General features: G+C 42.7%; 4 protein-coding genes across 9 annotated transcripts; 3 read left to right on the top strand and 1 right to left on the bottom strand.

Moving 5' to 3' along the window:
- Positions 1–35,716: 35,716 nt before the first annotated feature.
- Positions 35,717–41,147, top strand: LOC308059262 (G-protein coupled receptor 183-like). The gene has a single exon (XM_080376289.1). The coding sequence runs from the start codon at positions 35,932–35,934 to the stop codon at positions 37,042–37,044; it is 1,113 nt and encodes a 370-aa protein (XP_080232415.1). The 5' UTR covers positions 35,717–35,931; the 3' UTR covers positions 37,045–41,147.
- Positions 41,148–42,710: 1,563 nt separating this feature from the next.
- UBAC2 (UBA domain containing 2) lies at positions 42,711–143,788 on the bottom strand. 3 transcript variants are annotated; one of them, XM_080376290.1, is made up of 9 exons: positions 143,619–143,788; positions 132,477–132,604; positions 124,637–124,756; positions 124,095–124,201; positions 75,689–75,812; positions 73,718–73,765; positions 62,087–62,338; positions 49,486–49,608; positions 42,711–46,228 (listed from the first exon to the last, which is right to left on the bottom strand). In XM_080376290.1, the coding sequence occupies exons 1-9, from the start codon at positions 143,647–143,649 to the stop codon at positions 46,121–46,123; spliced, it is 1,041 nt and encodes a 346-aa protein (XP_080232416.1). In that variant the 5' UTR covers positions 143,650–143,788; the 3' UTR covers positions 42,711–46,120. The 3 variants fall into 3 exon arrangements, with proteins under 3 accessions (XP_080232416.1, XP_080232417.1, XP_080232418.1); XM_080376291.1 differs by having other exon boundaries at positions 62,093–62,338; positions 143,619–143,782; XM_080376292.1 differs by lacking the exon at positions 62,087–62,338.
- Positions 82,200–96,064, top strand: GPR183 (G protein-coupled receptor 183). The gene is made up of 2 exons (XM_080376288.1): positions 82,200–85,180; positions 93,047–96,064. The coding sequence occupies exons 1-2, from the start codon at positions 85,140–85,142 to the stop codon at positions 94,149–94,151; spliced, it is 1,146 nt and encodes a 381-aa protein (XP_080232414.1). The 5' UTR covers positions 82,200–85,139; the 3' UTR covers positions 94,152–96,064.
- Positions 116,887–122,818, top strand: GPR18 (G protein-coupled receptor 18). Of its 4 annotated transcripts, none has more exons than XM_080376295.1 (4): positions 117,018–117,996; positions 118,674–118,895; positions 120,332–120,460; positions 121,494–122,818. In XM_080376295.1, the coding sequence occupies exon 4, from the start codon at positions 121,538–121,540 to the stop codon at positions 122,501–122,503; it is 966 nt and encodes a 321-aa protein (XP_080232421.1). In that variant the 5' UTR covers positions 117,018–117,996; positions 118,674–118,895; positions 120,332–120,460; positions 121,494–121,537; the 3' UTR covers positions 122,504–122,818. The 4 variants fall into 4 exon arrangements, with proteins under 4 accessions (XP_080232422.1, XP_080232421.1, XP_080232420.1 ...); XM_080376294.1 differs by having other exon boundaries at positions 118,553–118,895; XM_080376293.1 differs by lacking the exon at positions 118,674–118,895.
- Positions 143,789–144,179: the final 391 nt, after the last annotated feature.

The following is a 144,179-nucleotide window of genomic DNA, read 5'->3' as shown; positions in this document are numbered from 1 at the left end:
CTAATTCGCAAGAGTTCCACTACGGTTTTTAAACTGAACTTGGAGCGAGACCTGCCGACGGCTGAGTGGAGCCAGGGAGGAGACGGACAGGTGTCGGCTGTGGTGGACATCCATTACAGCTCGGCGTTCGGAACAGCCTGGATCCGCGTTCCCTCGGTGGCACTGATGGCTGCCGTCATGTGGCGTGATCTACCAGGAAAAAATCCCCACCAAAAAACCCCCCAACCCTATAGGAGGGGCAGGCATAAAACTTCTGTTGTCTTGATACTGTGGGAGAGGACATGGCTCTGATTCTCATTTTACCTTTCCCTATTTCCTAATATTTTCCATCAGTTTGGGTTTGTGCAGCTTTAGAAACTCCAAACGACAGCCTCTAATGAAAAATTGTGTTTATAAATGTTGCAGTGTTTCCACTTGTTTCCTTGGTTCTCATAACATCTTTGATTTCCTTTCTTCCATTTATTACTGGCTTTGGGGGTATACCTGTTGCTCATGTAATCCCATACGTAGGCAAGGTCTTTAGGCAGCTAAGGTATTGCTAGTAAAGTCAGTAAGGAAGGAGTGGGGCTGTCAAAGGGATGGCCGGTCTGTATCCTGCAACGCAGCATACCAGTGCCTGCAAAAGCAGTGAATGAGATACCTGGGTACAGTGGCTGGCCTGTACAGTGGCAGGGTGGAGCTTCACGGTGGTTAATTCACCGTGGCATCCAGCCAGATGCAGGGCTGAGCTGCGCACCTAAGCCCTGGGCCACATAATGTAGTCCTTAGGTAAGGTTATTTTGCAATATTTTTATGTATTTTCTACATTACATAAGCTGTGCGTCGTTTTAGATAAATACATTTTAATTATAACATTATATACATCAGGTATTTTTGAACTCTCTACATATTAAAATTTCTGAGTTGTTCATCAACCTTTCTCATTCCTAGGTCTAATTTCGGCTTGTCTCATCCTGTAGATATCCTAAGAGCACAATTATAAGATCAAGCCCTGTGACAAGCACAGCTGGAGAAGAAATCCCAGTTCCCTCTTTTTATTTAAAATTACTCACGGTTAGGGTAATCAGGTTGTAAATGACCCAAGTTCAGTTTCTCTTCTGCCACAAGGGAGTTCAAACGTATCTCCCATTTCCCAGGTTAATATTCCAGGCAAATTACTTTTGTGGGCCTAATTCCATTCCTTTGCATGAGAGAATATTTAAAAGCCTTTGCCCATTTAATCCTCATCTTCCCTGAGAACGCTCCAAAAGCTGCACGATGAGTAGGAGTTGCAGTGTGCTTTGTGACCTGTTTAAATCCCTTGTCTGACTCTGCCCTAGTGACTACAAAACCTGCTGACTCAGAGCAGTTTTTAATGGGTGCTCTGCCAGTTGGTCCAAACAGCATTTCAGTGGATGTGATGCTGTATGCTATGATGCTCCCTCCTCTCTGCTCGACAAAGGTGATGTGGAAAAACAGTTTGTAGGCTGTGTTATTAATTCAATATTACAACTGGTTTTGAGCAACTATAACCATGGGTTATAATCCCAGGAATGGCTATATAGGTCCTTGAGATCCACTTTCAGCCTGGGCAAAACCCATCTTTTCTAATTTAATGAGATCTTCAGTGGGAAATTGCTTGATAACTTCTGTTTTTAAATTGCCCTACTACAGGTTTTACAGCCATAGGCTACAATTCAGGGTGTGCGGTTTTAGTACCAGAAGAACAAGTATCACAAGTTTTATCATCAGAAATTCCAAGCTTATGCAAGACTGTGAAGTAAAACACAGGAAAAATTACTTTCAAAGATTAATGAACCAACAGAAGCCAAAGTGAAAGAACAGCCTGGGGCTGGGGTTTTTCCTGAGAAATTCTTGTGTTAAGAAAATACAAATATAAGCATATGGAGTGGTAAGAAAGTGCTGGGAAAATAAGTGTCACTTCTTGAGAAATGTTACCCTTCATTTTATCAGAAACTGTTGCAAAGAGCTTTTGCTGCTGCTGTGGTGCTTCTTACCTTTCACTGCTTGCGTCTGGGCTGTGAGGGGTGCCTCTTTCATTTGGGGATTCACAGCTTTCGTAGTTTAGTTCTTCATTTCTGAAACAAACCCTTAAAAGTCCCTTGTATCCTGCAGCTCAGTGGCTAGTGCTTTCTTCCAGCATACTCCCCCTCCTTTGCCTGAGGGCACTGAAACCTGCTTTTCTCACTGTAGGGCCTTAGCAGCCAAGCTGTGGGGCTGTTCCACTTGCTGTGGAACAGATAAACATTCCTTGTTGTGGACGGTGCAAGCACACAGTTGTTTTCCCCACTACAGCATTTACAGCCACAGGTTAAAATTCAATGGGTGTGATTTCACTACCAGAGGAGAAGAGTAATACTCTGCTGTGTAATGTTTAGGGTGCTAACTGGATACAGCTAACATTCACTTTACTGCTAATAATAATTTCAACATTTTTTAAAAAAAATGTTTAATATAAACTATCTGTTTGCAACCTGGAACCCAAATCTCCCTTCTTGCAAATGAGTTCCCCTACCAACTAAAATACAGAGTTTCATAAATGAGTGTGCTCTTTTTCTCTCCTGAGACAACCAACAGTAATAACTTAATGACAAATTTCGTATTGTTAGGTAGCCCCTAGACTGGTAGTTTGGTCATTTTTGTAGAAAGCAAGAAGTATGGTTGAGGACCTCATCACATGGAGGTGGAAGCTGAATTCAGGTCCCAGATGGCTGTACTAACAGTGATCACTGGTAAAAAGCTCCCCCTCAGCTGGTGTATCAAGTGTGTCTGAGAACTTCTCGCCGATGAAATAAGTGAAGGATTATAGTTTGTGAAGGTTGATGCTGCTTTGGCCTGAGGAGGTTTGAGCAATGCAGTCCTGCTAAGCCTAAGGTGCTTCTGTGAGTGATTGGAACACAACCATTAGGGAGCTTTGAGCCTGAAAACAGAGGGGGCTGCATGCTTCCTCAGTGGGATGACAGCAGAGCAGGCTTACAGGAGGGCTATGGTTCTGTGCCTGAAGTGGAAGTCGAGCACATCAAGTGCCCTAGGCTTTTTGTGGATCCAAAGCTTCCTTGGCAATAGCAATGTGTCATTGACTACATTACCTGTGAGACTGGTGGGAGTGGAGGCATGACGTGAGCACGCCCTAGTCCACACAGGCGGATGGCAGCATTGTCTGTGAGGCACCGGGACAGAGATCCTGCTGTTTTCCCTCCTTCTTAAGGCACAGTCCTTTGGTGGGTAGGTGTTGGCCTCCTGCAGCTCAGGCCCATTGCAGCGGCCGTGCTGCAAGCTGCGAATACTCTGCAGGGCTTGGTGGCATGAGGTGTGCCTCTCCTTCAGGTCAAAGTAGAGCCACGGTGTTCCAGGAAAAGCATATCCTCTTGAACAGCAGCCAATTTACTACCTATGTAAACAGTGCAGCATTTGGACTGGTCACACAGTTATGGAAACTCATCTGGTTGTGCCATTGCTCTTTTTGTTTGTTTTTATGACTTGCCAATCTGTTTGGTTTGGGGACCTTTTTATTTTTAATCTTTGCTCAGGAATTAAATCCAGCAACTCCTGCAACTTTATGACCGGATTCAAATTAATATTTAACACAAATCCTTTCAGAGATTTGGTGTACTGTAGAGGCCTATGTCCTTTTCCCCACTGTTTCATATGGTGCTAGAAACATGCCACCAGTCTGACACCTGACTCTCAAAAAGAGAAAGGGACTGACTGAAAAAAATAGGCAAAGAAGATCTCTGTCAGGTAAAAACCGCTATCTAAAAAGAAAACACTGAAGACAAGTATACAGCCATCACTGTATATTTAAGGCTAAATTCAGCTTGGCTGACCCCTTTGGCCAAGCAGTAGGGCAGAGCCTTTGGAGAAATGTGTGTGCAAAGAGGGATGCGGCAATGCCTTCCAGCAAACACAAACCAGACTCCTCCAGGAGGGAGAGGGGGCATGTGGCACCAGCTAGTGCTGTCTGAGCACTAACGGCCTTGGGAGCAGCTGCATTTATGACTCTCTTCAGCAGTTGCTATAGGTAAGGTTTCTGTGAGGTCCCTGGTGAATTTTAAACCAGCACAAAAGAAAGCGTGGACAGATTGCTGCCTGCCTGGCCCACATCTCCCATGTTTGGAGTGGGTCTGGTTCAGGCTGCACCAATTAGTTTGTTCAGCCCTCAGTGTGTAGTAATATAATTGCTGTTCACATTAGTACCAATTATAGGGACTGGGAAGAAACAAACCTTTATACAAGAATATGTTTGTGGATAAAACAAAGGGAAATGCTTTCTTTTTATAGCTCCATGAGCCCCAGATCAATTGAGCTGGTTACCTGTTCAGCAGTGAGCATGGTTGGTAATTAATAGTTTCACTGTAAGCTTAAATATCCAAGTTTCCAAGCTTAAATAGCACTCTTGGTGGTTACTGTTTTCTATCAACTGGGAAAAGAAGAATCTGTTTGGGTGGCTGGTTTTTTTTATTTTTTCCATCAAGAAAAGACTGCTCAGGATCTTTGCAAGAGTTAATATAGATTTGAGGCAGGGGGGGAAGAAAAAATTTGTGTAATAACCTACAACAGAATGAATCTAGCCTGGAAGCAGGAACACACAGACATACGCACAGATGCCATCTGACTATTAGCAATTAATCTGTACTCACATTTCTCAAGTATTCTGTCCTTGCCCTCTATGCTTTTGTGGCCTGACATATTAGCACATGCAATCAGCCACATTCATTGACAAAGATCTTTACCCAATTCCAGTTCCTAGTGGTGGATTTTGTACTGTTGCAAAGCAAATCACGTTTATCAAATTCAGGTTATGGGAAGCCTTCTGGAACGATGTGGTTAAGGCTGCAGAGCCAATTTCGGATCTGGCTGCTGAAAATCTAGGCAAGAATTATGAAGGTATTGAGGCAGCTAAAGCCTTTTGAGATTCCTGTTTTTCTACTAATTTCAATTGGGAATTATGTGCCAAATTAGGAGCTGAGTGTTCACGTACATTGAGTTTGCATTGTGCTTCTTAGGTCTTAATTTCAGTCCTTGAAATTTGTAAATGGTATGATGGGTATTTTTTTGACTCATAGAAAGAGTATTTGTCGTAACCATTTCCCCCGACCAGTACTGCAGCAACTGCTCTGCCCGGTGGTATTCTGCCTGGTATTCAAATCTCTAGCAGGGACTATAGAGCAGTCCATAAAAAACACTGTTTAGAAATGGAGTTTCTCAATAACACCTTCAGTTTGTGGAATTTTATGCCCTGGGATATGAGGAGGGTTATCTGCCGTAACTTCTCATCCGGCTTTATCAAGCAAGTTTTTGCAGTTAGTGATCTAACTGCAACCATGACTGTTCCCCTTAAAGGCTTAAGTCCTTTTAGATTTCAACATATTTTGGTCTCAGGTATGAAACAGTGAAATGACCTTGACAAATAAATGATTAATTATGTAAGAATAAGCTTTTTATTTGTTTAAAAACTGGAGGTTTTAAGCTTCATTCCCTCCTCCAGTATTGAAAAAAGGGGTAGATGGCAGGGCCCAGTTTCCCTACCCTGCATCACGATGCTTCTCTCATGACTATTCCTTACACTAACCCATCTGAGGAAAAAATCTCAGTCCTGGTATCAATCAAGCTCTGAGAATTATTCCTATATATAAAAAAAATAATCCTGAGCTGGTGAAAAGGCATCCTCTAATACACAGGATTTTCAAATAGTGGAGAAAGCGGGACTGGGGCAAAGTGATTCTGGAGTGATAGTGTCCCTACCTACCCCATGGGACCTAACCTGCGCTGAAACAGATCCACAGGAGCCACCAGCTAAAATGATGTATAGGTTGTCCTAAATTGTAGCATCAGGCTGGTACCTTGTCAGATGCTACAGAAACAGCTCCAAGTCGTCTTTGTCCGGTCAGGTAGTTGCAGTGGTGGCAGCTCTGCGGGACTGTTGTAGCTGTTGAGGTAGATGGGACCATGGGCATCCTCCCTGAGATGTCACTGGTGGAAAGGTGGCCTGAGGAAAGCCTCCAGCGGTCCTGCAGCTGGGCCATGCTTTGACTGAGCATTCCACATTTGGAGCGCTTATCTGGGCTCAACCCCCACTAGCAAACGCTGGTGTACATGGCCAATTCCTGCTTCTTGCACCGAGGTCAGAGCAAGTGGTGCCTGGCGGGAGACCGGTGAAAAGATCGCGAAAGAAGCAGCTATCAGCTGATGACTTGTGCTGGGAGGCAGCAGGCGAGTAACCTTGCTCCATTTTATGGTAGTGCTTCACCTGCGAGTGCCCGCTGTGAGTGAAATTGCCTGGGCTGGTGCTGTCCTTTATCAATTTCGCTCTCAGCAGGCTCTGCAGGTGAAGCGTTTCATTGCAGGAGTCAGACTCCGCTCTCTCCTTGACAGCCTGAAATAGGAGGTGGGGAAAGGAAAGAAGGTAATAAATGGCCAGAGAAAAGCAAAAGCAGGACAGAGGGTGGTAAGAAGCAGGATGTGACTTAAACGGTAATGGTAATTCATACTCAGCCCTCTAATTCTGGGGGAATTTGACACTGAAAAGAGCTTTACGTAGCTCTTTCAAGCTTTACAGTTAGACGTAAAAGAACTTCACAATTAGAAGTGAAAAATTGTGGTGAATAGTATTATGTTTAAAATGCTATGTAAGATGATGTGGCTAAAATTAAAAGATAATTTTCTTGATCTTCAGCCTAATGGAATTATAGCGGCTGTTTCTGGGAGAAAGCCAGGCAAAAATTCTTTTTTTCTGTTTTTCTAAAGTCTGCATTTCAGATTTTTGTGGGCTTTGGTTTTTTTTTTATTTATTGCCCCTTCTTAATACAACCTGCATGTGACTTTCAGCGTTGCTGGGCGCCTGATGCCACTTCCCTTGACTTCAGAGAGTTATTCAGCATTCAAGATGAGAACCATGCAAAATCAGTAACTGCCTCGGAACATCTGACTGCCTGTTACTGAAGAAAGAAGCTCGGTGATTCAGGGACAGGGATGTCAATGCAGCTTTAAATTTCACAGACCCATCTCTTTCCAGCCAGGTACATCCTAGGGCTTCTGGGGAGTGGATGACAGCACAGACCCAAAGCATTTGAGCTGATTCCTGGCTCTGAGGGGCATTGCTTGCATGGAGACTAGGAGGTTGCTTGTGGAGCTGCAAGCATCCCGCTTCAGCCGCAGCAAGCTGATGTCTTGAACCAGGGACCTGCAGGGGACATGGGCAAGTGATGCCTATACCTCCTGCAGGCCCACTGCAACAGAAACTCTGTCCTAGTTATGTGTTTGGGAGGCAACTGCACTGTGTAGCCCATCCCTGAAGTTTTGGGGATAAATAGTGGCTTTTTGTTTCAGTGATGTGAGGTGTGTATAACTGTACCTGGAGGCTTGTGGTTTGCTGCTGGTTAATGTGGGAAAACTGGTTGGGAGGCTGCTGCTGGAGGAAGGCGATCTGGGTGAAAAAGATCGCAAATCATCAGAGCTCTCAAGTTTCAGGAGAGGAGGGAGTGAAAGCAATGGACTAATGAACTTAAACCGGAAGACTTCAACCCGCTCAAAGAATTGGTAAATGCAGTCTTGTGGAAAGGAATTTTAATGGGAAAGGGAACCCTGGAGAGCTCTCAGCTCCTAAAAGAGGCACTGAAGATGCGATGAAAAACCACCCTAATGCAGGAGGCTCGCAGCAAGAATAGGGAGAGGCCAGTGTGGCCGCCGAGGAAGATGACCTGACAGTCAAAGTGATGGTGTAAAAGGTGTCTTGCAGGCAAGCAGTACAAGGAAACTTTCTAACACTGTCCCATATGACACTCTCATGGGCCAACTAGGGGCATGTGCTCTTCATTGAACTACTGTAAAGTGGGGTAAAAAGGAGGTAAGGCATCAGGCAAGCATGTGAAAGACAGGAGAGGAAGAAAGCTGTGGAGAGGGAAGAAGGCACAAAATGGGGTAACTTTTTTTCCTCTGAGAACAACAAAAAAAAGTCCAAAATAAAAACCCAACACAATATTACACATCTAGTGTTGTAGTTTCACACAGATGCCTATGTCTTCATAGCATTGGTGTGTGACTGTGAATGGAATCTGATTTGCCAAATCAGTAAATACAAACCTGCCCTATGCTGACGGAAACATTAAGATCCTTTGCATGAAGCTTTTTGTTTTCTCAAATGAGGGAGAAAAGCAAGCAAACCCACTGCAACTCCTCCCATAATAATGTTCCCTTTTATGTTCTAGAGGGTGGGGTCTCTAAGTAGGCAAATTTGAATGATTAAAAAAAATCAAGAGGCGCATTTTTCTGATGAGCAGACTACAAGAGGTAGTTTTGCCAGCTCCCACCCACAAACTGGTTTACTAATATTATTTGCCCTCCTTTGCAATTAAACTTCTTTCTTAGGTGCCCCCATTGCCCTTCGCAAAGTGACTTGTTAGCAGTGTTCAGGTAATTCGGGGGAAGGAGACCACCAGGAGCTGGGGGTCCTCCTATTCATTTTCATGTAAGATCTCTGCTGAGATCTTTTTTTAAGCATTACTTCACATGCTTTAACAATTTTTGTCAATATATCCAAATCAGTAACAGGATGGAGGTTAGGCTAAATCTTAATTAAATTAACAGTCAATGGGATTAGGATGTCAAAAGTTGATATAAAACATCAGCTAGGAGAATTATTATGTCTGTTATTCTGTGTTATAAATTTGTTGTAAACTAGAGGAATGCTGGAAGTTTCACATTGCATTCTGATTTGTCTTCCGTATCTCACCACATGTAATAAGATTATGCAGATTGCAGATAAACAGAATTGCCTCTTTAATTTACGGTTGGTGGGAGGAAGGGTGATCAGATGTGAAAAAATCCGTGCATGCTAATTTACATAGAAAAGAGACAGAAACGCTTGGGGAGATCTGGTAAAAAGATGATGGCTCTTTTGGTGATTTCTTTCTGGAAATTACAGTACATTCCCTGGGAGGATCACTTGCCGTGCTCTACATGATCGCTGCACAGACAGGCAGAAGCAGAAAACAGGCTGTAGTGACAAGAATCTCACCTGGTGTGTGAGTTGCTAACAAGGCAAATCTCAGGATACTTGTAATGAAAATCATCTATAAACACTCCTACACGGTGGGTAGGTCTGCAAAGGTTTACTTTGCGCTGCTCAGAAAGAGGTGTTTGTTTTCTGTTCTCAGGTTTGGTTGAGCAGGAACACAGGGCAGTGCTGCTGAGAAAATGGCAAGGTAACACAATCCAAAATCTGCCAGGGCCAAGAGTTTTGCAAGTCATCCATTTTTTGGTTTGGGGTTGTTGGTTCTTTTTTTTTTTTTTCAGATTAGGTGATCTCCTAAATAGTACGACTTCGTAATGCGCAGAAAACTTCTAGTCCTAAATGAAATTAATATAATATTTAAATGCAGAAAGGGTGATTACAGTTCTGATATTACACGGTGCTGCGGCTGTATTCACAGATACTCAAACTGCGTGCACTGCCAGTACATTGCATGTGGATCTTTGAACACGTGGTTTCAGCATACATGAGTTTCTATACTGTTCCTCCTTCATATAGATCAGTGAGTGCAGAGTGGTAGTCTGGAGGGCTGGCAATGCATATAGTGCGTTCTATACATTCGTATGGACTGTAGAGCCTCTTAGTGCTGCTGTATTTGTGTTTGGAGCACTGTGTGTCCTCCAGGAGTTTTGTAAGCCAAAAAAGAAGAGTGCAATCTGTGATGGCTTGGCCTGTCAAAAAACAGCGAATCCGGAAGCAATTACAATCAACAGCAGAGTCTGCTAGTGCCTTGGCACCTCTGGTGCAGTGGGAAAGGCTTTGTAAAGGGCATAATTATATTTGTGTGATCTGGCTGAATGGAAAACGCATGCAGCTCAATATGCAACCTATGCATTCATTGCTCTGAGTTGGGTGACGTGTTTGGAATGTAGCAAGTTACGTGTCTGTCCATGTGTGTAGTGTTACATTGATTGTTTGCAACTGCTCTGAAATTTCATCCATGCTAGTGGTGTAGGCCAGTCCCTACACTGATATTTTTTATGGAAAGATATGAGATCACAGAGTTACAGAAATGTTGGTTGGATGGGACCCTGGAGATCACCCCACTCAAAGCAGGACTGCCACCAGTGTTATACCGTCAGGTCAGCTGTGCCTCTATCCAGCCAAGTTATAGAAAGCCTCCAAGGAAGGAGCCACCGTCACCTCTCTGGAGCACTTAGTAGAGAAGGTTTTCCCAATGGCCAGTCTGAACCTCCCCATCTGCTGTGTGTGGCTGTTGCCCCTTGTTACGTCCTCTGGCACCACCAGGAAGAGTTTGAATGTGTCATCTTTGTACCTGCTCTTGAGACAGTCACAGGTTGCTATTCCACCATACTTTGGGCTCCTCTTCGCCAAGTGAAACAAGCCCAGCTCCCTCCACTTCTCTCACACTGCATCTGCACTCCAGACCCTGGGCCATGGTGACAGCCCTTAGCTGGACCTCTCCAGTTTTTCCACATCCTCCCTTGAAGCAGGGGCTCCAAAAAGAGGATGCTGTACTCTACCTGCAGACCTACCAGTGCCATGCAGGTGTCTGTTTCATCTGCTGGCCACCTTCCTCCCAACACTGCTTAACATGCTGTTATTTGCAATGAGATCATACTGTAGTTTCGTATTCCTCTTGTCACCCACCATAGCCTGCAGGTCCTTCTCAGCAGAGCTGTTATTTCCCCGCTTGGGCTTATTCTGTCCCAGCTGCAGAACTTTTCACATATCCTTGTTGAACTTCATGGGATTTCTGCTGTCTTTCCAAGGTCTGTTTACCGATGCTTTACCATTCGGCTTGTCAGGCACTCCCTTAGTTTAGCAGCATCCACAGATTTGTTTGAGGATGATGCATTTATGGATTTGCATTCTGCCTCCTCATTCAGGTCTTTGATGAGAACAAGGAATGATAGTGGCACCAGTACCAGACCCTGGGGCACTCTGCTTGTTACTAGCTACCAAAGGAGCAACAAGATGTTGATCACTGCCTTTTGAGCCCCACAGTCCAAGCAATTTTCAAATCACCAGACAGTAAACCAGACATCAGACCATCCTACAGCTTTGGCCCAGACTTCCTCAGCTCCCAAGCGCAGGTGTCATGCAACGGTCTGCCACTCATTCAAGGCTCCTTACCACTTCAGCTTGCCTTCTGCTACGTGGGACTAGATGCGGAACAAAGCTGATGTTGCAGCTGTGGTAAGAGTACGTGGTTCTTGGGCTTGCTCTTCTTGTAACTTTTCAGATTTTTCACAGTATACTGGTGACACAGTGACATAGATCCAGGAACTACCAACTCTGTCAGGTGTTCACAGCCCCTAGTAGTCTATCAGGCCCTGTCTCTGTGACACAGTGTGCTTTGATTTTGCAGGGATGCTGGAAATCTCTTTTCTTCTTGACTTTCTTGATTTTCCACACCCACCTTTGTTTTTCTTAAGCCTCACGTAGCCATCTTCATTCCTTTCTCTTCTGTCCAGATGTTTTTTTCGTAATGGTGCCCACCTCTGCTGGCAAGCCAGCCCTGGCGCTCTCTCTGTCACTAGCCTGGAGCGTTAGTGCTGGAAGCCCCAGGCAAGAGCAGCTCCTGTGGGTGGGGAGGTGCCTGCGGGAGGGCATGGCCATGGCCCACTGCCCTCTCTCCTGCTCCTTGCTCCCTCTCCAAGCCAAATAACGAAACATTTGTTCCTGACAAGCAGATGGGGATGAATTGGCAAGGAGCCCGGACTCCTTATAACTTAATCTCTCTCTTCTCAGCTGTAAGTAAAGAGAGTTTTGTCTCAAAAGAACGTGATTCCTTTGGCTTTGCCACCAAATATTTGCTCACTGACATCTTTTTTTCTAATACTGTTATCCCAAGAGAAGAAATGGAGAGTCAGATTTCCAGCTACTGAGGAAAATTATCTGTGGGCAAGGGAGGATGGATGAGAGGCCATTCACAAAAAGGCAGATTACTTCTGATGAGGATATCATGCCATTTACAAGCTTTTATCTCTCTATAAAGTGCTGTGCTGCCTCAAGTATTGTAATAGAATAGGCATAGGGAAGTGTCATCTTCCATTTACTCCAAGGACATTGCACTGAGACAGATGAGCTGAGGAATTCCTGTAGAGAGATTAGAGAGTCTCGTGGTGGGCTACTCCTCCAAGAAGCTTTGGAATTTCGGAGGCTAGAGCTAGAAATTTTACTCCATTGGAAAGCCTGTTTTGTTAGGAATGAACAAAAAATGAAATCAATAATAAGCTGACCAGTGGCATCACATTTCAACATGCAAGAGGTCACAACCATATTCTACAGAATATGGCAAAACCCCATTAAACATCCATAACCTTTTTCTTTGTCAGAAAATGTGCAAGTGTGCATTTAATTTTCCTCCATTCACCATGTTTTTCAATTCTTATGGAACTGGGAAAAGGGATGGATACATGTGAATCCTGCAGAAGCTACAGCTGGAATGTAGCCTAAAATCCACCCGAGGACAGGAGGTGTCTTCCCTCTTCTCCACTAGCCCACTGTCTTGAATAAATTGCTGAGTGATGGGGTATGTGTTGGCTAGCAGAGTAGTTGGCAGGTGTGGAAATACTACTACCTGGCATGAAGCTGAGGCCGAAGTTGGGAACACAGACATATCAGATATGTCCTGACATTCATTAAATCCTCCCCTGCTGGGACTGGGGAGCTCCTGATGGACCCATCCTGGGTAATGAGCGAGAACAGCTCCTGCAAAAGGAGCTGGGCTTTGAACTCATGAGTTTTACCCATGTCTGCTGCACCAAGAGCCTGATTTATCCAAGCATCCAGACAGGAGCGATAGCTGGTCAGGAGCTGGTGCGGGGATGGAAGGGAAGACTGCACAGGGCACAGCGGGCTGGCAGGAGCTGGCTGTGTTCCTGGGGCTGCATGCTTTTCCTGCCTGCCTGCATGGCAGCAGCCTGTAACGTCAATTAGCTGTCCGCCCTAGGGCTGAGGGTTCAGGGCACTTGACATGGCACTAGTGAAGTGAAGGACCTGGTGCAGAAAACCAGTGCTGCAGGTAGGCAGGCAGCAAGGACCCAACCGCAGAGGGCACCCACCATCTCTTGCTAGTGCTAGTCGGAGCTATATTTAGACTATTCGGTTGATGAGTAAAAGATACATGAGAAAATAGCTGCTACTTCTGTGTGCATAGTGACGGCACTTGGTGGCACTTCAGAGGCCAAGAAGCCGTGCCTAAGGCTGCCCCGAAAGCACCCATGGAGCATGCCCTAAGCACTGCGCTGGCTCCCGCTCCCGCGCTGCTCTGGTGGGCTCGGCAGCCCCAGCAGAAAGTCGGGGCCGTGCCGGCCGTCGAGCCGTCCTCCTGCTCCCGCCGCAGCGGTGCCTGCTCTGAGAGAGGCAGCCGGGCGCGTCTGCCCCGTGCCACTGGTGGAGCGGCTGCCAACCCGCGCTGGGCCTCGGGCCGGGCCACCAAGGGCGGCTGCTGAGCTCTCCCCTGCTGCCTGTTGATAAGCTTTGGTGCTTTGCAATTCCCCTTTCCAATTACTGGCCCCGCTCCCCGTGCTGGCTGGGCCTGGCGTGTGCTGCTGGCTCGGCGGCGATGCCGGGGCTGTGGGGCTCAGGGGGGGAGGAGATGGGAGAAGCGGTGGGGCAGAGCAGGGGTGTGCATCGGTCACTGGGAGGGCGCCGTCTCGCAGCTGCCTTTTGCAGAAGTCCGTGGAGGCTGAGGATGGAGTTGTCTGGATGAGCCGCACAGAAGTGGCCCTCGTGCGAGTTATGTGTAGGAAAAAATTTTTCCAGTGTTAGGACAGGGACTCGGTGAGTACCCAGGCGAAGGATGTTGTGGCACGTCTGTCACTGGAGGCCAGATGAGAGAAATATCTTTCTGAAATGGCTTGGGTATAACTGACTGGTTTGGGGTCAGGGAGATGGGGAGGGTGGGCCGGTGGGCCGGTGGGCCCTGCTACCCTTTTTTCTTTGGCTGCATTGCTGTATTGCTAGAAGAAACCTGGGGGGGATCGTCCATATAGATTTAAAAGTACAGCATTTAAATACCAATGCCACTATTCTAGGTATTGTGGGCTTAATGCTTTCCCTTATGATAGGCGCATTTCCATTTCTATAACATCCACATAAAGTTATTTGAAGCTCCAGAACTGGCCTCCTGTGACTCTGAGCCAACAAGCAGCCATCCCGCAGGCGTCAGCTGGCTGCCGGCTCACCCTGCGGCAGCACCGGCACAAGGCAGGGTGCCCAAGCTGGTGGAAATCCCAGCTGTCATAAGGCTGGTGCCCTTTTCTCACCTCCTCCTGATGCAGGCAGTGCACTGCCAAGTGCCAGGCATCCCTGTGGCATGTTTTGTGCCCGAGACTGCTTTTCAAGCAGGACAAATTGTGGCAGAGCTTGTGCAGCCAGAGTTGCTCGTGAAGGATGGATGAGCAACCTGAAACTACAAAGGGCAAAAGTGGGAAGCTGGCATCTTCATTTCCCCTCTTCCCTAAATTCCATCCTCCTGGAAGCTGGGCTCCTAACCCAGGCTGGCACTGAGGTTTTATTGGTGTGAGACTGGAATCCAGCTCAGACTGCTGCTGCAGGGGCTGTGCTCCACAATTAGCTCAGAAAAGAGGTCTCCAGAGGGACAAAGGGTTTCTCACCATGAGAAAGAGCTCTCTATTAAAGTGTCAGCTCAAAAGCAATTCTTATCTGAGTTGAGAACAAAGAAGCTGCTGGCTGCATTATGATTTTTAGTATTTTAATTTCTGAAAATACTTTTTAAAATATAAAAACATCAGAACGAATATGCGCAAATCGTGAAGATCCAGTCTTGGCCTTGAAAGGAAAGAGGTAACAAGCATGGCTCGGCAGCTATCCTAAAACCCCTGTGGCAAGCAATAATCTTGAAAAAGCCAGTGCAAGCTATGTTTTCAATTTATAAATTAAATGTATTTAAAATTTATGAACTTTGACTGCATGAATAACTACTTCATTAGACTTTAAGGCTGCATGTTTCCTTGGCTTTTTTCATGGTAAAGTAAAACACATTTCTAATAAACATGGAAAGAGATTCCAAGCTAGAGTCACTACTTTTATGTAAAGGACCCTCCAGACTCATTAAAAAAGTTTACCACCTAAATAAAGCAAGCACATTGTAATTCTTGAACTCATAAAGCTGGTAATATATACAGAATATTAGCCTATTCTTACATGTACACCTCGGTATCGATGAACGACATACAGTGAGGGGTTTACTATAAGGAAATTAGCATATAAAACTATGTTTTGGTAAGCCTTAGGCCGAAACATGAACTCAAGGAACAAGAGGGCGTAAGCTCAGCGCTGCTCTGATTTACTGAATAAGAATGGCTAATTATATGCAGATCCTGAGGAGAGGGCTCTCCGGTGCTTTGACACCAAAGCTTTAGCTGTAACTGAAATTGCCCCATTTCTCCTAGTTTATATCAATATTTTGGCCCCTTTGACAGCCAGCTGTGTGGACGTGGGGGAAGGCATGGTGGTGCCTACACCATGCATTGGGCCACAAAACAAGGCTGTGGCTGAAAGAGTTGGCACCATGCACTTCTCCTTCCCAGCACTGGTGCATCCACAGCTGGAGTACAGCATCCTATTTTGGGACCCCTGCTTCAAGGGGGATGTGGAAAAACTGGAGAGGTCGTGGTTCAGGGCTGCCACCATGGTGCAGGGCTACAGTGCAGGTATGGCGTGAGAGAAGTGGAGGGAGCTGGGCTTGTTTCACCTGGTGAAGAGGAGCCCAAAATGTGGTGGAACAGCAACCTGTGACTGTCTCAAGAGCAGGTACAAAGATGACACATCCAAACTCTTCCTGGTGGTGCCAGAGGACATGACAAGGGACAACGACCAACATGGCAGATGGGGAGATTCAGACTGGCCATTAGGAAAAACTCCACCAAGCGCTCCGGAGAGGTGATGGTGGCTCTTTCCCTGGCTAGATAAAGTCTGACTTAATGGTATAATGTTGGTGGCAGCCCTGTTGCAATGGGAGATTGGACTGGGTGACCTCCAGCAGTCCCATGCAACCAACATTTCTGTGATTCTGTGGTCCTTTTCCTCAGAGCAAGGGAGAAGCATGTCCCAAATCATCAGTCAGTTCACCCAGTCAGAGAGAGAGAGGGCAGCTCTGCCAGATCCTGGCTCCTGAGGGCTGGTCCCAGCCTAGCTCTTACTCATAAGTGTGTGTTAGCCTAGGCTGGGGTTCAGAAACAAACCTGCAACAAAACCTGTCAGCCATAGATAGCTGGTGTCTTAAAGCCACCAGTGTCTGAGTTCCACATGGTTGTGTGTTGCAGTAGTCACAGCTCAATGTACTTCTGCGTTGTGAGGCAGCCTACTAGCAGTAACCCCCCCAATCTCATTGTGGACTAAGCCATAGGAGACTCCAAATGAGGCTGAAAGCTGCTCCTTCAGTTTCAAACCTTTAAATTGTCCACACAAATCCACACAAATTTTTCTCTCTGACTCTAGGAGTAGCCAATACAACTTGTCTTCTGAAGACAAAACCTAGTTTTGCAACAGCTTCAACTAAGTTGGAGCCCAATGATGGAGCTCTTTGATACAGTAAATATTCTGTTTAGTGGGGAGAAGTTATCTATACACTGTACTCAATCACCAAACCCATCTTTGAGAAACAACTTGAAACTTCCATGAGTTTACCACCTTTGCCTTCCTTTTCCAGCCGCTTCTTCCCTTCTCTGCTCCATCTAACACTGCTTCCTTCTGGCACCAGCTGGACTCCCAGACCTTCTCATTGTCTACCTCATGGCTGACAATCCTTAGGGCTAAAACAGCTCACGGGCTGCCCTTTGCAGAGCTTACACCACTTGACCTTCAAGGGAGTCATGTCTCTGTCCATTTACCATGCATAGGAGTAAGGGAGGACCCAACTCAACCATAAGACCACTCCAATGCAGCAAAGTACAACAGTCTCAAAGGATGATGGCAGAACCAAATCCTCATTGGCTTGACCACAAGGTGTTTTCACTAGTATGAAACAAAAATAGGACTGTCAAGGGCATGACTGTTTACATGCCACTGCATGGCAGTGCGCAGGTGAAGCTAAGGTCCATCTCCCCAGCCTCGTGCAGCAGAAGGTCCCTTCTGGGCAAACCTGAGGGACCTGCAAAAGTCTTTGGTATTCAAAACTCATCTTCCAGTAAGATGTCACCTTATTTTCAAGTCCAGTACTGACAAATCCTTCGTCAACTTTTACTCTGCCTTAGCAGACACTTTGGTCTTCACGTGAAGCATTGTATATATAATTTGTATTTGGTTCTTCTCCTACATTGGAATTAGTCACATGAAAATTACTGGATTAGCTTTTGTCTGTGAAAACTCTGCGCTGAAGAAACCCTTTCCCAGCTGTACTCGAAAAACTGTCCCCCACCTTTCCACAGTCTCAAAGCTGGCACAGCCAGTGCTGTCTCTACATTGCAGCTCCTTTCCTCCTTGGCCACAGAGGTGCTCAAAGTAACACCGGAAATCTCACTTCACAGTTCTTGCGTGACAGCAAGCAACAGAAACCACGCAAAAGAGCGTTTTTTTCCTGAGCCAGCTCTTGCACGTTTGCAAAAGGGACGAGGTTGCTGAGCAAACAGACTTGCCCCATCTCTGATTTCTTTGATAGTAAGACCATATGGGCCACCGAGCTGGTCCTCACTCTCTGGAGCTTTTCTTTGTGGATATTGCATGTTCCTTTGAAAAAAAAAAAACAACAAAACAAACCCAACAAAAAAACCCCAAAAGCCCAATGAGTTTACTAAGTGAAACAAGCAGGTAAGGTAGTGCTGCATATGGTGCTAGTAAAATTGTAATAGTGAAAGTTGGCAAGAGCCAAGCAGCCTTTGTATTAATTCTCTGGAGCTTCAGGTAGAGCTTAATGTAATTACTTGCTGTACTTTGTAGCATTTTAAGAGAAAAGTGTGTGTTTTAAAAAGTTATATTTCCAAATGAAACAGTCAGGTCTGGAGCAGACAGAGTGCCTGATTCTGGTCCCTCTGAAGTCAACAGCAAAACTCCCGTTGACTTAAATCAGAGCAGGATTATGTCTCAAATCTAAGAAATAACAGCAAACAGAGCCGTGCTCTTTTTAAATTCACTGTCCAGGCTACCAGATTGTAACTTTTCCCTGCTATTTTCTCCACTTGAAACTCCAGACGGTTTGTCTCTCCTCAGCTCCGCTGGCTGGGTCTGAATATTAACGTTGAAACTTTTTTCTCACATAAAGATACCTGTTTTGCATCTCAGTGTATGTGGGTGAATCCATAGATCCTGAATCTCACCCACATGAACACAATGATTTCATTCAAGAAACATTTGTGTCATACTTCATATTTCATATTTCAAATACATATTTCAAAATACACACAGTCTGTCAAAATGTCATATATCTAATTTTCCTGGGTAGATTCAAAAGCCCTGAATACTGAGGACATTCACATTTCTGCAAATAGAAGAATTTAAAGTGTTGGGAGGATTTCTGGGAGGAGCTTTTAGTGTGTTTGTTTGTTTGTTTGGGGAGGTTGTTGTTGGGGTTTTTTTTGTCAATTAAGGCATTAACCAAGATTAACTTCCTTGTTGAAGGCAAGGCTGTGATCCTTAAAACCTGCCTCTGATTAATTGAATTCTGTCAATCAACATTGTTTGCTTACTCTTATCAAAAGCTGGAATAGATCTTACTAGCAGCCCTTTCCCAACACGCCATTGATAATGTTAGCAAAGCCTGACCCCTTGATCATGAAATTAGAAAAGAATATGGGCACATTGCTTTTATTTCTTGGATTTGGTATGTAATCTATAAAAACAGTGCTTGTGGGAGCCATTTTTTTCCTTGGATGTCCAAATCATCTTGCTGTACATTTTTTCTCTAACTAGCTTGTCATTTCAAAGTTTCTTGAAAGTACCTGCTTCCTCGTGGGTACGTGTAGATCTTCCAGATTTTCACTGAATGCCTGAATAACAAAAATGAGGATCTAGGCCATCTTCCCACCTCTACCTTGCTTGGATCTCACCACACCGGCTGTCAACAGAGCAGTCAGAAGTGACACAAAGCTGAAATGCATTGAGATCCTTGCTCTGCCTGAACATTGGCTTAAGAACTAGTCCCCAGACCTCCCTCTGTATCAAACGGTACGCGAAGGAGCCCTGCTATGGCCATCTGGCGCTGGATGGAGCCTTGTATCAGTTTGCAGTTCACCTTCTCCTATGGTTCCTATGAGCAATGGCTTTTCCAGCACCTTGGCTCGCCCTGTTATTTCTGTTCAAGTGTTTATGGTCTCTAATCAGCACCTAACTTCCCTGTACTGGAGTTTGTCCCATACCTACGGTGGAGTTTTCATTTGAGCTCCTCCTAGCCTGCTTTCAATCACTGGGATCACGTGCCTGCAGAGGGAGATGAAAAGCAGGTTTTATTAAATGGGCATAAACCACAAAAAAAGCTGCACTGGCTTTTGATAATTTCAGTCTGATGAACTGCAGTGTTTATTATCAAGGCTTTCTTATTGATTCTCCTTTGAGATTTCCCTACGAGGGGAGGAAAACGTGGTCCCGCTCTCAAGGTGGCACCCACTTCAGCTGAGGCTGGTGGGACCCTCACCCCCCTTGGCTTTATGGTCCCTGTTTACTGAGAGGATCTCCTCCATGCCTTGGGAAAGGCGTTGACACTCACTCTGGTTGTGAGGTCTGGGACTGTCACCATCTGTCCCTAATGCCAGATGACACATTTAAATGCTGTAACACCCATGGGTGTTCTCCAGAAATCAGGGTCCCGCTGCCCTCAGGGTCGTGAGCTTCCTCCTGCTGGCACCTTTCCTACCTCCCCCTCCCCACCCCTGCACCTGGCCTTGTATAATGAAGACCATCTCTGACAAGAAATTAAACTGGAGCACATACACCGGTGCCTTTTTGTTTACCAGGGAGCAATATTCACTCCCCTGTGACCAAGGAGATGCCGGGCAGCTGGATGGCTGCAGAGGTCCTTGGGGCTGCCTGTACAAACAGAGTTTCTTGCGATGTGCCTGCAAAGCTTGTGAACAAACAGATAGTGCTTTGGGGACACAAAAATGCCTGCTGGCCCCTGGGTTCCAGACTGGGAGAATGGGGGGACATAAGGGTCCAGAAATACTCTGTACAGTGGCATCCTTCTGGCTGAGCCTCCCTGCTGCAGGGTCCTGGACCTCCTCCTCCATCTCCTCCTGCAAGACCTGGAAGATGAGTGGTTGGAAACCCAGAGCTCGGTGACTACCTGGTCCTGCAGGTGCATTTCCCTAGTGAAAGTGAGACTCATCTGTAAAATAAAACAGCTGGGGCCTTGAGGCGTGATAAAAGAAGCGGCACTGTTTCATGAGCTGCAAAAGGGAAGGATTTGCCCGTCCCAAAACTGCCCACCAGCATTATGGTACCTGTGTGCGGTGGTAGCATTGAGGAAAAACAGTGCTGCCAAACATCTGCAGCATGAAAAAGATGCATTTTTCTATGGGAAATTTAATGGGGAGAGCTCCCAAGGGCAACCCCCTCACAGCTCCGCAGGAGCTCGGCTTTCGTGAGGAAAGGTGGTTTAGGTGCCAGCCTCAGCCACGCCACACTGACCAGGTTTTACTCCCTGGTGCCATATACCCATTGCCTTCCACCAGCCAAAAATCCCCCGTCTTCCTCACCGTGTGTCATTTCCCACCCTGATGCAGGGCTTTAGGTCCAGGTCCTCCCCAGAAAGCAGCGCTACGAAAGCGGTGGCTCAGCAGAGGCTGCCAACGCGGAAAGCGAGAGTGCGTTTTGCTTGGTGGTGGTGGTGATGGCCACTGGCATTTCCACCGGCTAAATACGGGGTAGCCGCTAAAAACAAATCCTGCTCTCAGTTTCACCACTGAAATCGAGGGTGTTTTGTCTGGTTTCTAACGGGAGCATCGGCTCTGAATAATTTCACTCCAACAGTAAGCGAAGATGCACAATAGTCCAAAATTTGAGATCATGAGATCTAGCCCAAGCCTTTTTCTCAGTTTTGCTTTGAGGTAAGCTTGATGATTCAAAGTGAAACCTGGCTCAACCCATGATAGTTACTTACTGTTAAATTTTACCTTACCAGGAAACATTTGAGGCGTGTAAATGAGAGCCCTCCATCCCCAAAGAGGCTGAGGCCTGAACTTCAGGCAGGAGTGAAAGCATCCAACGAAGGAGCTGAGGGAAGCTCTGGAGAAAGATAAACAACTGCCTGACTGTAGGTATTTCCATCAGGCAAGCTTAACACCTCTTACCTAAACGTCTGTAATTCATACACAATAAGAAGCAAAGGTTTTAAAGCAAGGATTTCCGTGCTGTGGCTCCCGTAAAGCCCGAGTGTGGCTGAGACCTCCCTTCTGCCACCATCCCTGGCTTCGGGCAGAGGTGGGGAGACGTGAAGATGTGTTTGATGGAGGTGCAAGCATGGGAGATGCTTGGCACTGAAGCTTTTGGAAAAAATCAGCTTCCAGGAGCTGTGGCAGGGAAGATTTTGCATAGGTTGATGTGGAAAGTGTCCTTCAAAAGCTAAAAAATAAAAATAAAAATGGCATTTTCCATCTGAACGCTTTTAAATTCTCTAAGTAGAATTAGATTTTATTACAATGTTTAATTATTATACTAATGACTGGTAATAGTGTATCGAGCTAATGTGACTCAAGAAGCCCTCGCTTTCCAAGCACAAACCTTTGATTTTTCTCCCTCCCTCGTTGATATTAATGAGCCGTTTGAACTTCGTCCGCTCCAGCGAACCTTTCCCGGGGCGCTGGCAAAGGCCGCACACGGGTGCTTGCTCCTTACAATTCCTGCCGGTGCAATCCCACGCCGGCGGGGCTCGCCCTGCGCCGCCGGGCCCGGGCCGCTGCCTCGTTGAGCCGGTGCCCTCTAGTGGCAGCGGGGCGCGGCTGTCCCCGCCGCCCCCGCCCCCCAGCCGCCGCCCCCCGGGGCAGGGCACCGCCAGCCCGCGGAGGGTGGGCTCCGGCTCCCCGCTTCCTCCATCCAGGTGCGCAGGAACAAGTTACCTGCAATTTGTGGTAGGTGTTTTGTGCATGTATCTCCCCTACTACAAGATCTAATCCTTCTAGTAAGTAGCAGTTAATGCATCACTGTTAGTGCTAAGCCCCAACCGACATCTCTCGCGTGTATGGGAAGGCAAGCCTGCTTCCAAGGGGGGGGGGGGGGGGGGGGGGCAGCAGATTTCACCTTTAGGTATCCTAGAAGTAGGATATCTTTATCCTTAATTTATTTTTAATCTTAGGATTAAAATCTATTTTTGCTCTCTCTTCCCTTTCTGAATTTCTTGCTGTAAATCAACATTTCTTTGGCATCCCTGACTATGGAAAGGATGTGGGTTGGGACCCAGTGCCCCTGTCCTCCTCCATGCCCCATCCCTGCTCTGGACGGGCTCAGAAAGTGAAGGAAATCATCTCCTTCTCCTGCACTTCCACATTGCTGGCCCTCTCACACAAGCTCAGACCCCAAGCAAAACCATTTCCCTTGGCCAACATGGGCTGAGGTACTCAGCCTCATCAGCTCACCTCCTGTCTGGGCACCCTGGGGTGGGGACCAGCCCCAGTGTGCACTAGCCCCATGTGCCCCGCCCCCACCAGCATCCTCCTAGGGCAAGGAGGTCTCCCACCACCCAGGCCAGCTCCCCACCACCTTGTCAGCCGCTGGCGGTCCCAGGGCAAACCACTGCTGTGTGGAGAGGTGCCTGGGCCAGGCTTCACCACGCTTGATCTGCACCAAGCAGGGCCACACTAACTTGTCTCAGTCCCACAGGTGATGAGGGATGGCTTTTCTTCCTTCTTACCAAAACTGCTTTTCTTCCTTTAAATGTTTTTTTTCCCCTAACTACCTGTCCCTCCTTGCCTATGCAGGGCAAGGTGTATTATGAGCCCCATACAAGGCTTTGCAATTGGAGTGCAGCAGCAGATCATCCAGAGATGAGAACAACCACTTCCTCCCGCCACCACCTCTATGAATCTGCACCAGGACCTGCTGACAGCTCTGCGCCACCCTCCTCAGCTCAAGTCGAGAGAAGTACCTGCCATCAGAAACTCCAGAGTTGCTCAACACTTCTTCCCTGCTGCACAGTGCACATGCAGAAGTGACCGCAAGGTGACTTTCCCCCATAGACACTGGAGCATCTTATAATAGGATCAGCATCACCATGGCTTTGGTGAGTCCACGGTGCCTTCCTGCTCCTCCTGAAAGCCCCAGAGGTATTAACATGCCACCCCCGCTGTGCCAGGGCTTGTCCCTGGCATCACCCTGCTCAGGGTTGGTTGTCAAGGCCCTGCGGACGCCCTGCACCCTCGGGAGGGCAGTGAAAGGTCAACGCTGCTTGCAAAGTGCGGGGTTGCACCTTGGCACGTTCCCTTCCTCTGGCAGGGCTGTCTTACCCTGCTGTGGCATTGTCCCATGCCACCCAGCTCCCTGCTGGCAGGCAGCACATCGCACCCAGCAGCACGGAGGCATGTGAGCAAACATTTCCTTGGAGGAAATGATCTTCAAGCAAACTTTTAGATTGGCCTAAGGACATGGTTTGCCACCTCTTGAGCTGGGTGGCTCGGGGTAGGGGGGATATCCATTTAACCCCTCCTGTGGACCTGGTCTCCACTTGTCCTGTGGAGAGAGTGATCACTGTGCTCAGGGATCTTTCTCTCCACAAAAGCCCACACCCCATGCATTAACTTGGATCTAATTAGTATCTGCTCAGTGGGCCTTATTCCAGGGCCTGAGCGCGGTACCTTTTACCTCAGACTGGATTCTGTGGAAAAACTGGGTCATCCAAGTGGTAAGTGCCTTTTCCTTGTTGAGCTTAGCACATTTTGCAAGATCTCCTTATTTCAAAGAGCCCTGTTGATGGTGCACCGGTCCTTGGACCCCACCAGCTCTGGGGACTCCACCCACAGATATGCTCTACCTCGAAGAGCAGGGTGAAGATCTTCATGTCTCAAGAAGGAAACGTGCTCCTGAGCATAAACCCACCTTCATCACTGTCCTCACCCCAGCCTGCACCCAGGTACAAACATTAATCCCATTGTCAACACGCATCGCACCAGAAAAAGTGTTCATAGCTTTTAACTCACAGATCAACCATGGAAAACAAATATCGGGAAAAACTGCCCACAAAATAAAAACCACACAACCAGTGAAATTAAGAATGATTTAGGTGCAGGAGCCTGACCCAGCAGACCCAGCAGCATGAAGCCAGCAGGCAAACACGCATCCGTGTTGGCGGGCCCACCTTCAGGTCTGGCTGCCAAGGGTTTGCCAGGTCACCTGTGTGTGCAGAGCCTGGAACTGAAACACAGCTCTGACCAGCAACACGTGGAGAGGCTGGGTGGTGGGAAGTGGTGGGGGGGCTGCTGTTGTGAGCCCTGGACGCCTTTGGGTGGGTGGCAGGACCGGCCACCTGCCAGCATCCCACTGGCAGCCATGGCCGGGGTGGACATGGCTGAGACTGTTAGGAGAAAGATCTGAAGGCAGAAACTGCTTTTTCGCAGCGAGAGGCATTCGGTCTGCCAGCCGTAGCCAGGCTGTTAATCTGTGAACTAAGTGTGGGTGGGGAGACGGTGTGTATCCTTACCTGCACCTTCTGGGGAGTGTCAAAGTCTGGCTATTGAAATGACACTGTCTTCATTTCTAGTAAATACTAATTTTAACCTTCTTAGGGGCTGGCATTTAAATCAGATTAGGATGATGAGTCTATTGTCCCAGACTACTTGAATGCATTTTAAAAAAAACACAACCAAAACTAATCAGGCCATGGCAAACAGGTCATCTCATGTGAAATTGTGTGTTTAGTAATCAATGGTCAAGGCCAACTGAAGTCATCAGATTACTGCAGTGCTGGAGAGATGGGAAATCACTGGCCTCCCTCAAATTTCCCTCAGCTCTTGAAGAAAAATACCCTGTGTTTCTTGTCCTTTTAGAAATATTCTTCGTTATTCCCATTTTCTATCAGCTGAGCTTTGACTCATTCTGGCACCGACCCTTTGCAACCAGAGCGGTCACATCCCCTCCTAAGCAGGGACATTCAGATGGTTATAGGGAGCTGGTGATTAAAAGACACATTTAGCAGGAGAGCTAAATTCCTGCTTGCTTGAGGGTGATCAGTGGTAGATGGTGCGATACCCACGTGTGCTGTATGTGATGGTACTAAAGAACCAGCAGTACGCTGTACTAACTGTGTGAGGATGGAGACCTGTTCCTGCATTTGAAAATCATTTCACAGTAATCAGGATTTTAGATAGCTTTGAGGTCAGACTTTGGTGTGAAGAACAAAACGCTTCTCTGACTGCACGTTTCCAGATTACACATTTTAACAGCTCTGAACTGCATGGGTTGCTGCAGACAATTAATGCTGGCGAAGAGCCAAACAAAAAAAAATATCAGAAACTCGCTTCCACAACAGCTAAGCCACATGGTATTTTGTCACAAGCAAAATACTTGCTGAATAACAAATTTGTGATTTTAACAGCCTCTAAAAGTTTCCAGCGCGGCTCACAGGCAAGGTCCTGCTTTAAGACTTCTGGCTCTGTGATGCTAAACCATACAGCTGCAACTTGTAAAGAAAGTAATCTAGACCACCTCATTCCCTGCCTCTGATCCCTATCTGTGAGATGCAAATCATTGCTCTGTGTCTCATTGCAGAGGTAAAATCTGTGCACAGAGGCACAGATGCTCGGGTGGTGAGCAGTAGGTAGGTTCAGCAGCAGATGGAGGGGAATTATCCCTGCCTCCGCGAGTCACTGCGTTGGAAGTGCTCACGCTTCCCACTTGCGCAAAGCCTTCCCAGGAACAAGGGGGCTTGGAGCAAGCCATGGGCAGCGCTCTCACTTGGGGTGTTAAAAGCTGATTTTTCCTCCCCTGTCCCTGCTGAAGTCAGGCAGGGGCATCTGCTTGCCTGGTCAAGGTGTGGCTCATGGCTTCTTGAGGTGGCTGAACGCGTAGCTAAGCAGGCTCTATTTCTGTGTGTATGGAGGGGTTTTGCTGTTTCTTGGGAGGGTCTCCCCTTACACTAACATCTGACTCTGCTTTTTCCAAAAAAAAGCTTAATTTTGAGGTCAATTTCCTCTATTTACCATGTACATAGAAAACTCCCCCGAAGATGCAAAAGCTTGTACTATTTTTTTTTCTTTTTAGTTTTTTATGGAGTGCTCAGAAGTCTCTCCACTTGCAATTATGCTGTCAGACCAAACTCTTCATGATCACAAATCATTTAAAGCATTAGGCATCAAATGTAGCTACATTAGAGCCCAGAGACTCAAGTGTTTTCAATAAGCATTAGCAGCTAAAATGTTGCAGTCTTCCATGAGTATGTTAAAAGTGAGTGAAACCCCAGGAAGCAAAATTTCCTCTATGAAGAAATAATTTGGTAACTATATTCCCGGGCAAGTAAGGGAAGAGACCAACCGCAACTCAGACTCAGGAGACAAGAGTGGAGAAGCAAAGGCATGTAGTAAATGCATTAAAAGAATATTCAGCCAACAAATCCTGAAAACTATGGACATTTAAGGTGGTAAGGTTTAAGATGCATCTGTGGTCTTACAAGTAAGCCCTAAAAGGTAAAATCTGGTGACTGCAAAGTAAATCCTTCAAGACAATCCAAATATTTAAAGCATCACCAAAATTCAATCTGGTTAAACATTTGGGGTTTAAACCTATCTGGTTTAAGCAGCACATCTTCTTATGTAGACACACGGAGCTGCAACACAGCAAAGAGAGATGGAGCAGAAGTTGCAGAGGGTTCGGTGAAGCACATCACCTGCCGCAAGTGGACTTCAGGGGAAAAGCTCTACAGGGAAGGCAGCTGCGGAGGGATGCAGGGCTGGGCCCTGTGCAGGACCTGCACGGGAGTTTGGTACCATTTTGTTGGGGGAGGACACCAAGAACCTCACCAGAATTGCACCATGGAGCTGAATGTCTCCCTTCCCTGCTCCCAATGACTTCTAACCTTTTCAAGGGTGTTATTACCTAACAGCCAATTTTTCTTACATCTTTGGACAAGGTCTTACTCAGATGAACATGGTCCTTCCTGAGGAAACCACAAAGTAAAAAAGGCAATTCACCCTGAGGTGTTGCTCCCTACTTACTGTTCAGCCCTGGAAGTGCCTGGTATCTATTCCCGGTTTCCCAACTCGCGGCAAAATCCTGTGGTACATGGAGGTATGAGTAGATGCATGTAGACATGCACATGCATTTGTGTCCTGGGCTCTCAATTCTGGTTTTAACTGGCAAATTCCATTACATTTGCAATACACATGGATCCCATGGGATGCCCTGCTGTGTCGCTGGGGAAGCCCTTGGGTGCCACAGGCAGGGGCTGATCCTGGGCTGGCTGTGGGGCGGGAGCAGGCGCCGTGTGGGAGCAGTGCAGGAGGCTGGACTGGCAGCACTGGCTGTGGTTACATATCCCCGGTGGTTTCTATTGTGCAACGTCTTTTGGGTCTGTATGGCTTTGGCCAGACAGGTTTGGTTTGGGTTTGGGTCTGGTTTTGCTGAAAGACAGCCTCGGGGTGAGTGCTGCCAGAAAATTCCCCCTAAAAATGGCTTAATGATTTCTGAAAATAAAATTCAAGACAGAAATTCCCTTTCATGTGTGAAAAAATAATGCTGTGGTTTTGTAGAGAGGTGCTAGCCTCCCAGGGGAGCCAGCTATTAAAGAGGGATTACAGAGGGATGTGCTTACAAGGATGTGGCCATTGTTTTTTTGCTTGCTGCACGAACTTTTGGCATCCTCTGGCCAAGCTGCACGTCCCCCCAAAATATAAGCTCTGTAGAAATGTTAGTGTTTGCTCTCAAATATCTGAGGGTCTCATCCATATGCTGCTGCACAACACTTGCAAGCAGGACTGGTGGGGTCCATGGGAGGCCCTGGCACTGGCCAGACCGGCGGAGGGAGTATAGATGCTGGCAGCTCCAGGAGGGCAGCCTGCAATCGGCCGAACACGTATCCCAGCAGGAGCCGATGTACACCCACATCTCGCTGTCTAGGGAGCAGCTGTAAAGCAACCAGCCCATGGTGCTGCTCGTCTCCCCAGAGAGATGGCACATGTCACAGCAAGGCACAAAGGTCTGCAGCGTAGCCATGCCAGTGGCTGGCACTGGTGAGCATCGTGGCTCTGAGGTGCCGCATCTTCCCTCTCCTGCCTGCCCTCCTAGGCAGCACAAAGAGAGAAGAAAGGAGTAACAAAAGCAATACCAAAAAGGCACGTTGCACTTGCATTCCTAGTGCTATAAATTAGGAGATGGCAGCATTAGGACCGTCTGAAGTCAGTGAGGTGCTGTGGACGCAGGCACCACGTGCCTGCTGCTGGGTGGCTGCTGGCTGCTTTCCCCCAGGAGCCGTGCTGTGCCTGGCACCGCGTGGGCAGCACTCTGGGGTGAATCACCTTCGTGGTGCGAAGGGATTGCTCTTTGCTCTGCCCACAGCAAGCCTAGGCAGTGATAGCCACAAAAGCTAGAGAGCTCACTCTGGCCACCGCTGGTAAGGGAGGTACTTGTTAAAGATTTTCATTAAGGTTTTACTCCGTAGCGAGCTGGACCCACCGTACTGTGGGACTCTGCAGGATTTGGGGCCGAGGAGATGGAAATGCAAAGAGGTGCTGAGTGCTTGGGGCTGGCAACACAGCTGGTTACAGCCATGCTTTCAGCAAGCAACAATGAACCACTCTGAAAAAAAACCCCAGGTGCCAAGGTCCCCAGCTATTCGCTGTTCACCGTGACTTCTCTGAGGTTTCCTTTCCCACAATAAAGCAGAGAGCACCCCACTGGCTTGCATGCAAGTGCTGGGTAGATAAATCAGCAGAGGATGCTGAGATGTTGAGGTGGGTTGAAAACTGGATGAATGGCTGGGCACAGAGGGTGGTGATCAGCAACACAAAGCCTAGCTGGAGACCAGTAACTACCAGTGTACCCAGGGGTCAATACTGGGTCCATTCCTGTTCAACAACTTCATCAACGACCTGGACGACACCACTTCAAACTGGAGGAGTGACTGATATGCCAGAGGGTGGTGCTGCCATCCGAGGGACCTTGACAGGCAGGAGAAATGGGCTGGTAGGAACCTCATCGAGTTCAACAGGAGGAAGCGCAAAATCCTGCACCTGGAGAGGAACAGCCCCAGGCACAGCCCATGCTGGAAGCTATCCAGCTGTAAAGCAGCTTGGTGGAAAAACACCTGAGGGTCCTGGTGGACACCAAGCTGAATGTCAGCCAGCAACGTGTCCCTGCAGGAAAGAGGACTAATGGTATCCTGGGCTGCATTAGGATGGGTGTTGCCAGCATGTCGAGGGAGGCAATCCATACTGCCTGCTCAGCACTGGCAAGGCTGCACCTGGAGACCAGTTCTGGGCTCTCCAGTACAACCAAGACACAGACCTACTGGAGAGTCCAGCAAAGGGACACAAAGATGATGAAGGGGCTGTAGCATCCCTCCTATGAGGAAAGGCTGAAAATGCTGAGACTGTTCAGCCTGGAGAAAAGCAGGCTCAGGGGAATCTCGTCAACGTACGTAAATACCTGCAGGGAGGGTGCAAAGAGGACGGAGCCAGGCTCTGCTCAGCGGTGCCCAGTGACAGGACCAGTGGCAGTGAGCACAAGCTGAAACACGGGAGGTTCCCTCTGAAATCAGGAAACACTCTGTCACTGTGAGGGTGACAGAGCACTGGCACAGGTTGCCCAGGGAGGTGGTAGAATCTCCATCCTTGGAGATCTTCACAAGCCATCTGGACATGGTTCCGGGCAACCAGCTGTAGGTGGCCCTGCTTGAGCAGGAGGGTTGGATCAGATGACCTCCAGAGGTCCCTTCCAGCCTCAACCATCCTGTGTATCTGTGAGGCATCAGTGCGCTGTGCTGAGTGCCCCACAGAAATGCTCATGAGGATGCTAATTTTTCCACTCGTCCTAGGATTTACCTGCTATGTGTTAAACATGGGCAAAGCGTTTATATTGTCATAACATGGCCTAAACACTGAATGCAAAGAATAATTAAGAAAAAAAAGACTAACAAGTCACAAAATAAGCAGGTGTCCTGCCAAAAGGAACCGTTGTATAGGATCGTGGAGATCCAGGCTGAATTAAGGTGCATTTTTGGCACTTTCTCTATCACAAACATTCATTTCTGTGTTTGGTGATCATCATCTACATGGGTTGGGTTTGTTCACGTTGTAGCTGCACGTTACAAATGTGTATGCACGTGTAGAGCGTATGTGGCCCTGGCATAAGAAAAAACAGATAAAAATAGGAGCTCAGTTCTCCAAGCTAGCCTTATGATTGTGTTTTTTTAACAAGCGTTTAAACATTGTTTTTAACCACAGAAATCAGATACCAAGAAAACTTTCATCTTATTCCTGCAAAATCAAAATGGAGCTTCTAAGTCACAGCACCGCGTGGGAACAAACGCCTTTCACGTTCACTGGAGGAAGTTATTTCATAAAGTGAATTTCATTGGTATTTCTTCTACCAGGGTGCCCAGACCTACATGACTAAGAGCTGCCCCTGTTAGCATACCTGACCCCTCTCTGCAGCCAGGGACGGTGAAACCATAGGCCCATGGAAACCGTGGCGGTTCTGTGGCCCACACGCGAGTCTTCGTGCCCACATTTTGGGACCGAAGGCAAGGGGATGTGGAAGGAAGCAGCTCCCAGAGTGGCCACATTGTGTTCCACTGCTCAGGACGCTGGAATGAGCTGTTCTGCTCCTCTGACTGCTTTGCGACTTGGTGCTGCAACATCATTTCCAGAGCTGGTACTGCACATGCAGAATAAATCAGGTCATGTCATGCAGAAACAGATTTCAACTGCTTCATTATTCAGTGTTTCCCACTTTAGATTGAGGGCCAGATTAGGTTTCAAGAGTACCAAAACACCAGTCATTATTTTCTTTAGATTTTTGTCATAAATTGGTAGGAATCTCAGATTTTGCTTTCTCTACAATTCCCATCATCTTGAGTTAAAGCTTCTCAAATGTTGTCCTCCCCACATAGCTGCTGTTACTGCATGGAGAGGTGGATGTTAAAATCAGAATTTCTGCTAGTTTCTGATGTGCCACCAGAGGACTAGTGGTGGCCTGAGAGCCAGGGGCTGAGCTGTGGAAAATCCCTGCCTCTTGCTTCGAAACTGAAAGCACCTGGATTTAATTTTTTTGTGTCTAAACCCAAAGCTTCCTGAACGTGTTTTGCACTAGAAGAGAGAAAAGCTAACCGAAGTCAACAGGGAAAGGAAAGAGGGAGAGGCAATGATACAATGGAAAGAGGAGGCACAAACTTCCTGCCGTCTCTCCACGAAGGGGCCGTTACGTTTGTTATGCTGCCTTGCCTTCAGAAAGTCCAGCTCCAAATCATCTCTCAACTCTGGGAAACCCCACCAGGTGTAAACAACAGCCTCAGCACCTCCGACTGTGCCTTTGTACCCAAAGACGAAGGTCTGGAGCAAGCCTGGTGCCAGCTCTCCCAGCATGGGAGGGCAAATGCCTGCCTGGTGCGGTTCTGGTGGCTGTTTGCAAGCTTTCCCCACCAGTCACTCCCACCACCACAGCCAGGCTGGTGGCCTGAAGGACCTGACCCCAGAGGAGCTGTGAGCTGGCTTTTCTGCTGGGTGGGGACGAAATGTCCATGCAAAGGCTTCCAGGAGGGAGAAAGGGCTGCAGGGAGCCTTCATGGGGTGGCCGAGAGCGATGTCCTGTATGATGATGACATGAGAGAGAGCTGTAGTGGCTTGGAGGTGCATGTTCACCCCAAAATACCCAACAGCTGGCTCTGGGGAGGGGGGCACTGACTCCCAGGCAAGCAGCACGTGACGACTGCCTGGCAGGGACCTGTCTGGGGTTGTGTCGTGGTTAATGGCCGTGACGCATGTGTCAGGAAAGAGACCCTCCATGCTGAGTGTTTGCAAAAGACCCCTCCAGAAGGTGTCCTTCATGCCCTGGCCAGGTCCCTGGCAGCAGGCACACCCCGGAACAGCAGCTCCCACATGCCCTGGGACAGGTACCCAGGCTGTGGGACCTTTTGCTTGCCCCCTGCCAGGCCCAAGGAAAAGTGGCTTTGTACAAGCACAGACACAGAAGAAGAAAACCTGGACCCAGCTTTGAAGCTGAACCTCACACCCCAGATCCCACACCATGCTTCATCCAGCTGCTGCGTTCAGTGAAGGGCAGAATCTCTTAAATGAGATGGATGCAGACTGGGGCAGACAGGGCTTCTCTACACTGCTGGGGGCAGGGTGTGTGTGGGGGGCCCTTTTCAGCTAACCCAGCATTGCAGAGTCAGGGAGCAGGGTCCCACTGGCTGGGAAGGGGGTCCCCCCAGTGCTGTGCCCCCACCCGAAAGGGGCTGTTGCCTGTGGTGCGGTGCTGAGCTTGGTGGGGCTGCTGGGGCTGTGCAAACGGGTGGAGCTGGGTTGCGCTCCTGTCTTGCTGCACCTGCTGCACGCAGGGCAGGAGCATGTTTTGCACAAAGGAAGAACCCACTTCCTTTCTTCTGCATTGCAAAAAGAAAAATAAAATTAGGCGGAGAGCATTGTTTTCCCTCCTCCTCATTCCCAAGTCCCTGGATGCAGCTGTCACCGGGACCTTTGGGCTCTACCTGCTTTTGAGGCTGATGATGACTCTTGGGGCATCTCCCTGCTCCAGCTCCCCAGGATCTGCTCTGCACCTGCCCCCCGGCAAGGACCTCACCTACTGCTCAGGGGCTGAGCCCCCCGCAGATGCCCCATTATCCAGGCCCCCCTTTGGCATAGTGATGCCTTCCCACTCCCATGAGAAGCCCCCTGTCCTCGGGGTTTGTGTTAGCGGTGGGGCCGGTGCTGCTGGATTATCCGCACGTAATTCCCCGCTGGGATCTGCAGCTCCATTTTTGGTGCCTGTGTAAGCACAGAGCCCAAGGGACGGGAGGGATTGTACGGGTGCTATTTGACTGCATGGAGAAAGTCCCAGTTGCAAATTTGCATTGCAAAATGCCCAGTCCATCATCACTGTTGCGGGCACCCAGCTGGAAGGTGACAGCATTTTGCCCAGCTTCATCACAGATTTATTTCCTTGATGGTGTTAATCTGTGGAAATAAAACTCTCATATGAGAAAGTGCAGTGAGGGCAGAGAGAAGCCTTTAGTGGGCAAAGCATCGGCTCTTCTGCTGTCAGTGCCATGGAGACCTCTGACTTCAGGGTGACCAGTATTTATGTCAGCTGCAGCTGTATTTTGTGCAGTGCATTAGGTAGGCGAAAGGAGAGTCCTGGATCTGCTCATCGGCGTGGGCTCAGGATTTTTGTAGGGATAACACTTCTCTAATGTTATATCCATCAGGTATTTCATCATCATGGTGAAACAGCTGAAGAACATTTGAGCCCCACACAAGTTTGATTAGCTTAACTCTTGAAAGATGTGCACATAGAAAATCCCCATCTTACTAAGGAATATTTTTAATAATTTACTGAGCAGTTATTCTCTCATTAGCAGACCTTTCCCTTCGTGCGATATAAACCCCCGAGCAACAGAAGTATCTCCATTAACAGATGGTTGTTAGCAAATTTTCACTATTAGTCTTGCTAGGTACCTTCAACTTGTAGTAATTCATGGCAATATCATTTACTGTGTAATTTCTATAAAATGACTCACCATACATGGGTACACAGATTAGTACTGAGTTTAATGCCACTATGTTATAAAACATTATAAATATTATGCAATTGAAGAATTGTTGAGCTTTACTGGCTCAGAGGGAGATTTAAGTTTAGCTTAACTGTTAATCTTAACCTCGACATTTCTTGGGCTCAGTATTTTTCAGTAGCACCCTGAAATGTCCCATGATGGGAATTTCCTAGTTTATCAGGAATTTTTGGGAGGGAAAAAAAAAAAAAAGAAAACAAGCCAAACTATCACCACTGACCACAAAAAAAAACCCCTAAACCCACTAAAAAGAGCATAAAATCCTCTTGGTCTCCAGTAAATAGCTGCCATGAGGAAAGCCGTCTTGCCAGCCACCGGGCAGGCTGTGCTTCTGCAAACATTTTGGGAAGTGCGGGAGAGGAAAGTACTCTCGCTCTGCTGCAAGATGCAGTGGTTGCCCACAGCCCTCGCCCCATCTCCAGCAGCACGGTGCCATGGTCAGGGCTGCCATGCTCTCGGTGGCTCCCCAGCCATGCCACAGCCCTGCTGGCCACCCCACATGGGGCCACAGGGTAAATCAGAGCCGTCCACTGCCTGGCACCCTGCAGGAACAAAGCCTGTCCCCAGAGCTCCTGCTGGGACAAGGGGCTTTGCCCTACATTCACCATACAATGTATCACCCTAATAATGAAAATATTTTTCCACCAAGGGCAAATTGTCTTGTTCCACTCAGGTTAGCCTCTGCCTCAAGGAGCCCTGCCTGGTGGCCTCTGTGTGTGTACAAAAGGCAAACGTGGGCTTCGCCACAGCCTGGGGACCCATGCATGGTGTGGCTTGTGCTGGCCACCGGTGCAACCAGCTCCATGCTAAATTCGTCCCGACTATTGGAGAAGGTGTCATGGTGTGGCCATATGGGAAGGTGTATGTGCCCAGGGGTGAACTCTTTGGACCACACGTGAACCAGAGCTGAGGCTGTTTTCATTGTTCAGTTGCATTTTGCATCCTTGTAGAAATTTTCAGAGTAAAACCCAAAGCTGGCTTAGATGTCAGGAGTGATTGCTGCACAGGTACAGTCATTTATCTTCTCCAGCACAGCCACTACTGAGAGTAACCCCCGCTGCAGCAAAATGCCTCTCACACACCGAAAAAAAAAAAAAAAAAACCCAACACAAAACACCCAGAAAGAACCCACACTTTTACTAAACTCAAGAAAAAAAAAAGAAGAAAAAGAACACCCCCCCCAGACCTCACGGTGCTTTTATAATGTGAGCGAATCCCGAGAGGCGCTCACACGGCCAGGGAGCCCCAGAGCCGGGTGCGGGCAAGGAGGCTCCGCGCCCACCGCCCCGCCAGCATCGGGCGGGGGGAGGAGGAGGAGGAGGGGGAGGAGGAGGAGGAGGAGGAGGCGGCGAGACCGCACCGCCGCTCCCAGGTAGGAGCCCGCGATTCCTCTTTCGTGCCTGTGCGCGTTAGTGCGCGCCCGAGCATCCCAGCCCCTCGGGGGTCCCCGCCGTCGGGGCGGGAGGCAGCGCGGTGCCCGGGACGCCCCGTCCCGCCCCGTCCCGCGGCTGCAGCGCGCCCGCGGAGCGGAGCCCGGCGGCGGGAGCGGCCCCGAGGGCGGCAGCGTGCGGTGAGCGGCGGAACGGGACGGGGCGGGCGGGACGGGGGGGACGGGACGGGGCGGCGGTGCGGGAGCTGCTGCAGCCCCGGGGCGGCCGGGCCCCGCTGTCCCGGGCCGGCGCGGGCCCAACGCGGGGCGAGCGGCAGGAGGGCGTGCGGGACGCGGGGCTTAGTGCGGCGGGCACAGGGAGCGGGGTTTCTGGGCGAGGCTGGGACTTCTCGCTTGGAATTTCTTCAGTTTCGTTGCCGCTCTGGTCGCAGCCCGAGGGTTGCTCCTTGCTCCCCCTGCCCGCTGGTCCTGCCGGACTCCCCCCCAGCTTTCTGGGCATTTTCTCAATGAAGCTGCCCATTCCCCTCGCAGTGATGAATAAATGACATTGCTGCCACCAGATGGGTTTGGAACCTTGTTTTTCCCCTCCCAGCCCCCCCCCCCCCCCCCCCCTCCTTTTTGGAATTGATTGGACTTAAAAAAAAAAAAAAAAAAAAAAAAAAAAAAAAAAAAAAAAAAAAGAGGAGCTGGTGACAAGAGACGACAATGAGTCACAGCCTTTGGTGAGAAGCTCGCACCGAAATCACAAGAGATGCGTTTTTCCAAATGACTCGATCTGTGTGCTGCCAGGGGGGTGGCAGGGAGCAGGGGACAGGCCTTTCGCTTTGTGAGGAGGGCTGGCCCTACAGGGGGTGTCGAGCTTGATAAACTGCAAATGTAATGTCTGTTCTTATTCCAAAGGAGAGGGCAAGAGCTCGTGAGGCACCACGGAAAATGGCTGTTGCAGAGGACATGTTCCCGCCCGCCAACCTCACCTCGGGGAACCAGAGTGGGTGCAACGTGCACAACCACCACTTCTCTGCCAAAGTCACCTTCTCCCTCTTCTACACTGCCCTGCTGGTGTTTGGTGCCTGCGGGAACATCCTGGCCCTCTGCATCACCTTCCAGCGCAGGAAGAAGAAACTCAACTCCACTGACCTCTACCTGGTGAACCTGGCCCTCTCTGACGCCCTCTTCACCCTGGCACTGCCGGGCAGGATTGCCTACTACGTCCTGGAGTTTGACTGGCCCTTTGGGGACTGGTTCTGCCGGGCCACGGCCTTCATTTTCTACATGAACACCTATGTGGGCATCTACTTCATGACCTGTGTAAGCGTGGACCGCTACATTGCTGTGGTGCGCACCAGGCACCCTGGCAGGATCCGGAAGATGAGCCGTGCCAGGGGTGTCTGTGTCCTCATCTGGTCCTTGGTGTTCCTGCAGACGGCACCGCTGCTTTTTCGGCCCATGACACGGAGGATGGGGGACAAGCTGACGTGCATGGAGTACTTCAACTTCGAGCAGATTCCCAAGCTGCCCTACCTGCTCCTGGGGGCCTGCGTGCTTGGCTTCTTCCTGCCCGTGGTCATCATCTTGGTGTGCTATGTGAGAATCAACCTCAAGCTCTGCCAGACAGCCAAGGAGAACCCGCTGACAGTGAAGAACGGGCACCATCACCGGGCCTTCACTGTCATCCTGGTGGTGCTGCTGGCTGTCCTGCTCTGCTTCAGTCCCTACCACCTCAATATTGTCCAGTTCATGGTTAGGAAGATCCTCTACCAGCCATCCTGCCATGAGCAGCAAGCCTTCAAGATGTCTCTACAAGTCACTGTGGCATTCATGAACCTCAACTGTTGCATCGACCCCATCATCTACTTCTTTGCCTTCCGGGGCTACAAGTGGAGGTTGCTCCGCATCTTCAGGAACAGTGGCTCCATGGCCACCTCCTCCACTGCCAAGACCCCCTCTGAAAGCAACAGCAACAGCCAGCTGCCTGGCTCTGTCTCTGTGTAGCAGCACAACCCCCTCACCTTTTGCTCTGGCCTGTAGCTTATGGACCATACCCAAGGGTAGGAGCCGGAGCTGGGCTGCAGAGCAGGACCAGCACCTCTGACAAGCTTCATCGCTCCTCTGCCTGGACCAGGGGCTCTTGCAAAGCCAACCTGGCCGGGACACAGCCCCGCCTGGCTCCGCGTGCCTGGCTCTGTGCTCAGCACTGCTGGAGCTGCTGTCCTGGAGCAGAGAGGCTCCTTTTCATCCCAGCCCCAGAGGAGGCAGCTCGTGCAACCACTCCGGCTGACAAACACAGCTGGGCGTTTCCAGCACTGCACCATGCCACCCTTCCATGCCTGTCCTGCATTTCCTGAGGGGCCAGTGGCTGCTGGTAACCACCATGGCTGTCCCTGCCTCTGCCTCCTTCCCCTGTGCTGTCCTGGAGTGTTGGGGCGGCATCCTCGCAGGCCTGGGGGCAGCCGGCATGGAGCACACAGACTCAGGGCATTTCAGGAAAAGGCTGGGATGTTACTTCTGTGCAGAAAGTCACCTACAGCTCCTTCCCTACGCTGACAAACAGCAGCTCCACCCTCCCCCTGCCTACCATTTTGCTCTTGCACCCGGGCGCTGCACAGGATGAGCAGTCAGTGCAGGGTGTGTGGGAGCTGCCAGAAAAGCCCTTCCTCAAGGGAGCAAGGCAAGACTGCAAGTTTGCAGAGCTTCAGCGAGTGCTGCTGCCTGTGTCTGCTGCTCAGGCGGCTGCTCCTTCCCCAGGGTGTCCTTCCTTGCAGCTGACAGCACTGTGGTTGCCCTGGGACCCACAGCCAGGAAAGGGATGCCGGGGCTGGCCTGGCTTGAAACCTTCCCACCCCCCTTAACTTGACTGGAGTGGAGGAAAGGGGACGAGGACTGAGGGTGGCCTTACATGACCTTGACTGATCTTTGCTTGAACCCAGCACCCTGACAAGTCCAACAGCCTTGATAAGGGCAGGTTACATGTGACTACACCAGAGCAAGAGGAGCCCCGAGACATCAGGTTCCTGTCAATGTTTGAGACTGTGTGATGAGGAGAAAGTCTGCAGGAGCAAGGACCTCCTTGGCTCTTTTGTGAAATTACTGGACTACGTTAGAAAAAAAAAAAACACATGTAGGATTCCACAGTTCTTGGGGTGGCTGGTCTTCTCTTTGAGGCTGGAAGGGACAGCGACATGAAGAGGAAAAAAAGCAGCTTTATTTTGCTGAAAAGTAAACCTGAAGCAGTTTCATGAATGCACACTTTTGATTAATGCAAATCATTATTTAAGGTAATAACCTTTTTTATGTCTAGAAAGTTAGTAACAGTCACGTGCAGCCCTTTATTGTTCTAAATGCACATGAATGAGCTCTTGGATGATGATGGTTTTCCTTACAGTATGGGTAACTGTGGCATACCGGAAGCTGATGAAAAGGGATGCTTAAAATAATTCAGGTGGGGAAGAGACTCCAGTAGGTCCTTTCAGGAGGCTGAGCCCTCCTCAAACAGGTCTAACCTCAGTGCTGGCCTGCAGAGAGCCTGTGTTCTAAAAAGCATGTTACAATGGACAAGGAAGAGCTGGTATGCAGTAATGCAAGGATATCAATGGTCTGAACACCCTAAAGGAGCCTGGCTCGCTGGTAGTTGCTGTACAGTTATGCGACCAACTTGTGAAAAGAAGTGTTGGCTGGAAGGGACCTCTCTGCATCGCCTCATCCAACAGCCTACTTTAAGCAGGACTGTGGCTGGCATGTCAGGCTGGCCATGGCTTCATCTAGCCAAGGCTTGGAAACTCCAGGCAAGGAGACTCCCTGCATCAAGGTGAGGGCTCCTGTGCTGCATCGCCCTTCAGATGGAAACATTTTCCCCACTGTCTAGTCTGAACTCCTCATTCACAGCTGGTGGCGGTCACCCCTAACATCACCTACTCATGCTGAGAAGAGTTGGCTCTGTCACCTCTGTAACTTAAATTCCCACATGACTGTGGCGGGGCTGCCAGGAGACCAGCGGTACGCAGCTGTTGGTCCCAGCGAGTCTCCACGTGAACGCTGGAGCAAGGTCTGCAGTGGTGACCAACCCTCCTCGAGACCAAGGTGTGGAGATGTTTGGCCAGGCTGGAGCCTATGGCTGAGGCAAAGGCAAGTCCCTGACGAAGCCTTCTCAGGAAAAAGTGCAGTACAGACATAGCCTTGTTTTCTCCTTACTGGGCTCTGGCTTTCCCCGAAGTACTTTATTCACAAGGTGTCCCCCACCTCCCCTCCTGGCGCCACCAGGAGCCTTGCGGAAGGCGGCGGGCGAAGAGCGGCCCCCGGCGGGGCCCGGCTTCCCTCCTCGGGGGGCCTTCGCCTTTGGCGGTACCCACCCGGGGACAGCGGCGGGCAGCTGGGGCGGAGGGGACACCCCGGGGACGGGGAGGGACGGCACTGGGGCAGAGGGAGCAGACGGGCCCGGCCCAAGCAGAACTGCCTGAGGAGCCCCGCAGCGCCCCGGCCCGCCTGCCCGCCTGCGGGTGTTCCCTGCCCGCCCGACAACGGCGCCTTTACCCCAAGATGGAAAAGGCGGCGCACGGAGCGGGGTCTCCAGCGGCGCAGTAACACCCTGCGCCTCACCCACCCGCTCCCGGCACGCCGCCTCCTCTACCCGGCCGGCACGCCGGGCAGCCAGCCCCGGGCCCAGCCCGGCCACCGCCATAGCCCCGCTCCCCTGCGGCCCCGCGCCGCCGCTCCCGCTCCGCTCCGGGCCCTGCCGCCGAGCGAAACGCCTCTGAGGCCCCGGGGCTGCCGCCTTGGCCGGGGGCTGAGGCGGAGGGGACGCCCGGGGCGGCACCCAGCGCCCGCCGCGCTACCGCCACCTTGCGGCCGCGCCGGCGCAGCGGGAACGGGCCGCGCCGCGGGGAAGGGCGGCGGCGGCGCCCGCCGGAGCGGGGGGTGCAGCCGCCCTTGGTCGGGGTTCGAGATGCACCCGCGAATGCAAACCGGACAGAACAGTCACAGAGGCGGCCGCCGGCGCCGGGAGCCCGGTGCCTCGCCCTGCAGAGCTCTGCCCTGCCCTCGCCCCGGCCGGCAGCCTGCCGCCATGCCGTCTCCTTGGAACCCGGTGAAGGGCCTGGGGCACAAGTCCTGTGAGGAGCGGCTGAGGGAACTGGGAACCCTGGAGAAAAGGAGGCTCAGGGGGGACCTTACCGCTCTCCGCAGCTGCCTGACAGGGGCTGTAGGCAGGTGGGGGTCGGTCTCTTCTCCCAAGTAACAAGTGACAGGACGAGAGGGAACGGCTTCAGGTTGCACCAGGGGAGGTTTAGGTTGGCCGTGAGGTAAAATGTCTTCACAGCAAGGGTGGTCAGGCATCGGGAAAGGCTGCCCAGGGAGGTTGGTGCAACCACCATCCCTGGGGGTGTTTGAAAAACGCACAGATGTGGCACTTCGGGAACATCGCTTAGCATCGCACGTGGCAGTCCTCAACGGTTGGACTCTATGATCTTAAGGGTCTTTTTCAACCTAAACGATTCTATGAAAATTGCATTTTTACCTACGGGCGGTGAGTACACTTTTTGTGGTTGCACACTACCGCACCTGCATGCAGTCCTACAGATTATATACGCACACGACACAAACTCAGATTCTCATAGCCAGCTCATGCCCTGACCCTTGTGGCTCGAAGCCCCTTGTGAGCCAGACGCCCCTAATACGGTGCATTTCAGGTTTCTCCTAACTTCTGCAAAAGGGTGACAATCTCACGCAACCGCATGGAGTACAGACAGTTGACAGGATCTCTGCAGACGACCTGCCTGCCTGTCGAGCTGTTATCTTGATGGCAAAGAAGCACACGGAGCTCAAACAGCACTGTTGTCTCGCTTCGCAGCGGTTCCCAACTTTATGCTTTCAGCTAAAAACATAAATTTCCAGGAGAGCACCAGGGGACAACAGCTCCTGGTTGCAGTTACACATTACCTGTTGGTAAAGTCCCTGTGCCGTACAACACATCTCTTCAGCCTGTGCTTTAAGTTGTCCTGAATTGAAGCTATTGCATGTCGTGACATCCATCTTTGTAAGTCAGTAAAATACTGTCATGTAAAAATGCACTTATCTACTCAAAATAAAAGCTTCTCATGGCCAAGTAACAAGCCCTGGTGTGATTGTTTGGGCTACCTGATGTGGGGAACGGTTTTCTTCTCAGAGGTGGATGCGTGCCTCTCCCTCCTGCAAGCAAAGCTAACGTTCAGAAGCGGCAAGGGACAAGCACAAGTCCTCCGTCCATCTCGTTTATACAGGACCTCTTTGTTTCCCCTGGAAATTGGTGTGTTCTCACGGCACAGCAATTTATAAATAACCGTTGGTGGGAAGAGCAGAGGGATCTGTGAGGAGCTGTGCCCCTTCTGGAGCAGGTCTCTCTGCAGCTGGGATGGGGTGCAAGGAGAAGAGTCAGGTTGACAGGACCAACTGTGCGCTGAAAACCAGAAACACGCCTGCTTTCTCACATGCTGTGGCTGACCAGGGTTTGCTTCAGTGCAGAGCTGCTGGGATGACACTGCTTTCTCCCTTGCTACACGCATCATCTCATGCAAAATCGACCAAATAAAATGGAAGGATTCCCCTGCTGGACACCACTGAAAACAACAGATTTTCAGTACAAGAATAACTACAATATTGTGTACCTGCATTTTACTTCTGTCAATCCTTTCAAAATTGAACTAAGCACTATGTGACATCCCACCCCCCTTCCCTCAGCAGGCCTTTTCTTTTTGTCCTCTGCAGCCCATCTTGTACTTTGTTCCTTTTCTCCAAACTCTCTGGTTTTGCTCAGTTCCACCTCCCTCATTTCCCTCAAACCCTCTCCTTTGCTAATCTGAAAGGACATTTATGATCCCTACTTACCTTTGGTCAAAAGGCCACGGTCCTGGAATTCTTCCACCCATTTTTAAAGTCTGTATATTCCTGCTTTCTCCCATGCTACCATTCAGGTTTAGAAAAAAAATCCCCTATAAACATGTGTAAGCCCAGCTAACTTTTTGTTTCCTCTTACAACTCTCCTTTCAAAAAAATCAAATGCCACCAGCTGAGCTATCGGTTTGTTGAGATTCTCAACAGCCACACCCATTCATCAGGTCATACTGTTCCTCTGCTCCCATAATTCGTTTCTTTTCTTCTATGTGGACCAAAAGCTATCGGTGGCACATACCCTCTTTGAATTTCAATTATGAGTGGACTTCCTATGGTCAAAGCATCCCTTTACATATGGAAACAGGAGGAATGCAATCTTACTAAAAATTAAGCCAAGCCCAGTATATTTTAAGTAAGCATATACATATAGATACACACACACATATATATATATAAAATACGCACATATGCATATATATAAACACATATAGTGCTTGTGTGTTCATGTGACTGCTAATAAAATAGCATTTATACTCATTTATATAAAATACTTATTACTATGGCTACCCAGTTAAAGAAGGCTAATCTCATTTAGGCTCTTCTTGTGGAAAAACACATGCAGGAGATTAATTGCACTTATCAAAAACCTCGAATAGTTCAGATGAATACTGTGCACTTCTTTATCCTCAGATGCAGTTCCCCTAAAACATGAAAGTTGTCATTCTGAGTGTTTTCAAATTCGGGTGCCTTGGCAACTGCATAGATACTCCAGATACACACGTGTTTGAGAGATGGGAGACTTTGAATACAGACTTTTAATTTTCTTCAACAAACTCTTAGCTCCAGTTAAATTCATCAAACCGATACATAAACGTTCTCATTCGTTCTCTGTATATATACATATGCATACAGGCATATAGATGCATATATATACATACACACACAAACAGGAAAGCCACAAATGTTGCCCTTTCCCTAGTACCCTGTGATTACATTTTGCTTGCTTGTTCTTCTGTTTCAGACAAAAATAACGAACCCTTTTCTCCATCACATGTTCACAAAGGCACCAACAAGCGCTGGACAGCACAGGTTGGTACATGAACCGGCTGCGACAGTCCATGCGCTCACTAAGTAGCGGGCAACTGCCAGCGCTTGTTTTGAGAGAGGAGAATAGTTTTGGTAGGTACGGAGCCCAATCCTCCTGCATCTTAGCAAAAAGTTAAGGCTTGAGAACCTGGTGGCTTATCAGGCAGATTTCCACAAATACAAAACTCACTGTGCGTGTATTTCAAAGTACCACATAACCATCTAAGAAAGTCCCCAATAAATTACTCCGATGTTGTCTCAAAAGACAACATTCCCAGTTTAGTAGAGAAATGTTAGCTACTTTTCTTTCAAAAGACCAAATCTCGGCTTTACTAAAACCAATGTGAATTTCCCAGGGACTTAAATCCTCTCCATAGAAAAGTATTTTGCATTCTCTTGTTGCCTAAAAAAAAATCTCATTGTGTCACACACGAAATAGCAACTGTGTGATGAGATACTCAAAACCGTATTGGACAAACATTGCGTAGGCTGTGAAGAACACGTTCCTCACATTCCCAGAAATGGTCCATGAAAGTTTTACCATCAAGTGGAAACAGAGTTGTTTTCCAGCTCTAGTGTGTGAATTTTTCTTCTGTACTTCTTGCATGAAACAGGAACTGCACTCAACGGCATCTGAGACCCTTCCCTTTACCACTTCATTTTTTAAAATTGGAAATCACAACTCTGGAAACTATTCTCACAGATATCAAGGGGAGTTTTCAACTGACGTCACCAAGACCTGAATTTTACCCCTTACGACTGACCATGTTTTGTGAAATGCCCAGCTAAATGGGGTTTTCCACACAACTGTGACATTTGGATACCCCTTGTACAGATAATAGTAAGAAAGGATTCAGACGTGGAGAATATCCACTTATATGTTCCAGATGCCACTCAACATGCTTTAAAATTCCAAGGAATAGAAGCTCTTTGTGCTTGTCCCTAGAACAGGGCATGTTTAATTTAACCTGGGCTAGGTGGACCTTTATTACCTACAGACAGAATTTGACTTCTGAAGTAATTCACTCGTCTTTATTGTTACTTTTGATAAAATATTTGTGAAGGAAGAATCTGTACATTTCAAAATTAAAACCTGTGTATGTTTCAAAACATTTAACTAGTTTGCATATACAAATTATTGTAGTGCTTTTCCCCTTACGTTTGCCCTTTGCTTTGTAAGACAGCAGGTTTCCAGAGTTCTCTGGGTACAGGAATGTCCCCAGTGTACACACACACAGAGCTGCTCAGCTTCACACAAACAAAACCTTTCAATTAAAAAGCAGACCCTGCTTAAATACTGTGACCATAGCAGCAAGCCAAACCCTGAAGGAGGTTGACCAAAGCCCAGGAAAAACATACAGTCATTCAAAAATTTCCTTATTTCACCCACTGGAAAATACTAAAAAAAACCATCCAGACATTGACTTTATTAAAAATTACGTCACGTGCCAAAAGCTGCACAAATCTGCTGTTACTTCTGGATAAGGACCTGTATGCCTGAAGGACTTTTTTCAGTTTTCAGTCAATTAAAAAATAAAACTTATCTCCCTCTCTCCCTAGATCTGTCCTATAATTGCCTGGCATATTTTGCAGGCTGAGTGAGACTGCGCAGATCTGTACTTTGGAACACACATGTTCATTTGGATTTCCTAAAGATCCTCCTCTCCCCTGTATTCTTTCATCTCCTCCCCTCTGCGCTTGCTAGTGCCTTTGTTATGCTTCCAACGACCTATATCTTACTCTAAATGTATGTATGTATTAAATATGCCTGTGTGTATATAAATAGACACATATACACACAATATACAAACACAAGTACATACAGAAACATACATTAAATGCTTTGAGATACATGTGTAGATTGTTTTCACGGAGTCGCAGTTTGGAAACTTGTATTACTTCAGCTTGGTTTTATAGAGATGTTCACCTCTCTCCACCCTACCTCCTGAAACTCTGAAGGTGCTAATACTGAAGGCTTCTGAGAGTCAAGCTGAGCAAACTTACTTAGCAGTCTAAACTTCAAAACCAATACTGTACGACCTAGACATTACCGTCCTGTTAACTCCTGTGTTAAACCTGAACTGCCCTTAAGGTTAATTATTCCAGCCTGTGATCACCAATAAGTTGCTTCAGACAGTGAGGATTCAGAAAATGCAGGGTCATCCACATCTTTGACAGTAGAAAACTAGAACTATTATATATAAAAGTTAGCTTTTTATCATTTTCTTTTAAGACAGTATGTAGCCAGCTCAAAAAACGAAACCAGCACATAGGACACTGAGCATATATCCCTTGTTACAGAAGTGTCTGAATTAGACGTGGAAGTCCCTTCAAATCATTTCAGTTCTGACCTTACTGTATCATTTGATCCATCCTTATTGCTTCCAGTGAGTATCTTCATGACCTGTATCTGAATAGCAATTCACTCAGTTTGTAAAAATTTAAATGTACAGCGGTCACTCACCATAGCTTGCAATATGCACATGAATTTTCTCTCACCCTATCTGTGTATTATGTGCTGAATGACAACTTTTATTTAAAAAGGAATTAAAGAAATAAAATATTACAGGCATTAATAAAACTTTCCAAGAATGACATAATAGTCCCACAACCCTCTACTGAGTTGAAAACAAAGCGACCTTTAAACCTCGTATTACTGTAACCAAAAATCAAGTACTGTAAAATAACATGTAAGCTAGAGAAATTAGACTGGTAAATGAAGAAAATATAATTTTTCTTGATAGGTAAATCAAGTTGTCGTTGTTGTAGCTTATTTTCCTAGTCATTAAGTATGATAACATGTCTAACAAGGACTTACAAGAAAAAACCACCTACTTTATTTTAAAAACAAATATAGGTGATATCCAGTAATAAGTAGAAACTAAAGTTACTTTGAAAAGGATAACCAGACTAGAAACCACCAAGTGATCTGAAGGCTGGGGAAGAGTTCACGTCATTCATCATTCGTTAACATCACTTTGAATCACCAGTCACACGGAGCCAGTTCCTCTTTTCTGATGCTCTTGCAGGGACGACCTTTGTGAGTCTGTCCAGCAGGTGGCTTTGATCCTCTTTCAGATGTGTACAGCCCATTGAGCGAGTTCCTTCACACAGAAAACCATCAGTGCTGCAGTAGAAAATTAGTGGCTACATTTAAGTCATTATTTGAAGCCCTCAGAGCTTCTAGAGCATCGCCCCTGGAAAAGCCCATTTCCATAAGTCGTGCAACCTGGAAGAGAAATAATATAACACCATTTTATAACCAGCGTTTTATTCACACTGTGTGCACATTAGTCATGTTAGCAGTACCAGACATCACTTTTCCCCGGATCACACTGTTCAAAAGCGTACCTTTCCAGAGCATAAGCAAGCATGGCTGAGCACCATCACAAAGATGTACCTGGGACAGCATGCTTGAAAACACTGCCACAGAAATGACTGCTTTCTAATACTTTATTCAAAATCAACCATTTGCTGAAAATGCCACACCTGCGTTTTCCTAGCCAGTCTAGTTTCGAAAGAACAGTAAAACAGAAAGTATGGCTACACATGTGACAACTACAATCTGACCCTGGGGCTTGGTGCTCTTGACAGGAACAGGACCTCAAGAACCCAACGCTGACCAAAATACAGAATTTTACAGCAGATGCGAAAACCTGTTCTAGACATCCTAGCTTTCCTTGAACAGACCTATTTCTCCAGAGGGCATGAAAACACTCAAAACTATTCATACTAGGTGTTTTTTAAAATAAACCTGAAAGTTAGCTCTAAAACAGTGGCAGTACAATACACTTAAAGTAAAAATTTTGGAAGGATTCTACCTAATCTCAAAACGGCATAAGTCAATGAAATTTGACGGAGGAATTACCTGGAAAAGGGCACATTAAGAAAGTGATTTTGGTAATCAATAGCCACTTGGCCATCCCTCTCTATAATATCATGTACTTGGCACCTAACCTTTTTGCTCTGTGCTAACAGGTATCCAAACTACCACATGTAAAAAGCAATGTATGTATACTCAAATCTAATTTATGGTTAAATTCCAATCTACAATTCTCAATCAGGTACGACTGAAAGTCACAATATAACTCATTTGCTTTTATAGTTAATCTTCCAGAGAGGGGCAAAACGGGGTGGGGGGAGCAGTGTGTAAAATTAACTGTGGCTGCTGGCAGCATAAAGCATTCCGCACACTGTTCCAAAGGGCCCTGTGACCAGACACCACAGCTCCTGAACCTGGAAGCCCAGGGCTACAGGAGCTGTCTGCTTGTATGGAGCGAAGCTGAGCAGGAATGCAGCAGAGGCTGTTTACGTCTCAGGAGGAATCTTCCCAGGGTGCAAGAGCAATGTGCATTAGCACTGAAAGTACTTTAAAGGCCTTTTAAAAGAAAGGTGCTATTTAAGGCAACCTCCCCTTCCTCTAAGACACCTCCACAACTTTCAGTATTTTTAATCTTCTCTGCTTTGGCAGTTTGCTGAGAAATACACTGCTGCCAAGTACGCCCGGAGGTGGGGGTCCTCCTTTTCTTAATCTAAATACACCATTACAAAAGGTTTGAAAACGGCTGCCTTGGTTGTCCGAATATCAAATACAGTACTGATCGTTTTTTGTGCCTTTCCTCCTTTTTCCTCCCTTACCAGCCAATGTCAGTTTCTCACCTTCTTGTAGAAAGAGAATCGAATTTTTACTTTCAACACCTCTGCAACAATAGTGTAACTTCAAACTGTATTTCGTAACCTGTAACTTTCTAAAGTTTCCTCTGATTTTTCATCTAAGATTGTGGGTTTTATGAGAAAAAGGGCAAGCAGTGGAATAGAAGCTAACCACAGAAATAAGTTTCAGAAGAAAGGTTTTTACTCCAGTTGCCATGAATTCTAACCTTAAGAAGCGGTGGATGGAATGCTCATTTTCTCGTTTACAGAAATATCCAGTGATTATCACAAGGAATAGATTGTAACAAGGAAAAGCTCTTTTCATCTGAGTATATATTAACCACAGGAACTGAATCCAGCTCCAGGAAACAGAGAAGTATACTAGTAACTGTAATTTAAGGTGCTAAAAAACCCATAAGAAATGCAGAGTTTTGTACCAAAAGCATTGCAAAGGCTTGCAAATTTTAATCTGAAGAACAGAGGAAAACTTTGCATTTCTGCTCATGCAGTTATTAGCACAGTTCTGGGAAATTCAAGGTGCTTATATTACTTCTTTCTTTGCAGGGTAACTAGACAACATTGCAAATGACAACAATCAGGTGAGCTCTGCGACTTCAACGCATGAGAAAATACAGGTGTATATTGCCTTCCTAAATCTTGGCCTAAAGGCTTTGGGTAAGGATCCAGCATAAGTCAGACTAGTAACTATTCCATTAGCTCCAGCCCAACAATAAAAGTTCGCATAAGCAGAATTTTTTCAATAAAACAAGTAAACAAACCTATGCAGCAGGGAAACCTTTTGGTCCACTCCATACTTGGCACCAAGTAGGCTTCCAGGCTGACCAAAACTAAGTTTCTGGTCTCAGGTGTTCATTGGTTCTTAAGAGTTTCCCTTTTTCATTTTTATTTTTTTTCTCTTTTTTTTTCCCCCTCCATTTTTGGATGTAGCCCAGCAGGTTTGCAGACAAAACCACTAGCGCAATTAAAGTTTTGAACATTGTGAACATAATCTAACCTTGAATCAAAACTAGAAATGAGCTCTTAGCAAAGATTTCTGTTTGGAACAAGCTCATTTTAAACTAACTAGAAATAACAGCATGGTGCTATCAAGTCCCTAAATAAAAGAAAAAGAAAAGAAAGATTCACCCTCGAAACCTACTCTTGTTCAAGGGTAGCTGAGACCTCAGACTATAAAATGGCTAATGCAGCTGACTTCAGATAGGCTACAACCTGGAGAACTTCACTGCATGCAATAAATCCTAAATACAGAAACAGGACTAATCTTAAAATCCTTAACATTTCCTAGAAAATCATCCTGTCTTTTCAGAATAAAGCTAACAAAAGTCTAAATCTCTACATCTACAGTAAGTCTAAATCTATACTTGACAGAAAAGACAAACTTCTCTGTGGCATCAGCATGTGAAATCAGTCAACCACATTATTGAGGGAAACATCCAAGTTTTAGACCACAGCTGGCATAACACTCTCATTTCCAAAAAAATACGTGACTGAATAGGAAACATATAATGAAATCAAATTATCCTTCTTCCTTCTCTGAAACATTTGTGAAACCATCTCAAACAGTCTCAACTGTCTTTTAAATACGAAAGACAAGCAGCTACACACAAAAGCAGAAACTACAGAGCTGATCTGCAACTCTGGTTTGGATGGTAATGACAATTTGCTGTCTCTGTATTGCGACCGTTATCTGATATTCTGATTTGTGCTGCTATAGAGAACGTTTAAGAAACTGTGTCAACAGATGATAAAAAATTAGTAGACTTAATTCCTAACCAGTTTTTTAATGCCATTTTGAAACAGAAAAATGTTTACCTGCTCTTCAGAAACCTCGGTAGGTGGAGGTGTGTCTTGTTCAGACGGGTGATGATCTTGGTAATTCACATTATGTCTATGACGTAAAGGAGGAAACAGTCTATTCCAGTTAATCATCCCACCCTGAAACCAGACACCACTGTCAGTGTTTGCAAAAAGAACTATAGATATTCTTAAACAAAAGGATCATTCATCCCATGTAATACAAAAGGCAAATGTTTTGAGTAACATATTTATAATTGAAACTACAAAAAACTGCTGCAGTCTCTCATGAAGTAAAAATTGGTTACTGCTTTACTAGTTATTTATTAGAAGTAATCACTGCAAACTGAAGTTTGGAAAAGTGCTAACATAAGGAGGAAAGGATGTTTCACATCCACTGTGAAAGATTTGGTTTACTACAGTGCTAGATTTCTGAGACTTAAAGACCACTGTCTTTACTGATAAGGATTTGCCTGGCAAGAGATGCAACAGCGGGTCCTGCAAGTGCTTTGCAAGACTGCTGCTGGAGTTACCCAGAGAAATAACTGGGGGTGGCGGTGGGGTGGGGGGGGTGGAGCAAAAATGAATTCTCAGTGCATCAGCAAAACCACATGAGGGAACTCAGAACAAGTCCAACCTTCAGGATACCTGTGATTTCTACTCAGGTCATTACTTCTGTGACACCAACGTGACTGTTACAGACAGACAGATCACCTCACCTAACTTCCGCATGTTAAATACCATTGCAAAATCTGGCTGTATTCCAGCACCAAAACATTTTGTAACTGCATAGTAGTAATACAAATACACAGCGGTAACGTACAGATGGTGTAAATCACAGAACTGAAACTTTCTTTTAACAACCAAGCTTCAACTCTAGTAATAAGACAGCTAGAATATAAAGTACAAATACTAAAGTACAAGCTTTATAATTGTCCAGAAATAATTAATCCTCATTTTATTAGCTTAAACAAACTTTTTTTTTTTTTTAAGGGATTTTGTATCACACCCAAACGACAGGCCCTACAAGCAGGGAAAAAGAGCAAACCCCACATCTCTTCTATACAATTTGTTAAAACATCTTTAGCAGTTTGTGTTGTCCTTTTCTTCCTCCCCTGCTCCCTTTGTTACTATGGAGAAGATCCCCCTCCCTTTCTGTATATATAGGACAGGACTTCCTTCCTCTAGTTGCTCTATTTTAGTTCTATAATGTTGTTTCTCAGAAGACCTTCCTCTTAAAGAGTTTTTTTCCTTTCTTCTCTCAGCAAGGGCTCTTCCTGACTTTATGTACCCCTAGAGCATTAAAATGTTCTCTGCTCAATCAGATCACCATCAGCTAAACCTGCTCCCAGACCTGCTGCCCACCCCCCTCCCCCCCCCAAAAAAAAAAAATAAATTGTTTATTTAGTTTTCCTGCCCTTTCCTTTGTTTTCTTCCTTTCTCTCCAGAGGAGACCCAACCAGCCCAGACACCACAGGGGGCAGTGCAACAGCACACTTAAAAAACCATTTGGAAATTTGAAAGGCTACCTTGTGAAGCGTTCCAGTCCCTTCTACACTAAAGTGCATTTTAACTTGTGAAAATGTGCACTAGCTAGGAGTCATCACCCATTTTCAAGACAGTTTCCACTGTGAGTGATTCTGAATTTAAAAAGTGATTGCCTATCTGCATTTCTGTCTTGCATACTGTATAAAAAATAAAATAAAATAAAATATAAAAAATAAAATATAAAATAAAATAAAATTAAATCCATGAGGTTTCAACCAAAGGATACAGTATAAGCCCTGCATTAGCCAAACAGTGTAGTGTAGTAAAAAGGAGAACTGGTTTGTGGTTTAAACCCAGAGAGGGATTTCAGACCTCCTACTGACACCACTGCACTACACCAGGGTCTTGGAAAATCACGTCCTGTACTTCCCCTTCTACAATTTCCCCTAACTCAGAACTATGTTGAATTTTAATTCATTAACTTCCAGTTTCTGAAAGTCTACTAAGCTCTATAGTTCAGCAAGAATACTGCACTAATGCTGCTTTGCCTGTTTTTATTCTTTTGAAAAAAACTGAGGAGTAGAAAATAATGATTCCATGGGTCATTCACATTAAATTGGTGAATTGAAAATTGCCAACAGGACTATGACACATTCCTTTGAGGCACCAGAAGTCATACAGAATCATGTATATGAAACATAAAAACTACAGTAAATGTATTTAGCAGTATTCCAGTAGATCTGAAGACTGAAATAAACATACCTTTCCAGCTGTGCCCTCAGCTTCAATACTGAGCTGCACCTATTCCAGCTTGGTTTTGCATCTTCCCTGTTCTGCATGCTGTCACCTAACACTACAAAGAGGCTTGTCCACTTCCTTACCCTAAATTTACAATACATTTCAAATTAACGTACACAAAATTCGTTACTTTCAAGAAAAAAATGCAGATTCCTTACAAAGATAACTATTTAGTTTTGAAGGTTTACAGCAAATATTTTGATAACTACAGATGTGGACTGATGTATTCAGAGAAGTTCCATGTGAAAACTGCTAATCCTTTCCCAGAAATAATAGACTAGATAATAACAAATTAGACCAAAATAGCTGTGAAAAGATCTTCTGCGATTGCCCTCGGAGTATTTCAGTTACCTTTGGAAACCGTGACAATCATAACCCATCAGTTCTTAACTATATTAATGAAGTAAGACTATCCAACATACAACAACAATCAGTATTAAAGGCTGAAACTCTTAATGGTATGTGAACAGTAGTGTTTAGGATTAATCCCAACATCATGGTCCACTTCTCATCCGTGTATTACTTTACAAACTGCACCAAACCCAGGCACATTAAGCTTCTTTATCTTACCTGCAAAAAAATTGTTTCCCCTCACAGACTTGCCTCTAATTACATGATGGACGTGCACACAGTCAGGCTCCAAAGAGCAGAGACTCAGGGAACTGCAGCTGGAGCTATGGGACTGGTACTGTGGCCAATCCCCAAGTAAAGGTACGGAAAAATTAGGAAGTGCAGCTAATGTCTTAGATCCACAGAAGATGGAGATCAAGGCTATGGATTTCCAGTGTGGATGGTGACTGTGTGAAGACTTTAAGACAACTTTAACTGTCACAGCAGAATAATACGAAGATCTATGAATTTTAGTTTGACCCAGAGCAAACAGCAAAAATGTCTTAAATGAAGTAAATATTGCAAATTCCAGTTAAAAAATGTGCAGAAGAAGATTTCTAGACCAATACTCTGCCTTGCCTCACAGAAATTATTTTGTAGACCTCATACTTTGCTTTCCAAATCCAGTTTCCTTTAGTTTAGCAGGCAAAGACTGAGTTAATCAGTTGATTGCAAGTATTTGTTACTGCCTGATAGGAGACAATCATACCAAGAAGACCATTTTATTGGTCTCTGATAAATTACTACTAGAAGTGGACTAGGAGAATGCTGGTGATGTTGGAATTTCTGTTACAAGAAGAGAACAAACAAAGAAAGATTTAAGAACAGACTGGATTTAGCGAATGGGAAAATAGCAGGTCTTCATCACAGAAAAGGCTGTAAGGAAATGCCATATTGATGACTTATTCTTGGATAGCTGCCAGGGCTTTACGTACTGAAGTTGTGCCTTATGAGGTCACATCCTTGATGTCTTTTTTCGTTTTGGGTTGGGTTGGTTGTTTTTTATGGTGTCTGGGACAATGCTATTTACAAGGAAAGGAGTATCCTCCTTTCCTACGGAATAAGGAAGAGATACTTAGAGCTAGCAAATGTCTCTGATTGTACAGTCTGCTAAAACCCCAGACATGCCACTTCTTTTCAGGTAATCTCCTTCCTCTCTTTTTGAAAAGCAGCTCTACCTGTTTCCCATATACATACCTGCTATGGCATATTTTGTGAAAACACTTCTTATCCAAAGCTTGACAATTAAAAATGCTGTATTACGGACAATTAACAAATAACCAGTTAAGCAGCTGTCACATCTGCACATATTTTAATTAGATTAATTAAAAAAAATTAAAGAAAATGCTTTCTAAAAAGTCCTCTTGAAAGTGACGCATGTGGTTAAGATATTCTGATAATGTTATCTCATATATATGGCTAATGCCAGCTTGCCATCTGTTTGCACAAACAGGAAGCACCTCCTGATATCTGTCCTGTTCACCTTTACTTAACATAACAACCGCAGAGAGAAAAAAAAAAAAAAAAAAAAAAAAGGAAATTGCTTTGCATTTCATCTTTTAAAGTAACATTTTAAAATTTGCTACTCTGGAGCAATTACTTGGTACAGACATCAATATTGTCTTCTTTCATATAAGAATTTTAAAACACATACTGAAAGCAAGAAACACTGACTTGCTTTTCAGGCATAAATTTTTCTACAAATTATTGACTTCAAAGTACACATACTGATGATAGAAATTAAGAAAAAGGCACAGCCATTAATAACGCAACGATACCTGCTACCCTGAACACTGTGTAAGAAAAATCAATGACAATGTTGAAATTTCCATTTGAATGTCTAGCCTGCCTCTTTTTGCGAGGACAAAAGACAAAACTTCTGTTTTTTTGCCTTTGCCCCCCCCCCCCCCTTTTTTTTTATTTTAATAACTCCCTTCTTTTGAAAGAGGGTAGAAATTTTACAGTATTAGTGTTCTGAGTATCGTTCTTAATGATGGAAAGAATTTTTCACCAAGGAAAGCACTCCAGGAATTTCTAATGATACTCCAATTTCCTCTGGAAATTTAACCTACAGACAAGTCTCTTTAGCTAAGAGGCTCTGTCTGACTCCTAGTTGCTGCATCCTGAACTTTGACGTCTGCATTGTCCCAGAGGAGCTCATGTGTCACAGAAGTTCAGAAATCTGCATGTGGTCTTTTCTGAAGCCTGATCAGCTATTTCCTTTGAAATCTAGGAGGAGCACCTTAATCTGGCCTCTGAAGCTGCCTGAGAAACAATGGAAGGGATTTCAGCACAGGCATGATGCCTTCATAGCAGCAGAAGCCAGAAATGCCAACGGGCAGGCACATCTGCTCCTTGGAGGCAAGGTGGGAATGGCTGCTTCTTCAACTGCATTCAAAGGAGGTGCAGGGAGTTGAGTGTGCTTCCTTGCACACTCATGCATGCCCTAGCACTTGGCCTTGTAGACCGCTACTTGTCACAAACAGGAAAGGGTGCCATAATTTGACTCAGACACATGACTGGCTGGCAGTAAGTGAAGAGCTGTGTAGGTACTCCCCAAAACTGGTGATTAGCTCAGAACACGGACAGAGTCAGGCTACTCTGCATTTAAACTGTTACAGTAAGGGTAAATACCTATTCTGTACCGAGCTGTTCATCATCGTAACATCCACTTTTTATTACTGCTGTGATGCAATAATTCAGCCATGAAGGGATGGATCGCTATGCCAAGAAGAAACATTTCATATCAAGCAGAAGCTGAAAGATGGCATTTTTGAGAACTGATGTTATTCATTCGTCCAGCATCGGGGAGGTGTTGAGCAGGTCCCTCAGACTTTGTTTGCAATAACGAATGGAGATTTGGATCTTCTCTAGACAGTTAGAGACAGGTCTTCAACTGCCTTTTCAAAGCACTTCCTTTTCCAAACTTGCAGGCTTCCCTTACTTGTGTCAGCTGTTCTTCATCCAAACTGAGCTCTTGCCGGTGCTGTGACATCACAGACACGGTCATGGCTACATCAGCTGAAAACACCCACCTATGTCATACTATTGGCACTGGGGCTTGTCAGTTTTCCCCACAGAAATCTCAGGTATATATAGAAAAGTAAGTTCCCATTATTAAAAATTAATCTTTTTAAGTGAGTGCCTTGTGAGAGGTGAAGCTGTCAATCATAATCGCCAGCTGAATTTTAAAGGAATGACATGATTTGGAGCTGTTCTTATGTTTGGCATTCAACACTTGCTGAGTGAGATAATCAGGTGGGGGTGGGGTCCAGCGTGCCAAACGCTGAAGGCAGGTCCACCAGCTTGAACACAGAGTCTATACTTAAGGAAATAATGTTAGCTCTGTTTTAGACATTTTACACAAAAAGCAGACAATTCTAATCCTTACTACATGGCGCTTTGAATGCTGACTGGTAACACTGGACTGTTACTAAAGCATGATGTTTAGACAGATAGTCCTTCATCCACCTCTTGTGCACGAACGCTTTCAAAGGGTAATAAGGAATAAGTAGAGGCCAAACAAAACTGAGAAATTAGAGTTCTAAAATTGTTTTGATTTGGCAAGCTACGATAAAACTCTGGGCACAAAAAACCTCAAAACCAAATTCTCCAATATACTAGCATAAGCATGTATTTGAGTATATAAAGGGTTGGTCTATGATGATGTAGGGGGGGGGAAAAAAACAGATCAGCATCCCATTTTGGGATGTTAAAAAATCAAGTTCTGTCTTAGGCGGCAAATAGGAGGGGCTTCCATTTACTGACATCCCAAAGCCAACATACAATGTGCCACGCCTGCAGCGCTGCTTGGCAAAACCTCAGTATCTATTTTGCCTCTCAGGGTAGTACATTAAGGAACAATTGGTGAAACCAGCCTGCAGTTGTTAGGTGCTAGCATCAGAGTCCTAATCAAAAAAACCCTGAATACTAAGATGGACCACTTACTACATGAACTACCTGCTTCTTGTTTACTACGTACCAGGGAAGATGATACTAGGAAGAAGAAATGGCCCATCTAGATTCTCTCAGTGTGGACAGGAAGGACAACAGAAGCCCTGGAATCCAGTAAGTAACCACCCCCAAAGTGGATGCCTTATTTGCCCCCTGTTCAAAGCTAGAAATGAAGGGACAGGTACAGCTAAAAAGAAACTTGCCTTCTGTAAACAGGAATTGATCACACAACAGAGAATTAAATACTCTGGAAATGCCTGGGGAGATTTATATGCCAGGCGCTCTTTAAGGGGAACTGTCTCAAGTTAAATTATCAGAGGAAAAAGATATGGAACAATCACATAGGGGAATAAACATACACTATTTCTCAAAAAAAATATTTGCTTTGAAATAAAACAGTATGTTGCTTTAGGAAGCTGTCCAGCCACTGTATCAACCACTGCTTCTCTAGGGAGATTGATTACAAATATTAAACCAAATTCTAAGACTGTAGCTCAAAAGCCCAGTCAGATGGAAAGAGAATTTCATAACTCCGGTCCAAGAAAAAAAAAAAAAAAGATAGTTGAACGTGTGAGCGGGGTGCTACCGAGGAGTAGGAGTTAGAGGCAGGCAGCCTTGTGACGGTGACATCTGGCTGCTAATGAGACACATACAGTTTATTCTAGTAGTACTACTAGTGTCTGCCAGCTTGTGGAATTGCCAATTTCCGTGAAAAAGAGACAAAAATAAAGTGGTAGTCTGTAGAAGAAATAGTCATAAATTGTTCACTACTTGGATCAGCACCCTGGAAATTCAACATTTTTAATTTCACACCTAGAATCCATGAAAAAAGGTATTCAGAAAAAGAAAACAGAAATATCTATATAGCAGTGCGTTATCAACTGCTGCAAATACATTATTGAAATGACACAGTAAAAAACCAAAGAGTTCACTCATGCCAAGATCAGCAGTATATGCAGTTTTTATACTCACAACCTTCAAGAGTAAAACTCCCTTTTTGAAATAAAACCAGGCTTATTCTCAGCACAAAGAAAACACTATTAAATAATTACAGAGAAAATGCCAGAAGAGTGACACAAAGCAAAGGATGAATTAAAGACTCCCTGCAGTCTGCGCAAGAAGATACTGTTTTCTCTACAAAAATGGAAGCTGCCTGTAATTTCAAAAAAGGCTTGGTGCGTATTCACAAATGTACATCAGCATGCAGGGGAAAGCAAGAATGAAGGAATACTGAATATAAATTTAGCCACTGCATACATGCTTCACTCATGGGCTGAAAAAACTCATAAATCACTTAGTTAACAGAATTATTTAAAAATATGATGTCAAACCTTGTACACACAAGTCAGGAGTCTGAGCTCAAAGAATCATTTTATCCCATTGGTACCCTAAGTATAGTTGTCTTTGAAATTTATGGCAACACTGCTAAAGGCAGTTTCTATTCAATTACATCACAAAAACCCAAAGTAGCCTTAGGTAACATAGACTAATTGGAATGGAAACCTAATTAGAGAAAAAGACTTTGCCTAACACTTGGCTGAAAATCTCACCCATTCATTGAGGTAAAGCAGCCTGGTAGATTTCTTCCCGACAATACCACATACATCTGTGAAACAACACAAACAACCTGCTTCCATCCAAAGTTCTGGCTAAGAGAGCAAGAGTTTATATGGACACAGCAATGTATAAAGGTTGCAGAAGGTCTTCACAGTTCAAAATGTCCGTTGAAGGACTTGTTGGTACTCAAACGTGTGAAGTTATTCAAGACAACTTTGTCAAATTGTTATCCCTCAGTGCCAGTGGGAAAGCTGAAGAATATGGTCAGGTCTAATTCTTACACTTCTTGGAGAAAGCAGAAATGGATGCTCTGGGAGTATATTCACTGAGGGATTTTTTTTCTACCGTCATGAATGAGGATAACATTCCTGAGGAGGAATTCTTGTGTCAAGAAAGTCTTTGCTCCATTAATCTATTTTTTCCCAAGGTCAGGGGTTTACTGCTTAGATACAACCAGAAGGTAAATCAGCAGCCTAGTCTCACAGTCCTTAGTTGACAAAATGTGAAACGTGCGTATTTCTCAGGATATGAGACTCCCCGTAACAATAAAGACTCTCAGTGTGCCTACCCACAGAGCATCTCTCCAGTGTCCCAGGAGAAAGACAGCTAACAAATGAACAATTAGAGGAAGTCACATTGTTATAGAAGAAATCTGGTCCTTGCAAGCAGTAGAATCTCATACAGAGATGCCATGTAATACGAACCAAAGGAATCTGGCCTCACTGAAAAATAATGGCAGCTGGAATAGATGAACAAAAGGACAGGAGGGAAAGGACAAAAGAAGCTTAAAGCAGAGGATAGTGCAGAAAAGAGGTAGTGAAATGAATATTTTCATATATAGCTGTAGGCTTATCACACAGTCTGGAGCAACCCGTGAAGCTCTTTTCTGAGCCAAGAAACTTAAGAGAAACCAAAAAGCAGGTAATATGGTGTCTTTAACATGCTCAGCATGAATGAAGGAATAAATGTTCTGTGGATACAAAAGGCACTTTTTCAAGATGAAGGGATTGAGGTTCATACACTGTCCCCTCCTGAATGGGCGCGGGGACGAGCATTCAAAGGAGAGGCAGTATTTAGTTGCCAACAGAAGGCGCTGACTACCTTTTCTGCAACTTTCCACCTTCCACATATCCATCTTTAGTGACAACTTGGGCATGACTCCTCCTGTATTTGCAATTTGGTTATCTGCCAGCCTCCCTTCTCAATAGGAAGTGAAAGTCAAGTTGACTCCCTGCTATCACACTGGTGGACAGATGCAGCTTCCCTTTTCCCACCAGGGCTTTCATTTGGGTTACAGAAAGATAAACTTTAGAAAAATGCTGAGAAATGAAAGAGATCAAGAAATAGAAAATTCAGGAGAGAAGACCAAACTGTTCATTGGTATTACAATATCGAAAGAATAAAATAGCACCCGAAGACCTCAACTACATCTTGTCTGAATGAGAAAAATGCAAAAGGCATCCATCCCTAAAATCCTATGAGCTTCATGATGCATCAGCAAATGATTACTGGTGGTGAGATGTGATGGGAGAGAACTTCCCCAAAGCAAAGAAGGATTTTGTTACAAAAGCAAACACAAAGTATGGGAAACAATGGAGGTGAAGGGGAAGAGATGATGAAAATGTGGGAGGAAAATGGCACAGTGGGGAATAAAAACATGAAAGTGATACAAAAAAGTGATCAGATAATTGGGAAAAAAGAAAATCAGGATAAATTATTTAAATTAGAGAAGAGGACAGACAAAAGAGTGGGAAAGAAAAGAACTAAGAAACTAAAGTTTTAAAAGCAGAAACAAAATAACAAGCTGGTATTTTTTAGGGAATGAATACATGTGGCACACATTTTATTCTACTGCCTCAAAAGCGGCATGAAGGTGATGCTCAGTAATTCTCCATTTGTGACAAGTTCATCATTTCTCAGGATTATTTGTGGAAGAAAAAAAAGAACAGGACGTTTTCAATATGTACACTACCATCTGTTTAAGGGCTGTATCCACAGCAACTAGAAACCAAGACAAAAATCAGTCACCAAGTAACCACACTCCCCTGAGAAACTAGCAATGTAAGATAAGTTTTTCAGTTTCTAACAACATATTTACACACAGTACCACTGAACATTTAAACACCAAAATGAGGTATATCAAGTAATTAAGTTGGTGGGTTTTGTTTAAATTCTCCCACACACTCAACCTGCTCCTCGAAATTATGGGTGTCTGACAACCCAGCACTCACACTCACAGCTCCATGCTTCAGGCTCCTCCAGACCTGAACATGTCAGCTAGAGAAAGACTGGGAAAGGTAAAGCCAGCAAAGAAATTCTGGGGTGGTTGGTGTTTGCTGTTGTTTGGGGTTTTTTTTGTTTTTGTTTTTTTTTTATATAGGATCCAAAGTGAATTCTGCTTTGGATAAAAGCGCTCAGTGAACAGCAGGAAAAAAAAAGAAAAGATAAAAAAATTCTAATCTAAATTCCATCTGTAACATGATCTCTTCAACTCCGTGGTCTTCAAATTATACCCTTCCAAGCCTCTAAATGCAAAAGTATTGCCCAAATACAGCAATTTTAAAATATTATTTTTAAATACTAAATTATTAATAAAAGTATTAATTATATAATCATATTTTATAATATATTTATATTTACATATAATAATTTTTACACAATTAATTATATGATTATAATTAAAGACTAAATATTTTTCAATTTTTAAAATATTATTTTGAGACTGAAATTAGCCTGCTTTTAATTTTTACCACTATGTCTCAGTATTTGTGAATGATGCTTTTCGTGATTTAGTTGATGGCCAGTAAATTCTGTGAGTCAAAAAAAAAGGCTGGTCAAAAGTTTCATGACATACCTTTTCTAAATAGTCTCTGCGAAACATTCATACATTGATCCCATCACCTTCTGATTGCTGGTTTCTCAGATTAGCACTATCAGTTAACTAAACGCTGCGCTCATATTAAAGGCTAAACATGAAGGTAACTTGAAAGTGTTTCAGCAACTTGTAAAGGGAAGCATCTTACTGATGTTCAAACAACGTCCATTTATTTTACTTAAACCCTTCCCCTTTTTAAAGAACTCTGTTTGAAGTCGAACATGAAAAGACATTTTCCATTTTCATTGTTCATAGCCTAAGGAAAGGACAAGATGAGAAGAGAATGTTATCAACTCCTCTTTCATCTTTTTACTGTTCTGAACTTATTTACCACTTTCTGCCAGTAAAGATGTATTATCAAGACAGTTTTTCAAAACTGGAACTGGCTTCTTCCTCCTGTCTGAAGAAACTTGGCTACACTCTGCCCAGCAGCATGTAGCCCAACATACACTTTCAACACATTTACTATTACAACAGCGACGTTCACGAAATGAGTAATTTCTAGTTCAGTTCTTACATTAAAACTGGTTAAACTGATGTTCTCATGGGAATAGAGAAAAGTAGATTGGGATCTTTCCACTTGAGGAACAATTGAATCAGATTGAAAGGTAAAGAAATCAAGGAAAACAGAATTACATTATCAGGGACTGGAAACAAAGATTCACACCCCAGTTGTCGGCCAAAGCTTTATGCCACCACACCTCTAATTCTGGCAACATACTAACGGTAACATAGCTATACCTCCTTGCACTAAGCTACCTCAAACACAAGAACTTGTGTATACAGAGCTATGTTTCAGACAGAGGGAACTCAGCAAAGACCTCAAATTGTAACTTAAATTATGAGCAACATGCATTCACATAAAGCAATGCAAGGCCTATGTTGCCTGCTAGGTTTGATAGAGTAGTAACACATATATCTAAGACACAGGAAAAAGTGAATTGAGACATCACATGCCTTGTTTGACTGCCCTACAACGGAAAGTACGTGAATATCTGCATTTGCTTGTTTGACTGAAGCAGAGAAAGTAAAAGGGCTCTGCTATTCCATTCAAAAGGAAATAAAAGCATTAAACATGGCAAACCGAAAGCCCCTGTGGTTGACCTCTATAAGAAAGTTAGAGAATTTAATTTGTGCACTTTTTAAAAAGAAACAAGCTTTATTCAATGTACATTATCTGCAAACAGAGGAGTTATGTAGACAGTTTTCAACCTGTCTGAAAAGGATGCTAACAATAAAAATACTCAGAAGAGTCAGGAGCATTTTGACTTCCTAACTTTCCACAATGGCTATTACTAAAGACTACCAAGAAGCAACCACTTTAACTTTCAGCTTCCTTTTTGGTAAAAGAATGCCACAAGTACTGATACCCTTACAGGACTGTCTGACATTCTGCTTACGCTTTGTGAAGCAGTTTTAACATATTAAGCTACATAAAACATTTAAATGGCTATTAGCAGTGCAAGTGTATGAAAAGACAAATGGAGAAGAATAAAGCAATACATTATTTTTAAGAAACAGGAACCCATACCAATATAATCCTTACAGAATGCATACCAATACCTGCTGCTGCCTCTGCCGCCTCATTTGGGCAACCTGAGACATCATGATTTGACGATCCAATAACTCCATTCTCTGCTGCCTCTGGATGTCAACTGTTGCCCCCATTCCCACTCGAACTTCATTTGTTGGTTCCGCAGATGAGAAGATTGGTTCAAGAGTCCAAGAAAATATCTTTGCTACCCAGCTGGGTACACAAAGAATTCGATGAACTTTTAATATACTGCTATTGTAGCAAATCCCAGAAACCTAAAAGCAAAAATGAAATGTTAAAAAAAAATCCAAAAAACTTTTATACACCAAATTTTCTTTGTGTTTAGCTGCAGACAGCAGTTGGTCTTTCTGTTTTTTGAAGCACTTTTTATTGTACTTACCCAGAGTTCTCAGTCAAGAATCAGAGAAAGAATAGGGGATTTCTTTACCTCCAACTTCCTCACAACTACAGACTATTACTTTCTAAAATCTGTGTACTGCATTGCCTGTGACTCAGAAAGGTGCTTGGGGTTCTTTGTTTATTTCAGAATTTAAGCTCAAACTAAGTGACCCTTTCTCAAACAGGTCAAAATTCAACAAAATTCTCATTTCTAGTAAAGGAACTGGTCAGGGTATGCTGTGTGCTGACCTCAGAAGATTAAGGCTGCCCTTGAGGATGGTGAAACATTTTAAACACTCCTTAAGAAAACAACCCCCTTAAGGCTTCTGTCCTGACCACCCAAGTGTCTCCCTTCTAGTAAAAATAAAAGCAAAACAGGTGATTTGAAGTTAAATCTAAGAATGTGTACAGCCTTATTCCAAAAGGATCCCATCTACCTTCTAGAAGAAAAAAAAAAAAGCTGAAAAAACCCAGTTCAATTAAAAACTGTCGTATTGAAAAAGCCACCTTCTGTGATGCCCTTCTCCCACCTATAAAAAAAATACCAATTTTCTGCATTCACATTTGTGCTTGCTTTGGGGCTTGATCTCATTTCAGGTTCAAAAGAAGCAAAAGAAATCCATATGCCCCATAAATGACCTACAGTCGTCACTCCATCGTCTTTTTAAGTCCCATAATGAAGGCCTAGCACTTGAGCCCAAAGTGGTCCAGCAGGAAGGCCAAAGTTCTTACACAAATTCCAAGCCTGGTTTCTACTTCATGCCATGTTTCAGTATTCGTGACTATTCACTGTCTCTTATGTCAGAAGAATTATGCTATGACAACAGAGTGAAATGAACAGGAAGAGATACGAACTCAAAACTGTAAACATACCCACACAATGCAATTACGCTAGAAGCAATGTAGAAATTCCATTTCTGGAGTTTTTGGGCACTTCATTTTGGGTTCTCCACTTTCTGGGCTATTTTTATAAACACAACAAATGCATTGCTCCATATACAAAGGAAGACAGTACAGGAAAATGCAACATTCTTTGGAAGCGGGATATTTTTCAGATTATTTACAAAGTTACTGTTAATTATCTAGTGAGATAATGAGAAAACACTCTGCTTCGGGAAGCACTGATTTTCATTTTATTCTACTTTCCTTTTGGGACTGCCGTCAGGGTTGGTTATAACACCAAACACAGGGTACCATTCTAAAATGAGAAAGAATATTTTAAACTACCCTTAACCCCTTTGCTCTTCCCATGCTACGAGGAAGGAGGTAAATAGGATGGGATAATAGGAAGGCCATAACCACTAGCATCATAATGAAGGCTGTTTTTAGCAAAATGTTCCGTATTCAAAGAAAGGTCCTGACTGGACTCCAGGAATGACAGGGCACCGGAACAGAAGCTTCTTCATCACTTCAGAAATTCTTTCATCAGCTCTAGTGAAACTGTTCCAGATGACTGCAAGCCCACAACCAAAACTTGTGCACGTCAACTGGTAACTAAGATAGATCTATAACTGCTGAAGAATGAGGAGGAAAATTCATATCACTTCTGCATGTAGTACTTGAAGCATCTACCCAGCAAGAAGGTCCCTCAGAAGCCAACTGTCTGGTTCCAAGAATTACATAGATAGGCTTCTCACTGGAGAAAACCTAGACTGTAGGACTGCCGGAAAGCTCACTTTCTTGGGAGCAAGAATTATTGAACTAGGTTGCAAATATTATGTATACATTTAATATATTATTATTTTGATGATGATTTTGGTAATTATTATGATGATTTCTTAGACACAAAATGCAAAAGCAGCACCAGAACCTACAAATTATCTTCCTTTCTCCCACCTCCCATCATTAGGCTACAGAGCCAGGCCCCCCCTTTTTTTGGTCCAAGGGATTCTGCATTCCTGGTTGCACAGGTGTAACCTGGCAGAGGAAGCACTCTTGCTCAAAATACTTTGTTCAACATCATACCGGTATATCCTCACTTCTTCGAAATGTCCCTTCCAGCTACTGATCTCTGTTCCCTCTTATCACCTACAGTCCTTTGTTAAGGTCTAATGTTTTCAAGGCACCCTAAACCTTGAACAGGTTCAAAAAGTCACAAGAACAAAACAAAGCAAGTGGTGATAGGAAAATCTACATCTCCCTGAACGCATGACAAATCTTGACACGTGTCTGAACACATTAACCACAAACAGAATCATTCTCTTATCAACTCAAGATAGAACATACAGCAAAGAGAGCAGAAGCATGTCTTTAGTGTCAGTAGTTTGGGACTTTTTTGTCTCAGAAGGGAAAGTGTACTGCAAGCACCAGCTAGTAGCTACATCAGTAAAAGAATTCTCATATATTTTTAAGTAGAGAATATATTTTTAATTAGAGACAGCTACTTAGAGAATCATAGAATCATTCAGGCTGGAAAAGACCTTTAAGATAATCGAGTCCAACTGTTAACCTAACACTGCCAAGTCCACCACTAAACCATGTCCCTAAGTGCCACACCTAGACATCTTTTAAATACCTCCAGGGATGGTGACTCAGCTGCTTCCCTGGGCAGCCTGTTCCAGCGCTTGACAACCCTTTTGGTGAAGAAATTTTTCCTAATACCCAATCTAAACCTCCCCTGGCACAACTTGAGGCTGTTTCCTCTTGTCCTATTTGGTAAGAGACCGACATCCACCTTGTTACAACCTTCTTTCAGGTACTTGTAAGAGAGCAAGTCATTCCAGAGCATTTAATCAGAAGAAAAGGCTTTATAAGGCTAAAAGTTTATGAACACTGCTAAAATGGAGAATGGCACTTAGCATGGCATGTGAGACTCATACGCATGTCTCCCACCTGCCTTCCTAGCTTTACTGAGCTCATTGGAGTAGCATGCTTGGTCTATAGCCAATGCACCAGCTGCAGTGGGTTGTCTTCTCTCTCCTTGCTGCTCCTCAACAGCAGACTAGTGTCTTGGTTCCTCCTTGTCCTACCTTAAACAGAAACTCATTGCATAACCCAAACGTGTGGACTTCTGTGCTCACAGTGCAGGAAGTCAAAAAGTCTGACTATAAAGTCCACAGTAAAACCTAAAATACAAAGCATCTGGTGAAGGAACAAGACAAAACTGTGTGGCACTAGCAGAAGATAGGTATATCTTCTGCATATAGCTGCCAAGAAACTTACTGTGGACCAGTAACTGGTCAGAGCAAACGTGAAAATTCAATTCTTCATCAGTATAAAGAGATGGAAAGCCAGACTCAGCGGTGAAGAGCACCAAGTGTACACTGGCAATCTATCTTGTTACCTCCACATCTGTTAGGATTTCAGTGCCACTCCCGTTCTTCTCTCCCTTGACTTACTACTACATTTATAAATCAATTAGATGGAAGTATAAGAAACTTTAAACGCTGTGATCAGTTTTAACAAATTTTCAAGAAGTTTTATCCAGTGAGAAAGAGATGCCTATTTGCATATTTCCAATAAACCCAGAATGGAGACATTTGTAGTTAAAATAGGTCTTATGATTCAGTCTGGTTTAGTGTCATACTCATCTTAATGTCAAGTATTTCCAAAGAACTTCCTCTTTAGCTGGTTCATATGCAGAACTTGATATATATTATTTTAAAACCCCCAAACTCTGACAAAGTATAAAGTAACTTTTTACACCATTTTTGTTACAGACATGTAGTGAGTTTCTAGTGCTTAAGGAAGCAAACCAACTTTGTTTATTCAATGAAGATATGATGATCTCATATCACAACTTCAGCACTGTACATCAAAGGGCTACCTTCCCCAAACAGATGAGCCTCCAGAATAATTTAGGTTCCAAAAAGTCACCACAGAAGGACACTGTAGTTAAGTTTACACCTGCAACTTCATCCACCATATCATATGAGGCACAACACTAGGCAGAGGCAATGGAGTATGCTGGAAATTAGCATGCTGCAGAAAAAAGTGTGCTTGCATGTTTCCAGCTTCTTAACACCATGGCTTACTACTAGTCCTTCACATGAAGTGTCCTAACCTCTTCCCACCGCTGCATAAAGCCCAACTTCCCCTACCCTTTCCTCACGTCCCTCCAAAATTGTTCACTTTTTAGAAAAAGGAAGTAGCTGTAGTTACTCTTTTATATTAGGTAAACCAAATACAGAAGCCCTCCAACATTTTACATGACAAAGAAACATACACTCCACTACTGAGATATTTAAAATCACCGTACTTGATTAACACTAAAAAAAGGAAAGCAAATGGAAAAAACAGCAGGCAGATTGGTGTAGAAGAAAAATTATGTTGGAAATTATTTTGCCTAATGGTTATAACTTGACAGCAAATAATTATTTTGTTCTGAATAATTTAAATATATTCATTACCTGTATTCAAGACTTTGCTGTTTTCAGATACCAAAAAATTGAAAGCAAACAGCAGCGTTCTTAAGGGGAAGTGACATTGTTATCCCTATCTTATCTGCTTTATCCTTAGTATGCTTCAAATTCTATACAACTAGAACCAAAACAAGAGGTTAAAATTTGTGCTGAGATTCTGTCTTTATCTTGATTAAAGAAACACATTTAGCAAACAAAAGAGATTGTGTGAAAACCACCCAACAAATAAACTCACTGCATGTGTATTTTCAACCTGTAGTTATAACCTCCAATGTAATTTTAACACAACAGATTGTTTTGTTTCGGTTTTGTTTGAGGAAATACTTTGTAAGAGTATAAACAGCCTTTTGCAATGGTTAGCTTGACATAAAAATAAGATAATAACAAACTAATTCTCTTCAATTTGCTTCCCAGTTGACTGGGCTCACAGATTTTCCAGATACCTTGAATTTTTTTTTTCAGAGTGCATCAATGCTGTCTTCATTGGTCAGGTGCAATCATTATGATATCCCAATCATTCTTTGTGTACGTGCAAGCATGACTGCACTGCCATTTCAGCACAGTACATATATTCTTAACTTGTACTTGTGACCTAAGGATAGGTTCCCTCGTGTCTCTGCTAGAGTTCTGCAGGTGACTCTCACCATACTGTTAACCAAACCTCTTTACATAAAAGATCACGATTGGATTTATCTGCCCCAATGGAGATGTCCGTAATTTAAAAGCCTACTTATGAGCTGGTTGTTTAAAGTTGGTTGCCTAGTCACCAGAGAGAAATGGACACTGTTAAGATGTGACTCATCCTCTGGCAGACATCTCCGAAGTACCCTCACAGCTAAATTACTCTCACAGGTTCCCTCTCTAAGCAATGGTAACACTGCAGCCATGATGGTGTACGTGTACAGGCCAGAAAAACTTGAGAGAAGCAATCTACCTCTTCCTGAACTAGCTGGCATAGCTGAGCAAGTAGACCAGATTTTGGGCGCACATACTCCTCAACTCTGAGGAAGAAACTAAAAACCTAGAAGTGAAATACAAACTGAAAACTAAAATCCACTTTCCTACAGGATCTCAGAAGCCGTGGATACAAAAGAGAAAGTACCTTATGACACATTATTACCCTCTCTCCTCCTTTCACACTATTTTCTCCTTCTTCCAGAACTGGAATAAGTTCCAGGATTCAACTACTTTTCTTCTTAGATGCTTTAACTGATACAGGAGGGAGTGTTATCAGCTTAGTCAGTTGCCATGTGTCTACATCTAGCTACCTAGACGTCAGCAAGGTGTCTAAGCTCCCACCACACAGGAGATTTAAGTCGTTACAGTCCGTAGAACACAGAGACACTCGTCTCAAATTAAGTCATCTACAGTCACTGAACTCAATATTGACCACTGCCCACATGCAAATACCTCGCATTAGTTTTGAGTGGGATTCAGCACATCTGTTAGCATACATATGGATATCTGCACCTGTCCTAAAGTTAGGAGACACTGACAATCCTTCTTGTTCATTCCCTAATCTCTGTTATTCTATTGCTTCTCCATTTCTTATTTCAGACTATGCACTTCACAACCTACGTGCTGAGCTTCCTGAACTGCGTGGCCAGCAGGTTAAGGGAAGTGATCCTTCCTCTTGTCTCAGCATCAGCGAGGCTTCAGCTGGAGTAGTGCATCGAGATCTGCACGCCCTGCGACAGGAAAGACATGGACTTGCTGGAGCAAGTTCAGTGCAGGGCCACGAAGATGATGAAGGGACTGGAGCATCTTTCACATGAGGAGAGGCTAAGAGAAGTGGGACTGTTCAGCCTGGAGAAGAGAAGGCTCAGGGGGATTTTATCAAAATATATAAATGCCTGAAGGGAGAGAATGAAGAGGACACAGTCAGGCTTTTCTTAGTGGTGCCCAGTGACAGGACCAGAGGCAATGGGCACAACCTGAAACACGGGACGTTCCCTCTGAAAATCAGGAAACACTCTGTCACTGTGAGGGTGACTGAGCACTGGCACAGGCTGGTCAGAGAGGTGGTAGTCTCCATCCTTGGAGACATTCAAAAGCCATCTGGACCAGGACAGGCTCGGGGCTGATCTGCTGGAAAGCAGTTTTGCAGAGAAGGACCTGGGAGTTCTAGTGGACAGCATGTTGCCCACAGGCCAGCAGTGTGCCCTGGTGGCCAAGGCGGCCAGCGGTACCCTGGGGTGCATCAGGAGGATTGTGGCCAGCAGGTTGAGGGAGGTGATCCTCCCCCTCTACTCTGCCCTGGTGAGGCCACATCTGGGGTACTGTGTCCCATTCTGGGCTCCCCAGTTCAAAAGAGACGGGAACTGCTGGAGAGGGTCTAGCAGAGGGCTACAAAGATGATGAGGGGAGTGGAGCACCTGCCTTAAGAGGAAAGGCTGAGAGAGCTGGGGCTGTTCAGCCTGGAGAAGACTTGAGAGGGGACCTTATCAATGTATACAAGTATCTTAAAGGCGAGTGTCAAGAGGATAGGACTAGGCTTTTTTTAGTGGTGGCCAGCACCAGGACAAGGGGCGGTGGGCATAAACTGAAACACAGAAGTTCTACCTGAATAGGAGAAAAAACTTCTTATTTAAATATTTTAAAACTGTCTTATTTGAATATTTTAAAACTGTCTTATTTGAATTTCACACTTCTAATAATTTTTGCCTTCACTATAGCTTTTCATAATTCCATATTTAAAAGAATGAATTTAAAATTTGATTTCAGTTATTGCAAATAATTAAATTTTACCTATCGTGAACTCCAATTGAAATATTGCTTGGCTATATAAATCAACAGCATAAAAACTAATTAATGCATAGCTTTCACATATTTTGTAAATGATCCAAAATCAATCCTATTAGACTGACGCTCTTGTCTGTCACCAGAGCACTTCCACAAGACATTTAACTAGATGTAAGTAGACTTACCTGAATCACCATTTATAATTACACAAAGAATTCAAGGAGTATCATACTCTGACGTTGACTAAAGACCTACACAAGACTAAATGTGGATGACCGGAGGATGTCCAGGCTAACTGGAAGATGAAGGACACGTGGCAGGACATGAATGTGAAGGTAACTGCATCCTACATTATCAGGCTCTGATCAAAGATTCTCAAGAAAGTCAGCACATATTTAATACTAATTTTAAGTACGTAGAAGGGCTGATATTTTAAGTGTGAATACTGCACTGTGGGGTAATACAAATGCTTCTGCATTCCCTTCAAAACATTTTTTATAACAAAAAGAGTTCAGTAAGGATCATTCAAAATAATTTAAGAAAGATGTGGAAGAGGAAGAACAACAACAAGAAAAATCAATGAATCTTAGGTCTGATCAGATGTTAACTACATCATGTTATTTTTTAAGACAAGAACTACAAAAATGAAAGTCTAGTATAAGTATTTTGTTCCCCATCCCAATCACATCCTACCCTATAAATGCCAATCTTAAGGGAAAGGAATTCACTACAGAAAAAACACCTCAGCTGAACAATTAGCTAACGGAAAGGATGAATAAAGTTCTTAACAAACAGAACTCAAAACAATCTAAAGTACAGTCAGAAGCATTTAACAACAGACACCTGCAATCTATGCAAAACCAAGTTAACTTCAAAATCATGAATAAGAACTAAAGCAGTCAAAAATCAGAATTTAAATTCAAACCATGCACTCAACGCTGTCTGCACTATCTTAACCCTAAGCCTTTAAAGTACATGTTCTAAATTACAGATTCTCTATAGTTTTCCAGTATCTGAAGTATAAAAAGTGCAACTTTTCATATGATCTGAGAAAAGCAAATGACTGTAGCATAGAAACAACGTAGAAGGCTGTTGCGCTTGGCTTAGTGAAATCTGCAAAGTAAACAAGGTTTTAGAAACTTCAGCGTTTGTAAGGTTAAGACAATTTCAACTTCTTAAGATCTGAACTGAACTCTACACAAATTCAAAGCAGCTCACAGAAGACTTGGGGTATTCCAAATTTTGAACTTTATGCAATGCAGGGCACCTTGCAAACAAACAAACGACACTTGATAAGAAAAAAGAGGCTGCAACACTAAAGTCACAGAAAGGGCCCGAAAGATACCTTTTCCCTATGAAATAACCTAGCTACATGGTTAGCAGTAACCCTGGCATGTGACCTGTATGACAACAACATCATACTAATGAGTGGAGGGAACTGCATGTCCTAGAGGGCATATCTCATCTGTTGGTACCAACTTGAATTTACCTCTTGAAGCAGGTATGTGGTAGCTATGATTGAGTAAGCCTTAACATGCCCCTCAAATTTCAATCCTGCAAAAGTATAGCAATGAGAAATGTAAGCTGAGTACCCAAGAGATTTTAAAGGGGGAGAAAATAATGGAGAGAACATGGGCTGATATGTATGTGTCCAATGAAACATTCAAGTGCATACCATTTACTAAGGTGTTTTGACTGTTTTAAAGAAAAAAATAGTAGGGAAACTGCTTCTGGCCTTCACTAAACTGAATGATATGCATTATATGGAAGCACTTCTGTGAACAACTGTTTAAAGAATTTCTGGCTTAAAGTCAAATTAGTGACTTGGGTGAGCACAGAAATCAATCTCCAGTGCCATATCTTGTACCTGGAAAGTCAGATCCTGTTTCATCTGAGAGTGTTCATTACATGTTAAAAATACAAATTGTGTGAATTTAAATAAACCTAAACTGGGAACATGGTGAAGAGAAAGTAGAAACTGACAATTCAGAAATCATATTGGCACCATCCATTTTAATACTCCACATAAGCAGAAGTGCAACAAAAGCTAAACTGCAGAACAGCATCATATACAGTCATGAGTGTCTAAGTGATCTTTCGAGCTAAACATACAGACAGTGAAGTATCTAACAGGCAATGAACTAGTGACTGAGTATCACACCTAGCTGACTTGGTGTTCATGCATTTACTCAGCCTTTTTGTTAAAATGCAAGAAAATGTGATTCAACAAAGGTATCGTATGTTAGAAAATGTCAAAAGCAGTAAGAATTACAAAAACACACAGGCTGACACAGAATGACTTAACACTGATTTGACAACCTGTGTATTTCTGTAATTGTACATGTACATATGTTATCAACTACCCACACCTGTAGTGCTAAAAGGTGCGTTCATAGTGTTTCATATCTTTCTTCAGTTTATTCAATATACCATGAAACTTTACTCCTTTATCAAGTTCTCTCAAAAGATGCCAGATTATAATTTCTAATAGAGAAGGAAAAGAGGCTTCTTATTCACAGAAGTGTGACAGACATGCTGTGCAAAAACCAGCTGAAACTCACTACATTAACTTCTTTCCAAATTGTAGCACTTATTACAAAACTGTAGAGTGCAGCTCTTGCTACAGAAAAAATTGAGACTGAAAACGTATCACCACTGATGATGACTTAATTCATGCCAACTGAAGCAATATGAAAACCAAATGATTTTTTTAAGCCTTCCTGCGACAGAGAAAGCTCTGTTTATTCTTATGGACTTTTACCTATGTAAAACATACTGTCAATCCGCAATCAAAAATATATCATTTATGAAAAAGAATCCTAAGAAAGTTGCATTATACAGATAAAAAACCCTGTATGTTAAAAGGGAATTTAAATAACAACTGCATAATATATTCTGAAAAAAAAAATGAGCTGTTTTTTGTAAATCTGTATAACCAAGTATACGTACAGTTTCTACTACCAGTAAAGGAGGAGTTAAAATGCCTTTCCTTTTCTGTCCTTTCCTTTCCTCTCTAATGAACACCTGTTCAAAAGGAAGGGCTATTAAAAGAGCCAGAAAAGTAACAGGAAGGGTCGTGCATGTGGAGGAAGTTACAGATCCTTAGGGGGGCATAGAGGCTTGGGCTGATCGCCAGGACAGAGAAATTCTGGCTTGTTACTTGCACCATTTTCATTGATACGTATGGTCAGACCAAATTGCTGAGCAGACTTCCCTATTTACTACTGCTGGGTCACTCCTTTTAGTTACCCTGCAAGCTCACAGAATATTTTGGAACAGTCAGTGCAAATGGTGAGAGACCAAACTACTACATTACAGCAGCAATATGTGAAGTGTCCACAGGCACTTCACTCTGAGCTTACCACAAAATAGTAGGTTCTAAATAGCAAGGGCACAATTTAAGCTCTTCTTAAGATTGCATCAATTGAATAATGAGCTGCTTTGGAAATGGTGGCACTTTATCTGTTTGAAAAGCAGACAGTCTTTTGAACCAAGAAATCAGGGTCTGAACTCCTAATTTCTAAGTTTGTAAATTTTTAAAAAGAAGCTTATCTGTACTAAATCTTCCAGATTGTTAATCTGTTTGAGTGCTAAGTGCCTTAGTGCTAAGAACAGAGTTGGAAGGAAAAAGACAGACCACACTATCTGATTGGTGTGAAGAAAGTGATTTTGCATCCTGATGGTTGTTATCATAGTGAGAAACAGCTACAGATGTCCTAGGAAAACAGAAAAACATGAAAAAATCCTCACAACAAAGTTGTTAAAAGTTGCTTTTTGGAATAAAATCTTGAGGCTTGCTGACAACTGAAGAAGAAATAAACAGTAGGGTAAACATTTCTACCATTTCTTCAACAGTCTTATTTATAGTTGTGGGTCTAAAGCTATATCCATGGCAGTAAAAGTAATCTTAGGGGCTCAGAGAGCTGCGGCACCCTGCAAATATTACCCAGCTCTTTTGTCGTCTGTCAGTTTATCACCAGCCAGCCAGTGCTTTACACCTTCGGAAGTTAAAGATGAAAACTTTATACTTACCATCACAAATAAAAACATTACTCAGAAATTTCTGTTCTTTTTGAATCCAAGTACACTGTGCTGATTATATACACAACAGTTTTTTAAGCAACACATTTTTTTTAAAACAGCAAGACTTACCAATCCACTTAAGGCTAAAATCCAGATGTAGGAACCAGAGGTTACAAGCTAGAAGACAAGAACAGTGATTTAGAATTTTTACAAAGCTGCTGTTGTATGAACTACTATGTTGCAGTATTGTATAGGCTAGGTGCTTATGACTACAATGGGAGAAGTTAGACATTTATCTCTGTGAAAATTCGGTTTAACATTAAAAAAAGATGTATTCCAGAAGTAGAAGTGGAAAAAACACAGGGATCCAACAATTGTTCTCCTTCTACAGAACAATACATTTTATTTTCATATAGTATACCAAGTATAACAGGATGTCAGTTATAGGCTGCACAGAAAAACAAGTCTGAAAGATAGACTGAAGCAAAGGAAATGACTCAGCAGCAACAGGAGAAGAGTTCCAAGTGGGGCAGGCAGTGCAAGTGAAGCTCTCGGACGTGCAGTCATGGAGAGATTAAACATGAGCATCAGAACCAAAGAAATAAATTTCTCACCCAGCAGCATAACTGTCGACATGAAATCATAGAAATAGGTCTGAATGAATTATTAAAAAGATCCTGATAAGCCAACAGGACAGCCCATCATTTCTAGTAAAGTATATGATTAATCACCTGGAAAAGGTTATTACCAACTGCAAGAAAGGGCTGAAAATTAGACTGATACTGGTTACCAAACTAGTTCTGCACAATGCCGACTGAATCACAAGAACACCTCCTCTCTAGTCTTCTGACTATGGAAAGAGTGACTTGAGATAAGGGCAGAGTTTACAAATAAGGAGAAGGCAAGTGATTTTTCCCTCAGCCTCTGTGTGACAGCAGCAACCATTCTGTACGCAGCAGGGAAAGCAGAAGTACAGAGATTAGTAACAACAGTGATCTGTACTGGAGGTGGTGTTTGTACGAAAGCAAAAGGCAAAAGACAAAGGCAAAAAAATGGAAAAGAGCTTAGACAATATCCCAGCTTTCCCAAAGACCAGAATAATAGTGGTATTGATGGGTTCGGAAGAGAAGTAACAAGGTTTCTGAAAGATCAAGAAAATAAGGTGTTAGAGCAGAAACTGAAGGAGTCCAAAGGCTGAACAGCAAAAGGGATGAATGAAATGTTCACTAGAGCATGAGTCTATATTCTGAAACTGGCCATTCATTCTAAAATACTCTCTACCACACTTCACATAACTATGGTGCTTTCCACTGCTACTCCTAGAGCTATTTTTGAGTCCCTGGAATATATAAAAATTAGTATAATTTCTCATAAGTCTGCACATCTCCTGTTTCATAATTCAGATTGTGACAAGACTGTCCCTTCATTTCTAGGCTGCTGGGGGTTTTCTGTTGTTTTTTTGAGCAACACTGCTTTTCTGTGGCAAAAATATAGATAAGGTACCAAGTACTTATATTTTTGCACTCATATTTAACATAATGCTACATGATATTGCTGTGCTCTGTGTTCACTATTTTAAATTACCTGTGACATGGTAATGCTTGATATACAGATAATATTAATTTACATCAGTGGAACTAAGCCAAAGCTTTGATTATTTACCAACAGTCTTACCACAGAAAAACACTGTATTCTACAGACAAGGGGAAAATAAACAAGATCAAGAATATAAGCAAATGAGAAAGGTGAAAGTCACAAATGCCTTAGCATCAGGTTCTGTTTTCATCTGTTTTCATCTAGTTAATTTTGTTGACCAAAAACAGCAACGAAAAATTGTAGAATTGTCTCATTTTATTTTCCTGTGCAAGACAATCAAGACAGAAGACAATGGAAGAACAGATCACTTGCCCACCACTTCAACAAGTAGAAATGCATACTAGCAACATGTTTTTCAATATTTTAGTTGATGGGACTGTCACTAGCTAAACATATGTGGAATCATACATGTGGAAACATCAAGATTCATAGATGAACATCCAGAAATACTAACTACTACATTAGTAATTCATTAAAAGGTGAACAAGCAAGTACATACCATACCTGTAAACCCAGTATATAAACCAGTGTCTTGTTTGTGATAGAAAAGTGGCCTAATACTTGTGTCACCTGCACTCTTGGAATGGAGGAATAAAATGGTACAAACAGCGCAAACACAGGACCCAAGCTGCAAAAAGGAAGATACAGATGGTTAATAAGACTGATAGTAGCAACAGTAATGCAAAACAATCAAGTGTAATTAATCTTAAGTACATAACAATCAAAATGTAATACCATCTTGTAAAAAAAGGTCTTCCTTGGGAACCAGTGATCAGATAACGTGTGGCATTCAGGACAATAGATTCATTAGCAAATAAGAACAGGTGACAAAAAGTATCTTATTTCCAAATGTTTAGGACTGGAGGCAGCAGAGAAGGCAATGTATTTAGTCTAATAGCAGGCTGTTTCTATAAAATACAGCACACAAAAAGATCAGCAGTAGTCTCCTGCATCAGAACAAAACCTCTTCAATTCAAATGGATAAATATAAGGATTATAGCTTTCCCAAAAGGTTATAGAAACCACTTCACTTATGAAGTTAAGCTCCTAATATTTACCCAGGCTTAAGCTGTTACAGGATTGTCAGCAGACAAAGATGTGAGTATCGACAGTTCCATTTAACTTCCCTTTGCCGTTGACTTCCATGGCCCTACAAATAACTTTCTTTAGGGTCCTCACCTTAACCACAGTAAGTTTATAAAGTTTCTAAAACCTCATTGGAAGCAGTGTCATAGAATTTAAGACTCAAGCACCTTTTACAATGACCAGATACCTAGACTGAACTTGTGAACATAAACTAGTGCATTTCATCCATATACCCAGATACAAAGCCTGTGTTCCTCATGATAAAACACCCAGAAAACGAAACCATTTATTAAAACCAGGAGAGGCTGCAGCAGAACCAATGCCAAAGGCATGCATATGGGAGATTCTAGAAGAAAAACACTTCCTAGGATGGAGAAGGGCAAGAAAAAATGGTCACTTCAGGTGGACATGACCTGCTCCACTGGCAGAGCTGTGGTGGTGGTGACCTCCAGGCAGCAAGCTGCAGGCAGCAGGCAGGGAGAGGCTCACATCTACCCCAGCTGAATCCTCGCTCGTGGTTCTGTGCTGTCTGGTGTCCGACAGGCATGGGATGCTGCACGGCATAACTTTTCACTGCTCACCAACTTATCAAAACTTTCAAGAGTTGCAGTTTCCACAGGCCTTTACATGAAAGGGATCTTATTATATGTGAATTATCAGCAGGAATTGTGCAATGGCACAAACCAAGACGTAAATAACTTGAAATTTTTGCTCAAAAATAAATTTCCCTTCTGGAGGAACTACTGATAGGAGTAATACCATGTGAAATGATGGTCTGAATAATAAAGCATTTCCTGAATAACTGCCAAATGCAACACCCACAGCTATAAAAAAACCCTTCAAATATTATTTTTACTCATTTAGTGGGCTGTCGCCTAAGAGCGTTTTGTTATCATTTTGTTTGTTATATTTGAAGTTTACTTGCTGAAAAGCTTCCTCTCTGAGGACTTATGTACAGTTTAATTATAGAAACATTTTTAGTACCATCCGTTTAATACACAGTCAGATGCACTTGAAAGTATAGAGAACATTAACTAAGGAACTACTGAAAAATGTTCAATCTTGCATATAATCCTTCTTACACAAACAAAACCCCACCCACCTGTATAAACACACACAACACATTCTTAAAACAAATCATAATTAAGTTGTAGGATTTGATAGGCACAGCTGTAAGAGCGCCACATACAAAAATAATTCCTCATTAGAAGTGCTTCCATTGTAGACGATATTCACTGAAGTAAATTAGGTTTTGTAAGTGAAGAGAGAAGAAAAAACAAAGACAAAATACCTCTTCCTTTCTTCGAAAAGTAATTTTAAATGATTTCTTTCTACTTTTACTAAATGACCTGAGGGAGTACCAAAACTGTGGCATGCTTTTTAGGTTTTATTCCTCCTGTGATGAATAGCGACTCAGACACCGATTTCACATGCAAGAGCGCACTCGATAAGATGGGAAAGTACAAAAAGGAAATCCCCACCACTGCAAGTATGTTTTAAAAAGAGATGAGAGAATGTTGAAAGGTTCCTTAAATGTCAATATTCATCACAAACGTCAACAGAGACTATAGAAAGCACCACCCAAGTCCAGGGTAGTAATCCATGTAATCCAAAGCTCAGTGTCTGATGCTGCTCAGTACCTGACCATCTAGAGGACCAGAGGAAACCCAGTGATGGACTTTTTCTCCTAAAACAGCAAGTTCGTAGGCACCACAGACGTATGCCTCCAAAGACATCAGGTTTTGGTTTTTTAAACAGAGTTCACATCTAGCATAAACAGGTATTACACAAATACTGACTCCGGCATCTTTTTTTAGAATTTCAAAACTAACGCCCTTGTACAGGTGACTCCACTGTGTGAAAATTTATTCCAATTAATTTTAAACTTTCGCCCTCAACTTCCATTATATAATTCTGTACTTTTATTTTGCAAATTTCAATTAATCTTTTCTGCTGCCTTCAGAATTTTCTGTACATTACTCATGCCTTGTTTCAGATTATCTATATGGAAACGCTGCTTACCTACGGCAGGTCTATCAGAGAAGTTATCTACATAACAATACTAGAATATGACTGATGTAGTAAGGGACAAGAAACTGATGGCAAAGGAATATATGGACCCACTGCCTGGTGGAGAAATGGACCTAGTGTCAAAGGACATGAAAAAAGCCAAGGTACTTGATGCCCTTTTGGCCTCAACTTTCACTGGTTAGTTTTGCCCTCAGACCTCCCAGTTTCCTGAGCCTCCTGTGGGACTGAAGCAACACCTGCTGTAGAGGAAGACAGTTAGGAAGCTCTTGAGCCCAACTGGCCACACAGGAGTCAACAGGACCAGATGGGATGTACCTCAGGGTGCTGAGGGAGATGGCTGATGTTACTGTCACTGAAACATCGTGATGATCAGGGCAGGTTCCCGATGACTGGAAAAATGCAAATGTCATACCCATCTTCAAAGAGGGCAAGAAGAGGATTCAGGTAGCTACAAGCCTCACCTCTGTCCCTAGGAAAGTTACAGAGCAGATCTCCTAGAAGCCACTGTCAGCCACATGATGGACAAGGCGATTGCTAACATCCCATATGGATTTACCAAGGGTGACTCTGGTGCTGTGGACAAGGAAGGGGAAGGCACCGAATGCTACACATTCTGACTTTAGGATGGCCTTTGACTCGGTCTCCTCTTGAGTCCCTGAAGAAAAACTGGGGAGAGATGGACTGAATAAGCAGATTTGAGGGAAACTGGCTGCACTGCTGGACTCAAAGGGTTCTGACCAGCAGTAAAAAGTCCAAGCAGCAGCCAGTTACTAGCAGCTTCCCTCGGGGATCCACACTGGGGCCAACACGATTTATTGTCTTTATCAACGACCTGGATGATGGGCAGAGCGTGCTCTCAGCAAGCTGGTGAATAACATCAAATCGGAGGGAGCAGCCAATACTTTGGAGAGCAGGACCACGTTCAGATATTCCTTGATAGGCTGGAGAAATGGGCTAACAGGAACCGTACAGAATTCAACAACAGCAACTGCAGAGTCTTCCACCTGCGTTCAAATAATGCTGTGCAATGGTATAGACTGGCTAGAAAACAGATTTGCAGACAAAGAGCTTGGGAATTCTTTGAATACTAATCAGCAGTTCATCCTTGCAGGAAAGGTCAATTGCATACACAGCCGCATTATCAAGTGTGTAGTCACCAGGCCAAAAGAAGTGATTGCTCAGCACTTCTGAGCCTGAACATGAATTATTGTGTCTACTTTTGGGCTCCTCTCTTTGAGAGGCATTCATACACTGCAGCAAGTCCAGCTGAGGGTAATGATGGTCCAGTACTGTACCAGGTTTCCCATAGCTAGAACCCCATCCTCAGAGATACAGCCTGAGCACACAGCCCCAAGTAACCTGTTCTTGTTGGATGTGATTTGAACCCAGGGTTGAGCTAGATGACTGCCACAGGTCCTGTCTAACATAAGCTATTCTGTTCTTCTGTGAATAATCAAAGCCGTGTTCCTGAAGCTCACAATCACTGGAGGGATTTCTGTTCCCGTGTTTCACTAGACAGGTACAAACATCCATCCATGTACTGTCAATAAAAGGACTTGTTCTTAACTATTTTAGTTATGTTAATTAATTGGTAACATACAGTCAGATTCAACATGTACCAGTGGAAAACACACTCTTATTGAAGGACTACTAAAATTCCCTCCTTTCCTTCACTTCTCTCTCTTCCTCTTGTTTTTCCTTTTTCCCTCATCCCTTTTAATTTCCTTTCCTCTCCTCTCCCCTATTTCCTTTCCTTTTCCAGAGGCTTTCATCCTGGCCTAGGCATCAGGAACACCCTTTCAAGTGCCATGATTAACTTCTACTAGAAACTTGACATGTCTGTGTGCAAAGAAGGGCCATAGACACAAACACACGCTGACTCTAAACTGAGTTTATGACCACTTAATGTTTGGGAAGTTAATTTCAGTCATGTGGGTTACAGCACAAAATTTTCAAAAAAACCAGAAAACTCTAAAACCTGAAAGATAAAATTCTAGAGTTTGAACACTCTATATGAAAACCATGTCCATCCCAAAGGTGAACTGTAATAGCAGGCTCTACAACAATTATATCCTCATTTCAAAGAGCATGTTAACTTCCAACATTTGCAGTGAAAAAAGAACACAGCAGACCAGAGAGTAACATTCTACATTGTATGAAGTGATGAGATTGGTTTTGTACAGAGAAAAAAAAAAAAACACCAACTTGAAGAAACCTTAAAAAAAATAAACCAGAGATGTAGAAAGTTCTGGCAGAGAAGAAAGAATCAGGGGCAAACACTTCTTTTAAGAGAAATACTCCACTTAGATTTTAAAAGGATGAACACTAAATGTAGATCAAAATAATATATTTTAACATCAGTAAATATACGCACAAAATACAGAAAAAATAGTTCTAAAGATGTATGAACAAACTGGTAGAAAGCAAATTTTATTTCTGCAAAATACCTGCTGTTGTCAATTCAAGTTCCGTGGGATTAAGCATGCAGAAAAAACCTGCTATTTTGTTCAGAGTGACTCACTACACTTACTAATTGCGGTGCTGTATTTTTCTTCATTTAAGTTCTTCATAAAAAACATTAACCTGACAAATTCACAACCATGTATTTTTTTTTTTAGGGACTAAAAATACCAGTTAGAAAAGCAGCTGCAGATAATACAGAGCATGTAAACAACATACTTGTAATTCAAGTTTTTAAGTTACTTCAGTGCTCTGTGTTCTACAGGCTGTTCAGACACTGCCATATTACACCTAAGGTGCCAGCCTTTATTCTGAAAATGTTAAACATTCTCAATAACAACCCTTAAAATTAGGTAACTCCCTGGAATATGACTACCCCTGATAGTTGGGATCCTCTGCCTGGTGGAGCCCAGGACTCAAAGGAACCATCTATTCCACCCAACAATTTCTCTACACACCAGTGGGACAGCCCAGCGCCTGAGGCCTCTAAATGCAGCATTAGGATACATTACCAAATACTCATGTATCTAACTGCCATTATTCCACAGGAATGCAGGAAGAAAGTGGGGAAAAAAACCCCAAGAAAAAATCTGAAGATTTTGTACATTTTGAAGGGACAAAAAAGGTTACTCCTATCCACGGATATCTCAGCATAACCACTGCAACATTGGGTTCATCAAAATACGCAACCAACCAACCAACCTAACGCTTTACAATCCACTCATGAAGACATGTCAGACACCTACCTCTCCTAAAAAATCCTTTATTTCTTTAATGCCAAGACTACCTAACAATCTGTTTTGTAAACTGCTCAGCTCTATCATAAACCAGTTTTCAAGTTCCTCTCCCTTCCTATTGGTGAGCTAATCCACACCTTTCCTTTTCTGCTGGCTACAATCTTTCTCCCAGTTTCAGTTTTAATTTAGTCATCATTAATAAAATGATAACATATGTAATCATTACTCTTTAGCTTTTCCTAAAAAGGCCTGTTAATCCTATCTCCCCTCAACCTTTGTCATGCAAAGCTGATTTACGGTACCTGACCATTTCTATTCTAACAGCCTGCTGCAATGTACAATATAAAATTTCTTCAGTTAGGCATTCACTCAGGCAAGCAATTGCTACATACCATCAAAGGATTATTGAGCTTACAGCACTATGAAGATATTTTTTTATTTTTATTTTTTAAAACGAGGCCCCTGTCCTTCACTTAATATATGATTAGCATGCTGCCAATCGTGTGAAGGCCAAAGACAGATGAAACCAATGGAGTGGCACAGGAATGGCTGGCCAAATCCTGTGCCACAAATAAGTACGGTATCACAGGGAAAACTGTTTATCCGTAACTGGTAAGTCACTAACGTCAACTAGGCGTTACAAAGTTAGTTACTCAAGCTTACCCACTGACAGCTGCTGCTCTGCATCAGATGTCTGCAGCCAGTGATTGACGGTGACAGCTTATCAGTTAGCTTTGCTTTTATGACTGATCACATTAACCGAACCAGAGCTTGAGTTCAGCAGGAGAGAGAAGCTTGCATCTTTCTAAAAGGAAGGGGCTCCCACTGAATCCCATACTTGGCTAAATCTGGAACAGAAACTGGAGCTAGGCAGTAGACAAATGAAGGCACAAGGCAATGCTGAAGGGGTTTAGATGGCAGAGTATTTTGTTGAGGATGTACAACTCGAGAACTGTACTGAAATTTTTGTTGTCCCAAGTTCATCTAAGCTTGGGTGATTAATTTCTTCTTCTTCTTCTACATAAATCTAACACATTTTATCTGGCCTTTGCAGAGTTACCGTGACTCACTGGTGAGTCATCGTTTACTGTTCCTCTAATTGAAGTCACTTGAGAAAACATGTCTGTCCACAAAAAAAGACAGGATTCAGCTACAGGTTAGTTCTAGACACCTCATCTGTCTCCCAGAAAACAAAAGGAGTTAGTTTTGCAAGGAAAGGCAGTTTTGCAGTTAAGATACAGGCTGGCTGGGTTAATTTTCTGGTTGATCCATAAACACCCTGTGTAACTCAGAAGAAATTTCTTACCCTGGGTAGTAGCTGTCTAGTATTGTAAAGCTAAAACCAGTACCATTTGTAAGCTGCTCAAACAGATTAAGGACTAAGCAAGTAGACAGAAAATAAATCATCACAGGCATCATAACATACTGGTCAAAATATTAACTGCACTGCTTTGATGTCACCATCCCTGAAAGTAATAAATTAGTATATTAATTTGCATGTTACTCTCTTTGCGTGCCAACAGCAAAACAGTAAGCTTTTGCACACAAATGATAAAACCAAACATACATCACACTTTTTGATACGCACCATTTCTTGGTTTAAATGTTCAAACCCCGGGACAGTTAAACAGATATTGGAGAAACAGCAGCTGTATAAGAACAGACAACAAAGAGCTAGAAGGATAAATAGCGAGTAAATGAATGCAACTGGTATTATTTAGCTCAAGCAATTAATATCACATCATGCTAGACTGGACTGGTGGCTAATACATCAGTGTGACTCAAAGAGTACCATCTAGTAATGTATCTTAATCAAAGGCAGGCAGCATTTTATCAGAGCAGGAAACACATATTCCCATCACTTTATGATGGTAAGACTATTTTGAAATAACATTTCATTTAGTGTGAAGCTGTGGTACTAATGTCAGCCCTTGAGCATACATGCCTGTGTATATCAGTATTTCCCATTTCTACTACATATTTTTGTCGCTGGACAGGAAACCACACTGAAGTATTACTTTGTGTACAAACCAAACAAATTCCCTTTGCAATTTCCCTTTAAACAGTCTTTAATTCTCATTACTTCATTTAAACAGATTTTACTCTGTGATGAAGCTGAATAATTAAAATATGATTCAAAAACAAGAACAGAAAATATCCAGAATAAGACCAGCAAATTCTCCCAAAGACTTTCTTAATCTGGTGTTAGAAGATAAATGGCCCATAAAAAACGAGGAGCTGAGAGCCCTTTGATTGAGTCTTTCAGCTCCCTGGCATCTAAGCGGAATCAAGCCATGTCTGCATTGGGAGTTCAACTCCAGAAAAACCAGCATATAGTGCCAACCAAATGCTCCAAACAGGCACAGAAGTAAGCCCACAAGGCTCTATTTCATTCTGCTACAGCAAAAACATTTAGTAAAGTTTAACTTTGCCATTAGATCTGCATTTACTATAGGCTTTCTGATGAGATGGATATGTTAGTTGAGATTTTGTCTCTGCACACCTCCAACACCGCAATGTCAGCAAATGCTTGTGCCATGAACACAGCCCTAAGGCTTCCAAAGAGGCATTCCACCTTCTGCATGGGTTGGACCCACCAAAAATAGCATCATCTTGCCTACTTGCTAGTTCTTTCAAATCAGGCCACTAAATGAGGTCACTTTTAAGATAAATAGTCCTTTGCAGTCATGAACTAACAGTATGAGTTTTGGGGGGAAATCCCAGGTAACTCTCAACCACAGCCTGTAACAGCAAATGACAGGATTTTCCATCTATCTCTGATCTCCAAAACCTTCTTAACAAACAGACAATTTAACTCTTACATCAATGCTCTTTACCCAGAAAGAAGGTTATTCCAGGTTAACAACGGGTTACCTCAGAATTTGACATGCCATCCCTTTCTATTCCCTAGTCACCCATTCTTATCAGTATCATTTCAGGGAAATCAGATTTGTGTTTTAAAAGCTTTTTATCTTTCATGTATTTATCTTACATGTGTATTATTGTTACTATTATCCTTGCTCAAAATGCACTCAGCATCTTACAAAGGCACATACCCTCCTTAATCTCTCAAACCACCACAGTTCTTCAACTCCCTCACATATTTTCAAAGGGCATTTCTGTAAAGCCTCATCATTATGATACCAAAACAGTGCTGGGAATGTACACGGGCTGTTGAGATGTCTGCTTATACACCACATCTCAGTATGCCTCAGTACTGAGGTTTTCTTGTGCTGTGTCAGATCTGATCAGTAAGCAGCAGTTTTAAAGCGTGTACTGATCATACATCTCTTTGCTACAAACTATAGTTAAGTTATTTTTAAATGCAAATGGCATATAAAGTTTTTCCACTCAAACCTCTGGGTAAAGTTTCTTCCATGAAAGTCAGTAATGTGTAATTTCAGGGGGGAGGCAGGCGGGTTGTTTCTAATTACTCTCTTTGAACAGACTAATTGTAAAAGGATTAAACATAGATGCTTTCACATCCCCTAAAACAGTAGGCTGCAAATCAAGACCAGCGTACCAACAAGGGGTTTTTTTAAGCACTTGAAAAAGCTTACCCCTCCCACAAAAGACACTCACGTAATCACTCTTGAAAACAATGTGCACGGGTAAGCTTTTGCACTCAAGCCATCCTGCCAATGCCCTTAACTGCTCAGAGGATCCAAGAAGCTACAGATATGTAAGTACAGAGAAGAATGAACTCTTTTTTTCCCCCCACCGAACAGCAGCAAACAATTCCAGAAATATTATTTCTCTTTTTTTGCATTATACTGACTATTTTCATGGGGTAGGTAGGATAAATAATCTTTGGATGGGAGAGACAAGGCTTGAGGAAGAAATTTGTGGTAATTTATGTTCACGTATTAATATGCCGCCAGTTAATTTTTATTAAAAGGATCTCTTGACCCACAGCATCAACAAGTTATTTCAAGTCCTTTCTTATAATACAGCCCTTTGACAATCACATGGAAACATTTGATAGTGCATTAGTTTAGACAATTTTTTTAGCAATAGTATTTATACTAATGCAGGAGTAACTACTGTACCAGTACAAAGGGAAGCATTACAGTTCTTAAGTAATGCACTGAACTCTGCAGAATACTTTAATAGTAGGAGAGAGCCTTAAAAAACCCGTACTATGGTCGTGAATGCACAGCTTGCTCTATCACACGCACTCCTTGGCTATGAAACAGCTTTTATTGTCAGCTCAAAAACTCCTCAGCCACTCTCCTCACATCTAAATTTTGCAACAATATTTTAATAATTCAGAGTTTTATGAGCTAATTCCTCTTTTACCTTCTGACATGCATGTCTTTCAAAGTTTTTAGAAGGAATTATTTTCTGAATTGGAATCACCAAACATCTTTCTCCTTATTACTGATCTTCATGCCACAAAGCTAAGAAAAATTACAAGTGATATGATTTTAAGGCATCTTTCCAATTAAACATTTTTCCCATTTTTCCTATTATACTGGCAAAACAAGACAGACTGTTCAACAGATGATAACTCAACTATCATTTATCTTAAAAAACAGAGACTGCACGCATGCCTTTCAGCACAGAATACAAGAGGTCTATCTAACGTTTTCATGGCTCCTCCTGAAGAGACAAGGGAACTGAAAATTTACCTGGCAATTAGTCTTTAAGAGCTCAAATCTTACCACTTTCTGTTCAAAAAGATTGAGGAGTATGTGTACATATAATGAATATTAAATTTAAGCTAGCATTCTGAAGTTGTAATCCCTAAAATTAAAGACTGTACCTGTACAGGTCCCATACCACCCTGGGGGGAAAAAAAAAAAATCATATAAAAAGGTGTGCACGTTTTCTAGGACTAAAACCCAAATAGTTGTTTGACCCCTTTTTTCTTCTGCTTGCAGGAATGTAATTGTCAGTGGCTCAGATTTTTATTTTCTGTATTTGTTATAGTTTAGGCTCTCTCTTTTTTACATTTAGTATACTTAGGCAAGTAAACTGAAGGGAGGTTAATCATCTCAGCATCAGCATGGCTCTTCACATGCATCTTTGGCAGAGATGACTTATGTTAGATAGTTCTCCCACTTTTCATAGGATAGATCCCGTTTGGAAAGAGATATCCAACAGATAAGAGCACCACATGTACACTTCAAGTGACTTCCACTTTTTCTTTAACTAGTTAGGCCATATTTCCACTTAACTTTTTTATTTTCCATTTTGCTCACTGTAGCTTCTCTTATTTTTGAGCACCAAATGTAACTGTCATACAACTTTGCAAAATCTATAATAACAGATAAAAGCAGGACCATAAAGATCCCACACTGCATGCATCTGCAAATTCTGTTAAGCACTTAAAAGAATATTTTAATTCTTTATAGCTGTCATTATGACAATTTCATTTATAAAATGTATACTTGGGATTCTCTGACATGTGGCTTACAAATTCGGCTTTAGTACTACAACAGATTTGGGTCTACACCAAGAAAGCACTAGCCTGGAAACTCTCACCAAAATTAGCTGTGGGTTGTGACCTGAGGATTCGGTCTTCAGGTCATCATGCCTACTCATTGTCATTTAGGACACGAAGCCCAGCAGCTTTTGAAAAAACCTAAATTAACAGAATGCAGTAGAAGCATATGAGTGTTATAGTATTAGAAAGAAACAGGAAGCTTGAGGACACGCCTGTGTCTTGCCTCAGCTTTTATTAAACCACGTGTAATGCGTAAGCTGCCAGATAACACACACCTATATATATATATATATATATATGTATGTATCTTAGGTACATGTTCTTTCTGTATCAACAGAGTTCTATTATGCAACTTAGCATGCACACCTTTTAACATACATAAATGTATGACTAGTTGAATCAAGCCTTTTTCTCAAACAGAGAAAACACTCTACAATGAAGATCACTTGCATGATAAATTAGAAATTCAAATAGTAAATATGACTGGTCAACAGAAAACAATTGATTTCAGAGATTAAGGAAAAAATTAAACCTACATAGCCAGAGCACTGCCTATTTCCCATCTTCTGCTGTTTTTAAACTCTGTAAGATTTACACAGCTTACACCTACAGAGGACTGTAAGCTCAGTAAATTGTCAGGTCAGGCACTGCAGGGAAAAAAAAGTCTCTTTCCAGACCATTCCTTTTAAATAATTTATACTCTTTATGTATACATAAACATTATTCCCCAATACCATTTGTTAACAAAATATTGTCCACCTCAAAGTGATTAAACCACACTATGTATACAGTCAGGAGAGATCTTACTGGTGATCTGCCATGCCTTTCCAAAAATTTAATTAGTGTCCCTCTTAAATTAGCTACTGGATGGATGGACCATGAATTCATCTCCAAAGAATGAAAATTATTGAGACAGATAAATGACACATTAGATTACAATACACAGTTAAAACCTTCTGCGTGTTCCCTGTTCTGCTGGAAAAACAGATGGTGCTTGTTCATCAAAAGCAGGAGATGAGAGAACAAGAAGAGAACTCATGTGGCATACAGAGAGAGCTTCACATCACTGCTTGCACCTAATCCAAACCCGTGTAATCTAAGGTTGCAACACTGCAATTGCTGGCTCATAGCTTAAGTCTGTACTTGTTAATAGTTGAATGTATGTAACATTACAGTACTACACATAAAGCTCATCATACATGAAAATCTCTATGAACCAGGGCTTTGGATTATGTAGTACTTCCAGACTGGAGCTACCACTCTGTCCACGAGATACCCTTTGCAGTGGGGACTCTGCCCTGAGCTGGGCTCTTGTGTACTGCAGTATAAAGGTAAAATGAATGAATAATGCTAGTCAACCGTTTTCACAGAAAACCAATCTCCTAGAACAATTTGCTTTCCTTCTTTGATGAGATTACAAAATTGGCTTAGAAAGGCACCTGCACAGATCTCAGACATGTTAGATTTTGTAAACAGCTTCACGCAGTCCTGTGATTTCCCCCTCCCCCCAAGTGGATACTATTGCTGTAAAATGTCAGGAACGCACACAGAATAGACTAGAAGTTGCCTAGCTAACATTTCTCATAAAGTAATTGGCTAAAGAGAAACTTCTCTTCCATCGGTGGTCAGAAAGGAAATACAATGCTAGGACTTGGAGAATGGCAAGTGAGAGAACACTAAAGAACAATGTGCACTGGTTGCAAGCCTGGGCATAATATTAAAATTAATTTTAAACTCTCCCAGGCATAAGGTCCTCCAAGGCAGAAGCAGAGAGCAATGGCGATGTCCCTAGACTGGAGATACCCTAGGGCACAGTGAGTCTGAGAAGTACTCTGGGATCACAGTGAACTAACTTCACAAGCTCTCGGTACAATGCTACACAACTCTATCTCAGGTATCTCATCAACTGAGCAGAAAAAGCAAGGACGTAGCAGGAAGCATGCTTTCGGGTACACTGATACCAAGAGGTATCTGGAACCCCATCTCTAGTGTGGAACTAAGCTGGGGTTAGAACAGGTGTCACAGGACTACTCTGCCTTGTGGTGAGACATTTGAGAAGTTCACCTTGAATCACCAAAAGGCTCAACAAAAACAGCAACTGAAAATTAATTTAAGGGAAATTTAAAAAAAGAAGAGACACCCACATTTTTTAATAGGGAGGTTGACTGATCAAAAATTACAGTACAAATGGCTAATTTGCTTTCTCTACAGTTATCCAAATCAAGACCAAACAGCATTTTAGAAAATACACTTTAAATAAAAAGTTAGTGGAATCCACACACAAATAACTAAAATAACAACATAATCTGGATTATAAAGGAAGTCACATTAAATGATTAAGTGTCTGTGTCACTGAGTATTATGTGTCTGCAGAATCAGAAAACATAAAAGCCTGCACAACCTGCTTTACAATACAGATACAAGGACAGGAATTTTAAATACTTTATGCCTTATTTTGCATGTACCTATATGCAAAAAATGTTTTCTGAAATTATTGAATTGGTAAGGTAAATTAATGTTATCTTTCTTTCAGGTATATATTTCAAAATATATCATTAATAAACTCAGAAAGCCACTGGGCAGGGGTATTTAATCCAACAACCTATATGAGCAAAAATTTTGGTAGTGATTTTAGAGGGTAGCTTCAATGATGCACCTGGATTTGAGACAGTAAGTAAATGGCTGTGTTCTCATTAGGTATTCAGCCACATAGCTCATTAAATTCAAGTCCACCTAGTCTGAGGTTTGCAGCAGTAAGGAGAGAACATTCTCCATTTTTCCTCCAAGAATGCAAAACACACAGAAAGTACACAAAACGGGCCTGCTGCTGTTCTTCCAGATACAGCATATGACATCCTCCACAGAATGTATGTATAATAAGCTGATCACTATTGATTGCTGCCAAGAAATAAATGGCAACCTGACACAAGGAATAGGATTTAAAAAATAATAATCTTGTCTTACTTGGTAGTCTAGACATCTTTTGGGAAGAAAGGTTTTTTTTTTTAAATGCAGCCCTGTTCAAGTGAAATACCTGCTGAGGTGAATACAGAGTTCATCCAACAACAACAAGAGCTCAGATGTACAAAGGAGTTACTGTAGCTCAGGTGATACACACTAAGCTGTCAGATGGTAGCAACTTTATCATCTGTTTGGGCCCCAAACCAGATACAGTATCTCAATGTGTTGTTTTTTCTTAAATTAAAAAAAATTACATATATTCAGGTAATATAGCACCTAGACACCAACAGTGGCTGCTCAGAAACGGCCATAAATACCTACGTATAGAGAAAATACTAATACTCATCTAGAGTATTATAAAATGTGCTCCTTACATAAACAACAAAAATATTTTTTGGCTAACAGAGGATCAAAAAGAACACTTCCCCCACACAAGGCTGACTCCCACAGCGGGCAGAAGAGCCTCCTGACATCCTCTGTCAAAGAGCACAGTTTAGCTGATGCACACACTACCCTGGAAAGCCTGTGAGCTGTGGTCCTCCAACTTTCTTCTCATCTGTTTGGAGGCAGTTTGTCTCCCACTGAGCTGCTCCCCATGTATACCCATAGTGGTACAATGGATACCATATCAATATGCAACGGATAAACACAAACTTTCAGCGAGGGCGCCTTCTCAATAGAGCCATGGTTTTATGCAAGTTTGAACATTCTATTTTGAGCAACAGTAAGTTCTAGATTAATGTATTACATTAAAGATCCAACTTCACAGCACAAAATTAGGTAACATGCAAATTCTACTCTTGATGTAAAAAAAAAAAAAATTATCACTGAAATTACAGATTTTTCCTAAACCAAAGTTAAACATGTTTGTATAAGAGATACTCTACATTTTACATTTACAGAAAGACATATGAATGGATGTGACAATTATGCACATAAGGAACCAAAACTATTACAACTTTGCAATGAAAATAAAATTATGCAGTTAATATGCTGCATCTAGTTACTGCTGTTTATCATAAATCTTACATTATTGTTCCTTATATATGCTTAAGAAATTATTTTTCCTAAATTTCAAGGAAGAGATGAGTAGAAGATAGATGTCATGCTGGGAGTGTGAGCAGGTAATCAGAAGCATTTAAGAAACAAAATACCCCAGTGACTTTTACCTAGGTGCCTACACAAACCCACACTATTTTCTGCAAAAAGCAGTCTGTTACACTTACGTAAAACAAGAGCCATCCTACGTGCTTCTACAAGGGAAAAGATGAAACAGGAGGAAAGTATACTAGAACTATCCTCAGGACAATAACTGATTAATACCACTGTATTAACCAATCATCAAACACACTAAGATACTGTAAACGACGCAGAATAAAATTAATATAAAAGTACAGACATTCTTAAATCTGCACTACAGCTGGAGTTGCTATTTAACAATTTAAGTCCCTTATTCAAACCACAAAACTCCCAATTCAGATTTGACTTCCATCCCTGAACGCAGTATTCCCACCTCTTGACCCAAGGTACCTACCTCATGGGTATCTAAGAATCAGAACACTGTACATCTATCAGTCAGAAATCACTCACCTGTCTTTCCTACTGCCTGTGCAACACAGCAAACATAGACTTAATATACTATCTGGATGCTAAATTTCTTCCTTAAATATAAGTAATATAACTCATTTACGTATTCTAATACACATCATCCACTATCCACAGGTTTACTGTTTAAAGAGAACCTTATGCACCCCTGCTGACCTAGCCAGCAGTCTGACCAGCCTGGCTTATGATACAGCATGTGCTGCAGGTACATTAATTGTGGAAAATCCAAAAGCAGGACAATCTCCTCAAAACATGAAAGAAGATACTAACCTTTTAATGCTTTCACAGGTTAATACAAGGATAATAGATACTTTTTAAAACATGCAGCTTAAAGCTCTTAAAACTGAGAGGTATTTCCCAGAAAGTCTTTTTTAAGGTACAACAGGCTACAGCTGTTTATAAATAGCATGTGTTGAAAGGCAGATCCTCAGAAATAACCTAGACATTTTAATTAAAGGTAGCCAACAGATTTAAAACTCAGGTTACAACAGCTTTTATCTCCAGATAGTATTCTGCATTAAAGCAGAAGCAATCTTGCTTTGACTGCTGTTTTAATCCACAAACAGCCTCTAAAAGGCACCATTTTGCAGAACAGCTGCTTGAGGAGTAACATTAGAAGCCCCATCCTTTCTGATATTTATGCTCACACTATGCAACTGTCAGGTAACAATACACCTAAGAATTATTTTGCACTGGAAGCAATATCAACAGGATAGGGTCTGTTCTGTTTCTGAAATTCTGCTGGATAATTTTTTATATTTTTAAGTCCCCCAAATCACTGCCACTTTGCAGCTCTGCCATGCTACTTCTGACTGTGCAGGTAAAGAAGTTGTAAAACCTACTAAATTGACAATGTGTAAAATATTTCAGCTCTGTTACCTCTCTTTTGCAGCACCACTAAAGAGTGACTAAAGTAGCAGTCTTAAAAATTTATGCATGTAACAATATTTGAATTAGATTCCAAAAGCCAATTCTTAAAACTAGTATTAAGTAAGCTGAATTACTATAATGCCAATATGATAATTCTGAAAAAAATCAAGTTTCTCTAAACAAGTTAAACCATCACAACTTGAATTGTTAGCAACAAAAATTAACAAAATTAAAAAAAAAAATCCCTACATATTAACTGAAACACGTTTAAAAGATTTTGCCTGCTTGTCTGATCCTTGAGGAGTTCATATGATCCCTTATCATGTGTTTCTTCAGACTCCTTTGTCCCCTCAGATTTCTTTAAACCGTCTTCCATCTCCTGATCACCTATGTCACTTTCCAAATACATTACAGCCCTGGTTTATTATTTTGCCAAGTCTGATTTTTTTTCAAAGAGAAGGAATGAGATCAAAACAGAAAAGCCAGAGCCATCTTTTTGTTTGTTTGTTTTTGGAAGGAGGCTTGAAAAGTATTTCACCATAAAGAAGTTTCATTTCAGTTTTTTACAGTCTTGCTTTTTGCAACCGATGTTGGCTGTTCTTATGCACAAGAAGTTTGTATTTATTACAAAATGTTCCCTTTTGTGGTTTTTTTTCATGTTAGGCCTATGGATCTTCCTGCAACAACCGCGGTTACAGAAATGGACACCTTCACAGCTTCTCAGACAAACAGTTCCACCTGTGACTTATATGAGCACAAAGACACAGCACGGATACTACTGCCTGTCTTCTACAGCTCCATCTTAATTCTTGGGGTGCTTGGAAACGCCATTGCCCTCACCGTCATTTTTAAAAACAGAAAGAAGATCAACTCCACTACCCTCTACTCAACAAATCTCGTCTTCTCTGATCTCCTGTTCTGTATTGCCTTGCCTACAAGGATAGCCTACTATGCCCTGGGATTTCACTGGCCATTTGGAGAAGCATTATGTCGAATAACTGCTCTCATGTTCTATATCAACACCTATGCGGGTGTAAACTTCATGACATGTTTGAGCATTGACAGGTTTTTTGCTGTTGTCCACCCCTTCCGATACAAGATCAGAAGGATTAAGTATGCCAAGGGCATTTGTGTCTTTATCTGGTTTCTTGTATTTAGTCAAACTTTCCCATTACTTATACAACCCATGTCACAGGAAGAAAAAGAAAGGACTACGTGTATGGAATATCCAAACTTCGAAAAAATTGCACATCTACCGTTCATACTTCTTGCTGCCTGTTTAGTAGGGTACCTTGTTCCCCTGGGGATTATACTATTTTGTTACTCTCAAATTAGTTGCAAACTTTTTCAAACGGCCAAGGAAAATCCACTGACTGAAAAATCAGGGATAAACAAAAAAGCCATCAATACAATCATATTTGTAATTATAGTATTCATCATCTGCTTTACCCCTTACCACGTTGCAATCATACAGCACATGATTAAGAAGCTTCAGAATGAACCCTTGTGCACAGAAAAGAAAATTTTCCAGAAGTCACTCCATTATACCGTGTTTCTGATGAATTTTAACTGCTGCCTAGATCCTTTCATCTATTTCTTTGCTTGCAAAGGATACAAGAGAACCGTAATGAAAATACTGAGACGACAAGTGAGTGTATCAATTTCAAGTGCTGTCAGGTCACATCATGAAGAAAGCTCACGTGACATAGGAGAAACACAAATGATGGCACTTGCAAAATCTTCCAATGGAAAGCTACCTGAGAAATGAAGACTAGTACACTGCAGTGGAGCAAATTTAAAAATCCAGGGTCCACAGTAAACACTCTTAGTGCTCCCTGTACAGCAGCTTAAGTAAGATTCTGTTCCTCAGGAAATCAAGGAGTGATGTTGGACTGAAAAAGAATTGTCATAGGACAGCAGGAAAACTCAGCATTATAATTTCCTTGCTGTATCGTTTTGACCGATCTCATTATTTTTTCCAGGGGGAATATACACCAGTGTGAATGTTCCAATTCCATATGGCACATATGTATGCCTGGATGTTACTAACTCAAGCAAAGACTTGATTCACAGTTTGTGTGTCTGAGAAAGGATTAAACAAAAATAGCTTACAATTCAGACTGACAATAACCAGAATATCTGAACATTGCAAGACCTCTAGCTGTGCTCCAATTACAGCAATGGTTTTGTTAGTCAAGTCACACAAGCAGAGGAAATCAGACTTTGAGAAAAAATGGACAATCTCTGTGCACGTTTGACTATCACAAGTGCCTAGTTTATAGCCCTTTGGAGGTGAAACTGCATTTTTAGTATTTGGAGCATAAATGTCTTATTGGACAATTCACATACATAACATTGTCAAATGTAATAGATCAAAAGTTAATGAACTGCTTGGTTCTCCCCAACACTGAGTATCTCCTGTATGTTAAATCACTCATCTTTGCAAGGTGTATTATCTCTTTACTCCTTTTCCTAAAGGAGAACTTTTCTTTCTAGTGTGTATTGTAAAAGAGTATTTACTCTAGTTGTACATGAATAATTTATAAACACAAAAAGTAAGTTGAAGTATGAGACTGTGATATGAAAATTGCACTGTTTCAGTTAAAAGAGCAGTGATACAGGGTTCTTCAGAACTTCTGCTGAAGTCAAACATGGACACGAGACAAATGGTTTAGAAACATTAATAAGTATTCACAGTTGAAGCCACCAAAACCTACATTAATGGGTTAATTCTGATGGTGAGATGGCTAGCTCTTTTTAAGTGCTGTTTACCTGAGAGAGCAATAAATGGGAACAGCAGGCCTGGCTGGGAAAGAACAAGCTTTCCCACCACGCCTTCATAAAGCATATCTGGGATCCCTTTGGGCACACTGAAGTTGGGCCAGCAGAGACCAAATGACTTAAACACATCCTGCTGGCATCAGCTCAATACCAGTTGAGCATCCAGGATGCAAGCCCTGGGTTCCTGCTGTCATGCCCTTCCGTCCTGTGTCAGTTTCCTTCCCTACTTTATTCCTGGCCCCCCTGTCTTTTCTTTTGTCTTCTATCTTATTAATATGCCTTCACCCGACAACACAACTTGGTAATTGCACCGTAAGTTTGTGATGGAAAAGGAAAATTAAATAGTGCTGATAATTGCTGGTAAAAGCTATGCCAGATGTCAGAATAAATGTTATTTATTGCAGCTGTATCTCTCTGGCACTGAGGTTGTACTGGAAGTCAAAAAAACATAGTTACATTTGTCATCTTTGCAATTCCTTCCTTCCTCACGTGTTGACCTCCACCTACCTGCAAGCACAGAAGGGTCATATCTGAACATAAGTACGGAAACATTAAATTAGCAATTACTTTCTTATGGGAAAGAAAACGCAAAAGACCTTTTATTTCATACCACTTAGTTTGTCAAAATTGAGTTTTTAATTACAAAAGACACTATGCAGCTACAGGAAAACGGAGTAAGAGAAAGAATTAACAGAAGAAGTTCTACTTAATTCTGTATACTATAGTAGTTCTGTTCTTGTCAGCTTTTTTAATAAACTAATTTAAATATTATTTAAGAATTTGTTCCTATCGAAGTAAACAAATGGTAACCTGACAAAACCACAGACAGACCACTCGTGAATACTAGAAACTGTCAAAATAAAATATATGTATTATTAACATTAAACCAGTACAAGCTGATTTTATTTTACTAACATCTGGGTTTTAATTTTTGCTATGCATTTAATCTAACTGTGATTATAAAACCTTAAAGGCAAGAAGTCTTTTTTTATGCTTGTCTGTAAAATATAACTCAAATATGTATTACAGCACCACATAATGCAGATACCTATTCTCTTTTAAGTGGAAACAAAGTGAAGATCTATATGGACAATCTTTCTCTACCGACATTTTCTTATGTTAGCAATTCTGCTATTTAACAAATTTAGACTTAAGTTTCTAAATCACCTCAACATTCTCAAACAGCTAACTTTACATCAAAATACTGCTTTTACTCTAATAAGCCTTAGAGCATTGGTCCAGTTAGATACAGGTTTGAGAAAAGCTGGGTTTTTTCTCCTTATTTTAGTATTTCTCAAATGCTGAAGAAACAAGTAAAATGAAAACGTTTAAAAGCTAAGATAAGCTCAGCTTCCTGGCAAGAGCCCTAAGGGCACAGACACAGAAAGTGACAATTTATAGCTGTGGCAGCTGATGCCACTGCTTCCCCTTCACTACTCATCAGCACGCACTCACAGCTCACACACATGTATCAATGAGGAGCCTCTCTTCTGTGTGCTTATCTGAAACTGCCAAAAGTAGCGGCGGTGGTTTCAGTCGGCCTGGGACACAGCATTGAAGTAATTTAGAGAGCATCTGTCCTATTTCTTCTACCAGCTGTGCTGTGAGGTTGGTAGCCATCACCAGTCAGTAACAAGCTGCTGCATAGGAGCAAGGGAAAGCAGTAATACTGAAAACTTACAGCTCAAACAACTGGTTTTCTTCAGGATGCCCTTATCCATTTACCCTGCTGGTACTCTTGCCCCAGTATTGTCTGCTGGAGTATTTTTACCTATTCCAGTTACCTATAGCAGCACACCTCAAGTCCCTCTCCTCCTGCATGTTGCACAGACATGAATAAAGGGGGTAAAAGCCATACCTGGCATCTCTTCTCCTCTCCAATACTAAGTATATTAATGGACGTGTCTGTCTGAAAAGACACCAGCATGCCATGCCATGCAACATGTGGCTGAAGCAGTAATGAGCTTTGTAAAAGGAAATTAGCTTTTGCTTTGGCAAAAGCTATTGATACATTCTAGGAAGTACCCCCATCTACATGAAAGGCTGGGAAATGGTCATCAGATCTGGAGCTCACTCACCCTTTCCACTTAAAAATAAAGCAGCTGATGAGTAGCAACAGGTTCATACGGCTTGCTCATTATGAGGATCTGACTTATGTTCTTTGGGGAAACTGGGCCTCTGTTTGGAGGGTGAAGTCCAGTCAGGATCTTAAAACCTGTGTTCATGACAAAACAATAGGATATCTTTTAACTCTACACTTCAGAGTGTAGGGCTAGGGCAATTGCTAAGAAGACTCCAACTAGACTATATGTCCACTGCTGACATCAAATCTTAGCTGGTAGGGAATGTGACAGACCACATAGAAATAAAAATTACGAGGGGGCCAAATGGTACATTTTGGCTGTCCCTGTCCAAGTCCAGAAAAGAAAGTTGTACAGACACCTGTTGTTGAACACATTACCAAGTGAAAGTGCATCATGTGAAAAATCCCAACACACATGCATTTTCATCAAAAGAGCCTATAGTTCCTTCACCTTTTGGTGAGAATGCAAAACTAAGGACTACTAATGCAAGTGCTCAAATGGGTTCCCTCAGCCACCTTGGGCTTGAAGATATTGAAGCCTAACTGAATGTGTGGAGATAACACAATTTCCTGTGGCTTACATCCCAGTGGAAAAGGACAGGTATTCCCCAAGGCACTGCTGCCTGACTGTGGCCCTGAAAGCTTGCGCCGATGAGGAACCTGTTGGCAACATGGTCATCTCCTAGCAAAAGACAGTAACAGCAAGTGTCCAAAGTGGTCAACATGCTACCACAAATAACACGATTCCTGAAGACTGTTAATGACTCCTCCTGAAGCAGCAAGCTTCATCAAGTATCAAGAAAAACATGGAAGGTTCTGGGTTTTTTTAAAAGGATGTTTCATTGAAGACTAACATTGTTCTGAAAGTCAAAAGCTTTTAGGTAAGCAAGGAATGAACAGACTCCAAGAAAATTATGAGACAGCCTGCAACATAAGAAAAATAAATAAGGTGGAGCTGAAGAGAAGGAGAAGAGAAGCTTCGCTTTATACAACCAGTTTTGGAGGAACTGAAAAACAGCAACTGTCTCTTCCATCTTCATGTCTGTGGTACAGAGCAGGGGAAGAACTTAAGACAAACCAAGGTTTGTATCTTAGCAGTATCCCACTGTGCTGGCTCAATACAGGTAAGGTCAACAGTCACCAAGAATCACTAGAAAAACATCAAATTCATTGGAGTGAAATATTTCCTAATACAGTCTTGGCTAAGCTACAGCCTGCAGGCTAAGGCTATTGCACCAAAATAATTCAGCCAAGGTGCAATCCTTTTTGGAAGAAAAATAGGGGAAACGCTGTTTGTGTAGTAAATGCTCAGACATATTTCCTCCATTTTTTTTCCCCTCAGAATACTCTCTTGGCTTCCTGCAACATCTAACTTTGGACTTCCTGAGGTACACGGCTCATCTTTGCACCATCATCTGGTCCCTTTTTGAACTCCAATCAAATGTCTGTGCCTGCAGCATCTTGCAGCAAGAAGTTCCACAGACAAACTACCCATGTTGTCTGGCGCCATTTTCGCTTGTGACACCTGTTAGTTTCATTTGAAGTTCCCTGCTTCTTGTATTAGAAATGAGTGAACACAGCCACTCTGTTTACCCTGCCCACATTACTTGTGATTTTACAGACCTGCATCAAATCCCCTTCCTTCAAGTCATCTAGTCACTTCTGCGAACAGTCAGATCAAAGTTTTTTACCACTTCACCCAAACTACAGAGGAAGGGAAGAAGGCAAGTGCAAAGAAAGAATGGAAATCCAACTGTGTTCAAGCTGGGTGGCAGAAGAGAACAGGGTATCTCTATACACAGGGAGATCAACAGCGTACTGATCCCCTTTTCCTACCACAGTAGGGTACAGGTAAGTCTCAAAAGTAGGATCTTCCCCCACAACTGCCAAATTTGGATAACCTTGCTCAGACGCATTGAATAAAGAACAAGACCTCAATGGGCTGGAAAAATGGGCTCACAGGAACCTCATGAAGTTCAAGTGCAAAGTCTGGCACCCAAGATGGTATAAACCCAAACAATCTTACAGGCTGGGCACCAGCTGGTTAGAAAAGAAGCTGGAAAAAAAGGTCTGGGCTCCTGGTGGACAACAAGTTAGAGAGGAGTCGGTAGTGTGACCTCAAGGCCAAATATGTATAGGACTGTGTTCAAAAGAACATGGAGGAAAGCAATCCTCTCTGTTCAGTTCTTGTGAGATCATACTTATGAGTCCTGTACACAGTTTTGGGCTTCCCAGTACAAGAAAGATACTGACATACTGGAACAAGTTCCACCAGGCAGCAGGCCACCAAAAATGATGAAGGGGCTTGCAGCACATGCTACAGGAGGAGAACCTGAGAGAGCTGAGATGGTTCAGCCTGGAAAGGGAAGACTGAGAGGAGATGTTATCACCATCTTCAACTGCCTAAGGAAGAGGGGTTCAGAAAAGGTGGGAACACCCAGTAAAAGGCACAAGTTGCAGCAAGGAACAATTAAACATTAGGAAGCATTTTTTCATCACGATGTTAGTCAGACGTTGGGAAAGGTTGCACAGAAAACCTGTGGCATCTCTATCCTTAGAGATACTCAAAACTTGACTGGACGCAGCCCTGATTTAATTGGCATTACCAGGGTTCTGGTTTATGATACCCAGAGGCTCCTTTCAACCTGCATCCTTCTACAACTAACAAGTTTAGCAAGAAAGTAACATGAAACTCAATGTCCTTGCAGTAAAACTAACAAACGATAAAACTGTAAAATCTTCTAGTATTGTCCTCTATTTAAGCCCTTATCAAAATGCTGTCATTAGCATCCTCCTAAAATAAAGAAAGGTCAAGACATGGCCTAGATTTCTTTCAAAAAGCTGCATTCATTTTTCCTCAGTGCAAAAATACGAGTTTCTCCTCTTCCTCTTTTCTTTTCCTCAGTTGTGACAGATGTTGTGCAAAGGGCTAAACTAAAAACGCAAGTTTTGCACCTGTTCTGAAGGCAGCAACATTTGTGGTTATCCTGTCCCCTCCAGAAAAGTATATGTTTTCTTATGCCACGCACAAGGATAGTTATGTTCCTCCCTCTAATAAGCTAGACTTAGCAGTTTCATCCTTCCTGTGGCATGTAACTTTCGAGGGAAGTTGTGGTTAGTTGACAGAAGGCACTCTGAGGCAGCCTACTTTAAATATAGAGATGCTGAAAACTGATTATTCTCAGCCTACAATCCTACAAAGCAGCTAGACAGTGTTTCATCAGCAGCTACTGATGCTAGGGGGCTAAGAACTTAAAGGTTTTAAGGTTTAAACTTAAACTTAAGGTTTCACCTTAGTATCACAGCTTCCAAGTATGGACAGTTACAGCCATTCTGTCCAGAAGTAACAATAGCACATTACTGTCACCAGTTGGACAGGAAGAGATGAAATACTGATGCCAGCTGTATTTTTGACAACAAGAGACAACTGAAGACTCCTGACAAATTGTCAGACTATAAAGGCAACTCTGAGACAATTCTTTATTTCTGTCCTTTAAAAAATAAATACAGTGTATTCACAACACCAACTATTCGAAACAGCCCAAACACCCGTCAGAACCTTACTCCTCCATTCACCCAGATAGCGGCAAACCAAGTATTTCAAACGTGTCAGGGCTAGCTACATAATAATGTTATTTATGCTAAAAGAGGGATATAGGTCAAAGCTTCATGGTCATACCCTCAACACTTAGCCACATCGCATGATCTCTCCTAGTGGCTTTATTCTAGGCAAAAACTGACATAAATGATCAGACAGGACAACTAGAAAGAGGCCTGGGTCTGCAATAAAATAACACATTGTATATCAATATTAAAAATGTCAGCCGGAAGAAAGCATCTCAGTTCTGTGAAAATAAAAAAATAAAGCCATCTGAAATTACTGACATAACAGATTACATTGTACTAATTTCATTAGATGAAAGGCTTTTCCCTCTGTAACTCCTCTTAGCCCACAAACTAGAGCAAAAGCTCTAAAACTAGCATGCCTGGATACCACCACTGGCAAGCTGACACCAGGGATGACCGCAGGACAGGCAGCCTGCAACTCTGAGCTCTCTTTGCCCCTCCTTGCTTGCAACTCTGCACTCGCTTTGCTCCTCCTTGCTCTTCTCCTGCATGGCTCCAGACATTCAGCTAGCAACTGCATCCCATGCCCTGGCCATACCCAGGAGCACAGGGAGAGCTGTCCACAGCTAGGCAAACCCACAGAGGCCAAGCTCATGGCTGAGAGGTACTAGCTGAGGACCACTGCAGATGGAGAGCAGACCCTAGGGATCAGGGAAATGCCTCCTGTTGTCTGAACTGATTTTACTTCCTCCACAAAATGACTCTTTACATTCTTCCACTGTATGTGCAAACTGAACTTGGAAAAATTAATTCCTCTGGCTACGGCCCTGCCTTCCTCATACTGTGGTTGCTGGTGCTGTGGAGGCACTTACTGTACAGCTCAGCATTTCTATTCAAGCACCACTGCCATCATATATTCCTTTTGCTGTGCTTCTTGTGCTGCACCTTGTAAATTCCAGCCAAAATTAAATGGTTCATGATCAGGACTGTAATTAAAAAATGTCCATAAAAAAAGATTTTTGGAGCAGATATCAATAGTTAGTACTACAACATATTTTAACTACAGATGAAGTCTCATTGTCATATGTTCCCGACAGTCTTTGGAACTTTAAAATAAAAAAAGTTTTTTAAAAAAGTATTTGTCTTTAAAGTTTTAATCAGTTCTTTAAGACTGAGACATTTTTATTGGTGTTGGACATAATAATTCACAGGAATGAGACTAAAGAATAATTATCTTTACTATTTAAATCCTCTGTCAAAATACCTATGATCAGCAAAGCATAAAGATGTAGCTTGAATTCTGAAATTACTTCTCAGAAATCTGATTCTAATATTCTTTCTCAAGGTGCCACTTCCTAGTCACAAACAAAAACAGGAAACAAGTACGCCTCACTGGCCACAGACACATTGGTGGAAAGCATTTTTGCTACTCTCTTTTCACAGTTTTACCCAACTTTGTCAGCATCTCAAATAAAGGTCTAAGCAAAGACGCATGATTTAAACTCTGTCTCATCTGGTATATAACTCAACTGCTCATAACAGGACTCTTCCACACACAGAATGATGACAGCAGTGGCCAGGGGGAGAATGTCAGGGTGTTCTAGCAAGATGCACCAAGAACTACAGAGCATCTCAAAAGTATTAAAGGAAATTTTGCTTAAGTGACTTTCGCTTAGAACAAAAATACTTCTCTGACTCGTAAGAAATGAGAAAATCAGCATTACTCTGAACCAAAACGTTTGCAATTGCAGAAGTAACCTTGTCAACAATGAATCAATAATGGCCAAGACGGCCAACAGCATCCTGGCTTGTGTCACAAACAGTGTGGCCAGCAGGGCCAGGGCAGTGATTGTCCCCCTGCACTCAGCACTGGTGGGGCCGCACCTCGAATCCTGTGTTCAGGTTTGGGCCCCTCACTGCAAGAGGGACACTGAGGTGCTGGAGCGTGTCCAGAGACGGGCAACGGAGCTGGTGAAGGGTCTGGGGCACAAGTCCTGTGAGGAGCAGCTGAGGGAATGGGTGTTGTTTAGCCTGGAGAAAATGAGGCTGAGGGGACCTTATGGCTCCCTACAACTGCCTGACAGGGGCTGTAAGGCAGGTGGGGGTCAGTGTCTTCTCCCAAGTAACAAGCAATAGGACAAGAGAAAACAGCCTCCAGTTGCACCAGGGGTTTAGATTGGGTATGAGGAAAAATTTCTTCACCAAAAGGGTTGTCAAGCATTGGAACAGGCTGCCCGGGGAAGTGGTTGAGTCACCATCCCTGCCGGTATTTGAAAGATGTGTAGATGTGGCGCTTGGGGACATGGTGGACTTGGCAGTGCTGGGTTAACGGTGTGACTTGATGATCTTAAAGGTCTTTTCCAACCTAAATGATTCTATGATTCTGTAATTTATCTACTGTAGCAGCCAGCACTGGATGACTATTCTGTGACAAGTTGGTGTATGTTTTGTATATTTGCCCTGTATATTCCCTGACCCCAGGCTCTCTATCTACAGTGGTCCATCTACAGGTCAGCCATGAGCTTGGCCTCCGTGGGTCTGCCTAGCTGCGGACAGCTCTCCCTGTGCTCCTGGGTATAGAGGGACTCCTCATGGCCAGGGACATGGGATGCAGGTGCTAGCTGAATGTCTTGGAAAACCCTGCAGGAGAAAAGCAAGGAGGAGCAAAGAGAGCACAGAGTTGCAATCAGGGAGGGGTAAAACACATCATTTCTCCAGCTGCCAACACCAGCAGGATAAAAAGTCATAATTCTTTTTCTCCAAAAAGGAAAAGTATTCTTTCAAATCAGAAAGACTGAAGTGACTAAGTTAAAAATTTAAATTAATGAACTTCTGTTATGAGCAAAATGAAAGTGAACAAACTAATTGTAAGACTTTCCAGAGAATAATAAAGCCAAAAAAAACCACCAAGCAAATTACTAGTCATGGAGAACATAACAGTGAGCTATCCTAAAATCTGTGAGAGAGAATCAAACAGTGCTTCCTCTGAGAAAAACTGTAATCGAGCAGTAGATGTAAGAAAACAAGGAATTAAAAAATGGATTTGAAAAGTCTCCCACATTTTAGGGTGTTTAGGATGGCAACAAACACACAAAAGCATAACCCCCCATTAATGCTACATGAACTTGGGAAAAACGGCTAAACATTTTTAGTGATTTCTGTACTTCATAGATAAAAGCTTAAATACTGGTGTCATCAAAATCAGCAATACCTCAGAAGTTAAATAAACTTGTGTTTTATTTGTTCAAAACAAACTGGCGAAATAAAATATCTCTTAATTTGAAGACTTAAATATTACTATTTCAGTAGTCTTACCTGTGTTTCCCAAAAAACGCTTGTTGGCCTGTGGTAACAACATCAAACAAATGAAATACTGTAGGCAACATCACAATCTGCTCTCCCCATTTAGCTTCAGTTTTAACTCTTTAATGTTTTGCAACAGGCACTAAGCAAAGATTACCAACACAGTGGTTAAAATTCTACTGAAAAGAATTTTTTCCACTCTTAATATGTGCCTCCCTCCTAGAGAAACTGGCTGTATGGAGAAATAATTTCTGATGGAAATTTAAAATTATTTTTTTAAAGTATACTACTGCAGACAAAATCAGTATCTGCTTTTATTTTTAAAAGTTCTGTAGAAATATAAAAAGTAGCAATCAATTTATCTTTCCACTTCTTCCAATTTAATTTTGAGAAGTTCACAATGTTGGTTCAAAGTAACGCTTGGTAACATCACCTCCTCCCCATGCCAATTCAACCTAAACTTCATTACCATTTCTGTTCCCTCACACATAATAAGAATAATGGGAATTGTCCAATGAAAGCACATTTCTCTCTAACCCTGCTACCCTGATTCTCACAGAGTAATACTAAATCACTCTGAGAGATACAGAATCTCACAATAATATGCTTATTGTGGAGTGTCTTCATAACAATTACTCCTTCTTCTAATAGCCCTTATTTAAAATTATCCAGTACTGAAATCCAATTACAGGTCATTTATCTTTAAAAAGGGTTAAGATAGCTGGCAGTATTTAGCCAAGTTGGCAAGACTTGTAATGTTTACCTCCATAAGCTGCTTACAGAACACTGACTGCAGAGATTAATCCTGCCCAGGGCAGACCAGTTTCTTTCCCCTTAAATAAAAACACATTTCCAATCTGAATAATTACACTTAGTTCACAGATCTCTAATAATGACATGCTTGGTACTTTCCACTTCATTAAAACAATTTAAAATGGTAAGTGTGAAAGTGGTGACAGCCTGCAATTACAAATGCCACTTAGTGCTCTGAATTTGAAAGGGGCAGCTCATCTCAGTGAAGCCCTTTCAAAGGTATACCACCTTGCTTCCAGATAGATTCAACTACCGGTAACACTTTTTGCCAAATTACCTCCCACTGCTTTTGCCCTCTTAAATAATGTTACCCAACTGCGTGTTTTGTGTGCACTGTGCCTATCTGAGAGGTGTGATAGCAGAGGGACTTCATAACCCAACTGCAACGTAGAGGTAAGTATCCTAATTATTGTGAAAATGGAGCATTGCCCCATTTCAAAAACACTCTCAAAATCCTCAGCAAATCCTGACACTGGTTAAGAAATGGCTGATTATCCATTTGTTATTACAGTCTGATATCTCAGATGGCACAGCTTTTTATAGGGCAGAGCTTTAGGCTGATAATGACTCCTTGGCCTCTTACAGCTATTAAAATCGGGGCTTGGTGTGATAAACCATGAAGACTCCTGGTTCAGAGGTTATAGTCTTCTGCCCTCCTCCTCCTGCAGAGGTTACTGATTCTGCAGCAATGCATGCCTTAACCTCAAGCACATGAACCTGGGCTGAAGCAATCAACTGCAAATCTTGTGGTACAGAGTAACAGAAGGACAGAGTCCCGGTTCTGCCTTCCAGCCACACAATCCCATTGCTTTCCTCACTCTGGTGCTGGCACTCACCCACCAGAAGTGAGCAGCTTTAGATACTTAAGCCAGTAGGAAATGATCCCTGCAAAAATACGTATGTATACGTGCTTTATTTTTAATCATTATTTTATCTCCCTAGAACCACTGCCTGTAGGAAGTCAGACAACTTGCACTGCAAGTGGTAGATAGGAAAGCACAGGCTGGGGCCAAGTGCTTGCTCTGTAAGTGGCAGCCTACGCGTCAACCAGCTCAGCCCTGCTAAACTGCACCTTCAGCAGATGAAACAAAGCCACATGGACTTGTTCTTGCTGTCTCCTTTGCAAGGCTCTGGTACAGCAGCAGAGAACACAGCCAGTGAAGCCATGTTTCTGTTTTGAACTAGCACAGATCCTTCCATTAAGTCAACCCAACTCAGGGCCCTCAGTTCTGAGTACAGGTGCCTCAAGCTCCCTTACACTGATCAAACATCACTTTGCATTTGTTAACGACTATTTTTTGTCTACCGTTATTCTGCCTCTTCTGCCCCATGTATTAAGATCTTCATAGTTCCCTTAAAAGTCTAAATACACTAGATCTCATTTTCTGATCCTGTCCCCTTACTCGTTAATCTCTTTTCACAATCGGTGCTATATTAAGCAGAAACTACTTTGAGTGGGTGCACATATTTGGCCAAAGATTTTTTGAAGATGGGGGAAACCATTCAGTCTGGAAGCGCATAACTTAAGCACTTAAGGGCAAAGACTTGGCTTAAGAATACCTGTAAGGTAGACTCCTGACTGTCTACTTCCCTTGGTTGAACATAGTGTGGAAGGAGTAAAGCACACCTGGTCTTTTCTATTTGCCCATCTCGTACTTCCAACACAAAGAAGGGGTTCAGAAGTAGATGAGAAGATGGAGGTATGCATATAGTTAACACATCCCAATCTCCATTTATAAGCAAGTAGTAGTTCTTTCCCTTTGAATGAATATTTGTATGTGTTCACTGGGATGGCTGCAAACACTCACCTCTCTTAACTGTGGCCCAGAGAAGTTACTTTGAATGAACGTCATGCTCAGGGTAAGAGAGACCACATTGTGCAACAGCTACCGCAAACGCTGTCTCAGGCTTGTAGCCAAATCATCACTTTCACTAAGATGTAAATAAAACTCCAGTTTTTATTTCTAGAGTGGCAACATTCCTTAATGATTCCACTGTGGACACCGGGGCTCATGCCTGGTGTTTACCCCTAGCTCCCTGGTCACCTCACAGTTTGCTGTTCACTATGACAGTCTGTACAGAGACAGTTACTGCACTGAAGTAGTAAGAAACACTCATGAATGACCTTTATAAAAAAGAAAGTGTGTTTGACATGCAGGAGGTACAGTTGCCCCAGTTCCAGAAATATGAGGGTTCAGATGAAACACCAGCAGGCTGACTTTTTGACAAGTGATGCAGGAATCTAGGATGACTGCTGAGGAGAATCTTAAAAAGAAGAGAGAGAAAGCACAGGATGTCACACTGCTTCAGCCACAAGGGCTTGAATCTTGTTTCACACTTCTGGTAGAGCACACAGCTACCAACAACATTATCTTCATCAAAAGGTGAAAAGAGTCGCTGACCACAGGCTCAAAGAACTGTGTGAGAAAATACAGCACCAAATTAACACCCCATTATGGAAAAGGATCATTAGCGAATGCAAACAAACAAAACTGCTTCTCCTACCAAGCCCTTGGTAAAACTCTTGGCGACAAGTGACAAAAAAACCCTCCATAGAAAAGCACAGAGATTGCTGCTGAGTATCCCTTTATGGAGCCCATCTTATTTCTTAATGTACAAGGAAGGTAAGTAAAAATGTAATAAAAATTAACAGAAGTTTTAAAACACAGAAAGGTATTTTGTCTCACACCACAGGGAAAATCAGTTAATTTAAGAACTGCAAAAGACTAAGTACTTCTTGATTAACTGTTTCTTACCAGGGTTTAGTGGATGTGCTTTACGAACCCCAAAAGCTATCCCCAGGCTGGAAAGCAATGACAAAAAGCAAAGAAGCAGGTGTGGGATGACTGCATTGCTAGCTGAGATAGTCTTGAATGAAAGCTGCCCCTCAGATGGAGCGGTGCCATCACAACTGCCTGCTCTGCATCCTGACCAACCTCTCTGTATCGTCAGAAAACTAGAAAAGGTGGCCTCATGTCTGAATGACCTCAGAACAGAGGAAAACACTTTTAAAATAGCTCTGAGAAATCATCTCAGATTTCCTGCTTGAGACACACCTGACTGAAGCACTCAAAATCCCACTCAATAATTTGCCAATATGTAAAGTAAGTTCCACCAAATGACTGACATCCCTAATCAAAGCAAGAGAGAGGGTGATGTGTCACCTTCATGCCTGCTTAACACACATTGGTACTGTCAGCTATCACTGTGTGGATAAGTTGAACCCTGAGAAACAAAAGGATCATCGAGCCCAGGGGTCCTCAAACTACGGCCCGTGGGCTGAATATGGCCCCCCAGGGACCTCAATCCGGCCCCCAGTATTTACAGACTCCCCCCCGCCAGGGGTTGGGGGGGGAAACCAAGCAGCCGCAGATGACTGCCTGCCACTGCATCCGCACGCCAGCCCCCTGGTTAAAAAGTTTGAGGACCCCTGATCTAGCCCACCTAGTCTGAAGCCACTGTGTGCCTGGTATACAGACAGAAAAACTCAAGACATAAGGTCTCTGTCCCTCCAAAGATATCAGAAAGTTCCTGGTTCAGGTAATAGAAATCTGTGACTACACACCTGATAATAGCTGAAGACAAAAGGCTACAGTCCTGTGGGTGTCTTACCACCACTGTACACTCTCTCAAACTATGCCTATGTGCAAGGCAAGCAATGAGCAGAGCATCATTTTTGGAAATACTGCTAAGTGGCTCACTGAAGCTAAGCATAGACATGTCCAGCGGGACGTGGAGATATACATCACAGACTGAGTAAAGTGCCCTCCAAGCCTGGTAGCCTGGAAGCAATCAAAATCATGTTTCTATGAGGGTTTTTATGAATCTAAAGGGCAGAGAGCTGTCTGGACCAGAGGATATTGACACTTCCTCTGGTAAGCTGCCATTCATGAGCCACTCCACTGAACCAAGAAGAGCAGGCAACTACATTGAAGACAGACATTTACTTCAAGAGGCCCTTGAGACACATACAACCTCAAAAGTGGAACCCTGTACTAGGAGTGGTCCAACTTGTAATGGGGATTAGCTTTTAACTCTGTATTTAATATCTACATTTTCATTCTGCAAACTTCTTTTCTTGGAGAACATACATTTGATCAGCAGTGATCCAGGACCCTGGTATGTTGCACGCCCAAATTCAGAGTTACAGTTTCATTTGCTTTTGAATGTGGTTAGTTTCATAGCCATTCTTACTTTGGCTGAGAAATACTTTCTTTCCAAAGTTTGCAAGTCCTACCTGAACTTATGGCTCACATAGCTTCACCTGTTTCATGCTTCTGGTGTAAAGAAAGTGCAGAGAAGCACAGGGTAGCATCAACCTCCCAGAACCATTTGCATGGACAAGTTTAACTATGTGACCGCTGCCTGTGCTGGGGAGGGAGAGATGGGCACCACAGGAGAATGAGAGCTTCAGCCTCTCTTACCACCATTCCAGCATCTGATCCCCCACTGCACTATGAGTTGCCATGTTCCAGCACAAAAACCCCAGTTCTCTCCACCCTCCCAACCCCACACAGGGAGCACAGCACCCAGTCCACACCTAAGCAACCCAAGGGCACACCTCATGGTGGTGGCCTGAAGAGAGTCTTCACTCCCAGCTCCCCGCTGATTTAAGCGCTAAACGATGACCTTTTATCACTGTATTTACACTGTATTTAGTGTAAAGCACGGGCAGAGCAGAGCCAAAAGATGACAATTTATGATGACCTATGTTGCAAAGCATGTAAGCTATTTTTGCCTCATTTATCATCACCTATTTTCATGGTAGAGACAATAAGTTGGAATTAACTACTGAAATGTGACTCATATATCCGCTATTCAAGATTTTAAGCACAATTCTGTAGAACAGCCTAGTAATTGGCTACCCCTCAGTCCTCTTCTACAGTAAACATTATTCACTATTTTTTGGCTGAGCCATTTTTTAAACTATTTTTGAATTCTTGGTTAAAAAAAATTAAGAAAATTAAAACTCTTCTCATAACTTACCACATTATAATTACATCTTAACGGACATCACAACATGTCTTCAGAGGCTAAAGACTAGTAAAGAGAAGTTTTAATGTTCAGCTTATTCACAGTTTGGCTTACTTCACCGTACTTGAAAATTAAAACACTTCCCACAATTTTGGGTTCTTTTTTGCCAAGGCACCATTTGCACCTCCTTTTGATTCATGGCTGTAGTTTATCTTTTCTTTTTCCAAAGACAGCTCTGTAAGTATTCTAAGGCACAAATCACTGGCAGGAAATTGTTTAGCTTGCTCACCGCAAAATAGAAAAGCTGTAGCAGAGAAGTGATTTCTTTGCAAAAAAATACTTCCCCATTAAGACCACCATATAACTGTTTTTCATAACTACAGACCAAGGTGTCTGAAGCAAAGCAATGACTAAACAAAAGGACAGTATTCAATAAGCATAAAATAAAAGCAAAGAGGAAATTTTAAAAGAAAGTAATGCCAACAAATCTTGTTATTTATACAGAAAGTCTGCAAAGTCCTTCAACTCTGAAAAAGAGACATTATAATTTCTTCAATCGTTAGTGAAGCAATCACGTTAGGTCTTTTACTAATTATCTGCACTGTCTCCCATCTCATGTGCATTAGTTTTTTGAAGTCTCAATCATACAACTGTGCCTTCTCAGAAAACCACTGAACTTACTGAATCAACTTCTGTCCATTACTTTGGTAAATCACGAGGAGTTTCTTTAGAGCATGTCACTGCAAGACCTCCTTTGTGAAGTTACTCAATAGCCCTCCTCCTCTTGTCCTATGAAAGCAATCATAGACTCCTTATTTTGCAAAAAGACACAACAGATACAGTATCTCTTCATACTAATAACATCTCCAAGTGCTTTGAAGAATTATACATCCATTTTTCTTCCTTTTCCCTCCACCCCAATCAAATAATTAGCTGCCCTACAAATATAAGGAGGGAAGAGAGATACACAGACCATCATTGGAACGGAGGCAGTTCGTTCCATGATGAAGGGGGATATTTTATCCCTTATATGAAAGGATACCAGATCCTTAAAACAAAAGCATTGTGGCAATCCATGCTCATAGCAGAACTTCTACAGATAGGAGACAACTGATGTGTCTAGGATGTAATGACTATGAGATTGTTTTTCTTCAGATCACGCAACACTGGGCACCACAGACACTAAGCTTATTTGCAAACAATAGCCAAAATTATCATTTGTCCAGAATTGTTTGCCATAGACATCTACAATTAGATGCAGGATTTCCTTTTAAAGTCCAAAGGGACTTCCACATCCCTGTCTTCCTTTACTACGGTTGAACATGAGGAACAAACAAGGTGTTCCTACTTCCCGAAAGAGGTACAGAGGAGGGGGGGAAAAAAACACAATCTGCCAGTAAAGACAGAAAGAAAAGCTAATTTTCTTAAGAGTTAATATCCCCACATAGACGGAAAGTAAGCTTCAAGGATCAACTATTCAGCTAAAAAGAAGACTCCCTATTCCCACATAGGAAACATGGTACTGTTTATTTTCATATTTTGTTTATTTAATCATAAAACTTTCAGAACACAAACACTTCAGAAAAATGAAGTGCTGTGGCAAGTTGTTTCTATTGTGTCTTATATAGATAAAGACATATAAAACAAATAACACACAACAAAATCGGGAGGTGGGTAGCTTTAAAAACACGGGGTTGCTAATTTTTAATTTTAGGTTTTAACCTTGTGTTATATAATAAAGCCAGAAGAATGGTAAATGTTGCCTCCAGTCATTCTTCTCCTTCCCCACTAGGTGTCTTCTAATTCTTCACTTTTTCAGGGTAAATTCAGACTATACACTGTAAGGAAGTCTTTGATTACAACTCATTCTCAGACTTGTTATCTTACTGTGTAAATAAATGCAAGGGGGAGACCTTTATGAAACATAACTCTTCAAGAAACAACAGAATTTGCAGTCCTACAACTACAGGAACAAAGCTTCCACACCATGCAGTACGTCTTTCCCATGAGGCAGTCGAAGTGGCTTTCACTCTTCATAGTAATTTTCCTGCACAACTGAGTAGTACAGGTGTATAAAGCAACGACCCCATTACAGCCGTTTTCTGCTGTTCCAAAGATCCATTGCTATGCTACCTGACGATCCATAGATGGCAGCATTGATGCAGTAATTAACCTTCACCACAGCACTGGTCAAAACAAATTTCACAAAACTGTTTCATACTGGAGGCTAAGCCGCATTTTCAAATGTCAGAGATCTTAGCACCAGACAGTATAAGCACTGGGCCATTCCTGGCCATTTCCATGTTTGGCAGTAAAGAGATACCAGATCCAGGATCACTAATAAACAATACTATACCAAGCACTTGCCCAATAACTGTGACAGTTTAGGTCCCGTCATCCTGGAAATAAACTACATCATTTAGACAGTAATGAGCACTGTGAGCCATGGGCTGCTGGTATAGTTCTTATGGTTACCTCCATATGCTGTCAAGTTAGAAAGAAGAAGGAAACCAGAGATGTTCAACATCCCACCACCTCTCTTCCTGTACTGTACCTTGTTCAAAACAAGCTTTGCACTCCCTTTCATTTCTGCTGTTTGGGTAAGTGCTATCAATTTGGTGACCCGTATCACCACACAGCGCAGAGCTCAGTTACAAGCAAATGAAAGCAGATGTTCCCAGATGTTCCAGGACAAAAATAAAGATGCATTAACAGGCAGTACAATTTGAAGGCAAAGGATGAAAGTCGCAGAGAATACAAGGTACACAAGTCCCAGTTCAGTTTCACTGTCCCATCATCCCTTAAAGCCACCTTTACCAACACGATGTCTACATGAGGAAGACTGCTGCTTAAATTACTGATCTTCAATCTGTGCCCTGCCTTATTCTGCTAGGCTTCTTGTCATGATAATGCTCAGCATTTTAAGCTCCTTCCCTTTAAAATGCATGTGAGTGTGTAATATGTATATTTTTTGAAGTTGAATAGTTGTTCAGAAAGTATAGTCCTCTGACAGGACCCAGCTCTGTACCTGCAAAGACAGTGACTTCTCTGAAATCACCTGCTCGCAGTCAGCTCTTCTGTCATACTTTGCCAGCTCACAGCATCAGCTGGCCTTGTCCCAGCATTCAGGTACACTGAGCATACTCACACTCAACTTCTCCATTTCCATCCAAGGACAGTGCTGAGCCTACACACCAGCCATCTGCCCTGCAGAGATCCTGCTGTGTGGCAGAAACTGAGCTGCTCTGTCCCAGTCCAGATTATGGCAGCCCCTTTACCATCTCGAATGCTCCCTCTCATGTTCATGTTGGTTCAACCCCGCTGCAGCACACCAAGCTTCATAACCTCAACACATTATTGTGTTTGCTAATCTGTGCCAGAGACAGGTGGCACAGGGAGAACATTAGAAGACTGTCACTTCATCAAAGCACCCACCAGGGCTAGGCTTCGCACACAGGAATGCAACACACAGCAAGGTGCCCTTGAATTTAAAGGACAGCGCTTATTCTAATTCAAATTCTTGCACAGCTCACTCTCACTTCAGGTACTTTTGATTAAACACTTGACTGGCATGCTAAAGCAATTTTAAATTATTTGATTTCTGGTTAATATACTCAGGTTAGTAACTGAGCAGAGGTTGTCCAAGCCCGTGAACTCTGGAGGAGTCAAAATGATTTTTCCTACTTTTGCATTAGACTTCATCAAAAGAATCTGAGTATAAGCAGATCCCAGTAAAGACATTTCTCCTGAAACATTAACTCTATCCCTGGGAGGCATATCAAGTTTCAGAACAGTACTCCTACGCACCCGAGACTTTTGAGAGCAGTTTAATAGCAAAAATATCACATAACATATACTTGGTAAGGAAAGAGTATTTGAAAAAGCTCTCCTAGACACTTCCAAACTGGAACAACTAACTCATTGCATAGCTCCTGGCAATGCATACAGATTTTAAAAAAATGCAAACAGCTAAGTTGTTTAAAACTGGCATGCATACTATGAAATATTTGTGATAAGGAATCTGTACTTTTTGGGGAAAAAAGCTGCTTCCCAACATCACAGAACACAGGTGGAAACCAGAACACAAATACAACATTTGAAGAACTCTGCCACACACAATGTGGGTTCACCAACAAGCACGGAGCTGTGTTGGTATTTGCCATGAGTGAATTTTGGACTAAATACATTCTGAAACTGCTTGCTGTGTAACAAACCACTGTCTCTAGTCCACTGCCCCACTCTCAGACATTCAGAGGTACAACTTCCATTTCAATTAATTTTTGAAGTATTGTTTCTTTCAAAGGCTGACGCTGCTGAACAGATGGAACTGCAGGCCAGATGCACTGCATCTATTTAGGGTTTTTCGTGACACAGAGTGTGTATCCTGGCTGTACAAGAGAAGGAGCAGGGGGAAAAAATACCCAAACAAACCAGGAGAAACGTGGAATGTTAATTTCGAATGAAGAAAAAATCAGTAACTCCTTCCTCAAACCATACCACATTCTAGCAAAACGCAGAAGAGAAAGCAAAATGTGACAGCAATTAGGACATGTTAGGTACATCTAACCAGGCTGCAGTCCTTCGAAGCTGCTGTTTCCCGTTCCTTCAGATCTGCAGCACACAGCATTTACACTCTCTTGCAGGTTGAAGAGTGGGAGAGGAGGGACAGCTATACCGTGATGCAGCCTGTGACTAATATGCATATGGCAAAACTGGAAAAAATTGCAGTAAGTTTATGTGTTCAGTACCATGACACCTTTGAACCAGTAGTCTATTCTTAAACTTTCACTATGGTACAACATAGTATGGGAATAAAAAAACCCCCACAATTTCATCAAGGCTGAGAACAATAACCCAGAACTGCATGTGAACAACGGCAAGCCAGTAAGTTAACAGACACATGGGAGAGCTGCTTCCTGCACCACCGGTGCACTGGGCTGTGCAAGAAGCCTCAGTTCTTTCCTTTCAATAGGTCCAAAAGATGGAACGTTTGGAAGGAGAAGAACACAAACTCAAGCCTGCTCCTTACCAACCTGAAGTGGAGGGTGACCCTTCAGCCCCTCTGCATGCAGAACTTCTCTGTATCAGCTGGACAAAGTTTACATTACATGCTAAGTAGACAGGCAAAACATACTATTCTTTACCATGACTAAAACACTGAAAGAGAAAGACCCAGCAGTGCATCACTCCTGCAAAACCAACAGCGTGAAGACAATCTCTTCAGTGCTGCACTTTCACACTGTTGGAAGTGATCAAGCTCATTTCTTGTAAGGCTTACTGACAGTTAGTGAAGGCACGGTAACAGACCACGCATGCGCTCTGCCTTATCCTAACATGAAGCACCATTGCATTGGCTTAGCTTTTAACCTTTCAGAAACAACTTTAACACAACATAACGCAACTAAAATTATCTTCTTTACCCCCCACATACTTCAGAATAGCAAAAAAACCCCAAACAACCCTGGAGGGAAGTGAGCATTTATTTCAGTAAAAGCTGGAGTGCTGGAAGTACTCACCCATCTGAGGGAAACCAATGTGAGACACTCATCTCTAGCTGATAAAACAGTACAGAAGAAGTCAGGTGCTTCCTACAACAGAAACTGAAGCAACAGGGGACTGTGGCACAGCAGAGTGGCCCACTGCCTCTTGCAAACCACGATTAGTACAGCTTTTCACTTGGGTGCTCACATCCAAATGTTTATCACTCTGCAGCTGCAGCCAGCCTGAGAACCTAGACGAGAAGGAACATGCACTTGCTGGTAGCACAAACACCTCTTGCCAGCACAGCACTGCCAGGGAGAGCTGCCCCTCCGTGCTCAGGGGGAAGGCCTCCCAGCCTGTCAGCAGCAGAGCAGTTTGGCTGCCTCTTCTATACCAGGCAGACCGTGAAAAGCCTGAGTAGAAGCAGAACAGGCTGACATGTATACACTACGGCAAACCAGCTGGATGGCTAACCTGCCAGTAAACTCAACTGGGCTGCTGTTAATCCATCTGTGTAAACTGCTAAGTGATTCCAGCTGCCCTCACAAGACATGACCTCCTCTGCAGGGTCAAGATGTCAGCCACCCTCATCAGACAAAATGAGACACAGCTATAAAACGCCACCCTTCCAACCCTCCCCCAAGAAGACAGCAAGCCAAGACGCAGTTTACAGCATACAGCTTTTCTGATCCCAGCTACAACATCTGCCTGCCGTCCACCCAAATCCAGCACTCCCTTTGGCTAGGGGGGGCACTGTTTATCTGCTTGCTGGTTCAGTACACTCATCGCACAGTTGAGGTTGGAAAGGACCTCTGGGCTTCTGTACGTTATCCTTACCGAAACAAAGTACTCTTGCCTAGCAAAGTTCAAAAGCCTAGTTATTCTCTTCCAGGAACCACACATTTTTAAGAAACGTTTGTTTTTGTTTTGTTTTTTTTTTTTTTAAAAAGTCACTGAATTTCAGTGAGCTTTCACTAAAACTTGAAAACAGTATGAGTGACTCATCCTGCTGAAGCATGCTCCAGAGTTATTTTGCTAATGATAAAGCCACTGAAGAGTTTTCAACACTGGTTAGTCCTTTTAAGATACTCCATAATCCTAAAATACTAAGGACTTTTTAATAGATTTATAATTTTATAGGATGGTCTGGGTAGGACTTGCAGCTCATTGTATTTAAGAGGTCTTTGGAACGATCACAAAGTTTGTTATTAGTTCATTTAAACAGGAAAGACCAAATATTTAAATATATTATTAATCTACACACTGAAAACCATACCCGGGTCCCTCCCCGTGATTACTTCACCCATCACACTGACCTGTGCAAATACCTACACAGTACCATAAACACATTCAACTGAGATAAATTACACGACTCCAGCAGAAAGGGTATTTTTCACTGAAGTTATCTTTAGCACAAAGTGAGGATCACCTGCTGCCTACATTACTTTTACAGTCAGCAAGGAATCTGTTTGTGTCCCCCCCAAAACAAATCTGACTCTGGCTAGATCTGAACAGCAGGACTTTGCTGTTTCTGGCATCATGTGCACATCCTGGCAAATTCCTGACTGCATGCCAGGAGGAGACTGAAACATTACTGTTCCCTTCCTCAACACACGTGTCTCTGCTTCATTTTGGGGGGGTCGGGGGGAAGGAGGCCACAGGAGGTACCAAACTGTATTGTGCTTCAGTGTCGCAAAGACCGCCGGTCAGAGACCTGGAACTAGCGAGTGCTCTAGAGAGAATTTGGAATGATCTCCTCCTCTGAATGGCTCTTTCAAAGGTTAGATCTTATTTTGAGTTGAAAAAGAGAAAGGGTAGGAAGTTAGTTTTCTTTACCCATTAGCCTTTGGGAGTACTCCCATCCCACCAAAGATGTCTGTTGCAGTAACACAGTTCAGAAATTTTACTCCATTTTAACAAAAGCTAAAACCTCTCTTTATACAACACTTTTCTGCAAAACTCTTAAATGGTCATGTTATTATTTCAGACAGCAAATAAAATCTAGAAACATTTTTCTTGCATTAGTAAAATATGGCAGGTACAGGCATAAACGAAGCCGTGTACTCAAGCAAATCAAACTTCTCATTTCAAATGTAGCAAGTTTCTGTCACTTTCACACTGACTACTATCCAAGGCAATATAAATAATATGGGGATTTCCACAAAAAACACAACACGCTCTACAGAAAATACATTTACATTATGCTTATTAGAAACTTCTGCACAATCAAGATGTTTATGCTTACAGATATGATTGCATGTAAACATTAGCCAAAAATACGCTTTCACTATACCACAAACATTTAAAAATGTATTTTAAAAAGATACATAGTACAAAGCCCAGTTTGACCACACTGGAAACATTACAAACGCTTGTCTGTTGAAAGGTACTAGAAATATCACTTCACAGACACCACACATAAATGAAATATTAACTTTTAAGTATGACCAATAAAAGACCTCAGAACCAGCTAGATTACGTCACTGCTTCCTGTCTGAAGAGGAGCTATTTTAGCTAAGTGAAGCTGAGCAGAGAAGAGGAAGTCTAAACCTTCTACAGATTTGGGGCTATGAAAGGAGCATCTCTGAAGAAACGCTGTAGTGCACAAAAGGTGAGTAACAATCCACTATGCTACGCTCACAAAGTAACTTGGATGTTTATGCATGTTGCTAAGATAGACTTCTTTCTTCAGAAGCTGAACACAGGCATTAATTCTAGAACTAGTGAAAAGATTTAATTCTTCAATGCACTTTCAAAGTATCAGTAGCATTCTATAAATAACATTGAAAGCAAAATGACTGCATTTGCAAAATGTACCATAGTACCATTAATACTGTTGTTTAGGATTTTAACAATAAATTTAAAAATATGCAATAACTAAAAACACTGGTGTGTTATCACTAAAGGAAAAAAGCATTTGTTTTCATTAAACTAAAAGCAGAAGATCATGTTGCTTGCTCTCTCTGTACTTCACTGAAAGCCATGTTTTCCTCAGGGAAATATGAGCAAACATAAGGGACAGCCAAAGAAAAAAAAAAAGGGGATTGCTAAGGGACATACACACACGCACCTTTAAATGGACTCAGTGTTGCTTAACTCATAGTAGGAACCTGGAAGAAAAGATTTAATTCTAGTTTTGTTCTGAAAGTCTTTCTTCTCGTACACAGCACCTAGATGGGCTTCACAATTCACATTAGACATTCAGGACCTCAGCTATCATTGAAAAATTATAACCAACTGATAAAACATACAGACCAACATCAGAGTAATCATTCAGTATTAACACAGACAGACTCCAGAAACCAGTGACTCCAGGGGCTCTTCAGCAAGTGCTTTAATCAATAGCAGCAAGTGTTCCCATTACAAAAAAAGGCAACTAGGGCAAATCCATCCACTCAGAAGCACCCAAAGATCTACTTGGGCTGATGTGAGAGATATCAACCTGAACTCCATGCAGACAAGTACAAATGAAAAAGGAGAACATCTGCATTTGTGTATAAATGCAAACAGGTAACTGCACACCTTCTAAAAATCTCATTATCTCTTACCTACATAGATGTTAAATTTTAGATTCTTAAAAATCAGTTCTAGGAGAAATACCTAATTGTAACGCTGACATGCATTTAAATCCACAAAGTTTGGGAACAGTGTCTTCAACAACTAAACAAAAAAGAACCCTATTTGTTACAGTAGGTCCATTATTTGCTATATCTCAAAAGCAGCACAAACTTGAAATAACCAGCAAACAAGGATGGAAACACAGGTTTTCCTGATAGAAGCTCACACCTGATTCAGCTTCCTCTCTACCCATCAACAACAGTCTGCTGGTTATTTTGGAAGCAGGTCCTGCCCAGGAACAATTACAGTCACTGCAAGTCCAAAGGAGAGAAGAGCAAAACTAAAACCAAAACCCAGGCTGTTTATTAACATTAATCTTTGAAAAGTGAATTCTACTATCCTATACATTACTACTAAATTCACCTGCTAAATCAGTCAGGATCTTCAGATAGATAGTCATGCACTATGTCATACACAACCACTAGCAAGAGAAATAAAACCAGAACAAAACAGAAAAAAAACCCGTTAAAATGTGCAGGGGCAGGGACGGGGTGTTAAGCAATATTTGGACAATTTTATGCAACAGTAATGAAGGGGGACAGTATGCCAAATATTTCAACTGTGCATGCACTACAAACATTTTCTTTCAAGCACATGCCATCTATCTTTCCATAAGGTCTGCTATCTCTTTGATTTTTTTATTTTTAGTGTTCTTCACACAATGAGGTATTGTAGATGTATTCATGCAGATGCCCTCCAAACTTGTTTTTTGTCAGTATTATACATATAGCTTTTCCCATACAAAACACAGAATCTATTACAGGTTCTAATGACCTCTTCAGACCAGAAAACACACCTTTTCATTTTGTACAGCTAGAAAAAAATATCTTTGAGACAAAAGTTCAGGGCTAGATATCTGTATGCTTTTTGTTGGTTTTTTTTTTAAATAATCTGTAAACTTGGAGAACTGTAAGAAAATTGAAGTCCAAACTTCATATTTCAATGCAGAAACTAACCTGAAGAAAGATTTAATAAGTCACACTTAAGTTAGTTAGACCACGGATACTCTTCTCAAAAGCAGTATTTGCCTATTTCAAACCAGGATGCTAGATTAATAACCACTGGTTCAAACCCCTATGTATTCCTATACCACTGAAAAAAGTACCTGGTAACATTATAGTGAAATCATAAACCACACAAGCAGCAATAATAAGCTTTCTTTAATGCATTCTGCACTTCTGGAGATAAACTACGCAGGAACTATGCACTTTTCTGCTCTTAAGAACAGTTTTGGTGCCTAACTGATACCGTAAAACTTCTACTTGGCTGTCTGTCACAAGTGGGAAGAACAAACAACTAACTCTTTCCTCCTGCTCTTCTTCACAAAGCGGCCACAGGGCTGAGTAAAAAGCTAAATGAGAGGAACCTTCCCATGCAAAGTCACAAAACTGTGACCAAAGCAAGAGTCTGGAAAGTGAGAGTGTGCAGGTCCACCAAAGCACCCATGCCAACACCAGGTAAGATCTGCCATCCTCAAATGGCTCCAGAGTAAACCAAGTGATAATCTCTTTCAGCTCTCATCACCTTAGTCTGCATAATGACTTTTCAGATGTCAAACTCCTATGACCAAGAAGCTGAGAGAAGCAACACACTTTGCTCTGGAGCAGCTGGCTACCAGCCAGCAACTATCTCCCCCCAAAATACCTGTTCACATAGGGCCTGGCTGGAGACTGCACTGCTTCCCATCTTTTTACTTTCTTAAAACAGGAAATCTATCAATTAATCTCATCCATATGTCAGGTAGTTTGTTCTGATGCCCTGGGACTAAATACTGTATTGGAAGTTATATAGCTATTAAGATAGCTTTGTAGTGTCTTTTACGAGCAACAGCACACATCTATTCTTTTGGGAGCTAAGTAGCTCCGACACAGATAAAACACAAAGTCCACTCCACTTTGCATATCCAAATACCACTACATGCCATGCTCACTTAGTTCTTAGGGTAACTACTTTCAGTCATTAATTATTCAACAGGGACAAGTTGAAACATTTTCTTTAGAAAATAGCTCTCACCTCAACTATAGCTGTTTCAATCTAATTATCAGCTACTGAGGCACACTCAAACTAGCTGGTCAATCTTGACTTTTTGATTCCTTTGCACCTCTTTATGTCTGCTCAACAGCTTTTGTAAATCTGAAGTGAACTAAAACCTAGTGTTTCCAATGTATTTCCAAAAACTTTCCAATGCTTTTGTCATCTCAAAAGATTGTGAATATTGTCAGATATTAAAAAGAATATAAAAGAAATCTCTTAGTTAAAAATATTTAATTAAAAACTAGCTTATAAATACTATTTCTCACAAGTCTGACAGTACATGTATTTCCTTCAGAGCACAATAATGTATTGGTAGTCAGAAAAAGCAACAAAGCTAGCACACTTTCACAGCTAAACAACAATCTCATCACTAAACACCATCCTACAACAATCTTGCTTGTTTTTAAAGTTGTTATTTGACTGAGAATAACATTTTTGTATTTTATCTGGTTTTAGGCTATTTATGGAGTGCAACAACTATTCCTAAACAAAATTAAAATATGATGCCTGGAAATCACCACCCTGAAGAATACAGGATTGCATCGCTGGTCTTCTACAGTTTTGTGTTCGCAGTGGGATTGCTGGTGAATGCCACGGCACTATGGGTTTTCAGCTGCACTACCAAGAAGAGAACAACTATAACTGTATATATGATGAATGTGGCATTACTTGACATAATTTTTATATTTTCCTTGCCTTTTCGGTTAATCTACCATGGAAAAGAAACGTGGCCTTTTGGAGATACATTCTGTCGGATTATCAGTGCTTTCACTATATTCTATCCAGCCATTGCTCTGTGGTTGCTCACTTTTATAAGTGTAGACAGATTTATGGCTATTGTCCAGCCCAAACATGTCAAAGAACTAAAAAATACAAAAAAAGCTGTGCTGGCTTGCACTGGAATCTGGGTAATGACCCTTGCAACAACGTCCCCATTGCTGTTTTTACAATCTGATCCAGACAAAGCCTCAAATTTCACCACCTGCATGAAAATGCTTGATATCATCCATTTAAAGGAAGTAAATACACTGAACTTTTCTCGCTTGATTTTTTTCTTTTTGATTCCTTTGTTTATCATGATGGGGTGTTACCTAGTCATTATTTACAATTTTATCCGTGGCAAGACTTCCAAACTGAAGCCTAAGGCCAAGGAGAGATCCATAAGAATTATAGTTACTCTGATTGCTCAAGTACTCATCTGCTTTGTACCCTTCCACATTTGCTTCACCTTCCTGATGTTGCAAGTTGAAGATACATCTTACAATCCCTGGGCAGCCTTTACCACCTTTCTCATGAATCTCAGTACATGCTTGGATGTTATACTGTACTATATTGTTTCTAAACAATTTCAGGCAAGAGTCATCAGTGTAATCCTTTATCGCAATTACCTTCGAAGTGTGCGCAGGAAAAGTTTTCGAACTGCAAGTGTAAGATCACTCAGTAACATGAACAGTGAAATGATATAAAAAGAGAAAAGAATGTCAGGGGATTTTTATAATGTAAACAAGTGATTCTTTTTTGAAATTCTAGCATTTAGACTACACTGAATAATGTTCTATAGCCAGAAATAACAGATACATTTGTTGCACTGTAAATATGAGAGAAGCAGAATAATTGCACCTCTTTACATTTGCTCAACAACTTTTGTAAATCTGAAATTAACTAAAGCCTACTATCAGTGTTAGATTTGCCAATCCTTTTTGTCATCTCAAAAGATTGTGTATAGTCAGACATGAAAAAGTGACTGTTAGTATAATAAAGTAGGCAACACTGAAAAATGATGATGGAATGTATATATTACTTTTTTATATTTGCACAACCAAAAGCTCCTGAAATTACTGTATATCCCACACTTCCAAAATTCTCCCAAGATCAGCGTTAGCATGACTTAAAGAGTATGTAAGTACCATATATATTTCATTCAACTAAAAAACTGCTTTGATGCAGACTACTTTGTAACTGACCACATTCTGCATTCATAGATAAAAACACCACCAAAACGTGTAACAGTCAAACATTATTTCCCTGTGGGTATGATGTGCACATTTATAACACCCTACTCTTGCACCAAGTATCTTTTTACACAGCTGAAAATACTTTTTCCAGACACACTAGCAGCCTATGTCCCAGCAACAAACTTCAGATAGCAAACATGAGTAACCACAGTACTACTCAAGCTTTCAGCTCCTTTTGAATACTCACACACTTCAAAAACTGTATCTTTAAAATGCCAAACACATGCTTTTTCTTCCTTCTTACATCAGCCTTTAGCTACTTTCAAGGGACACACTAAAAAATCAGAAATAAAAAAAGCCTATTATGGTGTTTACAATTAAAAATCTTACTCTAAGAGCTTTTATTATTACCTCAGAGTGTGCCACACATAGAAACTCAAGTCTGTATGAGGCTGCTCTCAACTGTAAGAAGCTTAACCATAAAGGCTCTACGGTTCTACTGTATCTTATTAAGTGCAGAAAACTCAAATACAGGTTATTGTATTAGCTAAACTGAACCACTAAATAACCTTAAAGCATTAAGAACTTAAGATGTAAGCACTAAATGGAATAGTGTGCTTTAGCCCTCAAATTCTGAAACACAAAAAATACAAAATACCAGTATGAAATGCTTGTAAATACATATGCATTTAACAGTGAACATAAAAATATGGATTACAGTTGTGCTGCCTTTGTGTTAAGAAAGAAATCAGCACCCATCTGACTTCAGTTTTCAGATTTAGCAAATTGAGCAAAACCAGACACAGTAATAATTTGCGCACTTCAAGCCATGTTTCAATCATGCCAACAGTGGAAATGGGACTAACGTAATGGAAAGTAATCATTATATAGATAAATTATAAATTAACTAACCACAGATTACAACTAAGAAATGAACATTTGAAAATATAATAGCTATGCCAAGAACTTTTACACTAGTTCAAAAGAAGATTAAATTTAAATTGAAGAGATACATGAAGAAAGTTTTTTTCCAACTAAAATCTGCACCAAATAATCACTTGAAACTGTATCTAAAATAACCAATCCATTCGGAGCTACTTACAAACCAGAAGGCAAGCTGTTGATGGTGACGCCAAATGTATACTGAGCAATTTCTACAAGGAGAAGATCAAACAAAGCTGAGAGCATCCAAGCACCCAGTAAAAAGGACTGGAAAGAAAAAGTTTAATCTTAATTAATTCAAATTCAACAGTTAAAAATAAGGTTTTAATGTATCTCTAATTAAAAGTAAAAACAAGGAAACCACTATACTAGTCCAATAAAGACAAATAAAATCTTTAGTACAACATAATTCCAGATGTACATGTCTAGATACTGAAGAATTACGAGTTACAAGCGTTACCAAAATTAGATTACCATGGGTCTGGTAACTTTCAACTGATACAGCTGCAAATTTTAATTAGAATAATCCACTGACTGCAAGACATTGTCAATATAAATTCTTATTTATGGAAACTAAATTCTCTTTCAACCCCTTTAATATGTATTTCTATATAAAATGTCAGTAACAAAACTGCAATATTAATCCAAGGCTACAAGACTCTAAAACAGGTTTTGTTAAAAAAAAAAGTAACTGGAACTTACTGAAAATTTTCTGCTGCCATATCTTCTTTCAAATATTCTAAAGTTGTAAAGGAGCAGACAGCTGCAGAATGTGTCTTTCAAATCAAGACATATTGTTCTCCCACATACAAGTCTCCAAATCTAAAAGGTTAAAGATCATCATGTTAACACTCTCTTCCTTCAAGGAAATCCTTCACAGAATTTGTGCTCAGAGTGGATATAATACTGAAGTCAGAAATGTAGAGTAGAATCATAGAATCATTCAGGTTGGAAAAGACCCCTGAGATCATCAAGTCCAACCGTTAACCCAGGACTGCCAAGCCCACCACTAAACCATGCCCCTAAGTGCCACATCTACATGTTTTTTAAACACTTCCAGGGATGGGTGATTCCACCACCTCCCTGGGCAGCCTGTTCCAATGCTTCACCACCCTTTCAGCGAATAAATTTTTCCTAATATCCAATCTAAACCTCCCCTGGTGCGACTTGAGGCCATTTCTTCTTGTCCTGTCACTTGTTACTTTGGAGAAGAGACCCACCCCTACCTGCCTACAATCTTCTTTCAGTTAGTTGTAGAGAGTAGTAAGATCCAAATGTTATGGAGAGTTCAAGAAGTCTGTTTAAAAATAAAATGTTTTCAAGGAAGCAGTTTATCTGTTAAAATAAATCTACAACTGAAATTAAGTCAAATACATTTTTATGTCCCTGTTTCACATTTACAAATAAAAATGGAAATCACAACCCTAGTAAAATGCAGAATTCAGGAAAAAAGTATTTTTGAAGCAACCTCCAGATATCAGCTAGTCCAGCGCACTGCTCTAAGCAGGTCTTATCAAATCAGCTTGCTCAGGGCCATGTCAAGTTGAGCTTTGAACACCTCCAAGGATGGAAGTTCCACAATCTTTCTGTGCAACCTCTGTCAGTGTTTGGCTACCCCCATGGTTTTAAAAACTAAATCAAACCCTTACATCTAGGCAGAATTTCCCACATTCCACCTTGCATCCACTACTTCTGGCACTACCTCTGTGCACCTCCAAGCAGAGTCTGGCTCCAGCTTCTCTACAGCTTCTGATCAGCTACCTGTAGACAGCAGTAAGGTGTCTCCTCGTGTCCTCTTTGCCTTCTCCTCTTGAGGCTGGGAAGACCTAGTTCTCTCAGCCTTTCCTTGTATGTCACATGCTCCAACACTCTTGGTGGACCTGCTCCGGTGTATTCATATCTTTCTTGTACTGAGGATCCCAGAACTGGGCACTTGTGAGACCATATCTTGAGTGCTGTGTCAACTAGACAAACAGAGTTACTTGCCTTGACCTACTGGCCAGATTCTCACTAATACAGTCCAGGAGACGGCTGGCCTTCTTGGCTGCAAGAGCACACTGTTGACTCGTTTTCCACCAAGATCAACAGGTCCTTCTCTGCAGAGCTACTTCCCAAGCACTTCCCCCTCCAGCCTGCACTGCAACAGCCTGGGGTTGTTCCATCCCTGAAGCAGGACTTGCCAATTCATCATGTTCCTGTCAGCCCATTTCTTGGGCTTGCCAAGGTCTTTCTCAATAGCAGCCCTGCCTTCCAACATATATGACCACTGCCACGAATTTTGCATCACCCACAAACTTGTTTAAAGTGCACTCCACCCTATCATCCAGGTCACTAATGAAGACATTAAATAATACTGGTCCCAGTACTGATCTCTGAGGGGTCCTCCCCTAATTAATACCTGCCAAATGGACTTTGCACTAATGACCATAACTCCATTGAGAGTCCAGCCAATTTTCCACCCTTCTTGTCCAGTTATTCAGTACATACCTCACCAATCTGGCTTCAAGGACACAATGGGAGACTGGGTTAAAAGCACTGATAAAGTTAAGGCATGTAAAATCCACTGACTCCCCCATGTCCACAGCACCACTTGCCTCATGGAAGAAAGCAACCAGCTGTTTTCATAGAATCATTGAATCATTGAATGGCTGAGGTAGGAAGTGACCTCTTGGAGATCATCTACACTCAAAACAACATCAACTACAGCAGGATGTTAACTGACCATGTCAGTCTGGTTTTGACTGTCTCCAAGGATGGAGACTATGCAACTTCTCTGGGGAAACTTTTTTCTAGTCCTGATATCAGTCTTAACAGTAAAAAAGCTTTTTCTTTAAATGGAATTTCTTGTGTTTCAGTTTGAGCACATTACCTCTTGTCTCTTCACTGGGCCTGTCTCCCTCTTCCTTGTTCCCTCCCATCAGGTATTTATACACCCTGGTAAGGTCGACCCTATGCCTTCTCTTCTCCAGGCTAAACAATCCCAGCTCTCTCAGCCTCTCCTCGTATGCCAAATGTTCCAGCCCCTGACCATACTGGTGGCCCTCTGCTGGACTCTCTGCAGCATGTCAAGATGTATCTTGTACTCAGGAGCCCAGCACAAGGGACAGCACTCCAGATGTGGTCTTACCAAGGCTGAGTAGAGAGGAAGGACTGCCCCACCAGGCCTCCTCGTGAGGCTCTTCCAAATGCAGCCCAGGATGCTGTTGACCTGTTTAGCCACAATGCTGCATTGATGGCTCATGTTCAACTTAAGTCTCCCCTAGGACCCCCAGGGCCTTTTCTGTAAAGCTGATTTCCAGCTGGTCAGCCTCCAGCTTGTACAGGTACATGCGGTACATGACCATTTTTCCCCTCTGAATGGCAGCAGAACTCATTCATTTATCAACCACTCACCCAAATCTTACATCATCCACAGGCTTGTTGAGAGCACACTCTGTCCTGCTGTCCAGGTTATGAACGAAGACACTGAACAGTATTAGCCGCCATATTCATCCCTGCTGTACACCACTAATGAGTGGCCTCCCGCTGGACTTTGTGCCACTGATCACAACCCTGTGAGCCTGTCACGTCAGCCAGGTTTCAGTCCACTACCCACTTACTTCATCAGTTTGTCTGAGGATGTTATGGGAGACAGTGTAAAAAGCTATACTAAGGTCAAAATAAACAACATCCACTTCTCTCCCCTCACCCACCAAGACAGTCCTCTACCTCATCATGGAAGGCTATCAGGTTAGTCAAGATTTCCACTTCATAAATCTGTGCTATCCCCAGTCACTCTATTTTTTGTGTGTCTGAAAATGATTTCTGGGAGGACTTGTTTCATGACCTAGCCAGAGATCCGATGATGCTGACTAGCCTGTAGTTCTCCAATCTCCTTTCTTGCCTTTCCTGAAGACAGGAATGATGTCTGCTTTCTTCCCAGTCATCAAGAACCTTCCTTGATCACAATGACCTTTCAGAGATAATCCAGAGTGGCCTCGCAATGACAAGAGCCAACTATTTCGAAACTTGTGGGTGTACACCATCAGGTCCCATGGACTTGTGTATATTCAGGGAGTTCACATGTTCCCCACCTGAGTTCCTTTCACTGAGTTTAAGCCTTCATTGCTCCAGATTTTTGCCCTGATCTCAGCAGCCTGGGACTGCTGAAAACAAGTCTTACAAGAACTGAGGCAATGCCACCACTGGATACCTTGGCCTTTTCCATGTCTTCTGTCTCCAGGTCCCCGTTCCCATGCAGTAGCAGGCCCACATTTTCTTTAGTCTTCCTTTTGCTGATATTCCTGTAGAAGCCCTTCTTGTTGCCCTTCACGTCTTTTGTCAGATTCAACTCCAGGTGAGCACTGGCTTTTCTAATCCATCCCTGCACACTCAGACAGTGTCTCCATATTCCTCCCAGGTCACTTATCTGCTTTCACTGCTTCTGTGCTTCATTTTGAGTTTATTCAGGAGCTCCTCATTCATCCATGCAGATCTGACACCTTTGCTTGACTTCCTGCACATTATCCATTCTTGAAGACATCTATCTCTCTCTCTGAAGGAGATATCCTTGAAAACCAACCAGATCTGCTGGTACACTCTTTTTTCAGGAAGCGTATCACATAGGAGACTTCCAAGCAGATCTCTGAACAGACCAAAGTCCACTCTCCTGAAGTCCAGGGTTGAAATCCTGCAATTTGCCTCGTCCCCTCCTCTCAGGACCCTGAACTTCACCATCTCATGATCACTGCAACCAAGGCTGACCCCGACCTTCACATTCCCAACCGGTTCTTCTTCCTTGTTTCTAAGTATGAGGTCCAGACACAGTATCTCCCCTCATCAGCTCCTTGATCATCTGTGTTAGGAAGTTGCTATCAGTGCACTCCAGAAACTTCCTGGGCTGCTTGTGCCCTGCTGTGCTGACCTCCCAGCACGTATCAGAATAGTTAAAACCCTCCATGAGGGTCAGGGCCTGAAATCATAAGGCTTCTTCCACGTGCTTGATGAAGGCCTCATCTACTTCTTCATGATCAGGCAGCCTGTAGCAAACACCACAACCAAAGTTAGCTGTGCTGGTCTCCCCCCTAATTCTGACCCATAAACTCCCTAGTCCCAGGACAAAGCTCTGAGCAGTTCTTTCAAATAAAGAGCAACTTCCCTCCTTGCCTGTCCTTCCTAAAGAGCTTGTATCTCCCTGTTGCAGCACTCCTATCACATGAGCTAACCTACCACACCTCCATAACCCCAATGAGATCACAGCCCTGTAATGGCATATGACCTTTAATTCCTCTTATTTGTTCCCTGTGTAGCACGCATTAGCATACGGACACTTCAGAGAGGCACCCAGTCACGCTAATTTCCCATAACACACATGGGAGCGTTCCACATAATGCTGTCCCATAGGCACTTCCTTATTTATGGGCATACACTTGAAGTAGGTCCTCTTCAGTCCTACCTTGTTAATTACAAGATCCCTTCTGTTCACGTCACCCTCTACACTTTGCTGGACTAACCCAGTCCATTGTCTCCCCACTTGACTGAGGGTTGTCATCTCCCTCTTATGTTGTTCCTGTCTGGAAGTTCTCCTCACCAGGCTGAACTGTCTGTTAGCAAAGATGCTTTTGTGCCACTTGGTCAGGTAGATCCCGTCTCACCCAAGTAGTCCTCAATCCTCAGAGAGGGTCCCATGGCCACAAAACCCAAAACCCTGTGGCTGACACCAGCCATGCAACCCACTGTAATCCACAGGATCTGTCCACTTGACTTTGGTTGGCTGCTCCCAGTCACCTTTGTGTCCTCCATGTGTTAAGAAATGGCTTCTAAGAAGATTTGCTCCATGACCTTCCTAGGGACCAAAGTAAGGCCGAGTGGCCTGACGTTACTTGGATCCTCCTTTCTGCCCTTCCTGAAGATGGGTGTGACATTTGCCTTTCTCCAGCCATTGCGTACTTCCACCAATTGCCATCACCTTTCAAAGATGCTAGAGAAAGGTCTCATGATTACATTTCCAGCTCCTTTGGCACCCTCAGAGGTAACCTGTCTAGTTCCATTAACTTAAGTGTGTACAGCTGGGTTACGTGTCTCTTTTTCTTTATGGTGGATACTGCTTCACCCTCACAGACTCTGCTAGGAGGCTTAGGGACCTTGGAGGCTTGAAGGCCAAACACACTAGCACAAACTGATAAAAAATATCTGCCTGAATACCTCAGCCTTTTGCACACTCCTTGTCACCAGGAGGATCCTCACCACAATGAAGACTGGGCCCACACTCTCCTTAAGCCTTTCTTCTGCTGCAGATGTACTTATTGAAACCTTCCTTGCTGCCTCTCATCTCCCTTGCTAGTTTCCAGCTCAGCTTTGGCTCTCCCTGCTCCCTCTCCTAAACCAGACCCTGGTAGGCATTCTCTCCTCCATGGAAGTCCAAGTGCCAACATACTGCCTAAGCCTTACATTTCTCAAGGTCTTTAGAGCTCAGCCGATGCTTCTGTCTCTAACCTCCCCAGCATACCAAAGGACCGAACAAGAAGAAAGTGGGACCTCACCATTCTAGCTGTCCCATGTCAACACACCCGATGTTAAAACCTAGCCAGCAGCGTGAGTACCAGCCCTCCTGAGGGCCAAACTGGCAGGGCTGTGACCTTGCAGCTGAACATTTCATGATAGGCATTAACTGAACAGCCCTCGCATGGACTGTGGAAGGCTTCTAAGACTAATTGCTCTTTACTTTAACCAGCTTAAAAAAATACATAAATCTAATGTAATCAAGATCTTCATTTCACGCGCAGCATCTTCACTGCTCTTGAGGGTCCCCTTTAAGGAGACAAATACCTTTTAGTTTTGGACAGTACATATTTTGCCTTTCAAATCAAATGTGCTCTTTTTCAACTGCGTGCTTTATTTCCTATGCTCTCTACCAGCTTTAACAAGTTTTAATATTCAACGTGTTTGTTCAGCCGTTGAAAAAAAATCCATTCCATTAAACTCATCCCCACAGATGAATTTATTCTAAACAAATTTTCTTTTAAGTGTCCTCATTTGAATATTAGCATCAGACAGGAGTTAAGTGATCTGTTCTCCCTGATCTCAGAGGTATACAGTTATGTAGTATCTATCTTAGTCCAAAGGCTATGACAATAAATGAAACAACAATTTCAGGAAAGAAAAAATCCAAACTCAGAAATTCCCCAAAGCACCACAATAAAAGTATCATAGCTTCTACAGATACTTGCAAATATTTATGCTTAAGACACAGTAAAGGCGGTTTCTTTGAATAAAACTGAACTACTACTCTTTTTCAGCAGATCAAACAAAGGAAAGAGCTCTTTTAAATAAAAACTGCAAAACAAATAAGCAAACAAACCCCAAACCCCCAAAATTTCCACTTAAAACTTGAATAGTTTCTCAGACTTTCTCCTCTCCCTCCCTAAGCACCTGGTTGTAACACTTCTAAAAGGCAGACATTAATTTATGTATTTTTGCTGCACTGCATTAGCAAGACATTGGAAAATATGAGCAGTGCTCTTGCAGAGTTGTAATCTACAATACTAAAATAAAGTTCTTGTTCTTGACAAGAAAGATCACAGACAGTGGAACAGCACTGAGTACCACTAGCTAGGCCTAATAATCTTTTAAGGTTTATAGGCTGCAGTTGGCATCCTCAGAGACACGGACTACATACTTCTTTTTCATGTACCTGTAAAATGTGGGGTAAGATAATTACAAAGGCAGCTGTTGACCCTTCTCTGTTGAGCAGTAGTTTGCCATTAAAAAAAAAAAAAAAAGAAAAAAAAAAGACAGAACTCCCCCCACACCAAAACCCACCAACAAATCCCCACAAAACTTACCTAATCACTTCCAAGTACATTATTTCAACAACTACAACTGATACTAGAGGATTCTTAATTAAGCTGACAAAAAAAGCTTACAAGATGCAATACCTAAAAGATATGGTATCTCAGTTTGAACCGGGAATGAGCAAGAAATGTCTAGTAAGATAATTAACCAATTCAGCAGGTTACTGAGAAGCATAGCAAACTCCCCCATCACTTGGTATCTTCAAATTAGAAGCTGCAGTTCTCTTTTACTGGCAAAGTTTAGTTTCCCACAACTGACTACAATAGAAGTTACAGAGTGAAAGTTATGGCCTCTGTTGTTAAAATAAATGATATAATCAGAGTACCCGATTACAGCAGCCTTCTTCAGCATTAAAACCTAAGCGCAATAAGATATTGACATTCATATCAAAATACTTCTACTATTACACAAGTTAAATCACACTTCATTCACAGCAAGCTTCCAAATGCCAGTGGCTGGAAGGAAAAATGATACAAACCCGATCACTTCCCAGGCAAAAAAAAAAAAAAAAAGAAGTGAAAAGTATGTTGATCGTTTCACATCATTTTTTCTCACTTCTTCCAGAAAATGGCCTACTCAGCTGACATAAGAAAGGTAAGGAATAGCTGGTCTACAACAATGAATAAAGGGGAAAAAACAAATGGAAAAAAAATCGCATAGAAGACAATAGTTTGCAGTCTCTTTCCACACAAAATGAACTGACTCTTACCTGAAAATCCTCTTTTATAGCTTGTAGGTTATATGCAAAGAACTTCTGATAATGTTGGAACAGCAGAGTCAATAAAATCGAGATGGCACTTGGGACCAATAACAGACTCTTAGACAAAGGTGCTTTATCTTAAAGACAAAAGAACAAACAAACAAAAAAGCCATTTTAGAGAAAAGTCTCTCAAGCTTAACAAGTGACATTTAAACAGGTGATCAGAAAACATAACAGCAGTGGCACCACCTTGACTTTTTCTCTCAACAACTTCCCAAGTTCTCAACAACTTACAAGCAGATAGGAAAAACACACCAACCAAAGGAAGTCTAGAGATATTAATGACAGTTAAACATTAATCAGACATTTTGTTTTCAGCATTCTCTCATTAAATTAATGGTTTGGCTATAATTAAACCTAAGCTCTCTGCACCTATAGAGGTCATGCCCTCCCATGCAGCCCTCTTAAAGCTCAATCATATTTTAGGAAACAAAGCAATCACTCTTTTTCACTAGCAAAACATACATGCACATCGAGTTAAAACAAATACCTTTATTTTCTTCGTGTTAGGGATTAAGATTAGGGTTTTTTCTAAAAGCTATGAACCACCTGAGTAAATTTACTTTCTCCTCACCACACCTGCATCCACTATTCAAGGAAACATATCTAAGTTAATTTACACATTCTTCCTTCCATTCAATTATTAACAAAGACTATAACAATATCAGAACATCTGTGAAATCAGAACTTCTTTTCCCTGACTAGTATGACTTTCAGAAAGGACATTCAGATGAAAGCAAGCAAAGAACAGAGATGTCTACAATACACGTTTACTACAAACCGCAGAGTGGAATATCCAGCAGGAATATACCCAGCAATTCACCCTAAGATGTTGGTGTAGTTGATGCAACAAAACACAAATTCTTGCCCAACAATTCAAGCCAATACAGAAAGTCTGAAATATTTTTTCTATTACTTTTCTCCTTTTCACACATGCAACCGGAATCACATTTACTTCCTTCCCAAACATTCTACTGATTTTCAGACAACTGCTTTTTTCGCAGCTCTGCTGTCATTGTTCTTAGATAACAGAAGGAGCAATATGACTACTTTAAAAGTACTAATGGGAAGTAAACAGCAGGAGCATAGGAAGAACAAAATTGCATTTAAGAAGTGTAATACAGGAAACATTTAGTACGTATCCAGATAAACTGACTACCATGAATGATTTTGCCAACATCTGCTGCACACTAGAAGAGAGAACTACTAGAAAAGCAAGATAGCACCAAAGCCAAAAATACAGTTTTTTGTATTTACTCATCCAAGTACTAACTGATGACATCAAGAACAATTTTGAGATAGTTAGCTGTTCTCAGCTCACACCACCTTGAAATCTGCAGTCTTCTGATGTTCACCATTTGAAGAAAACATCTCTTCCTATGAGTATCATAACATAAACTTGTACATAAAAATCTTCTTTCAGTCCGCAACCACAACTCTTGAGTTCATTATTTACAGACTCGGTTTCCTTACTCCATTTAAGAAATTAATGCCCTGAAGAGTTCTTTTATAGAAATTAGGCAGTGACTTGCATTGAGACAGGTTGATGTTACTCTGCTAACCATAGGCTCTGCTTTTATAATTAGATTATTTTTTTTTGCATGAGACATCAGGAGGGCAAAAAGCCTGGTGGCTTTATTTTTTTAATGCAAGAAACCAATCCACTTTTCAATTTAATATCTTTCTTCGGATTTTTTTCTCTCCAGAAATAAGGTCTATAGTCTTTAGATGTCTATTTTTAAAATTATTCATTTCTCTGATTCAGTTGGATGCTTCAAAAAAGTTTGAAGCCATCAGAGTACTGTAGAACACTGTGGGGAAAAGAAGCTGGAGCTGCCTAGAAGTTACTGTGCACACACACGTTCATTTAAAATCTTGGGCAATGCTCCCTTAGATAACTTAGTTAATTTAACATTTCTTAATGTGAAAAGGTTGGTTTTATAACCAGGATACAAAAGATATTTGAAAGTGCAGCCTAAATCTGAACAACAGTAGTAGTCACAACAGCAGACATTTCTGAACCAAATTTTGATAAAACTTGTTATTTTACTATCAAATTAACTTACTTGAGTTATCTCATGAGTTTAAATAAATTTTTCTAAGTCCTACAATGCTTTTCACAGAAGGATCACATTACCACAAAAAAACGTGACAAGCAAATCACTGGATTTCCCACCATGACTATGTATTTCAGTACAGGTTTAATATTTATATTTAGATCTTGCTGTAATTTTTATATCATTAGATCATTTTTACGTTACAGGTAATACACACTTGAAATACTTTATCCTACCAAGTTCATTCCTAATTTTAATGCATTCAGAATAACCAACAGAACTTTATCTGTTTTCTCCAGAAGTGTGAACACACATTTTTATTATGAGTCTCTTTTGGCTTTCAGCTTAGACACCTTAAACCTTGTTAGAGGAACAGTACTTATTTTTAAGCATATCATCAAGTGAAAAACCACAGAAGTAACTAACCCATTCATGCAACAGTCACTCACGGGGAACATCACATGAGTAATGGAAAATTCTGCTCTCAAGCTTCTCTAAATGTCATCATGGTCAATAAATTCATTCTTGTCCAGTAAACTTGAGAAAGATAAACTCTTCCACATAAATAAACACATCTGCTGAAGTGTTTTTTCTAAGTGTCTCACTGTACAATCTAGTAGTGTGCTTTACCCCTTAACAGCATATAGATCCTTATCAAGGAATGCCGTGAGGTCACCAGTGAAGATGCAACCCTCCCACTGCTGTGGAATGTCTCAACCAGTAAGACCAGAAATGACCAGCAATCCCAGATTCTGCACAATCTGGCATTCTGACATCCAAGACAAATTCCTCACTTAGACTTCAAAGGTAAGACTTAGAAAGCAAAATTCTAGTCCAACGGATTTCTAACCACAGGCATGGAAACACGTACTACCAGCCTGCTGGGGTACCAGTGTCCACAAGCAGCACTAACACAAACGTGCACAAGGAAGAGAAAAACCCAGTGCCTCTGCACCACATAAAAAAAAAGTAGAATGAAAAGATAAACTCTCATTTTGACCCTGAAGAGTTAAAATACATCAAAGTAGTATCTTCAAAGACCTTGGAATAAATTTGCAACCTAAAAATACTCCTTAAGTGGCAACTCTTTCAAAAACAACAGGCATTAGCACTGCAACACACATGCTGAGCTTCCATCTAAGTGAACAGAGCAATTTGGTAATAACCTGCAGAACATGCCTATGCTATGATGAAGAGCAAAGAACTAGCTTTCACTACAGATTTTTGCTTCCCCCTGGTGCAATAGAGAAGTTCCCCCCCAAAACTGCCCTCATGATCTCACAGGCAAGTGTCCTAACTGTTGTGCCACCACTGTGCAATGTGAAGCTGACCCTAAAATGCAACATGTATAGGAAAATCACCTCCTAGTCACCACATACCACCCCTGCGCTCAATACAAAGCCCACACATCCTCCTCTTCCACAAGCTACTAGTTTTCTGGCTGCCAGTATCACTTTCAGAGTACAGAATGAGTGGAGGAATATATGTGTCCGTATGTCACAAACAGAGGGGGAGGTTTATGGCACAACCACTGAGAGAGCTGCAGCTTCAGAAGCCACCACTACACTAATGAGAAGAATATGAAAGTTGTGGTAGCAGCAACAGCTACGAGTTTTTGATTTGATTCCCTGTTCCCTGCCCGTTCACCACTCACAGGTGAAGACACTTAGCAGATGAGCATTGTCAAAACAGGCAGCCAAGCAACTGTTTCAGAAGGGTTTTGGGGGAGCAACTTCAGCTCCTGGACTGCTATTCCAGGCCAGAGACTCAAGCCCTGACTTGGGAGAGGATCTCATTGCTGATGCCAGTTGATGAGCAGTGGCTGCAGAAACTCAGATTCGCTCAGGATATTTTTTGTCAGGATCCCTACTAAGCTTACACCACACCTGCAGACAGAACACGCTGCATAACAGCTTTTTTCCCCAGTATCATCTGCAAACTTTCCAAACCCAGTTGCTATGAGGCAGACACACTGCTTTCATACAGAGAATTAACTGCTGGAGGCTACTATAACGGCATGCACGAACCCTTTTTTAGTGCTGATAGACAAGACCTGTGAGTCTTTTAAACCATAACTGATGCATATCTGAACGCACAATACTTCCCAAATGCACTTATGGAATCTGTATTTTGGGGGGGGTGTTTTTCCTGCATTAAGCCATCATGCAAATATTCACCTATTCCATGATTCTTCAAGAACCTGCAGCAGGTTCGCCAACCGACAGTGACATTTCAAATTGGTCAAGGCTTTTCAAGGATGGTTGCCTGCTATATTCCCTTCAGATGCAAGCTTGCTACACATCAAACAGCGGCATGAACACCTCCTGAATGCCTGGAAACCTTGCTTGTCCTTTGTTGTAATGGTTGATGAAACCCACTGTCAGATATGCAAATCTGAATAGTAATTTTCAACTGCTTCCCAGATACTAGTGTGTGCTTTTGGGAGGCTACAGCAATCTTACTAGATCTGAGGAGTAAAAGCTTGTCTTTATTATAACCACGTGCTGAGTCCTAAACAGTAGCCGAGAACAAATGAGAGTATGCCATGGAGGGAGGATGACAAGAGATATGGACACGTCTAAGTAATACTGCTTGAGAAATCTGGAAGACACCAGGTTTCTGACTGGTGACTGGTAGGATGGCATTTAAGTGTATGATGATTTTTTACAGTTTGTTCAATGCAGTATCTTTCTAATATTTCATTCTTTGAAAAAAACCCATGCAATACCAGCTGACCCTGCAAAAGCAGTGAAGTTACTGCTTCCTGAAAGTATCACATGACTGAACGAAGTATTCTGGGTCAGGAAGGCAGCTCTTGCCCCTGCACAGACACAGGAAGGGGATCCTGTGTTCAGACTCTCACTTCACAGCGTACTCTGGTGGTTAATCATTGTGATGCCTGCAAGTGAACACAGGAAGAGTATCACTGCAGGAACAGTTTTTCATCAAATGCTTATAAACTTAATGCAGAAGCTGAGAGGTGAATATACATTAAGAAAGTCAATAAAGAAACCAGCTATGATCGTGCTTTAAATCTGTTTTAAAAAGTCACTGGTAAGACTGTAATCAAACTAGTTACCTACACATTTACTGTTTAGAAAACTGCTGGTTTTAGCCTAGGTCACAACTTACAAAAGAATGAGGAGCTACAAAAAGAAAAAAAAGAGGAAGAAAATCTTTGCTTCTAAAAGGAACATTTGAAAAGAAATAGAAAGTGAAAGAGGTTGAAAATAAAAAATGCTCACCTCGTTGAACCCCTCTTCCTCCCAACCACAGAACATATTACCATACTGCTATTAGTATACACTGTCAGAATTCTCAGGTATGGCTACACCACAACATCATGTGGAGATCCCCACTCTAGCTTGAAATGAGCTAGCTCTGCAGCAGCAGCATAGCTACATTTTTGTGGTGTTCAGTGCATGGCTTATTGAACTGATGCAGCTACACTGCTCCCAGGACTCAAGCTAGTATTGTGAACCAGGTTGCACTGTGGCATGTCGATGTACAAGCTAATTTCCCATATAGTACTGTACTGCATAATATTGTTATGCACAGAAGTCTAATATATTCAATACATAATTCATTCTTCCTTCAGACATACCACAAAGCATCAACTTACCTTTATTTTTCCTGACGCCCATGCACAACACAGTTCAGTCCTGCAGGTTATGCAAGCAGGAGGGCAGCATTCCCTTCTTGCCCTGGGGATTTTTAACTAATTGCTAGCACTGCACTACAAGGTTCACAGAGAGGTGAAAGCGTAAGGTGCATCAGCAGAAATGCTTGCACGCAAGTTCAAAGGACTCTACTCCCTATACTACAAGAAATAGCTTGAGTGTAATAGGCAAAATAGACAAATATTTTCTAGATGTAACAAGTGGATAGGCTTTAAAACATGGACTCAGATTTTACCTTAATAAAGACTAGCTCTAACAGGCTTCCCTACTATACTCACATGCAGTATTGCACACAACATGAAGAATATTGGGAGCCAGTATTACAATATCTTCAGAAAAGTTTGGTGTTAGTCTTAGAGGTTTAAGTTGTTGGAAAGGCTTTGGTGTCTTAGAATGGAAAGCCTTCTGTGCATCACAGTGTGCTCCTGGGACTCAGCACGCTGGCAAACAAGCGGCAAATACAGCTGGGCAGCACTACCGCCAATCAAACAGCCAGCCCAGCATCAGTCTTCATGCACTCATGTTAGCCTTTGCAGAGCCACTGAAGTGTTTCACCAGCATTCCTCATGGGATGCAAGTTGCTGGCAGACTGCAATGCAAGAAACCCGTCTGGGTCCAGCACCACAGCCAACCTCTCAAGCCACTTCCCTAAAGCCAGGTGCTGTAGGCATGCTTCCCAAGCACACTGCAATGTTGGTTTACAAGTCAACTCAACTGGGTTAGCATTTTGCTGAGTCATTCCAGTATCCCTTTCCTGTGCTTCCTACTATCCAGAGTAATTGGCTTCTTTTTCCCCAAGGTATACCAGCTCGCTCCTCCAATATTGCAGGTAACAGAAACCGTTTCCCTTAATAAGGGCAAACCATCTTTGTCTTTCTAAATGGTGCTCGCTTCCCAACTTCCATATCTCATAGTTGTAACATGCAGGAGATGTGTTTCTTTTTACACTTTCTCATCCAAAATTTTGAGTGTCATGCACTGAGCAGGTTATCAGCTCCCCAACACAGTCATCATCTGCTACATGCAATACTGCCTGTCTGGAATTCAGCACATCGCTCCAAGCAAAGGACCTACTCGTCTGAACTGGCTCACATGCACCCAGGGTTGGACTGTTTGTTGGAAGGGTTTGCTTTTATGTCTCTTACAATGTCACTTCTCAAGAACCTCGCTGCATATGCATGTGATTTTAAAGAGTACTGAACAGGAGAAGTAGGTCGGAGGATTTATACCGGGGAACTCAAACTAGGATAAGAAATATGAGAGAAACACTTTATATAAGAACTCAGCTGCAGTGCTCAAAGTCACGTGAGATCTCCTTAAAAGGCACATGGACAAGGTCAAGTACTTCACTATACAAGCCTGGCTATTCAAGCACTATTTACAATAAAGTTTAACTTCAATGGAAGTGGTCAAACTTAGGAGGAACAGCTGAATCTGTGGTAAAGAACTCACAAGTTTTGAATATTCCTTGCCTAAAGATGGTACCATTCACCTCACTCAACTATGGAGCCAGAATATGAAATAAACTTTTCTGTGTATACGTGTATCGTAGTGCAGCATCCGCTGGCACCCACAGTACGGAGATGACCCATTAAATTAGCAAAGAGAACTAGTTTGTACTTGCTAATAGCTTTGAAAAATATTGTTCGTTCAGCACAGTAGTAGTATATTACCAGAACTAAAATTTGGCCATCAACCAAGCAAAAATCCATGTAACAAAAACAGCCAAAGGGTCTATCTGTGGCTAAATCCAAGTGATGTTTTTTAGGACTGTTTTATCAACTGACTATAAATAACACAACAGCATCCTTACCCTGAATGAATAACAGTAACAATCAGGACAGCTACAGTAGATAAGTGGACTTCAGAAAAGCTTAGCTGAGCTAAACTTGCTCTGTTAAGCCAGTAGGAGTATGTCAAGGCCATCTTGTGATACAAAAGCAAAATGCATCCAGATTAAACAAACGTGAAGTATTCTTGGTCTAGAAACTTGGAAATGCAGCTAATCTGCACAAACAGATAAAGAGCTGAACGCCTTTTATTAGTGAAATCAAAATAGCCAAGTTTTTCATTTACTCACTCAAGGTTTTGTTTATGCATGCAGCCAAAGATTTTCCTAAATAAACATTATAAATAAATTGTGCTAAAAGGAAGCTACAGTGTCTTCCTCCCATGTTTCCTAGAAACAGTACATCACTATACTGCTAAGCGGCGTTGGTCTACCAAAGTTCAGTCATCTCTTCTGCCCATTTTGTCATATTAAGTGCTTGTAGTATTAAACACTAACAATTCTAACAAGCACACAGGCTTTTTATTTGAAGCCTAAGCTATCTTGTTTTGAGCACACACAGTTACCGTGTCTGGGACATAATGGATCAAAGTTCCATGAATTTTTGCAGCAAGAGGAATAATGTATAATGACAATGGAATTATTTTATGTGATGAGGGCCAAAGACCAGTTTAAAACGCATATTTAGCAAGCAGCTTGAAAATATCCAAATCAGGTCAGTCTCCCTGTAGTTTAGAGTTTTGTTTTCATGAAAACATAAGAGATGAGAGAGGCAGTCTAGAAACACTGAGAAGACAGATGCAAGAAGGGGAAAGGGACTAATACAGTATCAATCAAAAGGAGGTAAGATTTGTAGGACATTGATTACGAATTTGATCTATGTACTGCATCAAACAAAATGTAAGGATTCTTGAGTTATTTCTCTCATTTAGACCATAACAACACAGACTATTAAATGCATCTTTAAATTGTTTCTGCAATCTCCTGGAATTATAACATATAGTCCATTGTTATTTATTTTGGTTTATTCTAAAATAAGCAGATGAAATACAAGAAAAAAGAATTCAAAGAACATGGACAATAATATCCCGTTCAAGATTCATTAGAGTAATAGTACCAGATGGAACAAAAAGTTTATAACCAGTTGCAACTGCTGTCACTGCAAGCCACTGGCTACTCTCTTTCAGAAAAGTATTAAATGCAATTTCAAGAATTAACGAATCAGAAGAATTTACAAGAATCAAAATATTTCACAATTAGTTAATTATTTCGGTTCTGACAAGAAGTTTCAAAATCAAAATGAAGTTTTTAAAAATGTGAGTAGGCCAAGCACAGACTTGCTTCTAGAAAACCAGGGACAAGGGTGTCTCTGGCACTTTTGTTAAAGCATCTTGCATAAAAAGCCTAGTAAGAATCACACTACCAAAATGTAATAGAGCTCTGGGGTCATTTGTCATTTGCCTTCCAGTTGCTAAAGAAAGGAATTCTGCAGAAAAGGTAAAAACAAGGCAATTGGTGAAGACAAGTCAAAAAGAATACAGTAACCTCTGACATTTTTACCACTGTGTCTATGTCTGAAGATGCTAAAGCCCTTAATCTACTATAATCAACAACTGGGTCAATTTTTAAATGACCTACGGTACACATGGCTAAAAAGAGCTTAGTATTACTAAGTTTTACCAAGTGGTATCGTGATACAGCAATAAACCAACTGTTACAGATGTTAAATCTGTCAGAGGTGACATAGCAGGCTGCAGAAGCCTCCAGTCTGACCTGGCACAATCATTCTTATTGCTGTTGAACAAGGTGTCTGCTTATTTTATCTAGGGTCTCTGATACAGGTCCATTTATCCACCAGCTGTGCCCCAACTGTTTGTCACTGCCTTTCTGCCAGAGGTTACTGCTCCCAAGACCCTGGGGCATAACAGAACATGGATGCACACATACATCCTGTGCAACAAACCTGATGCAACATCAGGTACAGATTCATTAACTGCCTAAAACCATCAGATTTTGCACATCAGTGACTGTATCCTATGTACCTGCTGCTACTGCAGCAGACACTTCTGCTACAAAGGCAGAAACAAAAGTTTGAAGGCACAGGGCCATCTTAAACTGCCACAGTTGTGAACTAGTGAGTGTACGTCACTGCAACCTAAATCCTTGCCTCTACTAGAGTTTGTTAGTACACCTGTACCAGCCAAGTCTTACTGTGAAAAACCACTTCAGGTCAACAAGTGAGTTCAGTAAAAGTGTAAGTTGTAAGTTTTCCAGAAGAAAAAAAACCACAACAAAACCAAACCCCAAAATATAAACATTTACTTCTTGCAGAGCAGCATCCTGTCTAGGTTCTTCTCCTAGCACAACCATGTTTCTTATGACTACAATTTTCCACTCATCCTTCTGATGGATCTACCTCGGAAAAACTTTTAAATACCGACCGTGACTTCCCACCCATTCAGCCAAACAAGAATACTTTTCACCCCACCTTCTTTCTCATAGAATTACACACAGACACATGCCACCAAAAGGCTGCTCTCCTGCACTATTTGTTACTGGCGGGGGTGGGGGGAAAGTCAGGAGCGGCAAATCAAGTACAGCATCACCAGATCCATCCGCAAAAAACCTCCCCCCATCCTTGGACACCTCAAACAGAACACGGCTATAAGTAATACCCCTTCTTAAACGCCAGAATTATCCCCCCCCCTAGTCAGAAGGTGCTTTCAGACTTTGACTTGGATTTTGCGTGGAGCTCGTCCTTAGTCAGCAAAGTTCTGACTTCTCACCCCGCTGCGTTCTTTGTCCTGTGAGCAAGCTCCGAGCGACCCTCACCGCCCGCCCGCCCATGGGGAATTATTTACGTAGGGTGTTGGTAAAAATAAAGTTGAACAGAGCTGGGAACGCGTTTGTCTAAGTCAGTCTTATCAATAAACTGGTTTACACAATAACTTTCTCTCACATTAAAAAAACCCACAGCAAGAATCCCTTCTGTTCCCCTACACATATCCAGGCACGCCGCTCCGTACCTATGTACGCAGCCACACGCACACACAGCGCTGGGTCAGGCGGCCCCGGACAGCCGCGCCGGGAGAGGCCCGCTCCGCCCAGGCGCAGCCCCCCGCCCCGGCCGGCCCGGGCAGCGCAGCCCCCGCGGGCACCGCCGCGACCAGCGCAAGGGCTCCCGCCCCTCCGGTGCCGCCGGGCGCCGCTCCCCGCCCGCGGTCCCGCAGCGGGAGACGCGGCAAAACCCGAGTTTAAAAGTCCAGCCGAGGGCAGGCGGTGGGGAAGGGGGAGCGAGTCCGGCGGCTCCCCCGCGGGAGGCAGCGCCCAGGCCGGGCGGCGGGAGCGGCTCCGCAACCCCCTTCCGCGGCGCCCGCAGAGATCACGGCGCCACCGCCCCGCCACGTCCCTCACGGCGGCGCCCCCCGCCCAGGCAGCGCGGCCGCGTCCCGTCCTCCGGCGGTAGGGGGCCGGGCCACCCGCCGCGGGGAGACGCCGACACACCCCTCGCCGCCGCCCTCCCCCTGCTCCGTCCTCCGCGGGCTGCGGCGGGGCCGGTACTCACAGAGCCCGTTGGAGCCGGTGCTGGTGAACATGGCGCCGGCCCGGCCCAGCCGCGGCGGGCGCCGCTGGCGGAACCCCCAGAGGCCGGGCAGACCCCGAGGAACCGCGGCGGGCCGGCGACGGCGCGGCTAAGGCGGCCGCGATGGGCCAAACGCCGCCGTCAGCCGAGCGGCCGGCGCCCCCTGCCGGGGTCTGGCGGGCGGGCCAGCTGCCAGAGAGCGGGATCGCCACCAGCTCGCCCCCGCTGTGCGCGGCGAAGCCTGTAGGAGCCCGTACAGGCGGAATACATGGGCTCGGCTAACCGGCGAACAGGCCCAGCTAACCGGCGGTCAGCCCCAGCGGTCAGACTGTCAGCAGCTGGTGGCTGTTCCTGTCAGAGGCCACTGTCAGGCCCCTGAGGCACAGGGCCAGGCGCTTCAAAGCTGGGGTGTAGTGAGACAGGGATAAACGGCACGCCAGTCTATGTGTATTACCTATAATTACTTCTGTCTTTATAAATATGGTTTGAATTTGAAATTGGTGGGTGCCTTGGGGAAGCCTGACTCCTCACGCTTGGGAAAAC

Source organism: Falco punctatus (assembly GCF_963210335.1).
Source record: "Falco punctatus genome assembly, chromosome: 2".
Lineage (NCBI taxonomy): Eukaryota > Metazoa > Chordata > Aves > Falconiformes > Falconidae > Falco > Falco punctatus.
Note: the sequence above shows the minus strand (reverse complement) of the source record. Positions and strands in the feature narration are given on the sequence as shown.

Excerpts from the sequence above, each read along its gene's own strand:
- LOC308059262 (XM_080376289.1), top strand. The coding sequence starts at position 35,932 with ATGTCTGTTCTTATTCCAAAGGAGAGGGCAAGAGCTCGTGAGGCACCA.
- GPR183 (XM_080376288.1), top strand. The coding sequence starts at position 85,140 with ATGCCCTTAACTGCTCAGAGGATCCAAGAAGCTACAGATAT. Across the intron at positions 85,181-93,046 it reads ATCCAAGAAGCTACAGATAT|GCCTATGGATCTTCCTGCAA; the intron begins GTAAGTACAGAG and ends TTTTCATGTTAG.
- GPR18 (XM_080376296.1), top strand. The coding sequence starts at position 121,538 with ATGATGCCTGGAAATCACCACCCTGAAGAATACAGGATTGCATCGCTG.
- UBAC2 (XM_080376290.1), bottom strand. The coding sequence starts at position 143,649 with ATGTTCACCAGCACCGGCTCCAACGGGCTCT. Across the intron at positions 75,813-124,094 it reads AACAGCTTGCCTTCTGGTTT|CTTGGGTCCTGTGTTTGCGC; the intron begins GTAAGTAGCTCC and ends TCCTTTTTGCAG. Across the intron at positions 73,766-75,688 it reads TTTATATACTGGGTTTACAG|CTTGTAACCTCTGGTTCCTA; the intron begins GTATGGTATGTA and ends CTTGTCTTCTAG.